The sequence below is a fragment of the Uloborus diversus genome, chromosome 1, assembly GCF_026930045.1.
Source record: "Uloborus diversus isolate 005 chromosome 1, Udiv.v.3.1, whole genome shotgun sequence".
Taxonomy (NCBI): domain Eukaryota; kingdom Metazoa; phylum Arthropoda; class Arachnida; order Araneae; family Uloboridae; genus Uloborus; species Uloborus diversus.
In genome coordinates this window covers 65,409,717-65,539,103 of record NC_072731.1, presented here as the reverse complement: position 1 = coordinate 65,539,103, position 129,387 = coordinate 65,409,717, and the positions used below count along the sequence as shown (strand labels likewise).

Here is a 129,387-nt window from a genome sequence, read left to right as displayed (position 1 = left end):
TGAAGAATAATACCTAATGCAAGCGATAGGGCTTTGAAATATATACACTATATAACAAAAAAGTTGACACACCAATAAGGAGTTGTCCAATTGAGATGAAAATTGGTGGGTAGAAAGACAATGTACAGAATAGTAAATGATTAAAATCTCAGAACAATTGAAAAACTTATGTCAGAGTTACAGTAATAAGTTCATGAAGGTGTTGACCCGCCTCTATCCAGGATACAAGCTGAAGTACGGTGTGGCATAGACCAGTAAAGCTCTCTGATGGTTTCCTGGGGTATTTCCTGCTAAATTTGCTCTGTCAAACGAGATCATCAACATTCCGTACCAGATGCAATCGCTTTCCCATCATATTCCAGACATGCTCGATGTTAGAGAGATCTGGCGATCTGGCAGGCCAAGGAAGTGTTTCACATGCTTGCAGACAGTTCATAGCAACACGTGCCGTATGTGGCCTGGCATTGTCGTGCTGAAAAACCAGCCGAGGCAGGGTGGCGACAGAAACTCTGAAAAAAAGTTCCCTGACTTTTCCCTGATTTCCCTGATTAAGTTCACCAAATTTCCCTGATTTGCGTTACCAATGATAATGGTTTCCTTTCTTTGCTCTACTTAGAATCCATTGTATGTTTGTATAAAATGCAATATATTAAACGTTTTAAGTTGTGTAAAGTTGTTGAACTCAAGATCTATTTTTTTAAAATGCTACTTTTTTAACAAAATGGTAAAAAAAAAACATATTAAGTCAATTTTTTGGGAAAAAAAACAACAAAACAGTATATTAAATGTTTCTACATGGAAAGATTATAGAAAACTAAAAATAAAAAAAATACTTTACTTCCAAAAATCCCTTAGCATAAGAATTTTAAGGAACTATTAAAATCACTCTTAAAAACATATGTGTATTTATGGTAGAACTAAAAAGTAATTGAAATTATTTTGAACTAAATTTTTAAACAGCATAATAATTGTTGCAAGAATAACAAGTAATAGTGAAATAACAGAAGTAATGTAGTTATTCTTATATAACTAATTGACATATTTATGCAAAACAAATGAAATCTTTTGACATCCATTCATAGGGAGCTTTTCTCTAATCAAGAACATAGGTTTTAATGAATGTACACAGCATTTTAACAATAAAAAAATAAAGATATTTACTTAAGTACACAGGTTAACTCTATTTCAAATGATTTCAGTAACGAAAAAAATCTTAGATTGCTTTTGTAACAAACAACTTTGAAATGCAAGAAAAAGAAAAGCAATTAGTTAATTTCAAAATATATAAAAGAAGAATACAACTTGGTTATAAAATAAAAGAATTATTCAAGTCTGAAGAAAAGAAAACCTCTATAATCTGCGGCGACAGCAAATAGTATAACGGCAAAAAACAAAGATTTTATTGAAAGTTCAATTTTAGCAATTAAATTAAAAATGCGAAGAAGTAATAACTTTTAAGCTTTTATCAGTATTAATTCAAAAACCAAAGATTTCTTTTTGAAATCGTGATTACAGTACGCTAATCACTTTAAAACTTTGCCTGTGTGGTTGTTTATTTTACATCGCATTGAAAGCATGAAAGGAAATTTCAAGCTTGGTAAAATAAACAGCCTAACAGACACAGAAGCATACTTAGGAAGTTCATCTCATGGCTAACAAGTAAGATTCAATACCTTGACGTTGATGAAAAAAGATGCAAAAATGTGCGGCAGTGTATAATCGCACCTCATTAATTTTATTTATTTATTTATATTTATTTATTTATTTATTTATTTTTTTTTTGAACAGATAATTGGCGGAAAATGCATAGGGAATTAGGATACTTAATTTTGTAAAGCAAAAAAAATTTTTTTCTTCATAAAATCAATTTTCCCTGATTTTTTTTGTTATTTTTTCGAAATTCCGTGATATTTCCCTGACTTTTCCCAGATTAATAAAGTTCCCTGACTTTTCCCTGATTTCCCTGATCTGTCGCCACCCTGCGAGGGTACTGCAAAAGGATCGGCAGCAAAACAGGTCTTTGGATGTCATCGACTTACTGCCGTGCAGTAAGTGTACCTCTAATTACAACGAAAGGGATCCGGCTATCAAAGGAAATGGCACCCCAGACCATAATGCCTTGTTGAGGGCCTGTGTGGCGTGTAATAGGGAAAGTAGAATCCTCCCTCTGCCCTGGATGTCTCCAAACATGTCTTCAATGATCGTCAGGACAGAGTTGGATGCAGGATTCGTCGCCAAAGACTAGATGTCCCCAGTTTGCATCATTCCAACCGGATCAAGCCATACGCCACTGTAATCTGGCTTGGCAGTGGCATAACGATCAGCAAGAGCATAAATTTTGCTGTCTCCATCGTCTATAAATGGTCATGCTGGACACTGGTATTTAGGTTGAACGTCTGATGGTTGATAGAGACGAAGAAGGCGCGGTGACAGCTGATCGGAGAATCTCTCTGTCCTCACGATCTGTTGCGGCTCTAGGTCGACTGCAACCATCCTGACCCTGAACACTACCATTTTCCACCCATCCTTGCCAGCATCTTCCAAGCGCTGTACCTCTTCGACTCAAATGACGAGCGATTTTCTGATTTTACCAACCGTCCTCTTTCAATCCAATGATACGACCTCTTTTAAACTATGATAGTTGCGAGCACGAAACATGCGGCGAGGCATTTTTAAGTTGTTAAAAGGAAAACCAAAATGACATTACAGAGTTAAAATCAGCTTTTCTAATATTTCCTAGAGGCATAGAACACTGTCCAAAACCAGTTATTAAGTAATGGATATAGCGTATTTTAAAAGAACACCGAGTCCACTTTCACTTAGAGGGATGTGTGGGATCACCATGTGGTTAAAACTCCTGTGAAGTTATGAAAATGGACATTGTGTTGTATCCCTCTGAGGTACTCATATATTCATGATTGTTTGTAATCTAGTCACAAATGCTGTGATATGTGTTTTATGTTCGAATTCTGTATTTATGTTAAACGTTAAATTGAAACTAACAAATCTACACTTTCTATGTGAAGTTCTTATGTGAATTTACTGCTTTGGTTACTAACAACCTAATAACTACAGTTTTGTTATATTCCTTACTTATGGTGAAAGTGCTAATTAATTAATCTGTGTGAAAATTCTGCTTTTATTCAAATACATATACCACTAATTAGTTTTCTAAATATTTACTGTATTTTCAACTCTCAAATTTTTTGCTCTGATAATCCAGTTGAACTTGTTTAGTTTGAGTTTTAAATTCCTCTATAATTGGGCTCATTTGCTGATATCAGCTGTGACTTTGATACAAAGAATAGATTTTGAAACTAGCAAAAATGTTATTGTTTGTTAACTACATAGACGTTTACATGCAACATACTTACAGCCCGGTTATCGCATCCAGAGAATGCAGTTTCATCTTGTTATAGACTCAGCAGGCTGGAATAGCGAATAACTGAGCTGGAAGTAGATGTCCTCAAACTGGTAGATAAAGTACATTTAGTTCACCAGTGATTGTCTACTGACTGATGAGTCCATAACAAGGACGAAACTGCAGTCTCTGGATGTGATAACCGGGCTGTTGGTATATTGCATGTAGTTCTGCCTGAGCCAGGGCATGCAAAGAAATTTTTGGGGCCTGTCGAATTACTTTTTGGGCCCCTTTCATATTGTTTACCCTTATTTCACCCCTAGTTTAAAAAATATCGGGCCCTCTTCAGGCTCAAGCCCGGGCCAACTGGTGTCTCCTCCCCCCCCCCCCCCACACACACATGTGGACATCCCTAGCCTGAGCCTTTGTTTAAAGGAATAACTTACTGACATAGACAGGTATATGATAGCATAACATATTATAACTTGCAGAATTTTAAACTTATAATATTGATGGTATTTTAAAAATTAACATTCTTTGAATAACTTTTTCCATTGTAAATGAAGAATAGAGTTATATTTAGGACAGTAATGTATGTGCATCCTTATAAAATCCCAAAATTTTACCCATATTAGCTAACTTTTTTATTGGGAACTTGTAAGAATGAGAAAATAACGATGCATAGGGATAAAGTAAAATACATTAAGTATGATATATATATATATATATATATTAGAGATGCATATTAGTTGTGAACTCATACTAAGCCAGTTCAGCAGTTATTAATATCAAAGCATCAAATGATATTTCAAGCACTACTTTTTTGGAATGTTCCTGTGAAATGTACCACTAATCAAAAGCATTTTTCTGCTTTTTAACACTGATATATTCAATCATAAATTGCTAGATTTTACCCTCATTACATATTTCTAAATATTTGATGTAATATACATTTACTGTTCAATTTATAAATGTTGTTATGATATCATTATATTCTAACTCTTCTAGAGCATTAATCTAAAACTGTTAAGTCTTGCTGAATGTTATATGTTTCATTTTATGCATTCAAGAAAATTGTACCAATAAAAATTTTTGACTTAAATTGCTATAGAATTTTTCAGTATGAAATTCATGTGTGGATAGTTTGGCTGTGATAAGTTGAGACTTAACCTTGACTATGTTTACATCTGTTTGAAGTAATATGCTATTACTCCAAAATTGGTGCCAGTGGAGTTGGGTTACTTTTGTAGTAGTGTTAGAAAAGTGTTCCAACTAAAATTCATTGAAAATCAAATTACATACGGTTATAGATTTAAAATGCTTTAGCTGTAAAAGTGCCATACTGAGTTTTTTATTTATGTACTTTCTACTCTGCTAATAGTAGATGTAAAAATTAGATATTGATCAGGTAAGATAAAGAATTTCATTGATGTAAAATACATTCAAATAGAAACTAAGTTTATTATATGTAGGGTTGCCAACTTAGGAGAAACTATTTAAAAGGCATCTGTGGTGATTTTGAGGAGCATTTTGAAAGTTTGCAGAGCAGCTCAGTATTTTGTATAAAAATCAATTTTTCTTAAAAATAAAACCTCTTATCTATTTTTTTTTTCTTTTTTTTGAGCATTGATAATCATTTTAAATAGTAGCATAACAATAATTATTTTTAAATTAATAACACTAACCCTGTAACTTCGTCATGCACTTTAAACACTATGTCATGGTTTGAGTATAAGGGTTTAATTTTCATATTTACATGCCTAATAAACTAGCAAAATATAATAAAAATAAATTTAGTTGTATTAAAATCTTTGGTAAGCCTGGTCAGAATAAAGACCAAATGCAAGTGTGGAGCTTTGCAGGGCTGCAGATGCAGAGTTTGCTGTTCTTCAAAGCAACTCTGCAAAATGCAGAGCAGTTGGCAACCTTGTAATGTGCAATAATTTACTACAACGTGACTTATTTAATAAGTATTGTCAGACTAAGATTTACATAGAAAAGTGGCTAGCATATATGTTGCTAACCAAAGTTAGTAATAATATGTTTGACTATTCTATATTTTGAAGCAGTCTTAGAGTTAGTGAAGCTCAAGTTTTGTGCATTTTGATGTATGTTTGCTTTGAATTTAGCACATTGGCATTCCTGCAAAGTCCGCTGAAATAACATGATTCTGTGAGATACTTTGCAGATTCTTGAGAAAGTTAGAAGACTGTTTCTTAGTTAGGGGCAGAAAAAAACCTGAAATTTTTGAAGAAAAAATCTTAAATTTGTCACGAGTGAAAAGTTGTGCCATATTCCTTGAGTAGTGTGTATTTGCAGTTTTTAAGTTTAACATCGTATTTTTTTTTCATTTTTTGGTGCTGGTTTAGTTTTTAATGGTTATAATCCAGTAAAATTAGCCTAAAAAGGGGGTTTCTGAAAAAAAAATTAGAACCCAAGGCTTTTTCTTTACACAAAGCTTTATTATGTCCTCTTGAATGATGCCTCAAAAATGTCCCCAAATTTCTGCTGTAGACTGTACAAGTTTCCTCATAGCTTCCGAAAATTTCAGTCTTCAGAGAATTTTACTCGGGTCCACTTGTACTCCTGGTTTGAGTTTTGAGTTAGCCTCATAGTCACATCATTTTGCTCTTTTTGTGTAAAATTCAGATTTAAAAAAAATTAAAGAAGTCATTTTGTTTGACAGTTTTGAATCCATAGACACACAACCTGATATTGGAATTGAACACTAGATTGCTTCATCATCATAAAATATGTCCTAAAAACCTTTGATCAGAATACATTTATCGTGTTAGATGGTTAAGTTGACGCACATGAAAATGTTAAGTGGTGGAACAACTCGGTGATGCCACAAAGCAGCTTCAACAGACATTCTTCTTGATGAGACCATGACTGAAACTCTGAGTGAAGATAATTTCTTAATAAGGCAAAGAGTAAAACAGGTTACCGTATTTTCGGGAGTAAGCGCCGCATTGAATATTCTCAAGGAAAAATTTTTTTTAATGTATGCGCTTCACCTGGTATACGCGTCACACCTGCCCAGGGGCGTAGCTAAGGGGGGGGGGGTTGGGGACAAACCCCCCCCCCCGAAAAGTTAGTCTCAAAAAAAAAGAGAAAAAGAAGAGAGAAGAGAAAGAAAAAAAAAGAAGAAAAGGGAAAAATTCCAAGCGATTATATATATATATATATATATATATATATATATATAAGAAGTAACCCCCCCCCCTCGAAAATCGGGTCTAGCTACGCCACTGCACCTGCCGCACACAATATTAAACAACTTAAAAGCACCATTAGTTGTCAAAAAAGCTGGAATGAAATGCAAATGAAAGAAATATTTTTAATAAACGAAGCTTTGTATACTTTAGTGTAAATATAACTTTCTTACCTTGGAAGGAGACATTGGTTGGTCATCCAGAAGGAGGGACCCTAACCCTTCTTCTCAATGCCTCGCCAATGTCAAACTCTGTGGTCCTAGTAGCACAAAAATATCAATTAATGTGGAAATGACATAGGTCGACATCTGAGTATCGAACAATAACGGATAAGTTTCTTGAAACATATAGAATCATGTCGAAGTATATTTTTTCAACGACTTAATTTAAAAAATCAATTTTACTGCTTATTTCAACGTTTGAAATCAGTCATTCATATTTGAAGTGTTTATATAGAAATCGGAAGCAAAATAGAGCATTGGAAAAGAAAACATTGAAAAACGTAGTTTTATGTTAGAAAAAATATTGAAACACTGATGTACTTTGACGTGGCTGACGTACTTTTTCCGCCTTAATCGTTATGTTGTGCCACCTTCTGGCAGTAGGAGGATGTGGTGCCATCTATTGGCAGCATTTTCAACTTTTTTAAAAACTTGGATTTTTGTTACTTGAAAAAAAAAGACTATTTGCCGCACGAGCAATTTTTTGCTTTTTTTCTTATATGCACCACGGAGCTTATTCCCAAAAATACGGTAAACTGTTTGCTCACAGAACATTTTAAAACTATTGATATTCTGGTGAAGCAAGCCTAAGTTGATGCAAATGTTCTCACTATCTCAAAAATCAATATAATGCTACACAGTTATTGTGGGTGAGGATATTGGTCCCTTAGTAATCCTAACAGCTTGAACCTCTCCCAACAAGGAGACTTTTCCTCAAGCCAGGGAAAAAAATCAGATAAATGTCAGCATCTTCATACTAAATTAGTTATGAGAGAAAAAGTAGTTAATACTACCCATACTTAAGTTATAACCCAATAACTTTCATTTCGTATTTATTGCCATGTTTAGGCAGGTAAAAGGCAATAACTGCAAATAATTCCCTTTTTTTTTGTCATCTATGATATGTTAGCTTTGCCATACAAGCTTGCTTATTTGATTTCAGATTTTTAAAAAATTGCGCAAAAAAACATCCAATTCCAATGTTTTCCTAGTGTTAAAATTGAATCCAAAACTCTTTTCTGCAAATATCTTGAAAGCTGATTTCTGCAGATACTGCCATTTACTTGGTCACAGCAGTGTAAAAGATAATATGCTAAGTCCAGTTAGAATGAACCAATGTCTTTCTTCAGACTCAATTTTGAAAATTATTTTCTTTATATGCACCAAAGCTTGTGGACGTCGAAAGCAGAGTCTCGTTTTCATGCCGTTCCAATGGAAAGAAGCTCCAAAAAAGATCTTATGAGTGGGACAGAAGCAAAAGAAGAGACAAGTGAACAAGATTAAACATTGTCTCCATGATCAGCAACAAATATGTTAATTACCCTTTTTCATCTTATAATTACAAATTATTACTCTACAAAATTAATATTGAATAATTTGCAGTACAATGCTGTTTTCCTTAGGTATGATGATTCTTTCCTAATCTATTATTTTATTACTATTTCAGATTTTATACATACTTAACCCTTAAAACAAAGCAATTGGTTTCTAATCTATTTCAAAAATTTGTTTTTATGAAAAGCAATTTTGCCCATGTTCTTTTGTTTATTTCAATAACAACAATATTTATTTTTCTTTAATTTAAATTTCATTGTTGCCAATTTTGAACTTTGAATGCCTTGTTTATTTTGCATTTGTATTCTAATTTCGGATACTTTTATTTAAATTTGATTTTTTAAGTTTCATTAATCTCGCAATTCATTTTTGAAAAACATGGCTTTTCATAATTTAGATTAACAAATAAATGAGAATGAGCAATATACACTTATTTACAATTGTTAAATAAAAGCATATATTTTTATTATTATTATTTTATTAATTTATTTGCTGTAGTTATCAAATTGATCAAACAACTACCTTTGACATTTTCCATCAAAAAAAAGAGGGGGGGGGGGGGGTCTTTTTTTTGTAAACAAATAATATTTTAGTATTTTTAAATTTGAAAAAAAAAAATCACAGATAGTAAAAGCTAATATATTTATGACCACGTATTATGACGAAAATATTTTGAGTTTAAAATTCTCATAGAATAATAAATGTTGGATGTTTTGCACACTAAGTATCACAGCACAAAAAAAAAAAAAAAAAAAAATAAGAAAAATAAATTTTAAAAAAAACCTTTTTTATGATATAGCTTTAATGAACATGAAATTCTTTTAAATAGAAAGTTTGAATTATCAAAATATTTATCTAGCTTGGATTATCTTCAATGAAGAAAACAATTCAGAATTAAAATGCTGATGTCTATACCTTAAACATTTCTAGAAATACTAAATTAGCAAAATATACAATTCACATCCACAGTCTATCTACAAAAGTACAAAGTAATAGATAATTTTTGTTGAATGTCAAAATCAAACCTGTACTTAGACATTGTACAGAAGTAATACACATCTCTAACTGGTAACAAACATAAATAAAAAAAATAAGATAAAAATTATAAATAAAATAACTTGAACACATATTTCTATTTTAGAATACAATACATTCATTCTATTTTGATTAGGTAGTCAAAATATAAAATGCTTGAAATAAAATCGTTGGTGAACAATTAAAATCACAGGCTTTTGCTATTTTCTCTTCAGAAAAGGCAACCGATTATGATGCCATCTGAGCATTAACAAAGTTCACCCATACTGTCCTGTAAGCTCGATCAATTTAAGACATTAAAAATGGTGAAAAAATATAACACTGAACACATATCATAAAGTGTGCGTTTCATTTCCTTGGCAAGTCATATTTTAAAATGTAATTACTAAAAAAAATAATAAACATATTACTATAGGAAGTTTTACATTAATTTTCAAACTTGTTGAATGATTAGGAAGCATGTGATTGGCATCATTAAATAAATGGAAAACATCATCTGTAAGACAAGAAAATACATATTAAGCTCTACTTTTCACACTAAAAAATAATTCTTGAAAATGACCGTTACAATATTTATTTTAGCATTTTTAATTTTTTTGGAATTCATTTAATCAATGTAAATTAAAATGATACTAAATGCTTACTTTTGGTCAAAACATGAGAGAGAAATTTAATTGTTCAGTCAATATGGTTATTCCATGCAACAAGTTACTCAACCTTCTTACAACAATCTTAGATTTTCATAAAATTTTCAGAAATCTAGCTTTTAACTTAAACACTTTTTAACTAAAATTTATATATAATTTTTTTAAGTACCATTCATGAGTAATTAATTTTCGAAATTCGTTAAAAAGCACTTTTTTTGTAATGGTGGAAGTGCTTTAAAATGTTATAATTCAAGTGCTAAGGGGTTTAGAGTTGAATAATAGCTCATTATAAAGACAATTGCATGCACTTTAATATGGAATATTACTTTCTTTTAAGAAAAAAATCTTAAAATGAAAAAAAAAATGTATGAATTTTAATGCATTTTAATAAGTACAGTAGATTTTTACTACAATGCAATTCGACTTACGCGAAATGGCTATAACGCGAGTTTTTCAAGAGTAACAAATTTTAGACAACAACAAAATTTTCAGAAGGAAGTATTGGCTTCATTATTGACTGCTAAATGTTTATTTTGTGAATAAACTTACATCCTGCTGACATCGGAAGTTCCCACACCATACTAGTCTACACATTGCTTTGTAAGTATATCAAATAACCACTCAGCATTTCCCATTTATTTCTTTCATTCTAAATATTAGAGTTGATAAAACATGTTAGCATCTTAGCAGGCTGTTTCATCTAAAGTGTGTTAAGATAGAAAAAGAGAGTTTCTGAGAAAGAAAGAAAAGGTTATGATTATCGATATGCTTGAACAATTAAAAAGCGCGTCGACGGTAGCACTAAAATGAGTATGAGTGAATATTCCATACATAAAATTAAAGTCAAGAAAAAGATATTCATAAATGTTGAAAACTTCAGCGCCGTGTCCAAGGGGAGGGTTTTAGGGGTTAAACCCCTCCCTTGGGGAAAAAATAAGCAAAATGAAGAAAATGTATATTTGACTTAAATTTACTTTAATGAGAAAGTTTGCCTTCAGCGTTTTTATTTTATTTTAATTTTCTCTATGAAGTTTTTTGCGATTTACAACTGCTAAAGCCTTACAAACTGATGTAATATTTCGGACGAACCGCTGAATGATCTACCAATGCAAAGAAAGAATATTGCTTATTGTAAGGAGCTTATGGTGAATTTGGCATATGTTACATCTATGAAGATGCATTAGTGATTGTGCTTGGCTATGTAATTTGCATCTGCAAAGAGCTCTTTCTTGTTTAGTTTATTAAGCATTATTTCAGAACATAACAACCTGATATACGTTCTACATTATAAAAGAATTTGTAAAGAGTTTTTAATACTCATTGCAATATACTACATAGTAAACAGATTTAATTAAAAAGAAGCAAGCAAAGTTTGATTAAAGCGAATCCGTGAAACGAAAGAATACTTTGGTAACTTGTACAGGTAGAGGTATCCTTCAAGAATACAGCAGTCCTTACATGTGAATAAACGCCATACTGGGATCGGCAATTTGTGGTAAAACTAAAAGCTGTAAGGGGGTTGAATTCTCCTTCCCCCCCCTACTGGTAAAATTAAAACCCCTCCCTTTATGAAAATCTGGACACGGGCCTGGAAAACGTAGTTTAAATATTGAAGCTTGCAGAGAGAAGTAAGCATTATGAAAATAGGAGCTGTATGTTGTATTTTTGATTAAAGAGATCAGGAAGAGGGGTGTGGCCCCATAAATGAAAAACTTAAAAGGCAAAGCAACTGTATTCCAAAATATATTACATAAGAATAACAATCATGGAGCATAAATTATCTTCGGCTCCACTGTATCTACTGTACAGTACTGTTGTGGTGCAGCATTTTATAATTACTACATACCAAGGGTTACCCATATAGGGGGGCTCAAGCCCCCCCCCCCTTTGAGATGAGAATTTCCTTGCTTTTAGTGGTTTTTTTTTTTTTTTTGCAAAAATGTTTAAAAAAAATTCTTTTCTATCCATCAATGAATAAGTTATTAAAAATGTCAAATTTTAATATCTCTAATCTGTACTGAAATCGGTTTCCATGGGGAAAATGTTGTGCTAAACAATTGGGAAAATTTCTGAGCCCCCCCCCCCCCCTTAGAATTTTGCATATGGGCGCCCATGCTACATACTGTACGTACCATACTGTTTTATTTATATCTCTCCCTCCCATTGATCATTCATTTTGTGCATATTAACAGTATTTCATGTTGAATAACAGCTTTCTTTATTTTTAAATTCAGTAAAAGTGCAGTTCTTTATGTAAGAAACTGTAATGTAGTTGGGGAATGGTTTAAAGCAGTTTGAGGGATGCAGAGTGTTTATAAGCGTATGAAAGAATTTGGTATGCTTCTAAAAAATTCGTACACATACCTTTTTCCACAACACCAAATAACGACTTACGTGTGGGTTCTTGGAACGTATCTTTCGTGTAAGTGGAAACTCAACTGTACATCCAAAAAATTTTAGAATGGGAATATGAAGAAATCGGCAGTTATGGCAAATAATGCAGGACTATTTTTGATAAAACTTGCTTTGTAATTACTATCTCTCAAGTTGTATAGGAGCTATAAATTTAAGCAGGGCTCTCAGAAGACTTTTTCAAAATTTTAGGGGATTTTTAGGAAATCTTTGGCAAAATTTTAAGGGTAATTAAAAATTTTGTTTCATTACAAACAAGTAGCCTGTGTGTGTGGCCATAGTTAATTATATAACTGACTAACCAAACTGAAAATACATTTTATCCCTTATAGTACTTTCACAAAAAAAGAGAGTCGAAATAAAAGAGAAATAATAATTTTTTTTAATTTAAATTAAGTAGCCAGAAAGCACTTGAATTTGTAGTTATCTTTTCAAAATTCGCTCTTTTCACTTTCAAAGATGTACAATTCCAAGTTTTTGCAATTGACCAGCTCCTACAGATATTAAATTCTGTTCATAAGTAATTTCCATAATGTCTTGCCTCAGCAGCTTTCTAGTTTTTTCGTACCCTCTTTTAATTGACAACTTTCATTTTTTTTAAACTCATTAATATTTTCGTTATTTCAACAAATTTGCAAGCCTAGAATTTTTCCCTCTAGTTTATTACTTTTCAAGTTTATTCTTTATTTTTCTTATCTTCCATAGCTTCAAATGTTATTTAGAAAATTAAAAATAAATGAATTATACATATGCTCTGGCCAGTGAGATTCATCTTTATAACAGTAGACCTAAGGTTGAAAGAAACATTTGGGTCTATTAAATTAATGTACTTTTTGTGTGATTTATGATCCTTCACTGCTTTTAGCTATCAACAATACAGTGACAAAGAGATGACACAAATGATTTTCCAATGCCAGTAAACTTGAGACATTCTTAATTGTAAAATGATTTCCATATTTTATTCAGTAATACCACATTTTTATAAATTCTACTATCTGCTCATAATGCACATTTACTTAATTTTTTTAAACTGAAAATTGTTTATTTATATATATATATATATATATATATATATATTTTACTTCCTCAATTCCCAAAAAAGTTTCCTATGAATGAAGTTCTTCAGACTCACTACAATTATCTGATTTGAAACAGATATTTTACTAAAATATCTAATATTTATTATCAAAGCCCACATACCTGCTCTTCAACTCTGCCACCCCACCCCCCAAGAATATTGTGATTTTTTAAGTAGTATAAACATTTTTGAGCATTAAATAAAGAAGACGCTGCAACCTTATACATACCAGTTAAAAAAATCAAGAAATAAGATGTGATAAGTTAATGCATTTCTTAAAGCAGAAAAAGTATGCAAATGGCAATGAAAAAATTGAGCAGAAATTTTTAAGAACTGTTATAACAATTAACATCATAGTTGATATAGCAAACAAAATTTTAAATCGGCAACAAAAATAAAGAAAAAAAAATATCCTTGATTTGTGCTACTCACAACATTTTACAACATTTGCCTAAGTTTCTGCTGAATCCCTTGATTTCTGGATTCTAATGCTATTGCAAATACATCCTAATCACCGTTTTAGATCAATTTAATTTTTCAACATCTTTATAAACCAAAGATACAACCTGATAAAAATTAATGCTAACATTTAAGAATGCTAATGGTTTGAATCAATTCAAGTGCAACAGGACTGACATTTTTGAACTAACTTGAGAAACAGACGAGATTACAAGTCCTCTACAGACCAAACAAAACTAAGCTAAATTCAAATGAGTGAGTTTTACAGAAGAGAATGTTAATGATTTCTGAAATTCGTAAATGATCAGGATAGGCATGTAAGAAAGTTGAAATGCTAAAAATTTCAGGCATTGCATGTTTCATTCAGGTAGAGTTGTAAAACATCTGTTTTAAACATTGAATGGTTTGTTTTTTCAGAGGAAGAATTTTGTGAAATCTTCCTCTTCCGGGTTTTGAAAGGTAAAATATTGTGAAAGATTTTCAACAAAATATTTTGTGAACTGTCTATTCATTACATTAAATATCTATTAAAAGGTTTGTAAAGCTTGTTTTGCAAAAAAAATATTTTGTAAAAGGTCTCCTTCTACTAAAAGACTTAAAATCTCCTAAAGAGACTGTGAAATTTTTTTTAGGAACATCAACAAAATTTTAGGAAATTTAGGAGCTGAAATTTTTTTTAGGAATTTTAGGGAAAATGAGAACTCTGTTGAAGCTCGGTTATTTTTCATTATTGTACGCTACACAAAATATCCCCCACCCCCTTTTTTTTTTATAGACTAATGAAATTATTGTAAAACAATTGAAATAAAAACTCGAGCACTAAAAACTTCACATTTAGTAAGCTTCAAATGTATCTACTTTAATCAATCTAATTTCTACAACAGTATTTTTTTATTTATTTTTATTTTATTTTATTTATTTTTTTTTTAAATTTTTTGTCACACTATTGCAATTACTCAAAATTTTAGCTATGTTTTACTATGTTGAACATTTCAAAATGAGTAGCAAAGCTTTGAAAATTCTGTCAGATCCATGACTATTTTGAACTTTTGAAGGGGTCTGTTTGATGGGGTATTCATTGTAAATAGGACAATGACATCTGACTTATGGAAATCTCTCAAATATTGACTGCATAGTTTGAAACATTAAGAATTTATCTCTTAAAAAAGTAGTCCCAACATCCTCAAATTAATAATATTCATCCACGGGTAGACTTAGTTATTTTTAATAGAGGTACTAAGATAAAGCAGCCGGAGTTAGTAGAAGCACAGAACTAAGAATGTTGATTTTGATGTATAGGTGGTTTCATTGAACCCCCCCCCCCCCCTTCACCCCTTTACGAAAAAAAAATCCTCCCATCAAATACCTTGCAGGCCCAACTATGTAAGCACACATTTAGAATAAATATCAATTGCTAAAGTATGCTTCATTCAGTTGAAAAAAAAAGAACTTACAGCAAATTATTCAAATTTACCTACCTTTAGAATGAATATTTTTATTTTTTGAACTTTTCGCATTAAGCATGCTGTTAGAAAATCCATCAAAATAAAGTTTTGGATTTTGATTTGCAATTGAATGGCGACTTGAAATATCACTAGATCTGTGCATAAAATCTAAATTGAAAATATCTCTCTTTCTTATAAAATCATCTGGATTTTCAGCTGTACCATACAAGATGAGAGTCCAGTTTTTTAAGACAGCTCGGCCTAAAATAAATAAAGTTAACTATAAGGATTGCTTAAAAATTATTAAATCATTTAAAGAAAAGTAGATAAAAAGGTAAAATATTTTTTTAAGGAAATTTTAGAAATAATTTGTCTCTTAACTTTTTAATTTCAATAACAAGCAGCAAAACATATATATATATATATACAGTGAAACCTGTATAAGTTGACCACTTGCGGTGCAGTCCTTTGGTGGTCAACTTAGACAGGTGGTCAACTTATGGAGGGGGTAATGATTTTTTTTTTTTTTTTTTGTCATTTCTTGCACCATGTATTCATTTTTGATTGATTGACACTTACTCTTTCTGTTTAACTCACTTTCATTGTTTAGCATTACTTTGAAACAATATTTTAAAATGTTATTCAAATATTTTTAGAGATTATTTTCCCAGAATGACGTATAATGTGTCATGTAAATTTAAAATTTCAGTACATAGATCAAAAAAAAAAATCTTATTGTTTATGAAAAGTTATTCATTTGATATTAATAGTTCCTAAAAATTCATCGCTTATCAAAAATTGCAAATTTTTCTCATATACATTTATAACTCTATGATGATCTACTTTTCAACAAAATAACTCCTTATTGAATTTGGCGCACTTACTAGACACTAGTTTTAGAAATTCCATATGTGTCAGCTAGTTTTCTCTAGCTTTCTCCCTTTTCAATCAGTTTTAATATTTCATACTTTTTATCAATCTCAAGTTCAACTAACTTTCTTTTTGAAGCCATTTTATGTAAAACTATAACACAAAGAGCAACAAGCTGGACTCTCATAGTTCAAAAAAGCAGTTGAGAATGAAAATGTCGTATCTCTTAATCCCTTGCACCAGAAATACTGCAATGCAAGTAACTTTACTCTTTAGCACAATTCCATTGTTGTCACAAAATTTTACAACTGGAAAAAAATACTTTGTACTTTTCTATTGACACATGTTTTCATAAAGAAAAACAAGTTTGGGGAATAAATGGGTTCTTAGTTTTCCCATGTGGTTAAACTCAAAATGAGGTTTAGTTATGCTACTGTTTCATTTAGTTAGTAAAACGCTGGTCTGGTATCAAAAATGTTCTTGGAAAGCTATAAAAAAAATAATAAAATAAAACAATTTGCATTAACAAAATTTTAAAAAATAAACCAAGTGGTCAACTTACAAAGGGTTTTTTACAATGCTCCAAACCAAATTTGGTGTTCATTAGTGGTCAAGATAGACAGGTGGTCAAGATAGAGAGGTGGTCAAGTTACAGAGGTTTTCCTTCATTATATAACATAGGACTAATTCCGTTCCTGACAAAAGCGGTCAACATAGACAGGTGGTCAACTTACAAAGGTGGTCAACTTTACAGGTTTTACTGTATATATATATATATATATATATATATATATATATATATATATATATATATATATATATATATATATACTAGTGGACCCGACAGACGTCGTTCTGTCCAAACGTTGTAAATTGAAAAGTTAAAAAATTTCAATAAACTGTCAAGTGTTTGAACTGTTCTGTTGAAAAAAATAAGCAAAAAGAAAATGTTTCAAGCTGCTTGGTGTCAGAATGTGGATGTTTATTACAACTTGATTTATCTGATGCCCACTGAGTAGTAGTTTTATTAACTATTTTTTCTCCCGTACTTGATGGTTTGTTCCTTCAGCCCTACTCAAAGGATAAAAAGCGTCCTCAGATATTAAGTGTAAAACTACCCATTTAGAACAAAAGGGAAATTTCGCAGCAACATCCCCTATATGAAGAAGAATAAAACAATCGAAAGGATATCGTTTAAAAAAATGATAAAGGTAAAAAAATTTCTCTGAATAAGCGAAAATCGCTCATCCCCCCCCCCTTCCGATGTAAAATAAACATTCTTCAACTAAACTGACTAAAAAGTTTTTAAAAACAAAAACCAATTCTTTGCAATTTGAAATATTTCGCAAAAAATACAATAAATTACATTAACAGTAACTTGAAAATGTAAACAAATGATCACGCAACTCTATTGTTTATAGACAAAGTCGACAAACAACCACGTTACTGTAATCCGGCCGATCAGTGAGCAAAGCCAACTCTGACCGATTGGCTGTGTGATCTTTTGAGCGAAAACTTTAAAACTTCATATATAGCCTAATTTGTTATTTCCACCAAAGATAAAAATCTTCCACTGCACTGATCTTTTGTGTACAGAACTACCCTGTTGTAATTTATCTGGGCGAAAATAAAATTTGTTTCGTCTTTAAATTCCATCATTTTTTCCTTTAATAACGTGCTGTTTAGTTTGATAATCCTGAACTACGTTTCTTGACATTGTTGCCAAAACTCAGATGGATTTGAAAACAAATTTTGCAAGGTACGGTACTTTCTGATCATTTGGTTAGGAAAACCTAAAGCACCGATCCGGCCACATGATTCAACAACGACGAAGGAAGACACGTTTACCCATAGAGTAAAGGAATTACATAGAGAGGCCCCGCTATACTAAGAAATTGAAGCCGGAAGTTGCACCGCTGTTTTCCAAGATCCTTAGCTTCTGGCTGAATACCTTAAGGTACATTTTTTTGATTCAAAACATTCTATAACTGAATCTCAATTGGTTATCAATTTAAACTTAGATTTATTGAATCACGATTTAAAATTGCATTAAAATATAAATTAAAATGCAAACCAATCCGACAGCTACTTCATTTGGTTCCTTTGCAAGATTGGTGAAAACTTCTCACGAAGCGATCATGTTATCATAACCCCGCTCATCATTGCACCGCTGTATCCCGTAATTCCAGCTTCAATTTCATATCTTTTTTACCATAGACGGGGCCTCTCTATGCATATTTCTTTACTCTATGCGTTTACTTGATTTCTTCCAGTACTTTATTTTAAAATATATCACTGGACCTAAAACTGTTGCTTTCAAGAAATGAAGGCTTACTCTAAGTTTTATCTATTCTCAATTGACATATCACAGTAGGAAATTTCATTACAAAAAGCAGAGCTGGCTTTCTTATTGTCCTTTGGCAACGGGTTAAATATTTATTTCAATTCCCGCTCAACAATAGGTTAAAATAAATATTAATCATTTGGGAGATATAACCATCCAATATTTAAATTAATTAATAAATTAACAAAAACGTTTCCGATTCGATCCATCGCGCTTCGAAACCATGCTTGCCACAACTTAATTACACACAAAAAATTTGATCAAAATCGGTCCAGCCGTTTAAAAGCCTTATGGTGACAAACGTCCGCACAGAAGATTTTTATATATTAAGATATATATTTGTTTTTACCCGACTGCGTGTGCGCGACGCAAAGGAGAGTAATGTGTTTATAAGTCTATGTATGTATGTCTGTTCCTATGTGGTGTTCTAGGGGCTAAATGCCATGACCAATTTTGGTAATTCTTACGTCAATCGATTTGTCTTAACCTTGGGAGTGTCACTAAACACATGACAGTAATCAAAATTCGCCATATCAAAAACCAGTTGCCATATTTTGTCAGTTCGGGATCGGCGCACGTTGGGTGTTGCACACTGTGTTGCACGCTACCTGCGTGTGACAAATGCAGGTAGTTTTCGCTGCCTGAATTTTTTTAAGTTTTATATTTCGAAAGGCATTCAAAGAAATAGTGATTTTATTTTCTTACCGCCATATTTTCCATCATTATAAACTTCTAATTTCCACAGGCCATTTGGGTTTTCTCCCCACATGTGAACAGACATGAAAGGCCATTCTTGAAAACCAGCTCGAGAGTTATCAGGAGGACGTGAAGCTAACAAAGTCGATCTGTAAAGGAAAGTCGCAAACATAGTAAGATAATAATATGAAGCATCTGCACACACAACTCAAAACTATGCATATATGAAAATCAATATACAGCAATTAGCGAAAATAATTAGAAAGATAATGTCATTTGCTTTCTGTTGGCATAAATTAAAGTTAAGTTTAAAATCCAGAAGTTAAGATATTTAAACTAAGCCAACATTAACTGGCCGTGTAATGTCAAGTTGGAGACAAGCAAAAAACATGTTTCAGAAAAATACATTTATTAAATATGACTAGAATAACATCCCCATAAAATACACCCCCAAAATATCATAACAAAAGTGGTTCCAGAATATAAAGAAAAATGTCACCAAGATGTCGATGCAGTCACTTGCCACTCCGAAGGATCAGGTAGAAAACGCACAAAAGGTCCGCCGAATCACACTTCAGGAATGTCCGGACTGAACAGGCAACATTACACAATACGTAGATCGGTAAACATCACAGGTAGACACGTGGAACTCACATCCCCGACATTTTAATTGGCCGGACACAACACAACAGGTTCTTCACCTGGACTCACTAATTCCAGGACTTGGAAGATTAAACATCACATACCACAAAAACCCCCGCTAGCATCGCGGGAAAACCCCCCACACACGTGAGCCGGACTAGGCTTCACGATCAGAACCAACCACTGGGGATCGTTGAAAGAAGAAAAACGAGAGAGAGATCGCTGCCACTCGCCACAATATATATGTTTTATCAACCAATGAGATTCCATGCCTCGATGACGTCACCACACTAACTTCTACTTCGACCATCACTCATTTGCATATTCCACTACCGCGAATATTCGTACTCCTCTCCATAGCACGTGCGGTCAACAAGTGGAATTAATTCAAGTCGATCAGGTGACAACTCAACTTTTCTGAATCGACACATCGAGACATGCAATCTCCGATGGTTTCAGTAAACAGTCGCCATTAATTATGGCGTGGGGGAATCGTCGATTGAAGTGTTAGCACCAACTAGTTGACAGGTTCTACTTTTACCAGATTGGGCTTAAAGTAGGTACACTTAACTTTAAATTATTTTCTTTAAATTATCGGCTGTGGACCGAGAATAAAAACTAAATAAAATAAAATAATATTTTATGCTAACAAATTCCCCCCTTCTCGGTTACACAGCACGATACACTTCAAAACGACATGAAAACTGACATATTTCAAACAACAATTAAAAAAAATTTTTAAACACTTTTGAGAAACATTGAAAAATTTACACATTTGAATATTAAACTTTTACATTTTCATAATTACCAAAAATGAGTTTGCACATTTTTTTCAATGTACCCCGAGTCAGAGGCTTGGTAAACGTATCCGCAGGATTTTCTGCGCTTTTCACATATTTTAATTCAAATGTATTTTCCTCTACTAAGTTTCTCAAAAAATGATATCTGACATCAATATGCTTTGTTCTGGAATTTTCTATAGGGGAATTTGAAAATTCTATTGCAGCTATATTGTCACAATTAATTACAGACCCGTTAAATTTATATCCAGCTATTTCAAAATGTGATGTTTCTTCTAAAATTCTTTTTAACCACACCACCTCTTTTGCTGCTTCTGTCAAAGATATATACTCAGCTTCCATGGTGGACAATGAAACACACTTTTGTTTAAATGTTCGCCAGATAATAGGTACTTTGTCAATGTAAATAATAATTCCCCCCATCGAAATCCTATCGTCCCTATTTGCAGCATAGTCTGAGTCAGAAAAACCATTGATTTTAATTTCATTTATTGCAGATAGACTTAATTTATAATAATTTGTATATTTTAAATAACCTAAAAGTCTTAATAAACACTGCCAATGTCTTTTACCCGGATTTGCTTGAAATTGAGATAATAAATTAACTGTATATGCAATATCCGGTCTAGTTTTCCCTGCTATATAGGACAAACATCCCAATAAATTGCGATAAGGTACTTTCTCCATTTCTTTTATTTCTTGGTCCGTTTTTGGACAATCACCTAAAGACAAAATTGTACCTTTCGCTATTGGGAGGGTCGAGTATGGGTATTGATACTTTTCAAAATTTTCACAAACTGTCTTAATATAAGAATTTTGGTGTATAAAAATTCCCCCATTTATTTCTTCAAATTCTACCCCCAATAATTTTTTAGTTCTCCCTAATTCTTTAATATCGTAATGTTTTGATAAATCCTGAATTGTTTCCTGAATTATGATTTCATTTTTTCCAAAAATTATTATATCATCTACATACATCAATAAAAACACATTTCTGTTTCTTGTATAGACACAGTTACTACATTTAAATTTCAAAAAATTTAGACCTTGGAGAACCCTATCAATTTCCAGGTACCAATTTCTCCCCGATTGATGGAGACCATATAGCGATTTCTTTAGACGGCATACCCAGTCTTCTTTTCCCGGGATTACAAAACCCTGTGGTTGTCGCATATAGATTTCTTCATGCAAATCAGCATAAAGATATGCGTTTTTTACGTCTAATTGAAAATGGCTCCAACCCAGGAATATCACCAGAATTGAGAAAAACATTCTTATCAGGGAGAAATTGATAACTGGGGAGAAAACCTGAGAATACGATTCACCTGCCATCTGCTTGTTTCCCATCGCAACCAATCTGCTTTTAAATCTGGCAATTTCCCCTTTAGCATTCCTCTTCAAGTCATAGACCCACTTATTACCAAGTACTGGTTTACCAACTGGCTGGGGAACTAACTGCCACACCCCCCTTTCTTGAATCACTTTCATTTCTTCTGACATGGCTTCTTGCCAATGTTTTACTTCTGGGGTTTTCAAGCATTGATTATAGTTTTGTGGAATTAGCACTTCTGACAAATTTGCCTCTGGCTCGGGTTCCATTTGTTCCTTAGGAGAATTAAAAATATCAAACAAAGGATTATAAGGTACATTTTTACTTTTGAAATCAAATAGTTCAGGATTGTAAACAATGTTATTCTTCTTACAATATTTTTCTACATCATTGGGTGACCTTAACCTGGTTTTATTTCCCTTTTCATAGTAATAAATATCAGTACGGTCCCCTTTCTTTCTTTTTACTGCATCCCTCACCCATTCAATTTCCTCACAAGGGGTGGGAGCCTTTCTTTCATCTATCTCTTTATCTAAGAGAACTTCACTAATAGGTTTAATAAACGAATAATCATCATCATTGTCTACATTCCCATTCAAGTTTGATTTCCCCCAAATTAAATTTTCCCTGAAGACCACATTAATAGTTTCAAAAATTTTCTTTAGCTCTGGGTCCCAAATTCTGTACCCTTTTGCTTGGGTTGCGTAGCCCACCATTATGCCTTTCTTACTTCTCGAGTCAAATTTCTTTAGGTTTTGTTTTTGCATGCCTCTGTAGGCAATACATCCAAACCTCCGGAAATGCCTTACTGAAGGCCTGTTTCCCCAGAACAGCTCAAATGGGGTTTTCCCCCTTTCTTTTAGGACTGTTCTATTCCTAACATAATTAAAGCATAAGGCGGCTTCCGCCCAAAATTCTTCCCTTAGTCCAGAGTCTTTCAGCATTGCCCTAACCCCATTCATTAATGTCAAATTGTATCTTTCTACTACCCCGTTCTGTTCGGGAGTATAAGGTTTGGTTCTTTCTATGCTGATGCCTTCTTTAATTAAGTGGGTCTCAAAATTAGAATTTGTGAATTCCCTCCCATTATCAGACCTTATGGCTAAAATTTTCTTGTTGAGGGCTCTCTCTACATGCCTCTGGTATCTAAGGAAATATCCAAAAGCTTCATCTTTTGACTTTAGAAAGTAAATAGTGGACTTCCTTGAGAAATCATCAATTATGGAAAAAATATATCTTTTCCCCCCTAGTGACTCCACCGGAAATGGCCCTGCTAGATCCATGAAAAGAAGCTCAAGTTGTCTTTTAGACCTTATCCCTGGAGTGGGCTTAAATGAACACCTTCTTTTCTTTGCAATAATACAAGGCTCACAATCTGGCCGGTTTCTACTTTTTATATTAAGTCCCTTGACACAGTTCTTCTTTTCAGTTTCCAAGATACTGTCATAATTAATATGGCAAAACCGTTCATGCCACAACTCCAGGTCTAATCCTTTGACCTCGGTTACATTTACATTTGCTGGTGAGTCACTACTTTGATTACTTAAAAATGAAGTGGGTTTTACAAAATACAATTTATCAATTAAAAATGCAGAAAAAAGTTTGATACCATCATTATTAAAAATACATATTTTACCAGGATACCACCTTAATGAAAAACCAAGACTGTCTATCCTGGATCCGGAAAGCAAATTTCGTCTAAGTGTTGGAGCATAATAGACCTCATTCAATGTGATGGTTACTAGCTTACCATCTGTTTTAATTTCGAAAACAATTTTCCCTACCCCCTCGACTTGACTATTTACATTGCCCACAGCTACTTCCATTTTTGTATTTTTAACAGGCCTCAATTCACAAAACAAGTCCCTATCTTTACAGAAATGTGCCGTGGCACCTGTATCCAGTAAAAATACTGGTATTTCCTCCTTCAAATTTGTGTTGTTGGCCTGCACTCCTGATATTTTACTGATGGTGCAAAACATTCCAGCCTTAGGGGGATTACTTTGTTTGACAAAATTACGATTACCTTTATTTTGATTAGTTGGTTTTCTGCTCCAACACCGAGCCGAAATATGCCCCTTTTTCCCACATGTGAAGCAAACTCTCGTTTCAAATTTATTTACATTTTCAACTTTCCGCCCAGTCTGGTGTTTATTCTGAACTGAAAAAGCATTAACACTTGAACTACTATTTCCAAAATTTTCATTTCCTAAAAATTTTAATCTCCCCTCTTCTGCTAAAAGTTCATCCAAAACATTTGAAAAGTTAAATTTACTTTCATCCCATCTATAAATATTTTGTACTATTCCCCTAAAATTTTGATCTAAACTACGTATTAGTTGAAATCCCTTTAATTTCTCATCCATTTTATAGCCATTCTCCTCCAATTGTCGGAGCAAACACTTCAATCGAGCCGCGAACATTCCAATAGTTTCTTTTTCATTAATTCTGCTAGAAAAAAACTCCTCCCACAATCCGGCAACACGGGCTAAAGACGGAGGTTCAAAATTCAATTTCAATGACGTCCATACAGCATATGGATCGTCTAAATCATCTATTAGTTGTTTTAACTCATCCTCTATGTTGAGGTAAATAATCGCCACTGCTTGGCCCCTCCGTTTCTTTATTTCTGCCGAAATACCTTCTTCTAATTTTGTTTGGGTTAAATCCCATAAATCTCTTTCTATCAGTACCATTTTCATATTTTTCGACCATGTTGCCCAATTGCAGGAGTTAAGTTTCTTAATGTTTCGATAGTCCCTTTCCATTATTCTGAAAACTTTTGCAAATTTGTCTCCAACCAAAATGACATTCGACCGAGCTCTGCTACCACTTTTGTTGGCATAAATTAAAGTTAAGTTTAAAATCCAGAAGTTAAGATATTTAAACTAAGCCAACATTAACTGGCCGTGTAATGTCAAGTTGGAGACAAGCAAAAAACATGTTTCAGAAAAATACATTTATTAAATATGACTAGAATAACATCCCCATAAAATACACCCCCAAAATATCATAACAAAAGTGGTTCCAGAATATAAAGAAAAATGTCACCAAGATGTCGATGCAGTCACTTGCCACTCCGAAGGATCAGGTAGAAAACGCACAAAAGGTCCGCCGAATCACACTTCAGGAATGTCCGGACTGAACAGGCAACATTACACAATACGTAGATCGGTAAACATCACAGGTAGACACGTGGAACTCACATCCCCGACATTTTAATTGGCCGGACACAACACAACAGGTTCTTCACCTGGACTCACTAATTCCAGGACTTGGAAGATTAAACATCACATACCACAAAAACCCCCGCTAGCATCGCGGGAAAAACCCCCACACACGTGAGCCGGACTAGGCTTCACGATCAGAACCAACCACTGGGGATCGTTGAAAGAAGAAAAACGAGAGAGAGATCGCTGCCACTCGCCACAATATATATGTTTTATCAACCAATGAGATTCCATGCCTCGATGACGTCACCACACTAACTTCTACTTCGACCATCACTCATTTGCATATTCCACTACCGCGAATATTCGTACTCCTCTCCATAGCACGTGCGGTCAACAAGTGGAATTAATTCAAGTCGATCAGGTGACAACTCAACTTTTCTGAATCGACACATCGAGACATGCAATCTCCGATGGTTTCAGTAAACAGTCGCCATTAATTATGGCGTGGGGGAATCGTCGATTGAAGTGTTAGCACCAACTAGTTGACAGGTTCTACTTTTACCAGACTGGGCTTAAAGTAGGTACACTTAACTTTAAATTATTTTCTTTAAATTATCGGCTGTGGACCGAGAATAAAAACTAAATAAAATAAAATAATATTTTATGCTAACACTTTCAATCTTGTATCCATGAAGCAAAAGGGGAACTTTTTTCATTGATTTCTCAACATATTTTGAAGATAATTTATTTACAAAAATCAGGCAATGCACATATCTACAGCAAATATATCTATCTGCACAGAAGCAAATGTATCATTGCATGGCGTGCACATTTGTGTTATCTAGCCAAGGGTACCAATAATTAATTTGTATGGGTTATTTGAAATGTTTTTTTTTTTAAAGGAAACTGTTGTTTAACTAGGACTAACTATTTCAGCGAAAAAAATGTAACCTTTACATTTTGTACTGTAGAAACCGGCGTATCAGCCGCGGCTCATGCGTGAAAAAAGGTTATTTTATCTTTACTGCGGCCCATACAAAGGGGCGGCCCTTACGCTAATTCTTTTTCCTACACTTCCAGACGTAAATATCAAATCCTGAGAATAAATAAAAGGCTGGGAAATAGAGGGTAACTTTAACAAATGCTAAGGTGAAAATAATCTATCTTTTAGGACAAAAATCATCTATGGGGGGTGGGCAAAAGCAGATGCGTTACTTCTAAGTAACAAAAGTAATTTCTTATCTTTGCCAACATCCCTGCCCAGGGACCACCTGTAGCTGTCAGCTATCTGCTGAAACAGTGGAAGAAGGAGGGGAAACACCTGCTCGGACATCTATCTATGGCAAACAAAGGGAGAGTTCCATGAATAAGCCAATACAGCTGAAGGCTACTTCAGCGAAAACTAAATGCTGGGAGAGTGAAGGGGTGGATGGGGAGGGAGAGTTTCTTTCAGGAGTGGTAAAAAGCAATGGAATTCAAAAAAATCAGCTGAATGGATTGACGTTGAGGAAAAGAACGCCTTCGTGCTTTACGGGAGAGAAAAGGGGTCGGGAGGGTGGGGTGTAGAATCAGAAGCTGTGTCTTGTCACTGAGGTTCTGGGAAGGGAAACAAACTTTCAGCTTTGGGGCACGAAGAATTGAAGAGAGAGACGCGCTCGCTCCGTCACTCCCCTCTCCCCCTCCCCGTCAATTTAGCAGCTGACCTGTTCACTTCGCTTTTTCGCAGAGCTAACTTCAACATCGTAGCTAGCGCTCCTGTAATTTTGTTGATCCAAATTCGTCCATTTGAAGTATGGCTCCCATTAAACGACTGAAAAGTTATACAGCTGAATTTAAACTTCGTGCCGTGGAAAAGGCTGAGCAGATCGGGAATAGAGTGGCTGCTCGTGAAATTGACGTAGACAAGAAATGTATACGACGATGAAAAAAGGATAAAGCAACTTTGTCTGTAATGCCGCGTAAGAAACGCGCGAACAGGACTGGAGTTGTCCGTTATCCTAAGTTGGAGGAAAATCTAACTGTTTGGATTGAAGAAAGACGAAACACGTGTGTTTCGTTATCCACTGTAAAAATTAGGCTCCAAGCCAAAAAAATGGCATCGCAAATCAGGGGCAGCATTTCAGCATTTCGTTTGGGGGGTCGAGTTTCTTAAACATGAATTTCCTCAGTAAGGTATAAAATCAGGGTTGGCTTTCTGCTGGCAGAAACTAGTTTTTGCCGTGCCAGTGGCAGAAACTGGTTATAATCAGTTAAAACCGGCAGAAACTGGCAAAAACTTAAAATTGTCGTAAAAAACTAAAGAAATTACTAAATGATATTTGTTTAGGTAAACTAAAAATGAAACTTCATTTCATCATTGTAAAAAAATAAAATGTTACGCTATTGCCCTTGATTTATTTCAGAAAGGGAACTTTTCGATTGCTAACTCTCGTAATATTTGGATTAATCTAACAAAGGACGAAAATCATATGGGTTCTTAGGATGAAGAGTGACATACAGAATTAAACAGGCTGTTCGTAATTTGCTCGCAAATATGCTTCATCTAAATTGCTTGTGTTTGAAATTATCATGTGCTTCAAGAAGAAAGTGTCAAATTTTAGTTGCCAATATTAATCTAGATTTTGTACCTAATATCATAGCTTTGCAAAACAAACTGGCCCAAATTCTTGAAACTCATTTTTTCAATCGAATTTTTACCACTACCCTAGTTACTACATGACAGACCAGTTGAATAAAGTATACAATTTGAAAGTTTCATGAATATTGTTTGTTTCTTGATGCATTGCCTGCTAGCTCTTCTGTTGAAAGAATATTCTAAAGTTTCTCATTCGTGCATAATAAATTGAGAAACAATTTAGATTTCTGCAACCAACTTTTCCAAAAAGCAACTGTAGGGTGAAAAAAAAAAAAAACATTTGATTTTGAACTGGGTTAATATTGTAAATTAAACTGTGCTTTTGTTAGCAATTATTTTTTCCATGCATTTTCTACTGTCTGTCAATGGTTTTTTTTTTTTTTTTTTTTTTTTTTGTCATTTTGAGAGTTTTTGCCAGTTTCTGCCGAAAATGTGGCAGAAAGTGGTTTTTGCCATGCCGGTTTTAACCGGTTTCTACCAGTGGTTTTAACCGCCCCGGCAGAAACTTGCCAACCCTGTATAAAATACATATTGGTTAACAAGAACTGATAATTAAATGGTTTTAATGTTAAGAATAATTAGGTTTGTGAAGAACAATTAAAAATTTTTCGACCGAAGCTTTAAATTTATTTTGTTATAAGTTATCTCACAAAATATCTCGGTACTAGTTTTTATTTTTTAGTAAAGTTTTAATCTGCTATTTTTGGAGTCAGGGAGAACAGAAAATTTTGTAACTATAGTTAATCAATATCCAATGACTTAATTTATTGCCAGTATAGCTAAAGAGGAAGGTCTTGCTTTGCCTCATTGCGCTTCGAAGGCAATTCTCTAACCTCCTGAGACACGAAAGTCAAAATTGGTTGACGTTCAGTTCTCCTACAACTTTCTGGTTGTGTGCGTAGTTTTTTACACCAATGAAGAGGCTCCATTATTGTAGCCTTAAAATAGCTATATGCCTTATTTTCGTGTAAATTTGTGCTTTATTTACGTCGGTTTTTCAATTTAATCACGGAAGTCATCTTTCAAATGACTGACCTGATTGAAAGAGTCAAAAAACAATGGAAGCAAGAAAGTTGTGTCAAAAAACGCACATTTCCTTTAGATTCCTCTCTTTAAAATAACCAAGAAAGCTTTTTAAATAGGCTAGTATTTATTTTGTGTCATTAAAAAGTATAGTCACAATTCACAAAACAATTCCTCTTTCCTCATACTATTACTTATAAGTGTAATATTTTCTTTTTCGCTTTCTATAACCGACCTACATAATATTGAAATTAAGACCAATAATAAATATTTCTCATTAAATCCTGTCTCAATTTTTTGAGAAACTGAATTGATCAGTTTATTCAAAATATTGATTTAATATTTTGACTAAAACTTCATCTGGGTTTTGTCACCTCTTCCACGTTGGCATACATTAAAAACTGTTAAGAAAAGCTCTGTCACAAAGTTCCACCTGGTTCAAGTATGCATTAATGCGAAAATTACTAAGAGTTTCAATTGTCAATCCAAGAATTAAGATTAGCGAATTAAAATTTTTATGATAGAGTGTATAGCATTTACCAAAAAAAAAAAAACGCTCCGCAGTATAAATAAAGTAAACAAAAAATTCAGACAAAGGCATACATATTAAAATGACATCAAATGTTTTATCAATGAAAAGGTCGCTTTCCAGTGGTTCTTCCATGGGGCTTTTATAACTCTTGAAAATCATCTTGTGTCACACAGAGATTGTCAAGTAAAGAGCCTCAAGATACATTTGTTGATGTGAAAGTATTTTTTGATGTGAGATGTTTCTGAAAAATAGCATATCTTCACAAAAAGTTTCCATGAAAGTACATGATACACCGAGTTGCTAAAATGTGTTTCTAGTACATGGCATCAATGAATACTTACTAGCTGAACATCAAGTTATAATATGAGCATAAAAATTTATGTAAAATGACATGGAATTTACGCGTAAAACTTGCACAGTCTCTACACTGTACGGGTATCTCATACAAGATGCACCATCATAACATAGATTACTCAATTTTGAAATATTTAACCCATATGAAGAGATTACTTCTTTAGTTAAGGCAAATACTTATCCTCCATCAGTTTTTTCTGTTCTGAAAATTCAGGCAAATGGTTTTCTGAGTTATCTGAATTGAATTTTACCATTTTATATTATAGTCCAGTTGCATACTTAAGGTAAAAGACACTCCGTGGGAAATTTCGTGAGGAAATTATGAGACCAATTCTAATACATTCCTTATGGCCTATATAGCTATGCCTCACCGGGTGTTTTGTTTGAATTCGTGTCAGACGGCCTGTGTGACGTCATTAATCCAAGATGGCGGCTGCACTAGATATTGATGAAAATTCTCGGTTTTAACACATTTTCGAGGCCTATTATGATTTTTTTTTCAACTTGTATTACATATTTAATATTTTAATACGATTACTTTTCAAATTTTAAAACAAATTGTCCATATAAAATAAGTTTTTTTTTTTTTGTTTGTTATTTGTGATTTTCGATTCAGATTTTATGAATTTTTTTAGTAACCAATAGCAGTTAAAAAATATTTTGGAAAGCTTGTACGATAAATTAAAATATATTATTCCATAAAAACATGTAAAATTATTTGCATCCACGTGTTTTGGGGTTATAAGAATTTATTTATTTGTTTTTTTTAATGTAGAAAAATTTACAACTTCCGTTACTTAATATCGGAAACAATGAAAATTTTATTACTTACATTTTATATACTCTAAACAATGAGTAAATTATTTAAATTCTGATTTTAATTAAAAAATATAGATTTAAAAAGTAAATAACAGTTCTTGCTTAAAGTTCTTCATCTGAAGTGTCATCAATATCGCTTTGTTGGCTGTGATTTTCACATAAGTCCTCATCACCTCCACACACAGAAAGTTCAGTGCATGAAATGTTCTGAGATTTGCATTCACATGAAACAATGCATTTTCCCTTCACACAGCTGCATCGATCTAGCTTCAAGATGGATTCAGATGCATAAGGAAGTATACAGATAACTGGAGCATAGAAATTGTCTTTCATTTCCCATCCGAAGTCTAACGGTGACGGTAAATTCGGGTGCTGCTGGTCAGCAAGACGCCACTCTAATACCTGATAATGGCTCTTAAAATGTATAGGGACAAAGATGCTCTTGTAGGAGGCAAATTTTCGTTTTGAGCCTCCTGCTTGGAAAACATGAACCAACGAAGTTCTCCAATGTCAGAAATCTTGGTTAGAGGCACATACACGGACCAAATAAATCCTTCAATAGCAACTTTATCATTTGCACTAAATTCTTCGGTAGACCCCAGATGACTCAGAGTATCAAGAGTATCTTTATGTCTGCCGTCTTGTAAATTTTCCAAAAAGATGGTTTCCCCTTCCTAGAAAGTGAACCTGTTGTATCACATCCTGATACAGCATAGAGTCCTAATATTTCTTTAGATTTTTCGGGTCCTATTGCAGTCACAATGCTGGTTAGATCGATCATTCTTCAATTATTACTTAAACCAGTCCAAAATGAGCATGGGCAGTGAAATGATTTTAACCAGAACAATGCTAGTAAAAATACATCGGTGTCAAAAGAAATATATATGAATACTGGTTGCCCCTTCTCTAGAAGCATGAAGACATTGCAGTATTATTTGAACATCTGCCTCTTCATGACTGTTTTGCAGTGCAGTCACAAAACCTTTTAATGATGATTTAGCTTCACTTCTCCAGCTAACGATTAGGTCTCTTTCAATGCTATATTAAAGCTTTATCCGCCAGATAAGCTGTCAAATTATCCTTTGTTTTTATATGAGAAAGTAGGGTCTTCATCTGTACATTTTTAATATTAGTAGAATCTGTTATTTTGAACTCAATGGGTGCTAACGTACTCACACTTTTTTTCGCATGGCAGATTTCAGCCGAGTTTTCAATATATGTATCAAACACTAAGTGTGTTTCATCATAATTTAAAAGAATTTCCTTGATCTTATTACTAAATTCTGCAGCTAAATCATTACATGTTTTCACTAGCTTTGATTTCTTCATTGATTGTAGCTCAGCCATTCCATCAATAACAGCAACACTAAGATTTTCTATTCATTTGCTTCGTTATGTTTGAGTATTTCATGGGGTTTGGTAAAGACTCTTTGATGCTACTCTCTACTTTTTCTGAGCCACATTACTCTAAAATCTTCATTAACTTTGATTTGTTTTAGGACAATTTTATAGACCCGTCCAAATTAAACATAGACTGTGGAACAGCCGAAAATTCATATGCACCAAGTACTGCATTTAAATCAATGTCTGCTTGGCTCCTCGATACAACTAGCAAAAGGGTAACTAACGATAGATCAGCTTTTAACTGTAGAACAGTGCCAGCTATATTTGTCGCAACTTTCTTCGTTCTATTTTTACATAGATTTAGTTTTTCTTTTTTCATTCGGGCCCAGAAATTCATATTTTCAGTTTCAATTCTCGCTCGTTTGAAAGTGGCGTACATTTCACGACCTCTGTTTAAAATGCTTAATACATCTGTTTGTGTGGTTTCACTATGTACAGACTTTGTTGTTGTGTTAATAAGTTCACTTCCATCATATGTTATAGGGTTTGTTGATGCTCTGATGGCATTATATATAGATTGCACATCTTCATGTTGTCGCTTTGCTCTTGAACCTGCCAAATGATGATGTGTACTCTTTAACATTTCATTTAATCCAATCATTGCTTTAGTTTTATCAGAAAGCCTTGTCAGCTCTGGAGAAGTCAAAAAAAAAAAAAATCGCACTATTTTTCTTTTTAGTTATATTTACTATTCCACCAATTACTTTCATTCTCCCAATTTCCTGAACTAACAGACCGTATAAAAAGTAGCATAGTATCAACCATATGCATATGTAATAAAGCAAGTTTAAATATTGGTCTTCCACTTGATTCTGTATCCTCAAAATCTTTTATTTTTTCATGTATTTTAAAATCTATTAATATCTGCATTACATTTGAGTGAAGTTCTTTTGCTTCACCATATTTTTTTTCTTGAAAGCAGTTGATTAGTTTTTGCACTTTATAATCGCATTGAAATTTAATTTCTTCATTGTGTGCATAAAAGGCATCGAGATAACATTTGAATAGTGCAACCCTTAACGTAGAATATGCTTCTATATCCCGTCTAACACTTTCCTGCAAGAATTTTTGACACTACAGTTTACAACGATTACGCAGTCGAACCTCGTTAAAACGAACTCAAAGGGACCTTCAAAGTAAATTTGTACCAACAGTAGCTCGTTTTATCTGAAAAACAATAGTATTGAGTGTGTTAAGTGATTTTCAATAGAAGGACTGGGTCCGCAAATGTAGTTCGCTTTAGCAGTAGTTCGTTATAATCGTGTTCGAATTAACGAGGTTTGACTGTACTAATGTTTAGTGATCTTTGCCTGAAAAATAAAAGTATTTTTAACTGCGAAAGCTCACCCGAAATACTTTTAAGTTGCTAATTAGAGTGTGCTAAGGTATAAAAAAAAGGGATTTATCAGAACTTTCTTTAAAAATGAGTAATATACAAATAAATCAAATATTTCGTTTTTAATTTATAATAATAATAATTAATCAAGTAAATTCACCAGAAAATTATCACAAAATACCCAAAAATAAACTCATAATTTCAAAAACTCATCAAAGCCGCCATCTTGGATTGATGACGTCATACAGGCCGTTTGACACGAATTCAAGCAAAACACCCGGTGAGGCATAGTTATATAGACCATAAGGAATATATTGAAATTGGTCTCACAATTTCCTCACGAAATTTCCCACGGAATGTAGTATGCCCCTCTATTATTATTCTTAGTGAAAAATTTGGGGGTGCAACCGCCCCCTCTCGCACCCCCTATTTGCCGCCCCTGTCGCAAATGAATCTTAATGATTTTGCTGGCAGCCAGTCTTGGTGTTGCAGATTTATGCGGCGCATCGGACTTTCTGTCCGGACGAAAACGACAATGGGGCAAGCGTTGCCCTCCGACTGGGAGATAAAGAAGGCGGAGTTTCTTAAATTTGTGAAAAAAAACAATTTCCGAAAAAATTTTTATTTGTCGCAAATCATCAACATGGACGACGTTCCTCTTACTTTTGACTGTCCTCCCAACAAAACAGTTAATGTTACGGGAGAAAAAACTGTAAATATAGTAACAACTGGAAATGAAAAATGTTCATTCCCGTGTGTGTTGTCATGTGCGGCTGATGGCGAAAAATTGAAACTGCTTATCGTTTTTAAGCGGAAAACTTTGCCTAAAGAGGACTTCCCTAAATACGTCGTCATCCGCGCCAATGAAAAAGGCTGGATGTGCCAGGAAATTATGCTGGATTGGTTGTATGAAGTCTGGAGGAAGAGGAAGGGTTCCTTTTTTAAGCCAGACGGACTTCTTGTTCTCGACTCCATGCGCGCACATCTGTTAGATGTAGTCAAGAGTGCCTGTAAAAAAGTGTCTGTAACAATGGCTGTCATTCTAGGTGGACTAACAAAAAAGCTGCAACCCCTGGATTTGACAGTCAATAAATGCTTCAAAAGTGAAGTTTGAAAACGTTGGGAAGAGTGGATGACGGATGGTCTCCATTCCTACACGAAAACTGGAAAAATGAGAAAAGCAAGCTACGCCGAAGTCGCTAAATGGGTCAGCGACTCATGGAAGAGCGTTAAACAAAGCGTTATTGTGAACGCGTTCAAAGCCGCCGAAATCTCGGATAATGGCCGATTCGACGAATCTGCGGACAGTGATTCCGACATTGACGACAACAATGAACATTTAGATGAAACGATTTTAAATTTGTTTCATTCGTCTAGTGATGATTCTGACTTTGAAGGTTTCAATTGAAATTTCAAATGTTACTTTTTGATACTCTTTTTTTAAAATTATTTATTCCTTTTAATGCTTTATTATTATTTTTAAAAGCTTAATTTTGTTGTAATTATGTATTTTTGTTCGTTATTTTCACTGGAATAAATGTAATTTACATTGCAAGTTCCTTTATTGAAGAATCTCGATGCGGCCCATACGCGAGGTGCGGCCCTTCTGCGATATTTTTTTCCAAACGCGAACATTATTTCAGATGCGGCTCTTACGCGGGTACGGCCGATACGCCGGTTTTTACTAAGTTTCTGCTTTAAGTATTGGTATAGTTTGCGTAATGAAAATTATTGATCTCAATTTTTTTAATACAGTTGAACTCTCCATATACGATAATGTTTAATAAAAAATCACGGCTAAAACAAACAATTTGTTCGTTAATTTTGGTTCCAATGAAATTACATTAAAAATTTCACGTATAATACGTACATTAAATTGAAAGTCTTGGCTAAAACGAACAAAAGTTTCTGACCTCTTTGCTTGAAATATTCGTGTGGTTGACTACTGTAATTTTCTTTAATAGAAATTATTCATCATTTTGTTAGATAGTAGTCCCATGCTGTATCAAGAAGAAAACAGTAAATATTTTGCATAGAAAATTAAGACATTTGTTTATCTGTGGACATTTTAATTTACTCGGAGATAAAACTGTTCATCTTTCATTGCGGATAACAACTTATTCCACGATTGTAAATTATCATCTTCCTTTTTCAATATTTTCCAGAAATATTCATTTATAAGAAATATGTGATTTTTTTTTAAATATAGGTCAGCCTTTCTACGTTTTTTTGCAGTATCACTGATTCACGGTTGTTGCGAATAACCAACAAATTCATGGATTTTTGACGTTTCATATTAACTGAGTTCAACTGTATTTTGTCTATTTAGGTATTGCATTAAATTAGCAAAAGACCTCATGAAAAGTAATGAATATAAAGTTATTTTAGAGATGAGGGATTCTCTCATTTCTACGTAAGTACTTTTACTTAAAAATGAAATGTATTCATAATTAAGAACGGTAAAAGTGAGAGAGAAAATACTTGGACTATCTTATGTCAAAAATATGAATCTTACTTGGTTTCCATTGGAGATGTTAAATAAATTTGTAAATCTCCCCTTCTAGCAGCAGAAATTGTAAGTTTAGCTTGAACATGCTCCAAATAACGTAAATTCTTGCAATTCACATCAAGGACAGCTTCAACTTTATTTTTTGCAGCAATGCCACTATTTACAATACAATTAAGAAATTCAATAAATTTTTCACATGTGTTAAGCATTTAAAGATAAATTTAATTTATTCAGAACATGCAATTGAAAAAAAAAAGCAGAATATTAAGGTACAACATAAGACTAATTTCTAAAAAAATGAGTAAGTCGCATTTTACTGTTCATTAAAACAAACTACTCAGTCTACACAGATTCTGCATTAATGAAAATACATTTTTTCTGCCAGGAATATTTATTTTGATAACTAAGTGTTTCGCCATGTGCAAAAATTGAGTACAAAGCACGTAGTTCACAGCCCCATTACAGGGGAAACCTCGAGACAAAAGCAATCGCAAGAATTTTATTTATTTACACTCAAGCAAAAAATGGCAAAAGAAAATACTTGTTTAGCCACATTTTTCTTCACTTTAATCAATCTTGTGCAGACGATCTTTGAAATTTGATTTTCACTTACTTGAAAATGCTCACAACTACTTTCTTGGTTAATTTAGGACCTTTGAGCTCCGGAAAGTAGCGAAAATCTTCTATGGGACATTTTATATGGGTTTTCCAATGGTGCCAAACTCGAAACGACAGTGTTGTACCAGGTAAAATATAACATTTGTTACACATGGAAAAAGAAATTTTATACAATTTCTGGTTCTAAAATTAAATTTTTAATGGTTTGTTACTTTTTTTGGTTTGAAAGCCACAATGGACCCTTCCTGGATGTAAAAGCCTGCTTCTCCCTGTCAAATTTGGGGAAAAATCAACGTAAACTGGCTTTGTATAGCTAGCAAACATACGTACACAAATACATTATCTTAACATTATCTACATTTAAATTATATTTCTCCCAATATTTTTGTCTTTTGTAATTTTTAAACAGAATAATGCAGAAAATAATATTTCATTTTAAAAAGTAACTGACTTAAAGCAAAGAAAATTATAACACTCCCTACAGCAAATACATTTATTAGTTTGATTTCTCAAATTTATGAAATAAAATCCTCAAATATCACAGGGTTGCCACGGAAGTTCAAGAATGACCTTTGACATTCCAGGTGGTTTTGAGAAAAATCCTGGGTTATTGATGTCCATCTTCTTTTTGCAACATTAATATATACATCTCAAATTTTGATAAAACTTGTCTTATTTTCAAACTTTACAAACAACAAAATGGTTACCAAATTTAATTTACTCAAGCTGAATTAATCAAAAATATGTACTAACAAAAGTGAAACAAATCCCTATGATAAAGAATTATGAAATAATGTAAATGTTGCATATCTTCTTTTCAATCGCTAGGAGCCACTGCCTTTCATCAAGTGGGAAGAACAGCCAAATAAGCAATTGTGACATTTGTATCACAAAAAAAAGTTCATTGCTAATAGTCTGAACTAAAAACTTATGAAACTGAAACCTTCTCAATGTTTGCCTTACACCCTTCCACTCCAGTACATTCACTGCACTTTTAGACTGGCCTGTAAAAAAAATCATGCATCTTTTAGATGGACATATTTCCCCTATTTGTTGCTCACAAAAAGCAAGGTTGCCCCCCCCCCCCCCCAATATTTCTGAATGCCTTTGTGCTTTTTTATTTTTAACCCTCTTTTTTTATTTGTTTTTAAATATTTTTTATTTACCTATTTATTTATTTTTAATTATTATTATTTTAAAAGAAAAGTTCCCTGCTATGTCAATGAAATAAACACACAAAATAAATAAATAAAGTAAATAATTTAAATAAAAATAAATCAATAAATGAATTTAAACAAATACAAAATTAAAAATCCCCCCAAAAATTCTCATGGCGCATCTTATGCCAATCCTCCTGTGGGCACCCCTGTCATAAAGTAAAATTATGAGCAAAAATCATAGAACTCTGATGTGCAGAATTTATTTATTTTTTTAATCCGATTATTTTTTTTGAAAGAAAGAAGCGCATTCAAACAGTCATTAAAAATCACTAAAAGATTAGCGATACTCCTGTAAAAAGGAAACCTTCTAAGTTTAAAATTGTCTAATGAGATATATTTTCAGAACAAAACTGTTTAGAAGAAAACGATTTCATTAATTAAATTTAAAGAAATAATATGAAACATGAAAAGATTATTGCAGCTCATTAAGAACTGATGCACTCGCGGACAAAACAATGTGCAGCAAACTCAAAATAGTAATAACAACTTCAGAATTGCTGAAGTAATAAATGAGGGCATAGACAGAGCCTGCTAACTATGAAAACAAAATATACCTTCTGCTGCGCATGTGTACCCTGACTGCTATGACGCCAATGCCAGAGAGTTGATAAGAAGAACTTCAGGGGGAAGGAGAAAGTCTGAAGCACAAAACAACGAATGGCAGCGGGAAAGATGAGGGGAAAAAAATCTTGATATCATATAGCACAGCGCTAAGAACGATCGGAAAATAAAGCAAAATCCAATGACATTTCCAGAAATGTATGTTATTTGTCGTTTTCCCTGACCATTTTCGGCCATATTCATTTTCCCTGACAATTCCAGGTTTTCCCAGTGCGTGGTAACCCTGATATCGTAGCCGATGATCGAGTAGCCCACATGTTTCAACAATGAAACTTGCCCCACGGCATGCTAATTTGATAATATGTTTTGGTAATCTTCAACATGCAGGGAAAGGCTTTATCGTGACAAGGCTGAACTTGATTGGGTAACTTAACTGTTTTAGTGGTAAGAGGTTAAGTTTTACTGGTTAAGTTTTACTGTGCCATTTCAGGGGAATAAAGAAATGAAAAAATGGTTGGCAATAATGAACGCTACCTACTGGAGTTTAGGGTTAATCCACTGGAGTTAGGGTTGCAATTTCAAATATCAAAATATCACAAAACAAGCATTGCTTCATTCAAATGTAGAAGAGTAGAAGCAATTTTCACCCGTCATAACTTTACAGGCTACTTTCTAGTATATTATTAATAGTCAAAATTACAAATGAGAATTGAATAATTACACTTGTCAACAAAAAAGAACTTTTTGTCTGCATCCTGGTTTTAAATAGTTAATTCCTACTAATTTTGGGTCGAGAAAAACGAATATGATAGTGGATTTATTTTATTAGCTCTTGTTTCCAAGGTACATAAATGCCCACTGGAGAAAGATTTGCTGCAACCACACATTGATTTCAAGGCAATGTCAAAAAGGAAAAAAAATCCTGTGCAATAAATGTCATTAAATAGGTCCTGTTTTATTAAACAATGCTTACTTTTTGAAAAGCAGTGGTTGCTTTTGGCTTATTGTTGTAAATGCTTCATTTTCGATTGCTTTTGTACGTCAAAGAAGGACCATCTCTTGTAATAGTTAAGCAGCATTTGGTGAGCATTAACTCACTCCAATGACTGCATTCCATTGTAAAGATATCTTTGTAAAAACCTTTCCTCATGCTCAGTGATCATAGCTTTAGTTTTTAAACAAAATATCCTGGAGTGAACAAAATAGAGTTTCAGAGACACATCATTCAACAATAGTCACAGAACATCTGCAGGCATTGTTTAAGCAACAGTTTTTAGTTCTCTCATTTTCTGCTGCTTGGAAATACTTGTAATACACTCTTAAAGACTTCCTGCATGTTTTTTTCTCCCCTCGCAATTTTTATTTATTTATTTATTTATTTTTTCCCCTCAAAAACAGTGATTTTCATAATTGTGCACACTTGAAGATAAGTTAAAAATTCTCTCCTTAACCTTGGTTTCAATATTTCCTGGAAATTTCCCTCTAAGGTATTGGAAAATTGTCTTTGTTCACAGCATTCATGAAGTTCTTCATTATTCCCATCAGAATGAGCATGGGTGGATCTACTAGAGGGTGATTTAGGGCATTTATTTCTCTTCCCAGAATTTAAATTTCTTGAAGTCCATTTTGGTTTTCATGTAGTGAGATTTTCTATCCCAACCTTTTAGAAGACAGTCAGTCCCATGGGGGTGTTTCTATCTGCCAGGACAAAAGAGCATTAGTGATAATTCACTATCCTAGTTGGCTCTGCATCTTGAAAACTAGTGCTGATCTCAATTTTTTATGGTGATTTTCATGTTTAGGGAGGCAAAATACTACGGAAATAGATATTTTTGAGCCGGATGCATTTTTGGTGTTGAGTAGCATTATTTTTAAAAATTATATTATAGAAAAAATGAATATGATTTACTGATTCATTTGACTGCCTCGAATTTCACATGTCTTCTGCACAGGTACAGTGGACCATAATCTAGCTAACTGAACCATTGATCCAGCATCCATCATTCCATAACCAAAGGCATGGCTTACTGGAAATTAAGCAAGGTTATTCAGAATTAAATTTTATTCAAAAATACATGAACTAACAAAAATAAAACATCAACAAATGATGAACAGTTTTAATAATGATCAACTTAAACTTTAAAAATGCACAAAATACGAAATTTATTTTTTAAAAAAGTGGTTCTCTACCTTTTTCACTTCGCGGCCCCCCTTTTCACCAACTTAAGAGAACTGCGTTATATAAGCAGAGAAAGAAAATTAACAATAAGAATCTACAGTCATATGTGTAACATTCGCGATGGGTCCTTCCTCGGAAAAAAATTGTAGTTAAACGCTCTCTGGTGATATTCGGAGGAGGAGAGGTTCAAGGACTTTTATGAATGGTTCAAGCTAAAAGATGGTCTTTAAAATTTCTTGAAGTTGAAGTCTATAAATGAAGTTTTGGACAATTTTTAACAATGGGCGAGGGGGGAAGATGGATCGGAGATGCTAATTTTTGAAAATTAAAATGATGTGTCTTAAATAAGCTCAGTTGTAAACAATCTTTGTTAAAGTTAAGGGAAGAAAAGGGGTTCAGGCAACCTACCTAGGAAAATTTTTGAATTTGAGATTCTAAAAACGCAATTGTAGGCCATATTTGTAAACATCAGGGAAAAGGTTTGGATTCGGAAGCATCTCTCTCCCGGAATTTTTTTTGATTTGAAGATCCAGAAAGCATAAATTTAGACCAGTTTTAATCATTTGGGAGAAGAGAGGATTTCGGGTATTCTCAAGGAAATGTTTCAAAATTTAAGTTCCAAAAACAGGATAGTAGATTATCATTTATGAGAAGTGGATATGTTCAGGGTCTCTCATCCGGGTTTTTTTTTTTTTTTTTGAAATTTAACCCCTAAAAACGAAATTTTATATAACCTTTAATTATGTGAAGGGGGACAGCAGACACCATATTTGTATTTGTCTTAAAAACCAAACTGTCAAACATCTTTCAAGATAAGGGCTGGGGTTTAGAGAATCTCTCACAGAATTTTTTTGAAATTGAAATTCTAAAAACGAAATTGTAGATGATTTTGGATGATGTTAGAGTTACCAATGTTAATTAGCTTTATCAACAGGTTAACATACCACAACAAGCCATGGCAAGTGGGCCACTGAGACCTTCACATTTTTGGCATGATACTGAGGAGAGTGTCTCTAGTATCCTACACACAAGGTAACAGATAGCGACCAACATTAGGAATTTCAAACCGCCAAACTTAACAAGCATGTACTACACATATACATGGTATTTGTTAGAGTCTGGTTTTAAACTCGGAACCTTACAATTTTGAGCCCAGAGATCCATCAGGTCACTCACGGCCCAAATAAACTATGCACAAATTATTAAAATTTTTAATTAATTCACTTAATAAGTTATTTTTAAATTACTTGCAGTAAAAAATGTACAGTTAAGTAATGAATACGTCAAAATAAATGATTACATTTTAATTCCAACTTCAAACAGCAAGATTATTCAATTGAACCTTCATCCTACGCTTTAACCTTATCTAACTAGTATGTTGTGGCCATCACGAAACTTTCTTCTATATCTTTCTTATAATTCTGATCCCTCCCCATGCTTAACGAGGAAGCAATATTCCCAACGAAAACAAAATTATTTATTGAGATACAGCAGTCACAATTGACGGCAAAAAACGTTCTATAGCTCAACCCCCCGTTTGAGCTATTGACACCAAAATTGAATCAGGATCTGTACCTGTTAGGGACAACATATGGACCAAATTTTGTCTGATTCCGCCAATTACTTCCTGGGGAATAACAGTCACGCAAAAATCAAAAAACGTCCCATTGCTCCACCCCCCTTGGAGGAATTCGCGCCAAAAACCAATGGGCACAAGTTCACATTGGGGCACATATGTGTATCAAATTTTGTTCGATTTCATGCGGTAGTTTTTGCTGTAGAGCGGCCACAAAAAACTGGTTACACACAGACGTGACACACATACACACACCGACAGACAGACATTTTCCAAAAATAGTCGAAATGGACTCAGCACACCTCAAAATGTTCGAATCTGTCAAAATTCGAAATTCGAAAATTTGCACGAATCCAATACTTTCTTCTATATATTAGATATAGAAGAAAGTAAAAGTGCAAGAAGTGATTGGACTTTAATAGTTTTAGATCAGAGGGTGCCACCTTTTTTGCGTCACAGACCATTTCACAATCAATTTTTTCCTGTTTTTTCTAAGAGTCATTCCAAAAAGGGATCAGGTAATACAATACAGTCAAACTTTATATTTCCAGTAAAATAATGAAAACATCTAAAAAAAGTTTATTGTTGGAATTTCTGGCAAGCAATATCGAAACAAGATTTGTTTGTAAGCCCCTCCCTCCACTTCAAAAATGGAGGGACATGTACATAAGTTCTGAAAGCAACAGATTTCAACCTTTGACATGAGAAACAATAAAAAGTAACATAAAGCAGATGGATTTTAAAACTGGATTGGGGAAGTAGCAGGAAAACAGAAAGACCACAGCTGTAGCTGGATATCCAAGCTAAGGAGACAAAATGTTCTATGGGATCACCAGCGTAATAGTGGCAATGACTTGTCACCAGAGCTGGCCAGCATCGCAGTAAATATACTCTCGACTTGCAGCAGTTTGAAACTGTGCATATGGTTTTTTTTTTCGAGTTCGAATGTTGTAAAAATCAACTGTATTGCAGTAAAAAACATCAGCAGTCCCTTGAGATGAAGAATTTTAAGATTGAAATCATCCATTCTTACGAAGAAATCGCAGGGATAACTAATTTTAATTTTCCAAAAACATATTATTCTCTAAGTTTACCACAAACATTTTCCTATAAAATTAAAATCAAGTATTAATTTTTATTTATTTATTTATTTATGTTTTAATGCATTACCGTTTCTTCCAACGCCATTTGTGATCCAATCACGAGCATATAAATTATCTGGTTTTGCTGTTCTCACAACAATATGCTGCATATCTCTCCACGTTAAAGTTGGGCTAAAATTTTAAAATGAGGCTTTATTACTAAAAAGTAAACCATATTGAAACAAGAAAAACAAGTCAATCAGAGCAAGGCTCAGACATAAGTGTCACAGCTACAACAGTTATTCAAACAGCCGACAAAATAAAGGAAATAAATTGAACTTAGTACTTTAAAAAGCTGCATTATTTCTGAAACATACATCATTTGTGATGCATTATTATAGTTATCAAAAAACCATTACTTTTATAACCATTAATAGATAACTGTAAATCGGCAGTCTGAGCAATCTCTGATGCATTTGTTAATAGTATAAAAATCAGATGCAAATATTTTTACTCACTTAGTATGCACTATAGCTAATAATGCATATCTATAGTATGCACTATAGTAAATAGTAGCATAGTATGGGCTATAGCTAATAATGCATAGCTATAGTATGCACTATAGTAAATAGTAGCATAGTATGCACTATAGCTAATAATGCATGTTACCCTACTAACATTAGTAGGGGAACATGGGACAAAGTGAAATAGCAGGGCAAAGTGAAAAGGTGAAATATTTACTCTGCTTTTAGCTGCACCTATCTTGTACTATTTGAACAATGTAGTACCATATGCGCTCTATACCAGTCAGGGAAAAATACCACCAAAGACTAAAGCGTTTGGTAACACAGGTATTTTTTAAAATATGATACTTTTTGTTGTTAACATTTTAAATATTAATTGAGACTTCTTAGTATTCAATGCAGTAAAAATTTAGTCAATATTGAGCGTATTTATATTTTAAATAAATTGTACTATTAGTCAAGTACAGGCTTAGAGTCAATTACATGGGAATGTAATCGATTACGATTATGCTTACAAGCACAAAAAAGGGGGATTACAATTATGATTACGATTATAATCCTCTGGCAAAGCGTAATTACGATTACAGCAATTATCCGATTATGTAGAAAATATAATCAATTATGATTATAATATGCCGATTTTGATTATGATTACAGACTTATATTATAATGTATATGCATCGCTCATTTGCATCAAAACGCGATAGTTAAAAATTATGATTTTTGACTTAATATTAAAGAGATAATTGCAACTACCGTGTAGTATTAACTTAAAGATTATTTATTTTGTATTATTACACTAATGCAGGAAAAGAACAATATATGAAAGATAAAAAAAATCTAGAAAATTCAAATTGCTTACATTAAACAATGCTACAATGACTGTACAGGTATAGGCACACTCTTATTCAAATGTACACACAGTGCATATTGTTTTTGACTCAGCTCAGCTGTTCATTATTATTTTGCCATTGCAGTAGTTCTGTCTTAGCCCTGGTTTAAGGGTGATAACTTACTGCTAAACTGCTCAACATTTTAGAGATTCTAATTTGTGAAAATTGTGCGATATGTTTCGCATTTGTGTGGTATTCTCAATTATTTAGTATATTATCAGTCAATTTAATATGCAGCTATTTAAAAAAAAAGAACCTTGTCTGGTTCTTTATGCAGAAAAACTGCAATGTAATAAAATATGCAGAAAGTGCAAAAAAAAAAAAAAAATATATGGGTCATTCTCACAGAAAAGGTACAAATAGACCAAAAAAAATCTTTTAACAAAACTAAGTAAACAAATAATAAAAATTGCATAAATGTTTTTGTTTGTTTATACATTATGTCCCTACTAGTCGACCCCTGCGGAACTCCGCACCGTGCTTCGAATCGTTTTATAAGGCATTTCGCTCTTTAAAAATTTCAAAGGAAGAACATTATGAAGAAGAACCGAAAGAAGTAAGCGCACAAGAGAAGGCATGTAATTTGAAGACATTAGTAACAAAACCTCGTTAAATACAACGTTGTGATAATTTGATCATCGCTCACCTTTTGGATGTACGTATTTTCAATGCAAACATAAATATCGTTAAAAGTGTGGCTGAGTAGTGACTCGTTAAAAAGTAATAATTGTGCACGTGAAAAAACAGGTTGTGGCAAATACAGTCCTGCCCATGTGAGCATCTGACTGGAAAAAAAGAAACATTAAAGAGATATTTATTGACACGGATTCGAATTGGCACCATTCTGATTAACAGCCCAACAAACCTAGCAATTGCGCCTTCCTTTTCGAAAACTATTCATTGAAGGAATGCGTAGTAAAAAACAGCAAAAAAGCTTTTTGCCGAAAAAAAAATAATAAGATCATGCTTCTATGTTTTGTCATTAACCAGCATGATACCATTTAAAATTATTCGTAAAGCATGGAATTTGATTAAAGAATAACGAAGATTTTACGTAGCGATTGAAACAAATATTCTAGAGAAGTAATAAATTAGATTGAAAATAAGTGTTTTTATCTTTGAATATTGAACTATTTCACATAGAAGGTTGCTTTAGCCGAAAAGGGCTTAAATGTCTGCACATGTTTCTCTTTTAATAGAACACTTAAAATTCAAAACCAAAACCAGTTGAACTGAGTTCGTTTTTAAGTGTAATTTTCCGAACGTAGACAATTTTTTTTTTTTTCAGCAGAAAGCAGAGGAGTAGAAAATGATTTCTTACTAATGAAGTTGATAATAATTTTAATGCTTTATATCGTATCGCGCGAATAAAAAATTAAAGGTTTACTGGGTGAAACTCGTAGTTTTAATTTGGCGTAGTATTTTTTCATTTGCACAAAAGGTCGAACACTGCTATTAGAAACATTTACATTTCAGCATACAATGAAAATGTTTTTCTGCACAAAAAGGATTTCCTTGAGGTAAATCTAATACGTTTTTATGCTTACATTATGCTGAGTGGTCTGGATGTAGTCAAAGCTAAAAAATTAAGGTAGAACACCATTCGATTAACAATCAACTTATCCGAATAATAACTGTAGCCTGCATAAAGGTGTCGAAACACCAAGTAGCATTCCCACTGCATTTATTTTATTACGTGTGCATGATATGAGTACATGTAATGCGTAATACTAATGTAAATTTGATATTGTGTCGGACAGCCCAAGCTTGCCTGAAGTTCAGATAGTTTATAGCTGAACGCTCTACCGAAAAACTTATCAATTTAACCGAACAACTAAGTCCAGTGCTTTTAATCATTAAAATATGAACACACACACACACACACTGGCTGTTTTTTTTTTTTTTTTGCCGAAAGCGACGTAAAAAATTGGAAAACTGTATTAGAATTTTGCTTAAAAAAATGCATAAGAACTACAGGCTGCATCGAGGTTTTGAAACAGCAAGGGGCGTTTCCAAAAACTTGATTTTTCGACCGTAAGTCTATTTTTCGTCATTAGCCAGCCTGATAAGTTTTAAAATGACAGGGAAATAATATATAAAAGATAAGATATTGAAGAGAAATGTTTTTATTTTTGAAAATTTTAACAATTTATTACCGCAGGCTGCTTGAATCGTTATGACTTAGATGGCAGCACGTGTTCATCATTTAACAGCACGGTTAAAATACAAAATAAATTGAACTATGCTCTTTTTTAAGCGTAGCTTTTCGAATGTAGGAAAAATGTGATAAGCTATTTTTTTTCTTGCAAAAGAAAGAAAAAATATATATTTTACCCTTCAAATTGAGTTAGTAATTTTTTTATTTGTACAAAGATTCAAAAACTCATTAGAAGAATACATATTTTAATGTACGATTTTTTTTTTTTTCTCAACAAAAAACAATTCTATTGTAGTCTGAAATCTTAAACCTGTTACTTATATTTTCGATTACATTATGCTTTAATTTTCTTATCAGAGCCAAAGCTTTAAAAAAAAACAAAAAAAAAACCCTTCAAATTCAGAAGTAATTTAGCACAATGTCACATCAAGTTATCGTAACAGCAAGGAATGTTTCCTTCTCATTTATTCTATTCCCTCATTTTTGTTATTCACTGAATTAAGTGTTCATGTAATGCACGATATTTCTCTAATATTTGATACAGATTGTCCAGACCAAATAGCATTCCCACTGCATTTATTTTATTACGTGTGTTATCTGTTGTATGTTATGAGTACATGCAATGCGTAATATTACTGAAAATTTGCTATTATGTCGGACAGTCCGAACTGGTCCGAAGTTCAGACAGTTTATAGCCGAACGCTCTACCGAAAAAATAAAAAACCCACAGGTAATTTTAAATTTTTTTTTCTTGCCGAGAAGTGTTTTTATTTTTTAAAATATTTACAATTTGTTATCGCAGGCTGTTTGAACCGTTATAACTTAGATGGCAGCACGTGTTCATCATTTAACAGTACGATTAAAATACAAAATAATTTGAACTAAGTTCTTTTTTAAGCGTAGCTTTTCAAATGTAGTAAAAATGTGATACGCTATTTGTTTTTTTGCAAAAAGAAGAAAAATATATATATTACCCTTTAAATTGTGGTAGTATTTTTTTTTATTTGTACAAAGAGTCAAAACTTATTAGAAGAATCTATATTTCAACATACGATTTATTATATTTTACTGAACAAAAAACATTCCAATGTAGTCCGAAATCTTAAACCTGATACTTATATTTTCGCTTACATTATGCTTTAATTTTCTTCCCGGAGCCAAAGCTTTAAAAAAAAAAAAAAAAAAAAATCTTTCAATAGAGTATCAATTTAGCTCTGTGTTGCATCAAGTTTTCATAACAGCTAAGAGCGTTTCTACCTCATGTATTCCCTCATATTTGTTATTCATTGTTTATGCAATGCGCGATATTTTCCTAATTTTTTGATGCAGATTGTCCGGACGTGGGCCCCGAACACGCATTCTTCTGGTTACCAGTCGAACGCTCTGCCAATCAAGCTATTCAGCTCTGTTGGTAACAGTGCAAGTTAAAGTTATAAATTTAACAGAAAACCTCATTCTGGTTCTTTAAAACAGGTTTTTTTGCCCGAAAAAACAATTTTTAGACCGTGGGTCTATTTTTCGTCAGTAGCCTGCACGATAAGCTTTAAAATAAGGTGTAAATCAAGGAAATCGATCAAGAATTGAGGAAAATCTCGCGTAGAAACCAAAAACAGGCTACAGAAATAATATATAAGGATAGTAGTGGTTAAGTTTTCTATTTTATTTTTAAAAAGATTTCAAATATTTTAAATCCCATCTCGTCCACGGAGGGGATACAATAGTCAACGGAGGATATTTTTTATGTAAGAAAGTGTCAATAAAGGTTGTTATGAAAGTAAACATGCGTTTTAAAGCTATATGAACTATTATGTGACTCTTACTTAACATTAACAAATTAAAATGTGGAGGCTTTTGAAATAAAGACTCAGGACCTAGCTCTTTATGAATATCCTATTTTATTAGAAAAAAAAAATCAACATTCTAGCATTTGTAACGAAATCAATAAAGTGCAACCTAATTTAGTTGGAAAAGAAAATATCGAAAGTATGTTCTTAGTTTCATTGATGAGTAAAAAAAAAAACCTAATAAATCAAAAGATTTTTTTTTAATTAAAAAAAAATCATTTTCTTTCTTTTTTTTTTTTTGAAGAACTTGCCAAAGGCCGATTTAACAAGCTTCGCGGGCCGCTTCTGGCCCGCAGGTTATAGGTTGTGCATCTCTGCTGTACAACAACACAATCATTGATTTTTGGTTTGCTTCTTATCCTTTCTCGATGAATTAATCCCAAATGGTAATGTTGACATTGATCACCACAACTTAGACAGGTGAGGTATCTTGCTTCCATATTTATTTGGTCTTTTTTAAATACAAGTTCATGAATTTTCATTGTTCCTGGAAACGGTGAAATATGCTTTGGAATTTGTTTATCTACATCACTTATAAAACTTTCTTCAACATTTTTTATTGTTACATTCTTACAGTTTTTTTGAAGTACCGAAACTAAAGTTTCACAGTCTGGGATATCTGTTTTCTGGGCAACTAAATTGTCAGCTGTTCTTTTTATTGCTGCTTCAACTCCATCTGGAGCACCTTTTCCGTGAGAGCTTTCACTATAGTGCCAGTGAATTTCCTCCACAATAAACTGAGAGGATAAATACCCACCTATTAACTGAAACATTGTTTTGTTTTTGTACTGAGCACTGGGACCATCACTGAGAAAATGAATTTTTTTTAAATCAGGTATAAGAGACTTAAAATTATCTTTGAGTGAAAGCAAATGAGCAGTAACAGCTGATGCATCATGCCTATTACATGCACTGATTGTTCCATATGAAATTGGACTTTCTTTAATATCTTTATGACAATACACAACACAAGTATGTATAGTTACCTGTGGCTTTGAACCACCAAAGTGGCTGACTGAATTTCTCTGTGAAACTTACATATGTAATTTTCGGAAAAATCAATATGCATTAGGATTTCATTCCTTTTCCAATTTGTTTTTATATCTGAAATCATTTGATATTGGTGTACTTAGTGGTGTACTGATAGTGGTGGTACATGTTAGATGTATGATTAAAAGATTTGATGATACCAGAAAAAAATAATTTCACTAGTTCTTTTTTTGTACTTTCAATATCCACTTTCATGGTTCTATGACAAATTTTTGTTTCACCTTTAATCTTCATAGTAACTTTTTTGTTAACCCATTTTGGAAGTAGCACAGGTTCATCTTGAAAGTCATTTATTTTAATTTCTTTTAATTTGTAGGCATCACATTTACGATTTAGGCAAAGTTCTCTCAGATGATCACAACATGTTGCTTTAAGAACTTGAGATATATTTTTTTCATTTATAGTAACAAGACTATGTAGTTTTACTATTAAAAGCTTTATGTTTTCGTGAACTTTGCATAAACATGTCTCCCAATCGGAAACTTTCGGAAATAAGATCCAAAAAGTTCGGAGACGACAAAAAGTTTGATAACTAAGAGTTTGATGTTGTGGGCAATCCTTTATAAACATTTTATGCAAATTATACATAGTATCATTTAAATAACGCTTTTGTTTTTTTTTTTCTTTTCTTCTTGTAATTGTTTCTTTTTTCCCTGGGCACAAGCGACTTGCTTTGTCAGATTCTAGAAATTTCTGAACATTTAGCTGTGTTTCTTCTGTGAAATCTCTTTTTGACACAGTTTTGTAAGTTTTATTACCATAATTTCTAAGCATTTTGATTGAGGTTACTTTTTTTACCTTATTGAGTAGTTGATACTTTTTCATAATTTTACCAGAAAAACTTGTAGCATTGTCTTTTTCACTTTGTGAAATTTTTGGCTTTTAAAGTTAGTTTGTATTTGTCTGCCAATAGCTTCAACAAACAATAATTTTCTAAACACATGGGATTTGCTTTTTCTATCTGTACTATTCAATTCTGTTGGAACTTTTTCTCGTGGTGATTCATTTTTCTTTTCTTCACTTTTCTGAGATCTGCTGAATCTTTTTTTATATTTTTCAAGTCTAGTATTTAATTTTTTGTTTTTCTCTTCTAATTCCTCTATCTTCTTCTTTAGTTTATAACGGTTTTTTCTTATTGTTTTTTTTTCCTCTCAAAATTCCAGAATTCTTGTTTTCCTTGGCACTGTTACTATTATCCAATTGAGAAGAGGTGCTTGGAGGTGTATCTATAATTAATTCTTCAGTTCCTTCCAACTTCCTTTGTTAACGATATTTCCTTGCTTTTTCCTTCCAAAGTTTTCTTTTCTTTTTTCACGTTCATTCATTTCTTGAACACATTTAATTTTTCCACTAGCCTTTCTTTGGTAGTAACGTTCTTTCTCTTTTTTCTTACTTTCTTCAAACATAAGAGGATTTTTTTTTTTTTAATTTCTGTCTAGCACGTCTCATGCTAAGTTTCTTTTGTTCCCCCCTCTTTTGGATTTGAACGTCTGACTTTTTACTTTTTGGTTTTAACCATTTTTTTCTACTATTAAAAGAATATATACAGAAAAACTGACAAAATGAACTTCTTTAAGAGTCGAATTTAATTTCTTTTCTATAAAAAATACAAAACAAAATTGTCCTATATTTTGTTTAGCAAACTGAAATTTATTATGATTTTTTCCAAGGCTTTGTCTCTTCCGTGGACCACGTTATCTCCTCCGTGGACATGCCACGTCCACGGAGGGGAAGTCCACGGAGGAGACAAAAGTAAGCTTTAAAATTTTTCAGAGTTTTGATTTTAAAGTTAAAAAAATGGTATGCTTCTTTTTATTAAATATACTAGTTTTGCTATCTAAAAATGATGTTTCAAATACAAAACAGTTTTATTTAACCTTTTGTATGATGACCACGGAGAATACACTAAGAACTTTGCCAAACCAGATTTAGACACAACAATCCAACACGAGCACAAGAGAACTAAAGTTTATCACTAGAAAACAAAATGGCTAAGTATCCTACCATTTACCTTATATGGACTTGACTTTTGCTGCCCTCTATTATGTATTTATTAAGTAATTTTAAGTGTCCACGGAGGGAGACTTCAATCTCAGGGACAAAGTTTATGAGTCATTTTCTTTATAAATACAATTTTTTTTTTAAATTTTATTTCAAAAACATCTTAGAACTCTTAGCTAGTTAATACAATCAAAGATATTTAAAACCAATTTAAACAGTTTGAGACCAATTACAAATTGCTTTGTCTCACAGACTTAGGGACGTCCACGGAGGGGATTTTAAAGCAACATTTATCAAAAAATAAAACTGAAATATTAAATTTATTTAATTGTCATGCATAAAATTAATTAGTTCAAAACTTAACTAAAACACATGAAAAAAATATTAAGGAATATACTGAAGTTTTTATTATTTATTACTAAGGGACTGTAAAAGTCACCTTTTTGTGAGAATGACCCATATATATGGAACTAAACAATTGAAAATTTAAAAAAAAAAAAAGAATTAAATGCATTTAAGTGTAATTAATACTTCAAAGAAGTCTTTTTTTTTTTTCATTCTTTGAGAAGCGAAAAAATGTCCAGCAATGCTAAACAATTGTTGAACTGGAGCAGATGATGCAGAAATTAAAAAAAATACTTGGATAGTATTATTTTTAGCAAAAGGATATATATGAGTGTTAGATCTCAACAACTCTACAGGATTAATTTTATGATCATTTGATAAGCTATTTGTATATGCTTTGATTTCATTCTTGAATCAATCATTTACTAAAGAAATTTCACTTTTACAAGTGCTAAAAGTTTTCAACTTAACACTTATAAAAAAATAAGATTGAGCATAACATGTTTTGCTATAATTTCTACTTTTTAGTCATACAGCTTTTTTTTTTCATAAATGAGTATTTTATAATAATATTTATACATCACAGTTTTAATGCAGCAGTGAAGTGCAATGTTTCTCACTTAGGATAATAAAAGGGGGGAAATATTAGGAAAGGTAATTAAATTTCAAAATTTGTTAATTCCGTGATACAATAAAACAAAAACAAATTTTATAAAATCTATCAATGCAAACTTTTTACTTTCATACATACTCATTAATTAGAGATAATATCAGTTGTAAACATATAAACATACATTTAAGATGAAACTATGCAAGAAATTATTTTGAAAACATAAAAAATCTTATTCACCAGGCAAGAGTGTTTAAAGAATCACTGAAACACAAATATAATGTTCTTTCTTTATGTACTGTAATTTTCAAAACAAATTTTCGATTTGTTCATTTTAAAAACTCAGACATCTTAACCATTTCACTTTGCCCCACATTCCCCTACTTTTCATTTGAATGATGATAAAAATTATGTAACTTCTAATATAAATTAATAATTAAACCAAAACTGGTTTTAGAAATGTTCATATGTAATGAACTCATATCATAAGTGCGTCAAGTTCACGTTACAAAATCTGAAGTTGTATTGAACAAACTCATATAGTAATAGTATAACAAAAATTACACATATTAAAAATTTTTTTTTTAAATTAAGAAAATTCTCTAAAAGCTCTAAAGTTGCTTTAAGAAAAACTTCCTAATAAATTATTTTGCCGAGAAAACAAACTGTTTTAAAAATTACAATATAAATATTTATAAATGTGAGTTTTAGAAAGTAAGAAAAACAACTTGCTTAGCTTCAAGAGTCAAGGCACATATTCCAGCAGCAAGAGGAGCAGATGCAGATGTTCCTGTATGTGATGATGTACAACCATGGTGCAAATCCGTGGTGACCTATAAAAGGTTTGCAGGTTAAAAGTACAGTAAGCTCCCAATTTTTAGGTGCTACGGCAACTGAGGATAAGTGAATTTCACAGGTAATCCATAATAAAAGGAAAAAAACAATTCTGGTATATACAGCTGCTAAAAAAAATCAGTAGTCTCACACGTACATTTATATTATAGCTAAAAATAATAATAGCAAAAAAATTATGTAAAAGCTTAAAAAAATCGGTCATTGCTGCAAATGGAATGCACACATATAGGATAAAATTGCGCTAGCAGTTCAAGTTACACTAAACACATGCGAGGGGGAATTTTTTTCAAACAAAACTGACCTAGTCACTCGTTTACATATACAAGGAGTGTGGATTCAAAATTTGGATTTCAATTGGTTAGGTTTTGGTGACTTTGGAAGGTTTAAGGTCAGTGGAAAGCAGGGGGAAGCAAGAAATAGGAAACTCTTAAAACAGATTTCGTATTTGTTAAGTTAAAATGGGTGCTAAATTCAGGACACCAAGGTTGTAAAAATATAAATAAATAAAACTGCGAAAGACCAAGAGACGGCAAAAAGCCGATAATCCACCACGGATAAGCAAGAGCAGGGCCCCACCGTCACAATGGTGCCAGAGTCAAAAAGGCATCGAGCTCTACCGATCAAAAATGCTCCAAATTAAGGGAAAAAATACTCTAACCAAAAAAGTAATTCATCATTATATCTAACTAGAAAGCCCCCTGTCAAGGTATGACGGGTGAAAATTGCTTCTATTCCTCTACATTTGAACAAAGCAATTGCCTGTTTGGTGATATTTTGATAGTTGAAATTTTAACTCTAGCCCTCTACCCCCAACATTCCCCTGAAATGACAGTCTTATCAGAAAAACTGTCAAGTTGCCAGATCGAGTTCAGCCTTGCCTCAATCAAGTCTTTCCCTGCATGTTAAACATTACTAAAACATATTATCAAATTATCATGCCATGGTGTGAGTTTTGTTGTTGAAGCACGAGGGTTATTCGATTGATCATCAGCTATTATTTACATGAGAACTGGATAATCGCCCATCAAGGTATGACGGGTGAAAATTGCTGAAGGAAGCCATTGCCTGTTTGGTGATTCTTTGATAGTTGAAATTGTAGCCCTAACTCCAGTGGATGAACCCTAAACTCCAGTAGGTAGTGTTCAATGTTGACCATTTTTTCGTTTCTTCATTCCCCTGAAATGACACAATCTTACCAGTAAAACTGTTAAGTTGCCAGATGCAGTTCAGCCTGGTCACAATAAAGCTTTTCCCTGCATGTTAAACATTACTAAAACATATTATCAAATTATCATGCTGTGTCACGAGTTTCATTGTTGAAGCACGCATGTTACTCAATCATCGGCTATTAGTTATATGAGGATGGCAGCAGTGAAATAATACTGCGCATTAAAACAATTTGTCTCGCTGAGAATGTTAAGGATAAAATTATTGACTTGTTGTGTCTAAACATGCTATTCAAAAGCACAATCTTTTACACTGAAAACAAGTGACTTTAACACATACATTAGTATTTTTCTTCTTAATGTGGATCCGTAATTGATTGCTATTTCGGCATGCCTATAGTACACAAGGCTGAGCATACGAGGCAGGCGCAAGAAATTTGCTGTTCCCCATTTTGGTTCTTGCGACAAATATCTTGAATAATAATTTGTGAAATTATACTCTTTTGTGATGGAATTCGTCAAACCGGGCCCAGCTCGAAAAAACCCGCCTGTCTTTTTTTTGTTTTTTTTTCAGGCAGGCATACTTGAAACAACAAACTATTTTGGTAAAGTGGGGTTTTCACAATTTTATACATTTTGAATTTTTCTTTAGAAACAAATTAAATATTGATTAATACGAAGTCCAGAAATAGACATCTTTGCTTTCTAGACAGTATACAAAACATTAGAAATTTAAGATGCATAATAACCTTTTCCCTTTTTTTAAAAGTACTTATTAGACTAAAATAAAAAATAATTATTTCAATCAAATTTCAAGATTTTTTTTTTTTTTTTTTTGATAATTGTAGTGGTAAAATGCTTCGATGAACTCTGAAACTGGCTATCTTTTTTTAAACAGAAGCTCAATACAAGGTTTTTAAGAGAAAAGGTCAGATTTCAAAAGTCAATTGCGATCGCTCCTCCCTTACATCCACCCTTACTTGAAATAACTTCAATATATGAAGTAAAAACGTACACTGTGTTCCACAGCTAAAAATTTACAGATTGTTTTTCTTTTGATAAATTAAATGCCAAATGCACTTTTTTCACTTTACATTTGTCTACTAAACATCACCCCAGGTGTTAACTATATTTTGCTCGAACATTACTGCTCAAAGGCGCTCAAAAGACATTTGCACGACGGCGCCAATCAGGCTTGGAGCAGGCCTGAGCGGGAGTTCACTGTGCAATATATGACTGAATAAAATTGCTAAAAAAGATAAATGATCCACGGAACATAACTTCTATTTCGAACTTGCAGTACCCACAAGACAATGCCTGTGCTAAGAATTTAAAGGAAGTCTCTTGAATAAATGAACCCCCTCCCCCTTCTGATGTAAAATTATCATTTCTTAACTAAAATATGTGCACATCCTTTAAAAAAATTATCCTTTGAAAAAATTTCTTTGCAACTTGAAATAAATCTCCAAATTTATATTGAAAAAACATTAAACTGCACTACCAGTGGCTTTAAAATGTAAAATATCTCAACTCCGTTGTTTATTGCCTAACTCACCAATGGCCATGCCACCGTAACCCAGCTGATAGCGAGAGAACAATAATAAAGGATATGCAACTTACTATTTGTTTTTCTCCAGTTGAACCACTACTGTAAGTTGTAGCCAAAGTAGATGAGCAGGCTTCACTGTACCAAGGCACTAAACCATTCTCTGTCGCACTACTAATGGATAAAGTCCATATAGCATTTGTATAGCCATCACAGTTACAATTGTCATGTTCGCGACCACCATTTCCGGAAGCCCAAACAAAAATAGAGCCATAGCCTCTACGACCCTATATAAATAAAAATTTACATCAGAAAAGTTGTAGGATAATGATTCTCAGACTTGTTTAAAAAAAGTATGGATAGGAAAAATATATATATATATACAGTTGGCTCTCTGTTTAACGACGCTCTATTTAACAACGTTCTCTATTTAACGACGGCTTTTCAGTCTCGGTCCACTGTAGTGTTAAAAGCATTCTATTTAAGAACGTTTTCTACTTAAGGACGATTTTTTGTGGTCCCTTGAAAGTCATTAAACAGAGAGCCAACTGTATATGGTTTGAAGTATTCAAACTGATGATATACAAGGCTCAAATCATTCTAACCTTCAAAAAAACAAACAAGGTAATTTCCTTTCCCTTTCCCTGCCTTCTTCCCATTACATAAATTTTCCAAACTATATTGTTATCAAGATAGCAGCATCAGTAAGTTTCCTATACTTGTCTAAGAAGAAGCACAAACTGATCTAGAGTCAAATCCTTTATAACCCTCTAAGACTTGAAAAACATGCTGCACAAAAATGACATTATTATCTATTATTTTTCAACCAAGGTTGGTGTACTTTAAACCAAATGATTAATCTGCTGACTTCATTTTTAACTATTATCGATTCACAGCGAAAGAATGCTTTCTTTCACTTTTCCCAACAACTAATTAAAAACGTGTCCATATGTGCGTATGCACATGCACATAACTCAAGAACGGTATGTCCTAGAAAGTTGAAACTTGGTATGTAGACTCATAGTCGGGTCTAGTTGTGCATTTCCCCTTTCGGTTGCATTTGGGTGTTTCTAAAGGGGTCTTTAGCCCCCTTGGGGGGGGGAATCCTTCTTAATTTCGATGTAAACTCAAGTGATGTTACAATTTGTCGGACACTTGGCGATATCGCCAGTCTTTTGGTCGCCAAGTTTTGTCACCTAATTGGCAACAAATTTGGCAATTTTTTTTTTAATTTGGTTTCAAATTGGCCATTGTTGGTGATATTTAGAGAGTAAACTATTGAATCACATTAAAATTGCCAATAATGGGGAAATCACACAGAGTAAAAGAGAGTCATGTGATGCACACATCAGCTTGTTTAAGTAAAAAGGAAGTATTGTATTTGCAAAAAAAATGTTCACTCAAAAATCGACCTTAATTTCCATTTTACTTACCCCCAAATCAAAGTTGAGTTTTTTTTCGACTCGATCACACGTGGATAAGTTCCTAAGAACATATAAACATGCAAAATATCCATTTTGACGATTACCGAGTTAATTACAACGAGTTTTCTTGTGATGTCTGTATGTATGTCACATAACAAGAACAGTATGTCCTAGAAAGTCGTAGACTCCTCGTGGGGTCTAGTTGTGCACCTCCCCTTTTGGTTGCATTCGGGTGTTTCTAAAGAAGTCTTTTGCCCCTTTTTGGGGCGAAATCATTGTTAATTTCGATGTAAACTCAAGTGGTGTTATTATTTGGCGGACAATTGGCGATATATCGTCAGTCTTTGGTCACCAAGTTTTGTCACCAACTTAGCGACAAATTTGGCGGTTTTTTTTTTAAATCTGATTTTAATTTGGTCCCTGTCGGTGATATTTAGAGAGTAAACTATTGAATCACATTAAAATTGCCAGTAATGGAGAAATGATATTAAATTGGAGTAATAGGAAGTCATGTGATGCACACATTAGCTCGTTTCTATCTATCTCCAGTTCCGTTTTGTGCCATTCACCTTTTCAGTCCAAGAATGCTGCCTGCGATGGCTTCTATCTACTTATACGATCTATCTCCATTTATTTTAACCTAACTGCCCATTCACTAACAAAAACAAAGGTCACAGGTTAAACAGTAATACTTCATCCAAATACTAAATTTCTGGATCACTGATTCCCATTATTTAAGATAGATAAGAGATAAAAATATATAACGTAAAGTGTAATGGTATATAACGTGAAGTGTATTCCAGAGAAGCCTTGATTCATAATTTTCATTATGATTACAGTAAACTGCCGATTATCCGCGGAATAGGGTGGCACGCTAAGCAACGAATAAGCGAAAACCGTGGATAATCCGAATGATACGTAAAAAATGATACTACTGTAAGGTAGATCGGGGCACGTTTACGCAGTGCCCTTTTCCGAAACGAGTTATAACTGGAGATCTAACAGTCATACCACAAATTGATGCTACTCTCCTGTAAATATTCTTACAAGTTTTTGAGCATCAGTCGAGCTTCTGTTTAGCATGTGTGTAAAAAAAATCTGTTTTCTACCAAGTTGAGTAAATTTTGTGTTGAACGTTTTTTTATTATGAATAAATCATAAACAGTTAAGAACAAATAAATATTTAAAAATTAGCAGAATTTCATCCTTTTTTGAGAACTGTATTTGCGTGGACAAAAAAATTATTAAATTTTGTTGCACGTTAAAAAAAAAACAAACTTGCCTACGGGGGACGTTTACGCATTTTCAGCAGCGCACATTTACGCACATTCTTACTGAATCTTATTACTCTGTCTTACTTCAAAACGGGGCCCGGACGCTTTTTCGCTCTGTACTGTTCTAAACTTTTAATATTTTTATGTTATTTAGTTTTGAAAATCACCATTCATTTCTAGTTAAGTAACAGATTCATATCTTATAGCTTACAATCATATAGCATTGTCTTCATGCCTATTAAATGTTCTTTAATTCATTGTGCGTAATTTTCTTATCATTAATGTGTTTTAAGATAAATAAAACATATAAATTTGGTTAAATATTTCATACACTTAGCCCTTGCTAGGATTTTTACCATGCCCCGTGTTCGGGGCAAGTTTACGCAAACGACTTGGACTCAAAAAAACATTTTTTTACGGTTAAAAACACAAGCTGCGCATCAACTGAATATATGATTTTTGACTTTATTAACTGCTTCATACAACCACAATATTTAAAATTTATTCGATTAAAATAAAAAAAATACAGAATTCATTGAAAAAATCTTCATAAACGTGCCCCAGTCTACCCTATACAATAGCTAAAAAATATGAATAACACTTACACATACATTTAAATTATAGCTAAAAACATTGCTACATTCCCTCTACTAATATTGATTGCTAGAAATACACATAAGTAAAAGCTAAAAACGAACAATAACACAATCATGAATTTAAAAAAACATTTAATGACCGTTAAAAAGAATAGTGAAAAGACCCGCAGATAACCCGAACTGAGGATAAAGGAACCGCCGATAATCAGGAGTTTACTGTACTATTAATATTGCTGTTGTAAGGCAACAAATATTTGTAACAATGGGTTTTATATGTAATCATTTAATGGGTAAATTAGATGAAATTTACTGTTTTCCATCCTAGCGTTTTTAAACTAAGTTTTTTTTAGAAATAAATTATAGCCTATGTTACTTCCTGATAATGTAGCTATCTGTGGTGAAAAAAATGGTTAAAATCGGTCCCGAAGTTTTGAAGCTTATCCTGGAAATACATACAGAAGTAGCCATTTATTTATATATACTTGACTTTGGGTTCTCTTTATTTGAAATCGAACAAATATACAATTGCATACCCATGTATGTGCACAGATAAATACATAGGACAGTCAGAAAGCTAGTTGCACTACTTGTAAGCACTACTGTATTGCAGCACTCTTAAATATGCTCAGTCTAAGACCGTTTTGATAACACTGTGTGGCATCACTTCAGACATGTACCTTTATCATGTGACGTAGCGGCTTCCCCGAAGCAAGTTTAGTTTTTCTGATAACTCTGATAACCAGTCGCAAACATGTATCGACAGTTGCAAGTAGGGCCCAAATTGGAAATGCATATGTGATTTGTTTTTTGTGGGCAAAAAGGTGCAAATAAAATTTATAGGCAGTTGCCTGGTGAAAATACAATGTCACGTCAAGCTATCGCGAAATGGTGCAACATGTTTGAGAATGGATGTACAGATATTGATGTCGCTGAACACAAAGGAAGACCAAGTTTAGGTGGAAAGCATGGGATCACCCTCCTGATAGCCCAGACCTTTCACCTCCTGACTTTCATGTTCTGGTCCCATGAAACAAGAACTTTCAAAGTGATGATACCATTCGGATGGTGAAGTGAAAGCTGCAAGCCAACAATAATAAATAATTGGAGATTGGACAGGCTTTCTTTGCAGTAGGCATCGAGAAACTTGTACCACGCCTTGACAAATGCTTAAATAATAGAGGTGGTTACATTGAAAATGTAGATTGTGAATTGTACTTTAAGATACGAATAAAGTTATTGTAAAATTTCGTTCCTGTTCTGTTTTCTTGAACAGTGTAACTAACTTTTTGACTGATCCTTGTATGTATATATATTAGCTTTATGACTTAACATTTTTTTCATTTTCTGTGGTTGCAAATGATAAAATTTCCCACCCTGTAGTTTGAGCAAAGTAGACTGTTGATTTCTGTTAAGTTCTACATTCAAGTAAATAAAATGTATTCGTTATGTATTTTCCAGAACTAAGTACTATTTCATTTAAGCTATTTAACTATTTTTTACTTAGTTTGTTTGCTACCCAAGACGTAGCATTGTAAATACTAGCATTAAAGGTTTTTTTTATATAAGAATATATTCTTTGTTTTAATTTGAAAAACAACTTAAATGAACATGCCTCAATCAGAGCAAACTTTCTGAAATCATCAGTACTCTGGTTAGGCCTGAAACATATCAGGTGAAACGTTAGGCAGAAACATTGTGGCTAGAAGTTTCCAAAAATAGCTATGTGCTCGACCCAGGGGTGAAAGCCTTAAATGTTTAAATCACTCTCTTTAACTTGAACCATTTATACCTTTTCAATTCCATCTTTAAAGGCTCGGAGCGTAAGATCGCCTGGGCCATCTACCGTTCTACCGTCATCATCTGGACCCCATGAGGCACTGTAAATATCCACATGCTGGAGGTTGTGACTCAGAGAACGAGCTTCTACTGCATCCGTAACATCTCCATCAAGCATGCGGATTCCTAACAAAAATAGGAAATGCATATAAAGCTCAATTAAACAAGAATGTTTTGATCACATTCATTTTAACAAATCCTTGACTTACAGAATTATTATAGTTATTACTTCTAAAACAAAAGTGTAGCATGAACATATTTACAACTGAAAAAAAGATTTTTTATCATTAAATAAAGTTTAAAGAAAGGCAAGGAATAATCAACTGAAAAAAATGTTCAAAAATGTAAGTACTTCAACATTTTTTGGTGTTTAAAATTGCTTGATATCAAAATAATAATTCCTGTTTTCTTGATGCAGTTCGTTACAATTTTTCAAACTAAAAGAAAAAAATGTTAAATAAAAATTGGACTCTAAACAGCTACGTGAGAATGACGCATGGGGGCCTATATGATGGGGCATGTTGCTCCCCCACCCCATCCCCCATATGGTGGGGTACTTTTAGGACTTTTTTCTTTGCAAAAATGTAAAAACATTTCTCCTCTAGCTATTAATGAATAAGTAGTTTAAAATGTCACATTTTAATATCTCTAAACTATACAGAAATCGCTTTATATGCGGAAAATATCCTGCTAAACCATGGGGGAAATATCTAAGCCCCCTTAAAGGTTCGCATATGGACACCCATCGTATGAGGTTTTTAAAAATAAATTTTTTCTTGCATTTTGAAGTAGGAAATGCAAAAACGGCTGCAAGTATCTTCATATATTAATAGGCAAGTCTTTCGGTACCGATTTCTACTCTGTTAGTGAACCGATTTCCTTCATTCTTTTTTTGTTTAGTAGCTATTGCCGAGTTTTAGTGTCATCAACAAAAATTTTTGAAATCAAAGCTTATTAACGGAGATATTAATTAAAAACGCATTTTCAACTTAAAAGGCTCTTTCTATGCGAACGGATGGTCCATTTTTTTCGAATTTGATGTGGTTGGAAAGGTCTTTAAAAAATACTCCTAAGGAAGAAATTGTCAGGGCGCCCACGGTCCAATAACCTAAATCCACTAGAAAAAAAGTTATAAGCGTTTTTTAGTTAGCGAAATTCAAAAATTATAATTTTATCTCTTTTCCATTTTTGAAGTTTATTGTTGGAAGCATAAAACATAAAGTTTTAATTCATTTTTTTAAACCGCTTTTTCTACACGTAAAATGCATTTCAATGCTTTGAGCTTGGTATTGTTGGAAAGCTCGTGAAAAATACTTTGAAACACATTCTACCCTGTTTTACAGTGCGAAAACGCCAACCCGCTACAAGCTCTAGAAAAAGTGCTAGAAGCAATTAAAAGTTGATGACAAGACATTTTATTAGCTTTTTCACGCGACATAGTTAGCGTGAAGAAATTGCTGGATAATATTACGTGTTGCCGGTTCTTGCTTGAGTATTAAGAAATGAAATTCGTTTAAATAAAGGTTTCTGTGGTATCATATCTGCGGAATGTAGGGGGGTTTTCAATCGCCAAAAAAGTACCGTACAGTTTGATTATATTTATTTTAGGACCCGAAAAGGGCATCAAATGGCACTTTCTACCAAAGATAATTATCGGATTTTCTTGATTCAGGTCCTATTTGAAAGCCTGTAAAAAATACCCCTAAAATTGATTTACTTCCTTCAAATTTCAAAAAAAAAAAAAAACAAAAAACAAGGCTGTAAAATCACCTAGAAAAAATTTAAAAGCATTTTTAAGCTTAATGGAACATTTGCACATTAAATCTTAAATTTATTGCTTGTCAACAAGCGGAGTTTAAATTAATGTGAGTAACATCATTTTTGACCTGTTGCAGTTTTTTTTCCGTGACTGTGAACAAATAAAATTCGTTAAAATTTCCCCTTTTAATTATTTTTTGATTATTTTCTTTTTTCTTTTGGTACTGACAGCAGATGATAATAAAGAATTTTAGTTATTATTACAGAGGGTTGCTGACGAGTCACTTGTCGTAACTTTTATTTTCGAGGTAGACCATGCAAAGCTAGCCGAAGTCAATCTAGTTCTTAAAAAATTTAGTTATCTAAAATTTTATTATTAAAATAATTAGACTCATAAAAATATTTACTGTGTTACAAAAGTGCAACATATTGTAGTGGAGATTTAAAATGATTGCTTTTACTTCTAAATGCAGATTTTTTAATTTATTAATTAATATAATTAATAAAAAAATAACTAAAATACTTTTAGTTTTTTTATATTATCCCTACACCTTAATTAACAGAATTTGTATTAAACCTTTCTTTGAAATTCTGCTTTTGCCGTTTTTTTCCATTTTGCCATGGACTTTTCCATTGTCCTGGCAAAAATACCTTTTTTGCCAGGACAATGGAAAAGACCAGCTAAATTATTAGCAAAATTTTCAACCCTGCAGGTAAACCAAATAATTTTCAAAAACATTTGATAACAAGCAGTTTTCTAGAAATAAAACTCACCACCAACATGAGCTCTAAAAGCAATTCCAACTGAGCATAAACTGTTGTTGGCACTTGCTGCTACTTCTCCAGCACACCTAGTCCCATGTCTATGAATATAAAAATTTAATAAATTTCATTTGAAGGCAGTTTTTTTAGTAGAAACTTTACTGGTATTTTTAAAAAAAAGAGAAAGAGATTAAAGAGCAGTTAAAACTACTTTTCAAATGAGTGAATTTCCTATGGAGAAAGATTAAGAGTGTTGAAAATCAAAGAAACAAAGGTTCAGGGTGGCAACAAGAACTGGAAAAAAAAGTTCCCTGACTTTTCCCTGATTAAGTTCACCAAATTTCCCTGATTTACATTAGCAATGATAATGGTTTCCTTTCTTTACCCTACCTGCAAAGCCTTCATATTAAATAAAATGCAATGTTTAAAACTGTTTAAGCTGTTAATTAAAAATATATTTTGAAAAGATGCTCCCCCCCCCCTTTTTTTGGTAAAAAAAGTATATTAAATTATTGACAGAGAAATATTGTAAGAAATCTAAAACAAATACTTCCAGGAACCAGTTAACATAAGAATTCTAAGAAATCATTAAAACCACTCTTAAAGGCATATCTAATCATGATAAAACTAAAAAAATTAAATGGAAATAATCTTGAACTGAATTTTCAAGCAGTATAAGGGTCATTCTCCAGAAAACGGAACTTTTGAACGCAAATATTTTTCAATTTTGATACCTTTTGTTTTCTTTTTTTTTTTTTTTCGTTCTTACATGAAAGTGTTACCTACTAGAAGTAACCATAAACAATGGTCCAGCTAAGTTCCAATTATTTTACTCATAAATTTAAAAAATATATAAATAAATACCTTGTTAAATTTTTAAAAAAAGAAAAAAACTTTTAATATTTAAAAATTGAAGCAAATTTAATATCAAAGTAGTAATTTTATTAAATGTGCAAACAATCAGCTATTTATATTATTAGTGGGAATATAATATTAAGCTCTTTTAATTAATATATGGTTTAATTAGTAGTTCCAAATGTATGTTAAAAAATAGTATTTAGTAAATTTGAGGATATACTGGCAATTTATAATTTTGGTAGAATGCCTATTATTGATGTATTTCTCCTCCTTCATTTATTTTTACCTCAGAAATAATAACATTGAAAGGTCTGTCACGGAGGTGAGGAATATTCAATTATTATAGGCCTAATAGATACATTTTTCAGGGAATTTTTCTTTTCTTCGTTGCTACAATCTGCATATGTTAAGCATATGAAAACATGTTCACTTATTTTTTTTAAATTAATTTACATCCCTGAAATTCAAGTTCACGGAGGTGAGAAGTCAGAATAACTCTATACTAAGTTTTTGAAGCAAAATCTATCTTTTTGTTTTTCGACAAAAATCTCACAACTTCAAGTATGGCTGAAAATAAACAAGGGGGTTCCCTTCTGTCACGGAAAATAAAATTTGATATCATTACTGCCACATGTTAATGAGGAATGGCATTTTGTGTTTAGGTAACGAAGGTGAGAATCAGGGTTGGCAAGTTTCTGCTAAGGCAGTTAAAACCACTGGTAGAAACTGGTTAAAACCGGCATGGCAAAAACCAGTTTCTGCTACATTTGGGGCAAAAACTGGCAAAAACTCACAAGATGACAAAAAATTATTGACACACAATAAAAATACATGGAAAAAAGAATTAATTTGTTAACTAAAGCACAATCAATTGTTACTTTGCAACAAATGTTATATTGTTTGGACCCTGGAGTTGCCTCTTAGAAAAGGTGGTTTCAAAAATCCAAACAGTTTTCTCAATTTAATATGCACAAATAAGGAACTTAGGACTATTCTCACAACAGAAGAGCTAGCAGGCAATGCATCAAAGAACAAGCAATATTCGTGAAACTTTCATCTGTAGTATATCTTTTCAAATTGGTCCACTATCTAGTAATTGGGAAAGTGGTAAAAATTTGACTGGAGAAATAAGTTTCGAGAAATGGGGCCAATTTGTTTTGTAAAACTGTGACATTAAGTACATACAAAATCTAGGTTAATATTGGCAAGTAAAATTCTGACACTTTCTTCTTGAAGCATGTGATAATTTTAATCACAAGCAATTTAGATGAAGCATATAAAGCGAGCAAATTACAATCAGTAATTTCCTGTTTTTAGTTCTGTATGTCATTCCTCTTGCTTAAGAACCCATCTGATTTTTGTCCTTTGTTAGATTAATGCAAATATTACAAGCATCTGCAATTGAAAAGTTCCCTTTTTGAACTAAATCAAGGGCACTAGCATAGTTTTTTTTTTTTTTTTTTTTTACAATGATGAAATGAAGTTTGAAATCTCAGTTTATTTAAACGAATATCATTTAGTAATTACTGTAAAAGTTAAGTAAAAAAGTTATTAAAAACACTTTTAAGTTTTTGCCAGTTTCTGCCGGTTTTTACCGGTTATAACCAGTTTCTGCCACTGGAATGGCAAAAACTAGTTTCTGCCGGCAGAAAACCAACTCTGGTGAGAATTTATTGTGTAACATGACTTCTTGTCCTACTAAAACGAACTAAAACACAAAATTAAATATACTTAAAAAATTAGTATTTGAGACACTTGGGAAAGGAATAATCAATAAATAAGTACATACTTTTAATTATACAAGTTATTAATTAACATAAACACAAGGTGTGCTCCAGCTGAAAAACCTTCAGTTCATCTGTAAGTTCATAAACTCTTTCAAAAGTGTTTGTTTTAGATAGCCAGCGTATTTCGTATGGAAGAGTATGGATTTGTGATGATTACTCCTTCATAAATAGTGTTGTTTGGAGGCAATGAGACTTGAAAAAAACTACTTCTGAAACTTCATCAAGAACTTTCTTTAAATCAAATGAGGCATTTTTCATACTGCCACAACAATGATACAATGACACTTACTACTTCAATTTAGAGCAGCCCTTTTTTATCACAGAAAGTTTCTCTTTTTCTGAAATTACTGTGGAAAATAATAAATTTATGCGACTTGTGGTGAAACCCTTCTCATCCTTCAGCGGAATCCAAGGGTTCCGCGGAACACACTTTGGGAATCGCTGCTATAGATGATCACAAACAATAAGTATTATACAGGGGGGGAAATCTGAAATTATAAAATATACCTGTTTGAATCTAAATGATCATAACGAGGTTGTGGATCATGATCTTTACTGTTGATATCATAGCTGGCTTGAGGATCCTAACAAATTAAAAAAAAAAAAATTATAATCAACGTTTCAATAATAAGAGAACTGATAAATTTCAGAGCATGATAAGTAAATTAGAAAGAGTAGCTCCTAGGAAAGCCAGAAATGCTGATACAAGAGGATTACACTTCAGAAGATTCAGCCAGTTTTAAAAAATCAGTGAATCATTTATCATACCAGACAGCAATGTCTTATAAAAATTTAATCTTTTAAAAAGTACATAATTATCATTTTCAAATATTTAAAATAATCCAACCTATTAAGTTGTTGGCAAAGTCAACTAATACTCACACCTCCAAAGCAAATAGTTTGATTTGAACATAAGAAAATTTCACAAGTGAGAAATGTATTTTATTGCTTTGAATTGTAAGCTTTCTATAATTTGTTAGCAAAAATAACAAGGTGGGGAAAAGAACTTGATTGAAGAAATTGCAAAAATATTTGGTTCAAGAAAAAAGTCAAAGGAAAGAAATTACTACAAATACAAGACAATATCAAAATATTTTCTAGGTCACAAAACTAAGAAAAGGGAATCACTTTCACTAAGAAGGATCACTTTCTAAGAAAAGGAAAATAAACAGAATTTTAGCTTCACACAAAAACATACATTTTAAGAGTGAATGATTTGATGAAAAAGTTGAAGAAAATGCATTTTAATATTATTTTTCAAATGTTTCTATTAAAATTAAATATTTATGTCACTCAGCATTAAAAAGTGTTAATTGATGTATAATTGAAGTGTTTCCATTTTGATACATAATAAGATAACATTATAAAAGGAAAACTCTTACTATACTTATTATCCATAGGAATTCAGAAAACGTTCATTATATTTCTCAAAGGCAAGTGTCTCAAAGGTTTTGCATATGAGACACACCAGATATTTGCAAATATGTAATGCTTATAATTTTTTTTCTCTTTGTCTTTGTGTGTAACAATGTTACATATCATTCTGTGCAAATCCACAGAACTATAGTTCAGTTTGTGAAGTCATGATCTTATGCATGACATTGTACATGATATAGATAGATAGAGTAGCTTCAAAAACTTACATAATTCTCTTTTAAATCTGGGTGGTCTTTTTCTAGGCCATCATCCAGAATAGTAACTACAACTCCTCTCCCAGTAGCACCTAACGCCCAAGCAGTTTCAACATTCATGTCAAAACCTAAGCCTCTGTTCTGAAAGAGTAATGCAAACTTCATCATAAGTTCAAATTTTCTACACAAAAATATAGCAGTGGTATTAAAAGAAAATAAAGAGTGAAAAGGTCGATGCTAAAATAGTATAAAATTTGTATTATTTGAGAAATAATACAATCAATAAATTTTACTTTTGGAAAGTATTGTCTCAACAATATTCTTATAAATACAATATATATACTATTAAGTAATAGTTTTCTATAAAAAAAAAACAGCAAATAAATTTGAATCAAATGTATAAAATCTCATTTTATGTACTGCACTCAAACATATTATTTATGTAGAAATTGCAAAGTTCTAAAATACATAAAACACTTCCCCCATATGAACTATATGCAGAGATTTTGCAACTTACAGCCATACATGTTATAACTTTAAGACTACATTATGGACTAGAGATAGAAATGGTCAGAATTTTTTTTTTTTTTTTTTTTTAAATGTACATTGGAAAAACTTACCAAATACCACATGTCCGGCCATTTGGGATCATTTAAATCCACTTTCTGTTTTTGTAAATCTCTTTTGGTTCTTTTTTTAACAATTTGTTGATTATATTTAATTACCTAGGGTAAAAAAATTTGTATTGTGAATATGTAAAATAAAAAATGATTTGCACAAAAATTAAATTGAAAATACCTGGCATTCATTTTAACAATAATGATAATTATAAAAGCAAAAATTAGAGATAATTTAGACACAATTAGTCACAAATATAAGAAAATAAAAGTATTTAAACCTTTAAATAGTGTGTCAAAAAAAAGGGGGTAAAATAACATTTTTGGCATATTTGACAATACTAAGGCTTTATAACAAAGTCACACCAAGGTTTTCTATTTATAAAGAAACTCATCAAACTTACCCTACTGTCATTTGAAAGAATACCATGATGAAGAGCTGATTTTTGTAATGATCTTTTGAACACGTTTTTATGCTGCAGATGATAGTGATCATCAAATATCTGCAAAATAAGTAAGTAAAACAAATGTAAGCTGTACTTGATACTAGATGCTTTGATACTAGTGATATAATGCTAGAATTTGTGAGTAAAAATACGACAATAAGTATACATGTGCAAATAAAATCACTTAAAAAGAGTTTTAAAAAGTCTTTTGAGTGATTTTATTTGTACATGTGTGCACGGTGTCCTATTTTTACTCATTTCATTGTACAAAGTTTTTGACTGCTTCTTTTATGTACTAGAATTTATGTTCTATGAAAAAAAATGCCATAAAATTTCATTTTTGATACTCGTGAAGCAGAGGTGATTTGGTACCGGAGAGTACCAGAATACCCTTCGGGTACTGCCTTTCTCAAAAAGTAAATTTTCCTTTCACATAAAGTGGGTCACTAATCAGGAATTAACTTCAGCCCTCTTATCATACCTTCGTAGGCAGCTTACTGAGGACGCAGTTCTGCTGGAAAGACGTAGAAACTGGTCATAGAGTTTTCGATTTATTTCCAAGAGCTTGTCTCATATCAAGAAACAAAATTCAATTTGAAACAATTTTTATCCCTGGACATGGTCCCTTTCCTTTATATCTCCATAGATTTTCACTTTCTGACTCCAAAGAATGTTCCCCTGTGGGGATCTAGGCAGCCCAGAGCACTATTTGTACAAATGCCCAATTATATTCAAATTTCACTTAAGAGAAAACTCCTCACAGCAATCAAGCCAAAAACTTCTGGCAGCTCTATCTCACCCACATTCCCGTTCCTTAATGAAGCAACTTTTTATTTTATTATCAAAAGAGGGATATCTATTTCAGGGAATAAAAAAAAGAGGGGGGGGAGAATTATTAATTTTTTTCGTTTTTCTTTAAATTATATTTATCAGCAAAATATTTTACTCCCTTTTAGGGAACTTATGTGTGTCTCAGAAACAAAGAAAAAGCGGGGGGGGGGGGGGGGGCGGAACATAGTTTTATTACATTTAATTTTCATCATACTGCTTTTTAACCCCCGACATACAAAAGAAGGGGGGTTATAAGTTTGACGTGTCTGTGTATCTGTGTTTCTATCTGTGGCACTGTAGCGCCTAAATAGACGGAACGATTTTGGAAGATAAAATTGTTCAAAAGGACAGTTGATCGAGAGTGCTCTTAGCTAGGTTGCACCTTTGGATGAACTAAATTAATGAAGATATTAATTGAAAACCTCTAAAAGGTTTTTCATGATTTTTGCAGTGAAAACATAGTTAAAAATTTTTAAATTTAATACCAAAATAAAGAGATTTTTTTCTGCGTCTGATAGAATGTGTTTAGAACTTCCATGTTTCATAGAATTTGAATTGTAATGTTTGTTTTAAAGCAGATTTTAATAATGGCTAAGCCTTTATTCACGCGATTGAAAACTGAATTCATTGTTGGCCGACAAGGAAATAAAACGAAATGTTTTAAAATTTTTATCTGTTGCCAGTTTCTATTTAATAGCAAATAAAATACTTGACATTGATTTTTAATAATATAAGGCTTTTAAAAGGATTCTCAATTTTCCCTTTTGATTCAACAGTTGCAACTTAGCTGTTCTTTTTTTTTTTTAATTTTTAATTTTATCGTCGCTTGTCAAGTTTCGATCTGTTTCATACAAAATTCACGAAATCACCGATACATGCATTTTCGGGAAAATAAGTGTTTTACAGTACTGGAACAATAATCTCCTTGAAATCTTAAAATGCTCATCCACGGGACATTCTCAGCAGTCAGAAAAAAAAAACAAGAAAGTCACTAAATCGACAGTTATCGCTAATTCATATTTTTCTTTTTAAGTCGAGCTGTGTTCAATACAAATAATTGGTGAAATATGAAAATTATGCTGGCAAACAAACTAAACATCAAACAGATAGATCATATGGCATCAAAATGTTATGCCTTAGGTCAGCTCGTATTTTTATGAGTAGGATGTAGGGGAATGTGGGCAAAGTGGAAAGATAACAGAACTTTTTCAAAATGAACAAATTGGAAATTTGTTTTGCAAATTGCAGTACATAAAAAAGAAAGAACATTGTATTTCATAATAAAACAAAGAACATTGTATTACATAATAAAAACTTGCATTGAAACATTATTAAGATGGTTCATATTTTTCTCATCAAATGTATGTTTTAACAAAGACTTTGTAGTGTTTTCCTATTATAAGCATCCTGCACATGCAAAAAAAAAAAAAAAATCAGGTGCTTATCAGATTGTAAATATATGTATTGTTTCTAAATTCAATAAATGGGTGAGCAGGGGTCTGTCCAGGATTTTTCACAGGGTCTGTTTTTTGTGAAAAATAAAATAATTTTGTGAAAAATAAATTATTTTTGTGAAAAATCAAATAATTAAAAAAAAATTTTTTTTCTTGTAAAAACGAAAGTTTAGACTCTTGAGATGGTGGAAAACTGCATCATTGACACTTAAAGTTGAGTGTTTTCTCTCTTTTCTGTTGAGAATATCATTCTTGAGTGTTTTTTTCTAACACTCAAGAGGAGGGGGGGAGGCATCGCTCCCTGGGAGATGGGCACCCCTCAAGTATCAATATTTATCTACCATTCTACATCATGTTAAATTATACTAGAAATGTTTTTTGCATAGTATTTAAAATAACTGTAAGAAAAAAAAAATAGGCAGGGGTTCAGCATTTAACTTTTTAACCCAAGACACTGTTTAAGAGCACAGTTTCGTTCAAACCTCATAAACTCCGTGATTTTGACAAAAATAAAAAAAATATTTTATTTGTTTACCTCTTAACTAAGCGTACTAAACATCGAAAATTCGAAAAATCAGATTTCCACAGCGGATGCAAAGAGATTGCAATCCTCAAAGTGAATTAATCAAAAGTATAAAAACGGCTTGTAAAATATTTTTGATAAAATTACTTTTGAATTGCAGTTTAGAGTCGTATGATAAACATATCATTAATATCTGGACACAGTTGAAGCAAAAATAAATAAATAAATAAAATAAAAAATAAACCATCGATTCAGCATTTTAATTATTGACTCATAAAGGAAAAAGGAATTCCCCTTTAAAAACTTGAAATAAGCTTTGTTACAAAAATAAAGAGACTTTTCATTTATTTGCATCCTAATAAAGCGAAGTTAACTTGAAAAAAAGAATAAAATATGATTCTCATATCGAATGTAAAAAGATTTCGTTTTTCAAAATGTAGACATCTATAGAAAAAAATAAAGGTAAATAAAAGTTTATTTAAAGTTAATTATCCTTTTTAGTATCGAAAAACCAAGCCCATATAACTTTCTCCCAAAATAACAGTTTAACATCGCACCACCAGACACTAAGTGGCGATAAGTTTAAATTTTGTAACCCTATCTGAAGCGATCACATCCGCCCCACCCATACTATCCTTTGCAGTTCTAAATTCATTTCGCTGTACATTATTGATGATTAAATCATGAGTGGGGAGAAAAGTGCTTACTGCGCCTATTCAGAGAATGTTGACGCTTTTCCAAAGAAGTTTACAACAACACCGCTGCATAAAACAAACAAGCAAAATTATAAACCAAACTGACTTTCAGCTGTTAATTTCTTTCAAAGAAACCAACAACAGGCATTATATTTATTTGGCTGGTAGTAATTATTTATGACTTGCAGGAGCATCACAAGAGTGCCGATTTTTTTTCCTTTTGCAAAATTAGCTGATTTTGTATAAGTTGATTCCTCTAATTTAACTTTAAATATGCTGTATTATTTTAATTTGAGATTTGCTCTTTCAATAAACAATTTGAGAAAGATCCGTTTTTGTTTACCAGAATTTTGTGAAGGGTCCGTTTTGGTTGATCGGATTTTTGTGAAAGGTCCGTTTTGGTTGATCGGATTTTTGTGAAGGGTCCGTTAACGGACCCTGAGATTTCTCATTTTGAGCATGGTGGTTACAGTGCACTGGCAAGGATGCCTAACTAAATGCTTAGCAGGGACCGATTTACACATCTGGGCACCCCAAGGCACTGACAAATATGGTGCCCCCCCCCCCCCACCACCACACACAGAAAAAAAATATGGTAATTTTTGGATATTATTTTGATAGAAAAAAAACTGTAAAATAAATTCCTGATTTTCATGTAAGAAAATTTTTACAGTTGCAGTTGGGGAAACTATGATAGTTAAGGTAAATAATAATGTGCTTTCTGCGTTTCTTTGTTTTCTTGTAGTAAATTCATCTATGATGTGCTTATAACCAAGTTTTGAGGTCAAAATTCCTTCTATTAATAATAGAGCTAATGAAGATAATTTACTGTCAGAAACAAGAGTACGCAAAGGACACTCTTCAATAGCGAAAATGATTGTTCTCCACTACAATTTGAGATTGGCAAAGTCTAAAACAATTTCGGGGGAGTATCTACTTTGGCAAAAGTATCCATTTACCAAGTTTATGGATTTTTAAAAACTTTTCGGTGATTAAACTTTCTTTTCCGATGATTGAACTAATACTAATATGAATTAATTCATCAGGAAAAGATTCCTCCAAATCACAGGAGTAAGATTTTTAAAGATTTTTTGCACTTTCTCGAATATTTTGCTTGTCGCATTCAAACAAGCAAGAAAATTTCTTTAATATGCCATCATAGGCTGACATCCTGAATTTTAGTTTTGTAATCAAATCATCACAGATTACATAAAAACAGAAAACCTTGAAACTTTGCTTAGAATTTAATATGATTTCTTCACATTGTCCATCATAAAACTGTTTTGGAGATTTTTTTCTGTCTTTTTGCACTCTGTCTTTTTGCTCAAAAAAAAAAAAAAAAAAGATGACAGAAATTTGGTGCCCCCTTTATTTTGGTGCCCTGGGCTCCCCTGCCATAAATCAGTCCTTGATGCTTAGGGTTGGTGCTTAACTGTCCCTGACTAATGTACAGCACTTGTTAACATGCTTAGCAGCATGAAAAGCATTACCTTTCTATTTGATTACTTAAAAGCTCTTTTCCTTCAAAAAATAATTTTTTTTCTCTCTCATTTTCAACATGAATACATTAATTGATTAAAATTAACCTCTTTTTCAGGAAAATCTGTTTATTCGAATATGGCCCTGTTCCCAATTGATTAGGAATTGAAGATCTACTGTAGACAAAAATTTATGTTCCCATCCCACTAATAATTCTGAAGACCATGTCTTCTTTCTCCAATAGCATTTGTGATTGAATAACAAAAATTTATACGCTTTGTTTCCAGGCCCATCATTTGAAGGGGAGCTGTCAATCCCCCCCCCCTCCCACACACACATAAAATCTTTTTAAAAATTGTTTTTTTTACTTTTAACTGTGTTTTTATTTGTTTAAATGTTTATACACTCTGTGGGTGTGTATTTCTTGTCATTTTCAGGCAAAATTAGCATAATTGCTCTTGGCGCCCCCGGAAAAATTCAAAATGACGTTCTAGATTGTTGGATAAAAATATGCAAGCTGTTTGGTTCCTTGTAACCTGACATTAAGTTTCAAATTAATTTTTAGAGGCCTTTTGACCACTTTCCTAGTCATGATTCTAACAAAAAAGTTCAAAATTAAATAACATATTTGTCAAAAGTAATGCCACCCCCTCCCCTCCCCCAATACTACTAGACACCTTTAAAGAAAAATAAAATGAGAAGGTAATTCTCAGTTATAGGTGCATTTCTAACATCTGTGACAATTTTTGTTTTATTCAAAGACACCGTGTTGGATAAAAGCTACTATAGTCCAGTATTAATTGATCTCCTACTTTCTGGAAAAAATCTTGATGTTTGGGTGTGATTTTTGAAAATAAACAAAATAAATGAAATGTAACAAATATGCTTCCAATGAAAAATGCTTAATTTTTACTTCAAAAGGCTTCTGCGATCACGATTTTCATATGAGGTTCATTTTCGTGATTACAGTGTTTCTTGACTTATATTTTTAAATGATATCAATAAAACTTTTAATTGTAGCCAAATGAGTCTTTTCTTTTAATGAGCATTTGTCTCCATTAAGCAGTAAGTTACCACTGCATTAATCTCCATGCTACCTTTGGAAAAAATCACGAATATGGCATTTCCCACTTTTTGATTATTTGGTTCAATTATTTAGTCCTTATTTGACACTCAGACCATGAAAAATCATAATGAGATGTGTCATAATTCTTTAGCCAGGTTGTGTCCCCCCCCCAAGAATAAGAGCTCCCCCCCCCCCCCTCAAAAGCGAAAAATACCCCTCAAAACAACCCCCTTCCCCTAAAAATTTCGATGGCGCAGTATGCGCCATGACCGCCCCTAAGGTGGGCACCTATGCTTTAGCATTTGCTTTAAATGGTTGGAATAAAATAATGTTCACCTTTTTGAGTGTTTTTTTACGAGAATTGTCTGGGGATAGTTTTCGGAAAGTCTGCATCTTAGGATGATTCCCTAACTTTTAATATCATTTTTTTGGGGCAACATTCTTGACTTATATGAGTATATGGAGCACATAGAAACTACATGTTTGGTAATACCATGAATTATTTTGCCATTTCAATGGACCTTTTAAACAAAACAGACCATCAAACAAGACTAAAGGCCAAGTTAAAGTAAAAAATAACGCACCAAGCAATTAAATAACATTAAAAAAAACTATTAAAATAGCTCGCCAAACAAATGAAACAATTTTACATGATCCATTAAAATGCAAAATAATCAGCCAAATGTATCGAGTGATTATAAATGTAAAAAATTCCATTAAAATGTATAATTAGAAAACGAGGAGCAAACATAGAGGGGCGTAAGAAGCGCTATTTTTTTTATCTTCACCAAGGTAGAATGTAAACAAGTCGGCAAGCTAAGTGACGTACTTAAACGGAAAAGTACCAAAGAGAAAAATCCCCTCTTTTTTGTGGGCAAGCCAACGTGCAGAGACAAACAAAACAAATCTACAAAAATTATTTACCTTTCCAAGATACTCAAATCCGTGCTCATTGGCGAACGCAGAAACAACTTGTGAACCACCTTTCATTTGAATAACAAATTGATCCGAATAAATTTTAGCGTAACTTTCTTTAGCAATGCAAAGCATTAAAAGGACGCAAAATATTAATGACGTCTCATGGCGATAACTTCTTATTTCCATCATAAAATTACAATTTGAAAACGGCATAATGAGAATGCGAAGTATATCATTAGATTGAGTAGACTTCAAATTGCTGAAGATCAAATTTAAAAGGAAAATTTCATCATCTTGGTAGGATTAATTCAAAGCCCATCATCTCCGTTTCCGATTTACCGCAAAAATTTCTTGGGAAAAAACAATCGCTGATTCATTCATGAACTATAGTAAACGATGTCAATTTCATTTTCATCACCAAGGTAACATGATGAAACTTTGTAGCATTGTTTTTTTACATAAATCATGACGTACAAACAAATTGCTTGAAAAACAAATGATACAGTTTTTTTTTCTTGAAGTCTTTTAGAGTTGAACGTATGCCAATCAAAACTATTTTTTAAAAAATTCAAAGAAATGAACTATTTGCCAATTGACAGACTCGGTTTCCAAACAAAAAAAATTTCTGCTTCTAGTTATTGATGCCAGCACAAGAACAGAAACTCAAAGTATTTCCCCCACCAAAGTTTTTTTTTTTTTTTTTTTTTTTGAGGTCCACTCATCAATCATTACTTGCAGAGTCCCTATTCGTTTTAATATTCTCATTTTCTTAAAACAGATTTTTTTTTCCAGTGTATTTTACTAGACTTTTACGGTAACTGACACCTGACACATTTTTATTTTTACGAGATGGAAACCGAAAAGACGCTTCGCAAAAGTAGCAAAACAACATCAGCCGACGTTTGTACAATATATTTCTGTGATTTAATGCAATACTTTTCCGAAAAATGATTTTTTATCAGGGGCACTTCGAGCTTTAACTTTTTAGAACGAGGGAAATTCTCAATATACTGAATAAAATTGTATTTTATGGAATGGTAAAGCGCCTCAGTTTTAAATGTGGGAAGGACAGCTTAACTGATAAGTTAATCGTCTCCAGTTCTGTTAATAGCAATGCCAGTGGCAGTGATGATCCCTAAAAAGGTGAATCTGCAGTCTCTGGATGCCATAACAACTGCTTGTTTTCTTGTATATTTTAAATATCACTGGACGTCGAACAAAATATTTTTCTTTCTTTTTTTTTGCAATGAATGCATTACCACCAATACTGAAAGAATTGTGGAGAAAATTTACAACTCCAATAAACTATAGGGAAGCTGGAACTACTGTCTAATGGCGAATGAAAAAGGTAAAACAAACATATGCCGTAACTTATAACTTGCTTTGACGCTTGAATGACAGTAATTTTTCATTGTGTTTGTGGGAAGCGTTTTTTTTTTATTCTTCTGAAATTGCATTACACCACAAATGTCTGAAGGCTGTAACTTACCCCAAAGAAAGCACGTGAAATGGAATGATTAAACCCTTTTCGGTAGTAGTGTTAATCACCGCAAGGTTGCCTATTCGAGCTCTGGAGTTGTGAATAGGTTTATTCTCAAAAAATGCCCCCAGTTTTGGAGAGGAAAATCTGGAAATTCCAGAGAGTTTCAAAACAGGTTTTGCTTATATACTTATTTTCTGACATCAACTTAAATTATTTCTCATTCAAAAAAAAAACTACTTCCTAAAACTTCAAGTTTATTCTCCGATGTGTCAGAGTTTATTCCCATTGTGCAAAATTTGAGTTTTTTGAGTGTCTAGGGCCTGCATTTTATCATTTGGGGAAAATTGGAACTTCCTTCGACAAATTGAAAATTTCTCTCTTCCCAAATATCTAAGTCCAGGGCTCCTTTGACCAAGGGCTCTGGGGCTTGACCGCCCTTACTGCGCCACTGTAAACAACTGTAACTTCTGACTGGCGTAACTAATGGGAGTACAACCAACATAAGGCAATTAAAAATCTAAATCATTGAAACATCTAAAATTCAAGCAATCTTTAAATTATATTTCAACACCTTGAAGCATTTCATTTTGTACTTTCAGAAAGATTAACAGTAAAATTTATAAAACATGCATTATACAAATTCAAATCTAATTGAAAAACTAACATTTTCTTTTTCCCTGTCATATTTACATTGTTTATCAAGAAATCTCTGGTAATATTCCTGGTTCACCATTAAACCATAAATTAATAGAGTGGTTTGCTGGCTCAATCAATACAGTTCCTGACTTTTCAGTAACTGTATAAAGTTTATTTTCATACCCACTTTAGCAGCAATAAAGAGAAAGAAAGAAAAAAAAAACAGGCTTATTGATGTTTTAAACTCCAATAAATAACCAGAACAAAATAAATTTAACTTAAGGCAAATATTTTGACAAAAACATTAAATTATCAACGATTGCATTTACAAAACTGCAAAAAATAAAAAAAACTAACAAAACTGAAAAGAGAAGACTAATATAAATTAGATATATTGGAAAGATCTGGAAATGCCTGGAAAAATTATGTTTCATTTGAAAGTAATTTGTTGCAAATTCAATCTATCATTTACATTGTAAATTCATTATTTTTAAAGCTGTTGTCAAGGGTATATCCATAAATTTTTTTAAGGGAGGGGCAAATGAATTTTTTTGCATGCCCTTTAGTACATATCTCTTTAGTATGTATCATAATATTTCAAACTTCAATTCTAAAACATTTCCAAGTGAGATCCCCAAACCTCTCTTCCTTCAACTTTAACATTACCAAAGAGTATCTAAAATTGCGTTTCTTGAACTTCAATTTCGAAAATTTACTAATGGAGAGTGACTCACCTCTCCCTTGTATCTGCCCTTGGCTGTTGTATCTAAATCTACTATCCAAAGAACTTCATGCTTTATCTCCTAGATATTTTACAAGCAGCAGGGTTTCTTTCATTGGTAGAAACCAATCGATAATCTGTTTAGTATTATTAATAAATAAGGTTTTGGTCAAAGTTTGCCCTTTTAAATTTTCAATTACGTATTGAAACTACAAGTTCTGTGACTTACTTTAGAATGGTTGAATATTGTGTGGGTAGTTCTGATGCGTTTTAAGTTTTAAATGAATGCCTATCTACCCCCCCTCCTTTGTAAATGAGAAATCTTTGTTTATGAAAGCTTAATAATGATTTAGCAACTATATCTAGAAAAGCTTTGCTAAATGAAATAAAATTTCATATTAAAAATTGACTTAACAAGACCATAATGAGAAAAACTTTTTTTATTTACAAAAGATAAATGCTTTTTAGAAAACTACATACAATTAAGCACAAAAGTTATATACAACTGCCATCTAGAGACCCGCGCAGTATGCAGCAGACACATCAGAATAAATTGCTCTATTGAGAGGTGATGAATGTTAATACAGAATAAAGAACAATATGATTTATACAGTGGAAGAAGTTCCTCTAAACATAAACTGATTAGTAGCGCATTTTCAGAACAAAGCAGTAAAAATCTTTAGCTGTAGTAACACATCATAAGAGATTTTAAACATAATGCATGAATAAAAGTAGAGACGTACTGAGTAGCACTTTGACCGAGTACCAAGTACTCGGCCTTTTACTATTCGGCTGAGTACCGGGTTACCGAATACCGAGTTCCAATTATGTTTTAAGAAGAACCACCGACACACACGTAACCAACTTTGAACTCGTTGGAATAGTAGTATAGACCTCCATGTTCAAACAATGGTTTTTAAAACAAAATTCCAGCTGAAATTTAATTACGCATTATGTAAAAGATTTTGTTTGTGTCAACAATTTTACAAATAAGTTACTTTTTAAATTAAAAATTAACAAATGAATAAATCTTAGGATTAATAAATTTGGAATTAAAATAAATTATATCAATCTATATACTTCTAGTCCGCTAAATGTAAATGATTTTCAAAAGCAAATGAAACAACATTGAAAGCACAAATGTGCAGGAGCACTGCAGACACGTGTTTCTGCATTACAAGGAACATCTTTTTCAGTGCATAAAATGTGAGCTAATGAATTTAAAAAAAAAAACGACTTTGTCGAATGTCTTTAAATACATCACATTTTGTACATTGAAAAAAGCATTCCTTGTTATACCAAAACACTTGTCTGAAGTGTTCCTGCACATTTGTGCTTTTAATATTTTTTTTTTTTTTTTAAGAAAAGGTATTTTATGCTTCTTATAAATGATTTTGTTTATGGCAAAAATCCATTTAATAATATCAAAGTTTCATATTTTCTGTACTTAGTTCCCCCCCCCCCCGCCATTTTTAATAAATAAATTTCATTAACTTTGGTGCATTGAAATTTAAGATTTACTCCATTGAAGCATATCCAACTTCATTATTCTCAAACTTGAATTTGACTTGTAAATTTGAATTGTAAATGATTACAGTATATTATGTGCTTGCACTTTTTTATAAAATTGTAAAATCTGCTTTGAACAATATTCAATTTTTTACAACTACTCGATATTGACCGAGTAACTGACCATAACTTGGCCGAGTACTGAGTAGTTACCGAGTACTCGGTACGTGTCTAGATAAAAGATATTTTAAGCCTTATTTTGGAAGACACTACAAATCTAATTGATAAGGATACTGTAATAGACTTATGCCAAAAACAAAGAACTAAATATTGGATGTACAATGATCATAAGTAATGTCCATCTGATTTACAACATTATTTAAGATACATTTTTTCTTGATAAAATCTTTTTCATGAAAAATTTCCTTAGAAACGTTTTTTTTTTTTTTTTTTTTTTTTTTTAAACCTTACATAGCAACAACTTAATTTTCTGTAAAAAAATTCCCAAAGGTTTCTTAATTTTGCTATACCATGTAATATACTTCATGGAAAAACACATATACAGGAAAAATATACTATGAATGAATTATATGTGTATTTCAGTAAATGATAAAAAAAAAAATTATGAAATTTACTAGCACTGATATTCACACAAGGTTGTCTTTTTCTTTCACTCGTAAGTAGTTTTTAATATTCAGAGAGCATTTTAAACAAAGAAGCATATTGAATCTAATTATTTCTTTTTTGACAAAATCATGTCCAACATTTGAAGAGCAGTTTCTGGTGCATCAGCAGGAACCTATTGAAAATGTAATGACATTTAGCTTTTAACGTGTCAATTAGCTTAAGGGAAAATTAGTTCATTTTATTCATCAGAAATACTCATTATATATATATATACACACACACACACACGAAACAAATCAATATATACTTATGGAAAACCTAAAATGATTTAGAATACACAGAAAAACTGTTCAAAATGTAAACCAATCACAAACAGAAAGTTATTTATATTTTTTATTCCGTAGTTTCAGAAAAATAAAAAGCTTTCAAAAGAACAGCAGTTTAAACAAAAACAAACTGCCAGAGTATTATTAAACTTCACTACTTTGTAATTTTTGTAATATATTGAGAAAAGAAAACTTAATTTCATAAATTATGCAACATTGTTACATATATTTAATTAATGATGATGAACTTGAAACAAAGAATTAAACACAATTAAGCTACAGTATCTGCTCGCAATTCAACTATGGAAAAATCAGAAAATTATCATAGGGCCCACAATTTGTTTTGGTGAAAAGCAGTCATGAAGATAAGTAGACAATTAAAAACAAATCATGAGAAACATTAATAGTGTGATAGTGTGCAAAGTGATAAAAAGTGAAAAAATATATTTATTTATTATTTATATCAAAGCAAATATATTACTAGTATGCACTTAACGTACCATATGACCTGCTTTCAATATCCAAAAAAGACTAAATTGCTTGAAAGATTTTAGAAAACCACCAGTGCGCCCTCCTGGAAAGTTGATGGATTTCTTGGGACCGTTCATGAAACCTTTCAAACCAGGCCATTTAAGTTTATCAATCCATTGTAAAGTTCCTACAGTATACAGAGAAACCATTTTTAATAAAGATGACAGTGACACGATCAAAGACTAAGACTATAATTAAACTAGTATGTTGTGGCCATCACGAAACTTTCTTCTATATCTTTCTTATAATTCTGATCCTACCCCATGCTTGACGAGGAAGCAATATTCCCAACAAAGCAAAATTACACATGCAAAAACTTGACGACCATCCCAATGTCTCAATTATCGCAAAATGAAAGCAAAGAGCAAAAATTGAAAGTTATTTAAAAAGACTTGCTTGAATTAATTATAAAAATTTTATTTGTTAACAAACATAAGATGGCAACAGTTAAAAATTTTAAATCATTTTGTGATAATATTTCCAATCACTTCCATACAATTAAAATCATGCAGACGACAGTTGATTACGATTTATCTTTCTTATTGTTGCATTAATAAAGCTATTTTTATTCACAAAAAAAAAACAGCACCTCTTGGAGCGATTGGCGCCAAAATTGAAACAACGCCTGCTTACATATGGATTCACATTTATTCCAAATTTCATCTAGAATGTCGCATTACTTCTTGAGATATGGTTCTCACAATGGAAAAAAGAATGTTCGATTGCGCCACCCCCTTTTCAGCAAACATCAGCTCTTATAACCTCTAAGGGCTACTTGTTAAATTTTTGTTTGATTCTGTTCGTTATTTCTTGAGATACAGCAGTCACAATTGACGACAAAAAACATTCTATAACTCAACCCCCGATTCAGCTATTGACACCACAATTGAAACAGCACCTGTTCCTGTTAGGGGCAATTGTATGGACCAGGAATTCGCACCAAAAACCAATGGGCACAAGTTCACATAGGGGCACATATGTGTACCAAATCTCGTTCGATTTCATGCAGTTTTTGTTGTAGAGTGACCACAAAAAACTGGTCATACACATACGTGACACACACACACACACACAGACATTTTCCAAAAATGGTTGAAATAGACTCAGCACCAGGGCCGTCCCTAGGTCAAAAATCTGAGGGGGTGTACGCATTTGGCGGCCCCTTAATTGTTTCAAACGCATGATCCAATATGCAGAGAGAAGATTCCGCTTTTGGTTTAGCAGAGATAGTCATATTAAAGGATAATATTCAATCAAAAATAGTGGGTGTCGGAGGGCTACCTCCTGGAATTTTTTCAAAATTGAAGATATAAAAACGCAGTTTTAGACTGTACTTTTTTAAGTTGGAGAGGAAGGAGAGAGGAGGTCCAGGAAAGCCTCTCCCGATAATTTTTCCAAATTTAAGTTCCCTAAACCGAACTGTACATAATGATTGATTATGTTCAGTAGAGAGAAGGGGTCCGGGGGCTCTCCCCCGAGAATCTTTTAAGATTGTTATTTGAAAAACGTAGTTTTAGGCGATCTATGGTGATGTTAAGGGAGGAAGAGACTCGGGGTTATCCCCCAATACTTTTCCAAAATTTCAAACTCCAAACACGTAATTGGGAATGATTTCTGATTGTGACAGGTAAAGGGGGGTCCAGAGGTTCTCCCTCCGGGAAAAATTTGAAAATTATTGTTCGAAAAATGCAGTTTTAGACTAACTATGGTGATATTAAGAGAAAGAGATGCGGGGGCCATCCCCCCGAAAATTTTTAAAATTAAAGCCATAAAAACGCGGTTGTAGGCTTTTTTTTTTTTTTTTTGTTAAAATGTGCACCGCCAATTTTTTGAAATTAAAGCTCCGAAAACGTAATTTAAGCCAACCTTCATTGAAAGGGGGGGGGAGTTTTGAAGGGCACAGAAATGTTTCGTAATTGAAGCACTAAAAGCGGGACATAAGAGGTTTATCGATGGTGTTGGCTAGAGAGAGAGAGGAGCATTCTCTTGAAAAAATTTCGATCTGTAGAAAACGCAGTTTTAGAAGATTTTCGGTAATGATTCGGAGTCTTCCCCTGGCAAATTTTCAAAATTGAAATTCAGTTAACGCAATCGTGGGCAATTTTCAATACTGTTAGAGGAGTAGGGGGTTTAAGAGATCAACCCCAAAAAATATTCTGAATTAACGCTTTAACAATGAAATTTTTGAGGAACTTTGGTAATATTAGGAGGAGGATACGTTTAGGAGTCCTCAGGAAGTTTTTTTAATTAAAGTCCAAAAGACGAAATTTATTCCATCTTGAATAATGATGAATAAGTAATTGAGAGGGCTTTTATCATGGGTTACGTTGGGAGCACTCTCAAGGTTTTTCGATATTGCAGTCCTAAATACTCATGTGTAGTAGGCCATCTTTAATGATGTTAGGCCGAGGTGGTGTTTGAGAACGCTTTCCCGGAATTTTTTAGAAACCTAAGTTTTAAAAACTCACATCCTTTGGGCGTTGGGGCTTTTTTTGGCTTTCAGGACGTAAAAAGAAGGGTTTGGAGTTCCCCGCTCTTCCCTCAATTTGGCTATATCCCTATCTTCATTTTAAATTTTAATTATTAATAAAAATAGTGTATCAAGACTTTTTTCAATTTTCCTTTGCCGAGAACTATTTTTTGCTTGAATTTTCCATAGTTAAATTTTCAATTTCCAGCCTAATATTTTTGTTTCCTTGAAATACATGAGTCTGCGGCCCCAGAAAAAGAACTTTTAGCATTTTGAAGGGATGTGGTAATTTTCTGCAATACCTTAGGTCTTTATTCCACTTCATTTTATTTTAAATATGCCTCCTGCATCTCTTGATCAAGCTTTGATTTGCTTACGATTTTTACAGTCAAGCAATTAGAGCTTCTAGTGTGAGTATTCATTGCAATACTTTTAATCTCTCTCTGCTTTAACTGTTTTTTTTTTCTATTTGAAATATATTTTGGCGACCCATGCATTTTTCTCCACTTAACAACCATTTGCAGGACATATTTTTCATCAAAAAAATTACATATGGGAATGTTTCGGCGGCCCCAATGAAGCTATCCTATTTATTTATCTTTTCTTCAATAAAAATTGAAAAACCTTGGTTTTGCATAACCAGGGCCGCCGAGAGACAAAGCGTGAACCACGTTAGTTTTGTCGCCGGTCCTCAGACTCATTATGTTATTTTTACTCTATGCACTATACTTTAATTTGAGCCGCTCCCATTGTTTCCAACCAGCCAGACATACCTACTCTGTGGCCGCGACCCGGTGAATAGTGCACTGAATACTTTTTTTTGCGTTAAAAAATGTTCGAAGGTTACATTTCCGCAGCCCTTACTTAGATAATCTTAATAAAAGAGTTTCTAAATTGTATTTTAAGATGACATTTTCTATTCAAATTTTCAGAAAAAATGCTTTTTGTCACTATTATTTTAATTGCTCAGTTATAACTATTATTATATTTTTTAAACAATGAAGAATTTCCCCTTTTCTTTGTTTTTTGCATCACTAAAAGGAAATTGGCGGCCCCACTTCTGAAAAACTGGGAGGGTGTAGCACCCCCCACCCCCCCACCCCTTGGCGTCGGCCTTGCTCAGCACACCTCAAAACGTTTAAATCCATCAAAATTCGAAAATTTGCACGAATCCAATACTTTCTTCTTTTTATTAGATATAGAAGGAAGTAAAAAAGAAAACATGCTTTATTTTCTTTATGAGCTATCGAATTATTATGTTTAATTAGGTATCTGAGTTAAACCAGAAATTTGTTCATAACTTTATCTATGATTCCATTTCAATTGCTTAATTTGTACTCAATCTTCAAAAAATCAATTTCAGTTGAAAGTTAAACCTTTCTGGTTTACATATCAAAATGCTATGACGTTTTTGAATTGATTCAAAGAGCATTATAAAATACACAATTGTTGATGAATTATGTTAGTGACCACATCAAAAGCACACATTAATTACTAACCTAGAGTATCCACAATGAGATCCAATTGTCCAGTGTACACATTTACATCAATGTAAGTTTCATTAATAAGAAGAGTATTCACTGCAAAGAAAAATGTAAACATGTAACTTTTAAAAGACAATGAACACTTTGGCTTTTGTAATCAGAATGTGGTGGGGGTTTTGTCCCATTAGGTGGAGTGAAAAAGGTGCAGAGCGTTAAAAAACATAAATTTCAAAAAAGTTCTCTGTAAGACAACATGTCAAGTTCCATTTTAGGCTGTTCGTTGTGTTTCCGTCAAACTGCAGGAGGTCTCCATGTTTGATACCCATATGGACAGTAAAATCAATTCACTTAGCCCAAGGCAAAATTAACAAAAAAAAAGAGCCTGACAAACATTTTGGCAGCAACGTCTGACTGACCAAGGCAGCACATGCTTGGTCAGTCAAGGCTGTAATGAATGCCAGATGGGACAGGTATCCCACACATGGAACTGATTTGGTCAGGCCGAAAATGCCGTGGAACTGGCTATCCGTGGGAAAATGGAAAAGACATTCATTTCTGGAAGTCGAGAGAGACCGGTGATCTGAGCCGGGGCTTTGAGCTTGATTATGATTTGTAATTCCAAAGAGCTGTACATTTTGTAGTATGAATCCCATGAATAATCCAGGTATTGATAAATAAAAGTTTTAAAGAAAAAGATGAACTCTGGAGTGTAATAATTATACAAGAACTGCACAAAAATGCGCTTCAGCATGAGGAAAAATGACCAGGAGTTCATAATGTCATCTTTTATTTTCAACCATTTTTATTTTTAACTTTTTATTTTTTTTTTATTTTTATGGTGAAGGGAGATCTGCACCCAAAATCTGGGCACACCATCAGCAAAAGAAAAATCACTCAAGCACTTGTTTGATAAAAAAAACACTCACATTCAAAGAGAAAAAAGCTCCACCAGAACTTGTATGATGAGAAAAACACTCACACTTTGACTACTCCACCTAGACCCCCCCCCTTCCCCCTCCCCGCTATAATTAGACACTCACAATGTGAAGTACCTTGGGCAGCAACGAGCAGCAGAGAGAGCAGCACTTTCCCCAATGGCGTAGAACAGCGTTTCTTAAATTGTGTTCCACAGAACCCTAGAGTTCAATGGAGATCAGTCAAGGGTTCCACGAAACTTGCATTCCTTTATTTAATGGAAATTTGTCATTTTAAAAATTCTTAGGTTCAAGTGATGCTTTTGATCAGTAATTTTCAAATGAGTAGAGAAAATATTGAAATTAATTGTGGATTAAAAATGCATTAACTTCATGTACAACTTTCGACTGTGTAACTACCAAGGCCAGCCAGATTTCTGAAATGTTCAATTGGGACGCCATCTCCCCCCTCCCTCATGGGTATTCAAAAAGGTCATGCATTCATTGGCTGGTTTTTAGAGTAGTTTAGAGGTTAGTTCACTCTTAATGTTATTAATAAATGGTTACTAATTATGTATCTAAACCAGGGGTAATAACAGATGACACAAACAGATAAATTTAAATATTTAATTTTGTACAAGTAAAAATTTATAAATTACTTAAGTAAGAAGAAATACTTTGAATGTTGAATGATGAATGAAAATTTGAAGAATATTTACATGCACTTTTTACTGGCTAGGACATTTTTAGAAAGTATTTTTTGGCTTTAATCTTGTGGTAAAGATCTTCACCAGCTAATACGATCTTAATTTTACATGTCGATGTTTAAAAAGACAAAGTAATTATCGTAAATAATCCATCACAGTTATTTATTTTAAAACCTTTTGATCATCAAAAATCAGATCTATCTTTTACTGGGAAGAGAAGTAAATCGACCAGGACACTAGGATCATGTCTGAAAACCAAGATGTCTGGCAAGCACATTACTACATCTCATCCAAGTAACAAAAATTTAAATAAATGCCATTATTGGCATTCTGGTAAAGTTTAATAGATGAATCTCCTTGAGCCTCTTGAATGGCAGTGCTGGCACTTTTGCTGCTATTTATATATGTAAAACGGAACTTTCAACTTTTGTGTCAACTACAAATAAATTCTGCAATTATATTGCTAAATCTGATGCAAGAATTAATTTTTTATTCATAAGTCGTAAAATAAATACCTCTTATCTCGTTAAAGTTTAAATTTCAAAACTTGGTTGGAGACAAATTGTTCAAAGATATTTTTTAAAGCATAGTGCTAATCTTTGAAGTTAATTTTGGAACACAATACCGCCAGCTCAGTCAATTCCAGCCAAGGACTGCAGTAACTTTCTGAACAATAAATAGCCTTCGAAATAATATTCATTTTCATTGCAAATAAACCATTTTCAGAATAGTTCATTCAAAATATACCATAGTGAAATCACGTTACAATGAGCTTCAAGAGACCTCAGATTTTGTTTGTTGTAAAAAAATTTCATAGTAATGGAATTCAACCAACGTAAGGGGCCTTCCATTAATCACATGAGGCTCCAAAGAGGGGGGAGGGGTCCAGAAAAAATCACGAAACATCACATGGGGGAGGAAGAGTTGTAGCAATATAACATGTGTATTTATTTTTTCGACAAACGCGCAACACTCAACCGAAAGGCGGCTTGTAGTGTGCGATTTTAATTCGCCATGATTCTGTGCATGGTGCGCAAAATTGGTGCTGCCGAGTGGTTCGATGAAACCGGTTGGAGACAAATTGTTCAAAGATATTTTTTAAAGCATAGTGCTAATCTTTGAAGTTAATAGTTGAAGTTGGTTCGAGAGTTTCATCGAACCACTCGGCAGCACCAAGGATCTCGAAGAATTAAGTACTGTGCCTACAACTACAACTGAATATGCTTATCCAGTTGTTGGTATGGAAGAAAGTCTTGGTAATCTGTGGTCTGAGGATACTCTACTTTAATATTTTTTTGCATACCTTTCATTAGTATACTCTTTGCTGTTATTATTGTAGTTTTCCATCATTAGATGATACTTATACGTGTATTTTATAAATATTTAAAAAGAATAATAAGATTTTTCGTGGGTACTAAAAATACACGTGCAAAAATGGGGCGGGGTGTCTTCACCCTCACCATGTATTACCAATGGGGAAGGGGGTTAAAAAATGCCAAAAAAAAACATCACATGATTAATGGACGGACCCTTAATGGTATCTAAATCAAGACTGAGACTGGATTTCGTTGAAACGGTATTCTGTTGTTTAGGTATTCCTTTCAATGGCATTTCCCTGTATTGAAAAAAAAACCTGGGGGTTCCTTGAAAAAGGTGAAGATTAAAAAGGGTTCCACTCAGGGCCAGATTTGGAAGTGTGGAGGCCCCGGGGCAACGAAGGAGCGGAGGCCCCCTAATCAGGGTTCGAAAAGATCATCATATTCTCGAAAATATCTGATACTTTGATGTATATGTATATATCCGATCGACACAAGAAAGTTAGGATATTTTGTAAAAAATTTATTTGGGGGGGAGGGGGGGGGCCTTTGTTACGGAGTCTCCGGGGCGGTAGCCCCGCCTGCCCTCCCCTAAATCCGGCCCTGATTCCACTTCTCAGAAAAATTAACGCTAGGGTAGAATACCATACATAGCTTTTTACTTCTTGGTGTGAGTATTTTGCTTATAGAAAACATTCCGGCAGGTTAAAGTTGATTTTTGAGACCTTGCACAGCCGAAACTTCATTCTTTTACACTTGATGTTTTTATTTTACAAATATTATGAAATTTTTTATTTCAATACAAAGAAAAAGGATTGAGAAACACGGGAGCAGTATATTTAATTTTAATTAATACAGAATGCACAATATGACAGTTAAATAAAGTGTGATCAGATAATTTAAAATTATAACTCATGATATTTTGTAAAAAGGAAATGATTGAAGCACATTACATGCTAGCGAGGAAAATACACACAAGGCTATATAAGTGCATACGTTTGTGTATGCATGTAAAAATTATAAATAAAATTAATGAATCAATTTTTAAATTTGCTTATTATTAATAATAAAGTAACATTGTTATTAAAAGGGTGCATTTAAGCATGGTCAATATTTTTAGGAGGTAACCACAAAACCTCTCTTTTGTTTTCCCCTAAACCAAATTAATGCATGTATCAGGCATGCAGGGAAGGTTACATTTAGCATTCAACAACAAACATTAGAAATTTACCTGATTCGACCACTGGCTTCATAAAATCTTCTGCTAAAGCTGCAAAAACATCTGAAGACTGTTCTATTGAAGAAAAATATACATACATCACTTTTGTTTCCATTTTATTCTATCCATAGCTACTAAGATATGAAACTTATTAGCAGCAATACATAAATTAGTACTACAAAAAATTTTAAACACAAAAACACATTAGAAATCCATATTAGCAACACATTAAGAAATCAAGTAATGACTGAAACTGGGGTCGAAAATATGCAGCGTTATAAAATACTATACTAAAATACCACCAAGTTTAGAGTTTTTAAAAGCAAATGCTGCATTTAATTTAATTCATTTATTAATGAATTCCATTCTTCGTTCATAAGCAGCAAAATATTCCGTTACAAAATCGAAAAACGCGTTGGGTCAGTTGTTTTAGGATATATTTTTCACAGTAATAGTTAAAAGATGAGTGAACAGCGGAAGGGGGTGGGGATGAGGTTTTATATGGCACTGACTCTGACATTGAAATTTTTAGAGGCGCCGGTGTAGTGCTTTAAAAGCCTTTATTCTCATTCAGATAGTGGGCCTGTGCCAATGCTTATGGGGTGGGAAACCCTTCTAAAGTATTTGCATATTACGATCAAAGATAAGCATTCTGCGATAGAAAACAGTCATCAACCATCTTGGAATGATATATGCTCCATCGGCCAAAAACCATCGCCTATTACCATCATGAAGACAAAAACATTAGTCATCAAAATGACAACAGCAAGCTGAAGCACAGTTAAAAAAGACCAAATAATTTGTTTAAAAAGTTATTAAGAATTTTAAAAAAAATCTCAGTCCAAAAACTTCATATTTTGTCCAAAAGATTATTAAAAATTATTCGAAATCTAAAAAAAGCTAAGAAGGCAAACAAGTTTTTTTCAAACCAGCTAAAGATTTCAAAAAAGACCAAATTTCTCGAATTTGGCTTTAAAAAAAAGCCAATCTGGCAACCCTGCATTCCCCATGCGGGGAACAGCTTGCTTGGTTTTGAATCGGAAGAAGCGCCATAAGTGGTCTCTTATCATTGGATAGGAGGTATAGTGTCAGAGTTGTCATGGCAACACCTATTCATTTCTTGCCATGCATGGGATGCAGTGTGGATTTCACTTTCCTTGCCTGGGGATACAGTTTCACAGAAAATGGCCATTTGACCCACTAATAAATGGTTTTTTAACTTATTTTCAGTGAAAGTCAAGATAAGAAAAAAGTTATAATTCATACTTCCTGTCAATTATGAGTATACAAATGAGGAATAAAAATATATTTCGGACCGCATGTCACTGATGTTTTACAATGCTCTTGTGCTTGCTACTTATTTGATTTTCATCTTGCTACGTATTTGCATTATTAAACTATCGAATGCTTTCCTGGAAAGGGCAATAATTAACTGTGTAAAAGAAATATATTAACTAGATTGATTACCTCCCCAAGTAACGTTCGGTGGTATGTCATGCAGTTTCTGGCGAATTTTTCCATTCATTAAGTCAGTTAAAGCATCGCCATGAAATGGTTCTACTTGCCTTGAAAACAATTTATCTGCAAAATAAATGAGTGAGCATGAAAAAAAAAACTTATTTTTAAAACACAGAAGGAATATTTCACAGAATGAAATTTTACAGCATTTAAAATTAAAAGAAAAACATATCACAAAAAAAAAATTCTCCATCTCTTTCTTGCTATCATTATTTTGTTCTCTTCTAAATTACTCCCTAACAGACTATGAAGATTTAGTTAATTTTATAATGAAAAAATTTTTTCAAAAGCAGTAACTATGCTTTGAATACATATATTTGTCAATCCATCAGCAGAATTCTTTTCAGCAGTCTGCGACCCAGATTAGAAACGAAAAAAAAAAAGAGCCAGCAATTCACAAATTGATCTTTTTACTGCTTTGCATAGTAAGACAAAAATATACATTATCTGGGCACTCAACTCAAAGCTATCTGAAGGTATGAAAAGCAATATACATTAGGTAGATACAATTTTTAGTAAGACAATGCCTTAATGCCTTTTGCTTTCAATTATGTATTCATGAATGCAAGAAATGAACTTTTTTCATTAATTTATCTACATATTTTGATGATAACCAATATTTAATATTAATATAAATTTAAGATTTTTTGGCAGTGCACATATCTACAGCATATGTATCTGCACAGAAACAAATGTATCCATGCATGGCATACGGGTGTGCGTTGTGCACCTACATTATATAGCTATGCCGCTCTGTTTGACTTCATGTTAGTCTTTCTTCCATTTGGTTCTTCGAACTCCCAAACTTTAAGTTTATTTACATTCTGAAGATATGAATTGATGATTCTCCTAAAAACATAATCCAATTAAGAAAATATCCATCACAATGAAGTAACCATTCAGTAAATTATTTTTACAGCTTTTACTATTTCAAGAATGAAAAAAAAAAAAAAATTACAACAGATCTAAAAATTTAATACTTTTAAACTTTAGAATCAAATTTTTTGAAGGTTTAAAGCACCAGAAGAAAAGTTAAAAAGTACCAAAATAATAAAAATAACTTACATAATCTATGATTCCTTGACAATTTATTCACAGACTTTTTCGGCTCAGGGCCTTCAGTTTTTAAAATATTGTACCAATCAACAGAATTAGTGCACTAAATAAAGAGACAACTGGTAAGTACTCTAGAAGAATAAATGTATCATGTTGCTTTTTAAACAAGGGAAGAAAATTATTTTCTGTTTTAAAAATTTTGCAAGATTTCTACTGGTTTCTCTAAGCACCAAAATTTTGTTTTTTTTTCCTTCTGTCTTACTTTTATACTTTTAATGAAGTTTAATTGAATTACACACAAAACTAAAAATTCTTTAATCCTGTGGCATTAGTTTATTACTACTGATTCTATTTAATAATGAAAAATATTTCTTTTCAAATAATAAAATCATTTTTGATTTAAGTTCATTTCAGGAAAAAATGTTTACTTTGTCTTTCAATTAGAATTTATTCAGTTTATAGTTGACTGTTTTATTTATTGATTGAATGTATTAATATCAAATACATAATTTTTGCATAACTGAACAGTTCTAACGCATTTCAATTCAATAAACAAAATAAACGTTTTTGACAATCACAAATCTTAAAGTTGTATTACTTTTGGCCCAATGAAAGTAAAATTTCAATTTACATTGGTAGTAAAATCACAGAAGTCATGAGATGGAAGTGCCATCATAAAGGGATGAGCATTTGACAACAACTTAGAGATGGTGAAAAAAATGTGAAGCCAAAAAAATGATGGGCCAAATTCAATGACAAGAGTAAATGAGTACAGGCAACTACGTTTCTCCTTTCTTCTGCATTTTTCTCGCAAAAATACAGTTCTCGATGTATTAGAGGACTCTAATAGTAGTCGTAAAAGGAAAATTTTTAAATCTGCCAAAAATATGTAGAGATCAGGAAAAACAATATTGCTGGACAGATAGTAGAAATTACAGCCAACTCGCGATAACTCGAAGTCCGAAAACTCAAATATTACTATAACTCTAAGTTTTTATCAGGTTTCGATCGCTTTGCCTTTAATTCCATGCTAATTTTTCTCAATATCTCGAAGTTAACTTCCTTTAACGTGAAGTTTTTTCAAAGATGACTCCAAATTTATTTCGAAAAAACGGAAAAAAGAAGTAAACAAGTGACTATGAGAGAAAAATAAATTCCCTTTCACTCGAAATTCCTGCACAATAGACCTCTAAAGAAAGATGAGCACCTGTTGAGCCAATGTGCGATAAAGGAGTTATATGCATGGAAATGAGTTGACTTGTTTTTCTTTGTTGTACTCTACTGTTTACACTTTGACATGTTGCTGGACTACAAATTTGCTTTTAAGCTGTCAAGTTGTACCCTTATTCAAAGCATAGGCGGATTTACAGGAGTGTCAGAGGATGCGCCGCACCCAACATTTTTGGTTGGGTTTTGAAAAAAATAAAATTTAGTATATTTCACCCAGAATTGCAGTTGGGGATTTTTTTTTTTTCCATTGCTGCAATGCTAGTAAATTTACTTGAAACAATACCAGTGTATGACCAAACGTCGTCAGTGCGAGAAATATATGATTGTACTCTCATATTCAGAGTTCAAGTAATTTTATCCATTTGAAAAAAAAAACATAATAAATAATTTCATGCAAATAAAGAAATTTCTCAAACTATTTATGTTCAGTATTGTGTTATAGAATAATTGTATGCTCTGTTATTGGGTATTTATTGGTATATCAATACAAATTCTTCTGTTTTGAAACAACCATGGCCAATAAAGTCAAAAAAAAAAAAACATGACTATTGTTAACTTTATCAATAAAATCTACTCCGAAATTAACTGAAAACTATTTTTAAGGTACATTTTTGGACGACTCCTCCCGGACTTCTTGTTGCAGTGGTCCATTCAGGGGTGTGCACAATACCAGTGCCCTCCTCCCCACACAGTGTTCCGTTGATGTTTTTTAGAAAATTTCTTTGTCATTGAAGAGAAGAAGTGAACGTATTTTGGGAAAACGCAGTTATTTTAAGAAGAAAAAAAAATACATAATGTTGGGGAAAAATTTGAATTTTTTTCAAAAAGAAATTTTGACATTGAAATTTTTCTACAGCTTCAGATTATTGGCGGCGAATTGTGTGTCTCCTCGCACAATCCTCTTATTTTTTTCATATCCTCCCCCCTTTTTTTTAATTTTTTCTATTTCATCTAAAAATGAGCAAGACTTCAAAAGTTTTCTTCTCAGAAGCCCTCTTCCCAGCCAAAGTTATTATGGAGATTCTCAAATTTTGTTTTCGGAGCTTCAATTTCACAAAATTTCCAACAAAGATCCTCCAATCACCTAAAAATATCGAAATTTGTTTAAAACTGCATTTTTGGAGCTTCAGTTTTGAAAAACTGCAGTGTCCCTGATGCTACCAAATATGGTCTTACACTCACTCATCTGTTTAAAATTTTAATTTTGGAAAATATTCGGAACAAGGACCTCCGACCCCCTTTCTCTAAATATCAACAAAAATTATTGGCATTATTTTGGTTTTCAAAACTACAATTTCGTAATATTTAAGGGGAAGATTTTTTTGGGGAGAGTAACACCTTTGAAATCCTCTTCCTTTCCTTCCTCTCCATGGGGTATTGCATAAAAACTTCATTTTTAGGACCTCAATTTCGAAAATTTTCCAGGGGAGAGCGGAGAGCTCCAGAACCCCCTTCAGGTAACAGCATCAAAAATTGTCCACCATCGCATTTTTGGAACTTCAATTATGAAAAATTAAAGATGTGGTGTGTGGGGGGGGGGGGTTACATACAGGGCCGATCCTAGGGTGTCGGCCGCCCGTGTGCAAAGACCTTATGTGCCGCCCCTCAAGTGTAATTTGCATATTTTGACTAATCTTTAACGTCTATATAAATCTTTCTTTAAATTTCTATGTCAAGTTCGAATTTAAAAAGGGGAGGGGGGGAACAGAAGAATGATCTTAAAAGAAGAAATTTTTTATAATGAAAAACTTCTTAGATACAATTTATATCTTTGAAAAAAGTAATAGATACCAAAATTTATTAGTCGTAAAAACGCATTTTATAGTCTTTCTTCGATGACATCAGAGAAGGGACGGAGGAAGGGAAAGTGTGGGGGGAGGTGTCAAGGGTTCAGGGGAGGAGGATTGCTCCAAGAAAATTGTCGAAATTGGTGTATGAAAAATATTTTTAGTTAATCTTTAGTTGTGTTTGGTTGCAATTACAAAAGAGTCAAGTGTATTCAAGGTGCATGGAGAAATTTTCGAAATTGACGTCAAATATCGCAATTTTATGAACTTTCTTGAGACTTTAGGTGAAAGTAATGTTGCAGTTCTTTCCTAAAATTCTTTCGAAATTGAAATCAATTTGAAGCTGTTTTTTAAGACCATAGCTTAGGAAGGATCGGCGTTCTTCCCAAAAAATCTCCGAAACTGAAATTTTAAACCCGCAATTTTGGGTTATTTTTGTTGACGTTGCAAGAGGGAGGGAGATTCAATCGTCCTCCCATCGAAAGATTTTGAAATATAAGTTTAAAACGCAAATTTAGGCCGTCTTTGGTGACGGTAGGGGATCTGGTGGCTATCCTCCGGTAATTTCTCAGCACTCTTTTTTCAAAAACCTGTTTTTGGCTAGATTTGAAAACAATAGGGGAAATGTGAAAATATTCCGAACCAAAATATTTTTCGGAACTGAAATCCATTATAGGCTATTTTTGGGAAGGAAGGGTTTTGGAGTTCTTAAGCGGATATTTCTAAAATCGCAATTTTATATTATCTTTGGTGACGTTAACAAAACTGGGAAGCTTCTACGGTTCGGATATTTTTCAACATTAATATCTGAAAAATATAACTATAGACTTTTGTCCACCTCACCTCGACAATTGATGGATATGCCCTAGCACCGTAAAAAGTTACTTAAGCCTGGCAGTTCTCTTTCTGAATTCTTAAAAAAAATAAGTCCCAAAATCGGATTTTTAGCATTGTTTGATAACCATTGCTACGAAGAGCGGGCAGGGGTTCAGTGTGCCCTCACGAACTGTGTTTTTGAAACTGAAGTCAATTTCAGGCTAGTTTAGGCAGGAAGCTGTAGCTCCACAGAACCCTCTAAAAACGAAATTTTCAGGTATAGTGATTGCATTGGAGAAAAGGAGGATCCGGGGCCTTTCCCCAAAAGTTCTTGAAACTGATGTTTGAAAAACGCAATTTTAGTTTGTTTTTCAATACCTTAAGTGAGAGGGGATGGAATTAGGGGCTTCTCTAAAGATGTTAATTGAGACTGTCTTTGGTAGTAATGTTTGCGAATGGATTTTGGAGTCCTCCACCGCAAAAATTTCGAAAAATGCCAAAGCAATTTTATATAAAGTCCTAGAAACACAATTTTAAGCCTTCTTTAGTTTTTTCAACGAGGTCATGGCATCCTTTTGGATCTTCGTTTTGGAGCTACATTTGAATTTGCTTCCCGGGGCAAAGGCCCTGTCCTCCTACCTGATCTGAAACCGAGCAGTTCATTCAAGATTTTAATCAGAAAAATTGTCATAAAGGGGGAAAAGTACAACATTTTTGTTCGTCATTCATATATATTACTCTCATGGGAATCGCAATTTTCCATTTTCTCTAAACGCACCTCGATTGTTAAACACAGAGTTTGTTACATTCAAATGCTTGCGAGAGTATCTAATCAGTATAGCTTTTTTTTTAAAAATAATTTAAATAAAATATGTCTTCATTGTTTAGGCCTATAAAAGCTTGGGGGGGAAACATTAGTGGTCGCCCTCGGTGCTCCTTTTAGACGGCACCATTTCATGCTTCAGAAGGGGGCCTTTCCCCTCCCCTGTATCCATGCCTGATTACCGGTTCTGTCACAAAATTTGCAACCAAATGAAGCATGTTGTTAAGAGTAGACATTAATGGACAATAAATCAACACAATCTTCCCTAACACTTTATTTTTCTTAAACTATGCTATGCTGTCGGGAAATCGACACATACTTTGACAATTGAACATTTAAAAATCAGCATATTTATTCTACTTATTATAAATTATCTTGTGAGAAATTCTTGAGGAATTTTGCTTGATTATAAGAACTATATGATGCGGCCGCCCCTTGTTTTGGCCACGCTTGTGCGGCGCACACCTGTAAGGATCGGCCCTGTGTTAAAGAATCAGACTTTAACATTTTTATTTTTGGAATTTTACAATATTGTTATCTTGTACAGAGGGCAGCACCAACACGAGCCAAAATTGCTCACCTAAATTTGAAAAAATAAAGGTGGAGTCATATGCTGTCACTTTTGAAATGCAGCAATGTGATTGGATATTGAGACTGTAGCGTCGGTGTGCCATTTCGTTTTTGTGATTTTGATTTATCTAAAAAAAAGTTCAGTGCAGTACTCATGTAGAATCAGCATGGCGCGGGTGCGTGTACGTATTGTGCTGTTCCAGCCTCGTGGAAAAAAACGATATAAGTTTCTTCTAAATCCATAATCATCCTGAGTATGATATGAACTATCTCTTTTTTTAAATGGAAAATTAATTATATTAATCAAGAGCATTTTTATCAAGATTGAATTTCTTCTTATCATCGAAAATCCATCAAGTTTTAATACCCCTTTGGAAGTGCATCTATAAGCCATGGAGTTGCAAAATGCATCAGTTTTTTATCATCAACATTTGAAAATCCATCAAGTTTTAATACTCCTTTGAAAGTGCATCCATAAGCCCATGAGCAGCAAAGTCATCAGTATTTGCAAAGGATTACAGAATAATTACAAAAAACTTATTCATCAAAATTTAACGGATTCCAGAATAACCGCAACTTGAAAATCCATCAACATTCCAAGGATTGTATTGACCACTAAATCTCCATAGGCAGTGAACTGTATATTTTTAATCCTGTCGTGAACACCGAAGGACTAATAAACGTTTTGTCAAGCCAGTGATTTTTCAAAGATACCTCTATAGTATAAAGGCAGTTCATCACCGTTTCCTTCAAAAAACAAAAGAAATAGCCGTTACCAATTTATCATAGAGCAGAGGAATCGTCGCATTCCGTTGCTATTCAACATATTCATTAATTACATAATGAAATATCCAAATTCACATCTCATCTATGCATAAATCAATTTACAAATATATATATATATATATATATCTAATATTGGTTCTTATGTTTTTTTGTTATTGATGATTTAGTTTAGTATTTTATAACAATATGATATCAAAGTAAAATAAAAAAAAGGATGGTAAGTTTTCACAAAATTGAATTGTTTTTTTTTATGAATTTATTGTTAATTGAGTTTTTATTTGGGAATAAGAATCCCAACTATTTGAAGTACACTTTTGATTGATAATTTTCCACTATACGTTAATATGGGTTTATTGCATTTTTCCTTACACAACGCTTTAAGATATTTAATTCATCATTAATATCAAAAAATGATCTTTTATATCCAATCTACCATTTAGTAAATATGATCATTTTTATAACCAATTTATCACCCTGGTTACATATTTCTATCTGTTTTTCAAAAAAACGATTGAGGACAGATCCAGATTCTCATTTCCCCAACCTATAAATATTGACTATAATCACATTTACAGGACTTCAATTTTCTAAAAATGGCCTTTAAGCCGCTCGTACCTTTCTTCACCATAACAACATAAAGAACTCTAAAACTGCGTTTTCAAAACTACTATTGCAATTTTTTTTTTTTGGGGGGGGGACCCTTCCAAACCAGAAGCTGGATCCTCCTTGTTTCCAACAATACCGACTTAAATCTTTTCCAGACTTTTTCTACAGTTTCAAATGTTAAGAATTGCCGAGTCTCAAATAAAATGGTTTACATCGCGTTTTCAAGAGTTAAAAGTGCGCCCCACCCTAAAATTATTTTCTGGTTTCACCACCGACCTGTTGTCCTAAAAATTCCCCCTCCCAGATCCCTGTTAGTACTGTTGCACCCCCAAAATTTTTGGCCTAAATCCGCCTATGATTCAAAGGCTGACCTAAGTCTCCCTTCATTCTTTAGTTTGATCATTTGCTGATAAGTTCCTGAGAGACAGAGTGAGTTTTCTTTACTATTAAAGATGTCTAAGCCAATACTCTGTCAATGATGTTAAAAAAAAATAGAAACTTCTAAAGCGGTAGAATCCATGAATATGAATTTGAAATGAATGACAATATGCACCTTTCCTGAAGTAGAATCAGATCTATTCAAGTGGTTCCAGCAATATCGAAATTAAAATGATGCTTTTGAGTTTTTCTCTCAGTATTTTTGATTAAACTGTGCATATTAGGCTTGAAAACTTTTAATTTCTGTAATTATATCTGTTATATGTTCATATAAATTAAAATATTCGATGATTTTTAATACTAAAATGTCAAAAATCGAAACTAGGGGTTAGTCGAACTTCCGATAAGTCAAAGTTTTTCGTCGGTCCTTTTACATTCGAGTTATTGCGAATTGACTGTATTTGTAAATATACATGGGAACCAAATGACCTTTTTTACTGCAAGGTTTCTAATATGGGCAAGGTCGTACATGTACCACTAGTTCCCTTTAAAATGCATAAATATATCCTTCGCCCCTCTCCCTGAAAGATTCTCAAATAGCAGGTCTGGGGAAGGCAGTTTTCTAAATTCAAACTCTTTTACAGTGTATGGAGAGTATGTCATTAAGGTAAAAAAAAAAAAAAAAAAAAAAAAAAAACTTTTGATTGCAAAAGAAAGAACACATTTTAGGGAAAGAAGAGTGTTTTGTGCTGTATTACCTTGAAATGCCTTCATAGCGGGATAGTGACAGTAGTTCAACTAATCACCAATAACTTTTTCTTTTCAATAAGTACTCAAAGAAGAGATTTGCATTTTCAAAAGCAAGCACACAATTTTACTAGAGTCAAGCTCATCAATAGGTTGAGAAATTGAAGCAACAATCATTGAATAAATTTTATATATATATATATATATATTTTTTTTTTTTAAACTTTAAGTGAAATAAATAGGAAGAAGAGCACCAGCAATGCCTTGACCCTCTCTGGATGCCCATGTATTCTAATGAGGATTATTTTCCTCACTTTAAAAACTACAATCTTTATTTTGATGGGGATTTTAGAGGGACAGTTCATATTATTTAGTGCCTGTTATCAAGGATTTAAATTGCTAGTTGTCCCTATAATGATGAAGTTTTTTACAGAGACTGTTGATTGAGGTCCCTAAGAATCTAGAATGATGACTCTAGCATTCTCGAAAATTAAACACAGTGGACACAATCATTTCACACATAATAAAGATAGATAGATAAGATCTTATTTAAAATCTCTCATAAAGATAATTCAGTTTTTAAAATAAACCATTGAACTATGACAAGAAATAGTAACTTTTAACAGCATTCGAAAGCAAATATTATTTTTTAAATGTCATGTAGATTTTACTGAAGCATTGACTTTGGAAATGAAGATGAAAAAGGGGACTAACAGTTTAAGTAATGAGTTGGTGAAATCCTGATATTTTCCTTTAAGGCCAGTTTCAAGCAGGTTATCATTTAAAACTTAATAGAATTCAATAGTTATAAAAAGATTTAAACCCAACTTTTAGAACAATTAAAATTTTATTATAAATTTTTTTATTTACTTATTTACTAGCAACTTTGACCAGCTTTGCACGGTCTACCTCGAAAAAAAAGTTATGTCAAATGAAGCATGATCAGCAATTTCACTTTAATAATAGGAAATAAAATACTGTAAAATTTCCTGTCAAAATGATGATTCTTAAAGAAAGAAAACGGTAAATCAAAAATTCCCAAAGAAATTAACCGCAACCCTAAATAAATTACAACTAAAATTCTTGATTATCTTCTGCTGGCAGTACAAAAAAAAGAAAAAAGATAAATTGCCAAATAATAATATAAAGGAAAAATTTTTACCTCAAAACAAAAACAATGTTTCATTTAGTCACAGTAGAGAAAAAAAAAGTGACAACCTTCTGAGTGGTCTTACTCACGCTAATATAGAATGAGATCACGCAAACGATAATTTTCTGATATGAAAATGCTGTTCCATGAGGATTAAAAATGCTTTATAACTGTTCTTCTGGTGATTTTACAGCCTTGTTTTTTTTTTGTTTTTTTTTTGAAATTTGAATGAAGTAAATGTACTCCGGTGGTATTTTTCGCAAATTTTTGAATGGTGCTAAAATCAAACTGATTGGACAATTATTTTGGGTGGAAAGAGCCATTTATTGCCATTTTCGGGCCCCAAATTTAAAATTCAAACAACTTGGTACTTTTTTGGAAGGAACATATGGACAAAAACCCTTCCTTCTTGGGTGCCCAAGTATTTCCCTGCCAAATTTGGTGGAGATTCGACGAAAATTGGATTTGTATAAGGAACATACATACACACCACATATACACACAAATACAGTCGAACCTCCATATATCGAACTTCCACAAATCAAACTTAGAAATCATTCAAGTTAAGTAGATTGATTTTTTACTTTTATCTTGTTTACCTTGGAAAAAATTCCGCAAGCAGAGTGTCTGCTATTATGAGAAATTGGAAAACCGCAATAAAAGAGCTGAAACTTACAGAAAACTTTCATTCAAAAACATGAAACAGCATTACAGTTGGTTTTTTATAAACTATGCAGTGCTCAGTAAATGTTTCACATTTAATTTTTCAATTATTAGCTTTCATTTAATCTGATGCTCGTATAAATTAAAAATTTGGTTTCACACAAAATTAGCTTTAATTTTAATGTTTTAGGAGATTTTTATGATAAACTAAGATCGTTTCAATATCACGAAATTTCTATGTATCAACTTTTTTTTTCTGGCAATTTGATACTTCAATATATGGAGGTCCAACTGTACATTTTCTGTTTTTTTTTTTTTTTATTAGATGAAAAGTATTGCACACTACACAGAAAATCCAATTACAGTGGTAAATAACATTAAAATAGCAATTAAAATAAATTATACACGGAAAATACTAAAACATCTGGACTTAAAATTGTAAATTGACATGTTGAAAATATCTAAATCGTGACAATAAATGTTAAAAAGTTTGTAAAATTTAAAAAGACAAAAATAATCAACATAGTTAAATCTGGTAAAAATATTTTTAAAACATGAATGCCTCCTTAGAGTCATATTTTGGACAGCAAGTTGAATCGAATTAACAATATCAGAGCAGTCAATTAAATTATTTAGTACCTTAGAGAAAAAAAGATGACACAAAAGTTCACAGTGTGATTTAAGACTGGGAACTAAATTGAGTGGCTTTATTTTCTCAATGTATAAAACTATGATAATCATTTTTTATTCTGAAAAAAGAAACATATTTGTATCTCAAACTGCAAAAAGTGAATCAGGCATGGGAGATTTCAATGAAAAATAGCTTTAAAAAATCAGGAAAATTTCTTCTCCAGGGAAGTACCTTGCTATTCCAGTAACTCATTTTTGTATTAGCATATGGAGTTGTAAAATAAGTACCTTACTCGGTTTGGCGACTTTTTTACTTTTTGCTTGACAACAATAGAAAAATTGCTTAAAGTGATTAGCGATACCTACAAGTATATAGCAATCCTGGAAATCAGATATTAGTTGTTGAATGTCATCAACTACAAAATTTTTAGTTTACAATAGCGATAGATAAATTGAAATCGCCAAAAATATACAAAATCCTTGAGTGATGTACGGACCTTTAACGGAAAAGTACCACAAAAATTGTGAGAAATTAATAGCAAGAACATCAGCAAATTACACTAGATTTTTAAAATGCAACTTATATTTATATACATTGATTATATTTGAATACTTACATTCTTTATAAGATCTTGTAATTTTGAAAACTGATCAGTGGCCTGTTTGAAATTTCCAGAGCTCAATGACTTTTTAATTTCATACGCTCCAGCTTTAACACTTCTTAAATCAGTAAGATCCAGTAAGGACTGAAATTCAAGAAAGAATTACACATTGTCATTTATACATTTCGTACAATAATATTTCATGTTTTAAAAAGTAATACCATTGTGTACAAATATGGACCCCAAGTTGATACAGAGTCCAGAGGTGAGATCCATGAATCCCCTAAAGCCACACCTTTTAAATTGCAAGTAATATTCTTGGACTTGACAGCCTGTAAAGCAAGCATAAACATATAATCTAACTCTTGCTACAAAATTAATTAAGTAATTAATACAAGTACAGATTTTAGATGAAGCATTCATTTCCAATAACAAACATGTTTGTATTATTCATACTCAGGAAACCAAAAATTGTTCTCAAAAACTTTTTTTTTAATGCTTAACTAATATAATTTCATAAGATTATATGAACCGTTTTGAATTCAAAATACATATAATAACATTAAGCTAACAATTCAAAGTACTGTTTCACCCATTAAAACTTCTAAAATGAACAAAACTTCAAGTTGTTACAAAGCTATTAGAGCCGAACTTGATAAGATTGAGATAGCCTTGATAGAGCCTTGATAAATTTAGAAATTGAAGCATCTGTCAGTTAATTAATTTTTGAAAGTGTGTTTTTTTTTTCTGGTTTTATCTCAAGTAATTTTTATTTTAGAAGTTGAGGCAGCTGCTGCCCCTTGTCCCCCTCTGTATAAGCCCATGTGCCATTTGTATACAAGTACAATTTTTGTTACAAGTATACACTCTGCACACAGGGTGTTCTGTTTTAACCTGCAAAAACCTCTATTTTCACAACCGTTAGTCTTAGATGCATACTTCCAGTTGAAAAAATGTTCAAAATCAGATGCGGAGTTAAGATATTGAAAGTTTGAAGTAAAAATAAAAATAAGATAAAAAATACTAAATTTAACTTTTTATACAGGCACCAGGTCCCCTAACTTATATTTTGGGAAATAATCTTCACTGAAAAATAATTCCAACACAAAATGTTTGACATTAGTACCACACTTCTTCACCAAGATATGAAATATAGCACTTTGGGACTTACACCACTTGACACTCGCCATCAATAATACCTTTTGGGGGGAAATATAGTGGTTAATAGGTGTTTAAAATTATGTGTGCATAGAGTGTGGTTTTTCAAATAGCTAGAGGTTTCGCAGTGTGTTTTTGCGTATTGTGGCATAACAGTTGCATTTATTTTTGAATAGCAATGAAAAAAATACCTTAATTTTTTTTCAAACTTTGACAAGCTATTATTTTTCTGAAAGGTCGATAAGATCCAATCTCATCCTCTGTATGGTCCCTTAAAACTTTGAACTGGAATAACTCCTTGAGTTTTGGTCTAACAAATGTCAAGTTTTTTGTGTCAGTAATAGTTTTCAATGGAGACATATTCTCTAAATATAATTTAGGGGACCTAATGCCCGTGTAAAAAGTTTAATTTTGTATTTTTCGACTCATTTTGATTTTTGTTTCAAATTTTCAGTACCGTAACTCCGCATCTGCTTTTGAACATTTTTGCAATTGAAAGTATGCATTTAGGACTAACGGTTGCAAAAATAGAGATCTTGCAAGTTAAAATAGAACACCCTGTATGTACTGTATGCATATGGGCATTAGGGAGGTTCAAAAGAAATTTTTTTTAGCTAGAATCCAGGACACCTTTTTTTTTGTTTAGAATTACTAATAGTATTATGCTGTAAAAGTTTTAGCTTCTTATTCAAATTTTAAGAGGGTGCTCAAGACCCCTTAATTAAACATTAGCCATAGCATAAAAAATGCCACAAATTTAGAAACATTTAATTTCCCTAGCTATTTTTTTTTTTTTTTTTTTTTTGTAAATAATCATTTTATTACAATGTATATGCATATTACTAGTGTATATTATAATATGTAACATCGTTTTTTCAGTTCAATGTATTTTTTCAACCGCCCTCCCCATACTTATGAAGTTTGGTGGAGAGGGTTGAGCACCGTCTTTCAGTTGAAATAGAAAGCTAAAATTCTTCCAGTACATTGCTATCCACAAGTCTAAAAATATTGAGTGGTTTCCTGTTATCTAGGAGAAACTTTTTTTTTTACATGTATTTTTGAACCACCCAGATGGGCATACTTCTTTTTACACTTAATCATTTAAATATAAATAAAGCAATTGTACCTTTGACAGAGCTAAAGCGAAATCCACAGCCATTTTTCCACCATATGATTCACTGAAGATATAAAGAGGAGATTTCTGAAAGGAAAAAAAAATAGTATGTTGAGGCCATCACAAAACTTTCTTCTATATCTGCATTATGAATTATTGGATCTGACATATAACTGCTCGTGTAATCGCTAGTATAAAATTCTGCTATTCACAGAAGCGGGAAGATTTTGATATTCGAGAAATTGGTGATCTTAATTCACTGCCGTTAAATTTTTGGCACCAGTACTTGTGAGAGGATTGTTTTCCCTTTGCATACATTAAAAAAGAATAGGGAAATATCTATTTGCATATGGATACCATCAGAGCTAGAAAAATTTTACATGCCCTGCAGATATGTTTGTCTAAAAAATACATGCCCGAATAAAATTTTACATGCCCAATTTTTTTAATTGTATAATAATAAAAATATTTGAATTTGCCATATAGCATTAATCAGACAAAACATTTATTTAACAGCTTTATATCTAAATCAAGAATGATTTCAATGAAAAACATTTTTAAAAAGTGTAAATAAAAAATACATACTCTATATACTCACATATAAGTCAAGAAATTTAGTACAAAAAATGTGATTAAAAGTTAGGGGGTTGACAGGGTTAGGAGGTTGGGCGAGGCTTAACTTCAGAAAATTTTCCCAAACAATTCTTAGAAAAAAACCACTAGAAAACGTGAACATTTTCCCAATTTTCTATAAACTATAGAAGTAAATACTTACACATTCTGCTATAATATTACATGGTCTGACAGGGAAATAAAGAATAAATAATTGCAGTAAAAGGCCGACTAAATGAAAAGTGCAGGAATTGCCGTATTTGTGAATTTTTCCCAATGGTTACAAACTTATGCTCATCTTTTTAAAAACAATATAATATGGCTACAGCATAGAATTTAATAGATATTTATTCAAATTAAAATCAAAAAGTAACAAAAATCGTAACAGCGAAATCGAACCCTTTACAAAAATTTCCATCGCATAAGTGAACACTTTTTGTGCAAATGAAAAATAATCGGAAGTTTCTTAACACAAAAATGTTTATTACATTTCCTTTTCTTCTTTTCTATAACTTTTACATTCAAAATTAGCGGCAAAACGTACCCGATTTTTTCAGAAAGTAAGAGCTTGATTCAAATGTGGATTTCCGATTTTTTCCCGATTTTCCTCCTAAAAGTATGGGGTTCGACTTATACGCGAGTATATATGGTAATAAATTGTCATTAAAATCATCTATACTTAATTAAAAATTGTAATAACTACATGCCCAGCCAGCTGGGCACGTAAGAGTAATAGACTCATGCCAAATGAAAATTTTTACATGCCCTGGGTATGTCGGGCAATATAATTTTCGAGGCCTGATACCATAAAAAACAGGGTTAGCAAAAAAATATTGGGTTAAAACATTTATTAAATTTAAAAGTAATTCTGCACAGCACAGCCAATATATTTCTAAAAATAGAAAAAATGAGAAAGTAACTACTATCATTTCTCCAAGTGTTTTCCTAGTTTCAGTGCTAAGTGGCGGATTTCGAACTTTCCTTGCATGAAAAGTTGATTAGTCTCTGGGAAGAAAAGCCTCCCTTTAATGTCTTGGGGTGTCAAGTTGGTCATGGAGAAACATATGAAACATCATCTACCATCAAGGCACAAGTTGTAGAAGCTCTCTGTGATTTCATAGCGTCAGAGGATTGGTCGCACACAAAACCAATGAGAGGTGTGACATCAATCTCTCTCTCTCTCACTTGATCTGACTAGCGGTCTGGTGTGTTGCTGTAGGCACCATGAGGTGCAAGCAGGCCTGGTTCTCGGCAAATTTTGAAATTGAAAACTGTTTAATTTTTTTTTAAGTTTTAATATCTGTTTCAGTGCCATAAGATACACAGCTTTAATGATAAAAAAATAATAATTTAGAGTTTGTACCAATGCTTGAATATGCAAAACATAGTTTGGAATTCAACTAGAAATTTAGTTTAATTTGAGGGGCAGCAAATTACGTGATTTAAAAGTCTTCTGAAAATATTAATACATGTTTTAGTGCAGCAAGATGCGCTACTTTAATGTTAAGAAAGATAGTTTTTAGTGTGTACCATTATTTGGATATGCAAAACAGGGGCGCCGACTTGGAAAAATTATTGGGAGGGCCGGATGTCACTGGGGTTTAGGGAGTATGTTAAAGCACGGAGCCCCCCCCCCCCCCCCCCCCCGAAAAAATTCAGATTTTTGTGCCTTGAAAATGCCAACTTACATATTTTCTGGTGTGTATAATTTATACAAACAAACATATGTGACAGGGCGTTTTCAAAGTAAAACAATCTAAAAATTGGTACACAAATTTTCTGCTTCAATTAGATCATGTCACTTGCCTTAAGTGAGGGATAATTTTACAGTTCCATTTTGTGGGGAGACGTGCAGTACCATAGCTAGGCTACGGCACTATACAAGGTAGTGCACTTGAGTTGCATGGAAAGGCACTCCCAGTGGCACCGATTCAAAACAACTATTGGGGAGAGGGTACCATAACGGGGGCCTTGCCAGTTGACATTTTCTAAATTTGAGATAAAAAATAGTGAGTTTTAAAGTTTTTTAAGCATTTTAGAGTCACATGATCAACATTAGAACCCCAAAAACTCGACTCTCGGTAAATCGACACTCTGAGAAAATCGACAAGACGACACATTTTTTGGCTTTGAAAAAAAAAAGAAAAAATGGTATTTTTGTGAAAAGCTAATTTAATTTACAGTAATAATTATACTTTTAGTCTATTAGCAGTGAATATATAGCTCTGAAAAGATTGAAATGATATTTAAATAAATCTAAACTATCATTAAAAGAATAAAGCATAAAAGATTGATGTCGCACTTTGATTACTAAAAGTGAAATAACTAATTTAAGCTTGCTTTGAATAAGGCTCAGAGTTCATTAAATAAAAATAATGTCTCAAAATTAATGCTTTAATAGAGTTAAAAAAGTTGATAAACAGATAACTTCATTAACTCTAATAATTGAAGAAAACTATCACGCCTTCCATTAAATGTACAAATCAAACCCTGATATATTTTTTCCAGATCAGCAACACTTATTTAGATGAGATAGCCGCCGACGACAGACTTCATCCGAAGGTTTGCGCACTGGGACAAATTCTATGAGTGCTCTCAGCACCGTAACACTATCCTTATTCACACCACTCGTTTTCAATTAACCTGCTTACTACAGCAATAGTTATTTGTTTTAATTCATTACTGAATGTATTTTACAATGTAACTATCTTCAAACAAGAAAAGTAAAAAATACCAACATAATTTTGTGATTTTAGAAACCACAATATGACAAATAATGTTCTTAAATTATTGAGGGGGCTCTGCCCCCCAAAACAAACTATTGAGGGGGCCCGGGCCCCCTCAAGCCCCATGGAGTCGGCGCCACTGATGCAAAACCCAGTTTGGAATTTAACTAGAAACTAACTTTAATTTTAAGGGCAGTAAATTACTTGATTCATTTATCTACTAGCTGCGTTTCTCGGCTTTGCATGGTCTACCTCAAAAATAAAAGTTATGTCAAGTGACGCGTGTTCAACAATTTGGCTTAATTAATAGAAAAAAATAAAATAAAATTTCCCATCGAAATAATGTTTCCTAAATTTTGTTAACGGTAAAGCTTTAAATCCTAAATAAATTAAACGCAACCCTCTATAAATGCAACTAAGATCCTTGATTATCTTCTGCTGGCAATACAAAGGAAAAAAGGGGGGGAGTGCAGCAAAAAATATGTACAAGGGGAAATTTTTACCTCAAGAATTTTATTTTTTCAGAGTCGTGAAAAAAAATGGCGCAGATCAAAAATGATTTCAATCACATTAATTTTAACTGATCTCATTAGCAAGCAATAAATTCCAATTTGATACGGATGTTTCCATCGGTCTTAAAAATGTTTATAACTCATTTTCCAGTGTTTTCACAGCATTCTTTTTTTATAATTCGAAGGAAGTAAATAAACTTGAGGGGTATTTTTCGTGGGCTTTTGAATGAGGTCAAAGTCAAGAGAATCAGATAATTATTTCGAGTAGGAAAAGCTGGGCCCTAAAATTGAAATTTGAACAGTTCATTTTTTTTTTTTTTTTTTTTTTTTTTTTTTTTTTTTTTTTTTTTTTTTTTTTTTTTTTTGGCGTATGAAATCCCCTCCCCACCCCTAAGTTCCTTTTCCAGTGCCCAAGTTCCTCTCTGGTATTTTTTTTTTTTTTTTTTGGCGTATGAAATCTCTTTCCCACCCCTAAGTTCCTTTTCGAGTGCCCAAGTTCCTCTCTGATAAATTTGGTCGAGATCCGACGTAAACTGTGGAGGGAACATATAAAACATATAAACACACATACACATCTAGGGGAAAAGGGGGCACATGTGAACATGGTGTGTTTTACAAGTCCTACTTCTTGGCCAAATGTTTGGAGCAATGAGCCAGTTTATGCTTCTGTGGTGACAACTTTTTGTTTCAGCAGGTGTTGTATGTAATTTTATTGCTGTCTTCTTCAAGTGAAAACCTTTTTTAACAAACTAATGACCTAAACGTGATTATTGCAAACCATTATATGAACATTCAAGTAAATTTATGATAATGTTTAAATTTTAAAATTAAATTAAGAATCCTTTATTTTAAAACATTAGTTCTTAGGGAGGTTGCGGGGCACTTGTGAGCACAAGTAGGGGCACATGTGAACACTTTCCATATCCTCTCCGTAATATAAATATTAGTATAAGGTCATTATAAGTGTTAAAAATGATGAAAAGGTTTATTATTTATATTTTGCTACAATCAGTTTATACTGTAACGGATTCGGTGCGACTTCCACTTTCTTGAAATGAAGACACAGTTCTTGATAAAAACACAGGAAATTTATTTACACTATGTACAGGAAAGATCTTCAACAACTGCTAAATTATTCATCAGCAATTAAGCAATTATCACACAACACCGTAAACTCAACGTTTACACACGTATTTACTTTCAAATACGAAAACAACACAGCGAAATGCCTCGCTATAAACAGAGCAAAAAGCTCTCCGTTCGAAATCTGAATCGAAACTCAACTGTTTATCCATCGCTAACGGCTTAAATACACCGAAAAGAATTTTCTCAAATATTCCACACGCTTCTCGAAATGCGTTGACCGTTATCAATGAAAAGAAAGAGAATAGGGGTCGTATACTTTAGCCGAATGAAAAGGGGTTGTATATTCATTACGGGAAACTATTTACAGGTTACGTTACTACAATAAATACTATTTACAGAATTTGTAACATTGCCCCCTTCCTAAGGACTGCACGTCCCGGGCAGTACAATCCCCAGAAAGGGTGCCAAACTTCTATCACAAGTTTACAAATATACACATTAATTAATAACTAACAGATACAGAAAACACAATAATAACAAGAAATATTACTAAACATTAAAAGCAAAAATTATCTACAACTTTTATGTTATCAACCATGGTTGCTTACGTAATACTCATGAACTATGGCCATAGTATGGGGCTAACCGATCATAATGTACAACCCTAGGTTTTGCATTAGGTGATTTTTGGATCCTCACTACGACGTCATTTAGTCGGTTAACGACTTTGTAGGGTCCATCCCAATGCGACTGCAATTTGGGTGACAGACCTTTCCGTCGGATGGGATTCCATAACCAAACCTTGTCGCCTTCGTTGAATTCATGTCCAGTAGACCTTGTGTCGTATCTGGTCTTCATCTTCTCCGCCGCGATGTTGATTCGCTCTCGTGCGAAGTTATGAACGTCTTCCAACCGGGCCTGGAGATCCTGGATGTACTCCTCAGGCGATGAAGGCGCATCCGGGGGACGGCCGAAGACGAGATCACAAGGTAGCCGAAGCTCTCGTCCGAAGAGCATCTGAGATGGGGCAAATCCGGTAGTCTCGTGGACAGCACTGCGGTAGGCCAGCAGGAACAAAGGAAGCTTCTTGTCCCAATCCTGTTGATTTCTGGAGACCATAAGTGAGAGATTATTCAGGATTGTGCGGTTAAATCTCTCCACCATGCCGTCCGATTGTGGGTGTAGTGGTGTTGTCCTAGTTTTCTCAATTCCGAGAATTTGACATAGGCCCTTAAACACAGCAGAGATGAAATTCCTCCCTTGATCGGAATGAATCTGCAAAGGTGTTCCATATCTCGAGATCCAGTGTTGGACTAGAGTCTCTGCTACGGTGGTAGCCTCTTGATCTGGAATGGGATATGCTTCCGGCCATTTGGTGAAGTAGTCGATGGAAACAAGAATGTATTTGTTCCCATCAGCAGTTCTTGGTAGAGGACCCAGGATGTCGATCCCAATTCGTTCGAAAGGAGCTCCAACGTTGTACAGATGTAGCTTCCCTCTGCTTCTCTTCTTCGGTCCTTTACGAGCAGCACAGGCGTCACAAGAATGGCACCACTTCTCCACGTCATCCTTCGCCTTGCTCCAGAAGAAGCGCTCCCGAACTTTATTGAGAGTTTTCAAGACACCAAAATGTCCTCCAGTCGCACTACTATGTATTTCTTTCAGAACATCTGAAATCCTGGATCGAGGAAGTAGTAACTGCCACCTAGATGTCTTGCCGTCGTCAGATTCCCATTTCCGGTGTAGCACGCCGTTCCGTAAATGGAGTGAGTTCCATAAAGCCCAGTATCTTTTTGTTGCAGGACTGAAGATGGAAACGTCCTGCCAGCTAGGGCGTCGACTGTCACTTTCCATGAACTCTAAAATTGGTTTTATGTCGGGGTCTTCAAGTTGATCTTTTCGAACTTGGTCATCACTCCATGGATCAGGTTCTGATGATGTTGGAGTCACTGTCACCTGATAGGCGGTAGGGCTAGTCGTTCCATACTGTTTCTCGATTCGGGAACAATAGTGGCAGTTCTCAGGACAGGGTCTCCTTGATAAAGCGTCAGCATTACCGTGAGATAACCCTTTTCGATGCTTGATCTCCATGTCATATTCCTGGAGCCGCTGTATCCATCTGGCTATCTGGCCTTCTGGATTCTTGAAGTTCAAAAGCCAAGTTAACGAGGCATGATCTGTCCGAAGCAGAAATTTTCGGCCGTAGAGGTAATGATGGAAGTGTTCTACAGCTTTCACTATGGCCAGTAACTCCTTTCTGGTGACGCAGTAATTTCGCTCCGACTTTGATAAGCATTTGCTCCAGTAAGCGATGACATGTTCATTTCCGTCAATTTCTTGGGATAAAACAGCTCCAATTCCCTCGTTGCTCGCATCAGTGTCCAGGATGAAGGATTTTTCAGGCTGAGGATAGGCGAGGATAGGCGTTGATGTTAAAGCCTCCTTCAGTCGTAGAAATGCATCTTCGCATTCTTTGGACCATTCAAACTTTTGCTTGCTCTCCGTCAGCTTATGCAAAGGTCGTGCAATGTTGGAAAAACCCTTCACAAACTTCCTGTAGTACGTGCAGAGTCCCAGGAAACTTCGCAACTGATGGATGTTTTCGGGACGACTCCAACTCCTGACCGCAGATACCTTCTCTGGATCGGTTTGCACACCTTCAGAAGAGATGATGTGACCAAGGTAGTTCACTTCCCGGCGGAACAAATTACATTTGGACGGGCTTAACTTCAGATTGGCTTCCTTAAGCTTTTGCAGCACCTTCCTAAGATTTGCCAGATGTTCTTCGAAGCTGCGTCCCACGATGATGATATCGTCTAAGTAGACCAGACAGGATTCGTAGGAAAGTCCTCTTAACACTGTCTCCATAAGACGCTCGAACGTAGCTGGTGCATTGCAGAGGCCGAAGGGCATCACTTTAAACTGCCATAAGCCTTGTCCAGTTGTAAACGCTGTCTTCTCTCGGTCATCAGGGTGTATCTCAACCTGCCAGTAGCCGCTCTTCAAGTCCAGAGTAGAAAACCACTTGTGTCCAGAAAGAGTGTCCAAGGTGTCGTCTATCCGTGGAAGAGGGTAACTGTCTTTCTTGGTGATTTCATTTAGCCGCCGGTAATCGACACAAAATCTAGTGGAGCCATCTTTCTTTCGGACCAAGACGATGGGAGAGGCCCAAGGACTGGACGAAGGTTCGATGACATCATTCTCCTGCATCTCTTTCAGGAGGGTCTCAACCTCTTCCTTCTTGGCGAACGGTAGTCGTCTTGGATGCTGTTTAATAGGGGGGTGTTCCCCAGTGTAGATCCTATGCTGCGTTAAATTCGTACGGCCAACATCCTCCGATGTAGATGAAAACAGATGCTTGAAATCGTCCACCAATTGTTCCGCAGCAGCTCTTTGATCTTTCGACAATGGCGCACTCCCAATTAACTTCGATGTCAAGGACTCAGAAGACACAGTCTCAGGGGAATTGATTCTTCTAATGATGCAGTTTACTGGAGTACAAGTTGCTAACACTTCACCTTTCCGGATATTCCTTGGCCTTTCACTCACGTTGGCGACTCTCACAGGAATTACATCCTTAGAAAGGTCCACAAGCGTAGATGCTACCAGCACTCCTTTTAGGTTATTGCTTAGGTTAGGGTATTCAATGAGTCCAAATCGAAAACTATTGCTTTCTTCAAGGGAGCCAGGTATTAATGATTCTGACCTTGAGGGAATCGATAAATCGGTTTGGGCTATTATTTGATGAGCGGATTTTACATCACTTTCTGCAGGGAAAACGGCTATGTCTTCTCTCATCGAGTGCAGCTCATTAGTCTTGAAGTCGAGAGTGAAGTCATATTTCTTCAAAAAGTCCAATCCGAGAATGAAGGGGTCCGTGATATTAGCGACGAATGCCGTATGATGGTAGGTGGCATTCCCAAACACTATTTCCAAGTCCACTTTACCGTCAATCTCGATCTTGTCACCTGTCACAGTCTGGAGACTTACGCGTGGCGATGTCCACAGCAGTTTCAATCCAAATTCACGAGCCACATCTGTCCTAATGATTGTCACATTGGCTCCAGTGTCGACAATCAGTCTGCAGGGGTTCCCATTTACATGTGCGTAAATGAAAAGTCCATCACTGCCACTACTAGAAGAGGAAATCTGCAGAGCTCTAGTGGTGGTGATTTCCTTCCCTCGCGTAGCTTGGCGAGCCGGACAACTCCTTCGCAGGTGTCCTTCACTACCGCATTTCCAGCACTTCTGCTCTTGTTTCTTTTGGGCTGTTATGCTGCTCAGATGTCTTGTCAAGTCACCGAGTTGTCTCTCAAGTTCAGCGAGGTGGGACGACCTGGAATCAGACTCATCAGCTTCCTGAGTCCGGATTAGATGGCGATCCACACGGGTTGCTTCTTGGGCGGCCTCGTATCTCATCGCATACACAATGGCAGAATTCAGGTCTTTGACATTCGCCATCCGTAGAGCTTTCTGGATTTCCGGATCTCGAACCCCGTCGATGTAGTAGTTGAGTGCCAGGTTGTCTCGAACATCCGCAGGGCAGTCGTAAAAAGCAAGATGAGACAGTCTCTCAATGTCCGCCGCAAACTCTTGCAGGGTTTCCCCAGTTTTCTGGAAACGGGACTTCAACTGGAGTCGGCTGAAATCTTTCCGGCACTTCTCACCGAAGCGAAGCTCCAACGCAGCCGTGAGGGCAGCGAAATCCAGTCGCTGGCTGTCCGGAAGGGTCTGAAGAATGTCCGCTGCGTCACCTCTCAGGGATGCTGCAAGATGGCAGGCCTTGGTAGCAGAGTCCCATCCGTTCGCTTCCGCCACTATCATGAATTGAGTTTTGTAAACCTGCCACGAAGTTTTCCCATCAAATGTGGCAAGTTTAATGGACGGTCGAGCAACCGATGTGGGAGCGCCAAACTGTACAGAACTGCTTTCCGCGGTCGCCAATCTCCTTTCCACGTCCTTAATTATTTCTTCCTTAAATGAAGTCAATTTCTTGTCTTCTTCTTCCAGTTTATTTTCTACAGCATTGCATCGGCCTTCAACGGAACTTAATTTTTCTTCAAATTTCTCTTCGATTTTATTTTCCACTGCGATGAATCGGCTTTCAACTGCCTCAAACTTTCCTTCAATAGCATCAACTCGATGCTCTATCTCATTAAATTTATTTTCCATCACAGTCTTTACCGAAGTAAGATCGTTTTTAATTTCCTCTTGGTTAGAAACTAGGTCATTTTTCAGCACCGTTAAATCACTTTTCAATTGGTTTTGATTAGCCGCCATATCATTTTTTAATTGTTCTTGATTAGCTGCCATATCTTTTTTTAATTGTTCTTGATTAGCCGCCATATCATTTTTTAATTGTTCTTGATTAGTCGCCATATCATTTTTTAGTTGTTCTTGATTTGCAGTAAAACTTGCAGTCAAATCACTTTTTAATTGGTCTTGATTAGCCGCTAATTCATTTTTAACAGAGTTGATTGCATCAAGAAGTTGTTTTAATTGTTCATCCATTGCGCGAGTAATCACCATAAAATTAAAGTCCAAATTCAAAAAGTTTTTATGAAAAAAAATGTCCAAAGTCACACTTACTCCAAGAAAGTCCAGAAGAAGCCCCACGTTGGGCGCCAAATTGTAACGGATTCGGTGCGACTTCCACTTTCTTGAAATGAAGACACAGTTCTTGATAAAAACACAGGAAATTTATTTACACTATGTACAGGAAAGATCTTCAACAACTGCTAAATTATTCATCAGCAATTAAGCAATTATCACACAACACCGTAAACTCAACGTTTACACACGTATTTACTTTCAAATACGAAAACAACACAGCGAAATGCCTCGCTATAAACAGAGCAAAAAGCTCTCCGTTCGAAATCTGAATCGAAACTCAACTGTTTATCCATCGCTAACGGCTTAAATACACCGAAAAGAATTTTCTCAAATATTCCACACGCTTCTCGAAATGCGTTGACCGTTATCAATGAAAAGAAAGAGAATAGGGGTCGTATACTTTAGCCGAATGAAAAGGGGTTGTATATTCATTACGGGAAACTATTTACAGGTTACGTTACTACAATAATTACTATTTACAGAATTTGTAACATTACGTTTCTTGTTAATTATTTTTGCATTATTGAAAACTGATTATTAGTTATTTTGTTATTATGTTTATGTTTTCAATTCTTTTGTTCCAAAATAGTTGGCCAACAATTTAGTGTTATGTAATATTTACAAGAAAAAAAGAAAGCATATTTTCCTTTAACTAAAAACCGAATTGTAACATAATTTTAAATCTCATCATCATATTCTGTATGAAGCTTAAACTCACTATACAACAAGAATGAACTTCACATAATATTCTTTGCATTAATTTGTCTTATAAGTTTTTCCTGTCAATCCTGCGATTACAACATGCAACAAAACTTTAAAATTTGATAGTAAGCAGAGTTACATAATTTGGAAAAAATGTTTTTTTTTTTTTTTTTTTTTTAATTGTCAGTTGCTGTATGATTTAAAGTGACACAAACAACTGATACTTGGTTACAAACCGTTCAGTGTATTTGATATATACCTATACGTTTCATATTAGTTTTTCGTTGAAATATGATGCCTGTTCTGTATTTTTCAATCGTGTTCATATGTACCCTCCTATAAGGGCATACGTGAACAATTGAATGTACAGTTTATTCCGGTTAATAGGCCCACATTGGGACAGGATCATTTTGGTCCTAATAACCGACTGGTCAGATTAAGCGAACAGGACCTGTGTAGCTTGACTGAACATGTTAGACACAAAACATATAAATGCACTTAAGATTATTGTGAGACACCATATATATGGTAAGCATACAAAGAAGAAGAATTGCTGTTTACGAAATTTTTCAATTAAAAATTAAATTAAAATAAAGCGAATAAACTTTTTACACTTGTCCCAGACCGATATGGTTTTAGTCATTCCTTCCTGTTGTCAGTATCGGTTCAATTCAACAACCAAAAGTAATTAAAAATGTGAGAGTGAAAACACAACTGCTAAAAAATACTAATTGGTCATTGAAAATTTTCAATGAAATGTAAATTGCGTATTTTACAACTAAATTGAAGAAATTTGAAATTTCAATGAAATTTTGTTTTTTGCTGGAAGCGTCTTGCTATGAAACTGTTGATTCGTTAAACATTTTTTTCCTGTAAATATTGCTGTGTTTAATTGAAAGTTACAAGGAACCATTTTTAATTTTTATTGCACTAACTATTGGGTTCATTGACTCACTTGAAATTCGCTTCAAGTGGGCAATTTTTTAATTTTTTTCCAATTTGTTCTCATATTCCTTGGTCCTATTTAGCAGATTTTTGTTCCCAATAAGCGACTTGTGTTATGGAAATTGTTTTGGTTCTTTAAGATTTGGTCCAAATAAGCGGCTGGTCCGATTAACTGGTGGTCCAATTAAGCGGAATCCACTGTATTTTTTTAAATTCCATAAAGTAACAAAATATATTTATTTTTCAAATCTGACAAAAAAAAACAGTGCACTAAGAAAAGACTACTTAATAATGGAGATAGTTTTGCTGCGAAAAATAGATAATATTTTTTGAGACATTAAGAAATAAAAAATGTGTTCACATGTGTCCCCTTTTTCCCTATTCTTTGTTTTATTTATATAGATTTTATTTATTTATTTTTTTGTTGAGAACATCAATTTATGTTTCAGTGCCATAAGACTAGCTGTTGTAATGTTTAAAAAGATCATTTAAATTGTGTTCTTGTTTTTTGATATGCAGAAAATAATTCGGAATTCAACTTGAAACTCAAGTTAAAACTTGTCCACTGTTAATAGGGAATGATAAATGCACATCTTTTTTAAAATGCTATATTGATTTGACATTTTCATCCCAAAAACTCAACTACAAAACACAGCCCTTATTTCTGAAAGTTTAGATTGTGTTTTGTGATCTCAACCTCAAATTTTAGATGATGACCCAGCTAAAATGTTTGTAACAATTGCTACTTGTTTAGAGATTCCAAACCCATCCTGCCATTGTTTTGAAAAATTGTGGGTTATTTATTTACTTTTAAATTACAAATGAATGAAAAGGATTACTTTTAATGTAACAGTCTATCTGGAGTTTTCGATCCCGGAAAACAATGTTAAGGCTGGGATAAAACTCAGGATTTCATTTCTTTGTTCATTACCGATTTGTATTTGAATAGCTTACATTTGAAAGAGCAATGAAGGGGGGGTAGCATTTGTCAACCTCGCCTATGGCGGCAAAACTGCTAGAGTTGGCCCTGGATACAAGTTATCTTTTCCGTGGATGTGCATGTGCCGGCATGCACAGCTTGAAGCATAATACTTCTTGAGATATAGCACTTGCAATGAAAAAGAAAGATTGTTCGATTGCATCACTCCCTTTTGAGCTATTGGCGCCAAAATCAAATAAGCTCTTGTACTCTTTCAGGTCCACCAGTGGATTAATTTTTGTTTGATTACGTTCATTACTCCTCAAGATATAGCTGTCATAAGTAACAAGAAAAAGTACTCAATTACTCAATCCCCTCTTGAGCTATTGGCACCAAAATTGAATCAGCACCTGTACTCATTAGGGTTGACATGTGAACTTAATTTTGTTTGATTACACCCATTACTTCCTAAGATATGGCAGGCAGGCATAATGGAGAAAAGATTTGCTGGCTCCCCCACCCCCACCTCCTTTAAGAGGAATGGTACCAAAAACTAATGGTCACCAATTCACATGGGGTCAGATATGTGTATCGAATTTTGCTTGATTTCATGCAATAGTTTTTTGCTCTAGAGCGGCCACAAAAAACCGGTTACACATGCCAGACATTTTCCAAAAATGGCCAAAATGAATTCAGCACACCTCAAAATGTGCATTTCTGTCAAATTTCAAAATTTGAAAATTTTTACGAATCCAATATTTTTTTCTACATACAGGTACAGAAGAAAGTAAAAAAGCTTAAATGAATATACAGCAAACTGTAAAAATGACAAAATCATCAAAAAAAAAAAAAAAATGTATGTGTTAAAATATAAACTGACAAAATGCATAGGGCTTGCTGCCTTAGACCACGGACTTTTTAACTCACTGTAGTAAGGTAGGTTTATGGGTATCCCCAAGGAAGCTAACTTATATCATGAATTTTAAAAATCTTATCTTGGTATGCAGCTACTCATATACAATCAAATTTCATTTCAATTCATGGGAAATTGCAAAAATTTTTAATTTTCCCCGAGTGAAAATAAACCCCTCTGGAAGAAAAACTGGTTTTTACCGAAAATTTCCACTTTTTTTCTAGCCGTTTTCATATCTTGCAGAAGCAAAACAAAAAAAAAAATACAAACTCTGCCTCAAATTTGAAATTGACATTACAAATGAGGCAGTGAGAAGCAAAGGAATGTAAGTGGTAAAATTAAAAATTTGGATAGAATCAGTACCAGGGCCGTATACAGGGGGGTTTGTAAGGTTCCTCCCCCCCCCCCCGAAAAGTTAAGTTTGACATTTAAATGTTCGTATATATTTAAAAATTTCCAAAAAATATTGTTCCAACACTCAAATGTCTTTCAAATGTATATTAATTGCATAAAACACTTTCATAATGGATAACCTGATGACTTGAACATCAGTACAAATAGCTCAAAGCTCCGCATGAAAGTTTTTAAATCCTCCCCGAAATTATTTTCTGGTTCCCCTATCCCTGATCAGTAAAAATGGTAGTTGAACCTCTCCGCTGTTTTTACAGCAAGAGATGGTACTAGTAGCCCTGAAAATGCTGCTATACAGCATGATTTGGAAAAAAATTTCAATGAAATCCTATCAAAAGTCAGAACTTTAAATGTGTTTTACTCGAAACTTTATAAAACACATTTACACCCCTTTGCTTCTCACTGCCTCAAATAATCTATCTCACCTGAAATTCAGGAACAGTATCTAATATTGAACTCAAAGTTGAAACTAGATCATCAGCAATCTGTTTATTATTTGTAGCCAGCGCAGATTTATTGGTCACATAACTAAATCCAGTTCCCACAGGATTATCAATGAAGAGTAAATTTGCCTTCTTCAACTAAAATTAAAATAACAAAAATAAAAAAAAAATAGTTTAAAAGAAAAGTTACAAATGTTAATATAAAAGTCAACAACAAAATAACATATGCTATAGTTCAATACAGTAGAAAACCATTATAATGCACACCTTGGGACCAGAGATTTTGCGTTATGCAGGTTTTGACATTAAATAGATCATTGCACAAATTTTGAAACTTATGTTCAGAATATATCTGTACATTGGCACTTCAGAATAAGTTTTGACTGCAAAGAGTATCAAAGCAATAATTATATAATAGATATATATAGTTATTTACAAATAAATATGTATCACATTGGAAAGAAAGTGAATTATCCTGCACTTCTGCTAATTTCATGGTTTGCATAACAGCTGCATTTTCAAGAAGCTCAAGGGAATCCCAATCACTAAAGTTATTTAACAAATTTTATTGAATTCATGAATACTACGAGAGATAATCAATAAAAACTCCCTAAGATGAATGAATAAAAATTACTTCAGTAGTGAAATCAATCTATTCAGAAATCTCCTGGAGGGGGGCTCTGCTCATGCTCACGAGGGAGGAATCATGGCACAGTGTTGGCATAGAAATTTTTAAAGGGGAGGGGAGACATTTCAGAGGGTTTTTGCTCCCATTTTCAGAGTGCTGATTCTGGGGTGTTATCTGTAGAACTTGAGGGATGTGTATTGCCCTTGAAGAGGGGATGGACACCCCCGTTTTTTGTATAAGCTTTCTTGTTGAAATACCTTTTTTTCCCTAGAAAAGATTAGGATTTGTAGGACTTTTTTCCTACCTTTTCATGGGCCTTGGGAGGATTACTTTCCACACGAGAAATCAACAGCCCATGAAACGTTTAAAACCAAACCTTAAGAACAAGTTACTTGATAAGTCTGAAGATTCTAGGATTTTCCCCCCAATTTTTGTTACAGGTTTTACACAAAAAAGAAAGGAATAAGCACCAGAAAAGAAGTTTTATTTAAAAAAAACTTAATGCAAAGATCTGAAAAATAACTATTAATAGTTTATTATACCATTTAACCATTTAATAGTAACATGAAATACACTGCCAGCTCAGTCAGTTCCAGCCGAGGACTGCAGTTCATGCTTATTAGCACTCATCAGCCAGGCATAGAAGTGACTGAGCTAGAGGTGGAAAACCTCTTAAGGAAGCAAAGAGTGCCAAATAAACTGGTAGCTAATAAAGAATAAGCGCTGACCAGATGAGTGACCGAAGCAATGGTAGGTCACAACTCGAATATTGATACCGAACTTGCTGTAACTTACTGAACATTTAAAAATAGTTGATTTGCTCATGGGTTTTGAGTTAGAACTCAAAACCGATGGGCAATTCTTAGTTTCTACCATTTTTGAGCATTTTTTGCTGAAAATCATGACTTTCCATGACAAATTTCAATCATGGTCAAAATTCATTAGTTTTCATGATTTTTCACATTATGATTGATTGCATCACTTATATAATTTGTGACAGTGAACATGGAAACTCTAATAAATTACTTATAGAGTGACGCAACATGAGCAACCATGGGAGGGGGCAAGTGGGGGCTGAACTCCCCCCCCCCCTTAGAAAATAGAACTTCTTTGTTTTTAGTACTTTTTTCTTTGCAAAAATGTAAAAACATTTCTTTTTGAGCCATTAATGAATAAATTATTAAAAATGTCAAATTTTAATAACTCCAATCTGTACTGAAATCGGATTCAATAGGGAAAATATCCTGCTAAACCATGGGATTATAGACACTAACTCGACAGATTTTAAAAATTTATTACTGATCTTATGTTTTAAATCCATGATTCAAACACAGTATTTACTTACCCAAGTAGAATTTCTTGGATTGAGGTGCACATCTAATGGTCCTATTTCCATAAAATTACCATAACCAGTAGAAGATGCACCAGGACCACCCTAAATTACCAAAAAATAAATGAATAAAATAAATAAATGAGTAGCATTCCAGGACAAAAAAATACTTTCTGAACAAAAAATCCCTTTCACTGTTATAATAAAAATACAGTTTATAAACATTTAAATATTTACTACCGATCATAAAAAGAAAATTCTATATAAGTATTTCTGTACCTCAAACCAAGATCGCCGTAAGTCCAAAAATTGCGATTTTCAGTTTATTAGTGCATTGTATGCAGAATCCTATTCCGCATCAAACAATGAACGTAATTTTAAAAAAAAATCCTTTCTAATTATTTTACCAGTGTTAAAAGAACAAGCATCCCATCTTTTGCACGGGCCAGACAACCATTTTTCCTCTCTCCTGTAAAATCGCGATTATGTGACTCACATTGTTCTAGCTCTGAGATACAGATTTCATTCCTCCCAAATGAAAATAGAATTAACAATTTTATTTGAAAAAGTTACTTTTCTTTCTAAATTCTGAACTTTTAAAACAAAAACTCAAAGAAAGAAAAGGAAATTTCTGTTCAATGTAATCTTATGTACGTTTGTTTTGTACATGAAAAGCACTAAGAAAGCGATTTTCTCATCATTGGCAATTTTTATTCCTTAACTATTTTTTATACTAAATTAAAGTTTATCTCAGAATAAAAGGAATCACAAGAATATTGTAAAAACTTCTGCATTTTCGTCGGGGCGTAGATAAGGGGGGGGGGTTGGGGGACAACCCCCCCCCCCAAACGTTAGTCTCAAAAAAAAGAGAAAAAGAAGAGGGAAGAGAAAGGAAGAAAAAGAAAAAAAAATCAAAACGACTTTTTTCTGAGTAACAAAGGTCAAAAATTCATTTCGCTCCCCCCCCCCCCCCAATGCCATTGAAAATCTGTTCCATGTGTGACCCTCAAGCATAAACACGTCTCCCTCTGCTGCGAATTTTTTGATAATTGAGTGAAATTTGACACTTCGCTTTAGAAATGAGATTGATTTGTTAAATCCACGTATATGCAGCCTTTCTTTGTCATAGATTCCGCAAATTGTTAAATATATTTAATTGAATGAGCCGCGCAGTGGGAATATTGCATACAGTCGAATCTGTATATTTCGAATTTCACATTTAGGAAAAAAATCGAGATAAAGAGTTTTGAAATGCGGGGGCTTAAGAAACTTTTTATAGAAATTTGAAATATGAAAAATAATGGTGAAAATTTGAAATCGATACTAAAGACAATATGGGCTCTTGATTAAAATTCCTCTTTATTAGTTTTGTTCGGTATTCATTCTATTATTACATTATTGAGTGCTTTATTGCGAGTTTAAGGAATCATTTTGACAGTAAAAGAAACTTTAAGCATATCTTTTTCAAGAAAAAGTCTTTTATTGCTTTTTGGTCCCTGATTTTTTTTTTTTTTTTTTTGGATTCATTATTTATCCTCTTGAGGTTAGCAATTGCAGCAAATCTAACTTGGCCAGTATTCTACGATTTTCCTTTTTTCATCACTTGAAAAAACCTTATACTTTCTTTTCACTCCTCCTATCATTTCGGTTTTCTAAGGAATCGCAATTTTAAGAAAGAGAGCAACCAAAGAACACTACTAATCCAGATAACAGCGAAATGGCTTTTAACTTGAAGAACCTTTAACCATGAACTTGAAATGTTCATCTTACATATGTCAAACCTGTGAATTTCACCCCTTTACTCTTCTTCCAAGAAAGTGCGCGAAACGACTGTCCTTTGGTTAATCTTCCTGGAAAGCCTATTCGTGGAACGCATTTCTAACTTTTTTCCACTTCCTCCTCAGCTCTTGAAGACAATTCCTCTGTTTCTGAGTTGAAGAAAATGTTTTTGTTCGCTGCTTTAAAGATCATTGGGCTTCGAATCCAAAAATGATAGCATAACCGGAATTCGAGACAATAGAGGTTTTTGTTGGTCTGGTCTCGTGTGTGTCATAGGTCATAGTCAAAACGACCTTTGCTAACTAGAGTATACATTGCAATCACATTGATTTTTCAGCCAGTATTTACTGCGTTTTCTTTTGGAAACGTACAGTCTGTTTAAAATAGTACATTCTAAGTGAAAGTTGTTGCATAATGAAGCGAGAAAAACCGATAACAAGCTTTTTTCAATCCAAAGAAAAAAATTAAAATGACGAAAAGGATTGCTCTAAAAAGAGAAAGTTAACATCGTGTGAAGAAAACGAAGTACAGTCTGCAAAGCAGCATTAGTCCCATCGGACCCTTCTGAAGGTAATTTTATTTTAATTCAAAAGAAAAACTGCATAACATTACATGAATAAAATGTTTAAAAACGAAAGGAATCTAGATTATTTCTATTAGCTTGGTTCGGATTAAAAAGTAGAAAATAAAAAAGACTTAACTATTTATAATACCCGAAATTGCTGTTGCTCTCTCAAAAGATATTTATGTAAATTCTAAAGCAGCTAATAAAATTAAAAATAAAGACTTGAAAGGAGAACTGATGGTATGATGTTGAGCGAATAACTTTCTACCACCAGTATTTCTTCCCCAACTTTTTTTATTCAAATTTTATTAACTGCTTTAGAATTAGCATAAATGTAAATACAGAAAAAGCAACATATAAATATAACGATATGAAAAGCAATTTCATTTTTTGCGGGTTATAATTCAAGAAGTCTTTTTTTATTTTGTTTCATACTTTTAGTGCAAACCAAGTTAGTAAAAATAGTCTTTATAGCCTGACCATCGATGAGATTGAAAGACAAACATCCAGTTTACAGGCGGAAATGGAAGTATTTATAAGCTTTCAGGGATGCCAGCTTTTGTAGATGTGTGTTAGCCTCTAAATTAAGCAGTCACACTGAAATGAACGGAACACGCTCATCAGATATTTGATTTCCCCCTGATTTGGATAGACTGGTTTTGACAAGACATTGCTAGAAAATTTCACTTTAAATGAAAGAGAAGGAAAAGAAAAAAAATGTTGAATTTTCCGCAACATTAAAAAAATAAAAAATTCTTTGCTTTTGTTTTGTTTGACACAAGTATCGGAATTGGGGCACCACATTCCAAAGTATGTAAGATTCATCTCCCTCTTATTTTTTTTAATACTAAAAAAATTTACATATATATATATATATATATATATATATATATATATATATATATATATATATATATATATATATATATATAGAAATGAAGACCCCCCCCCCCCCCCCCCCCCCCCCCCCCCCCGAAAGTCGAGTCTAGCTACGCCTCTGATTTTCGTAATGTTTTGATCTTCTTTTCCAGGGTTATAAAATATCAGTAATTACAGGATATGTGCTACATTTGGAGTCTTTAAATCAATGACTTCCAATGACTTCTGCTAGTAATTTTCCATGACTCACGGGATGCAGTCATTACAGAAAAAAAACATACCATTTTAACAAGAATTATCTAGATTAGTGCTTTGCAATCATCTGAGCTATGCTTTGCACATATTTCTGGAAATTCAAATTACAGGAAATGAAAGAGCTTAGCTACTAATATAACTAAAAAACAATATATGCAACATGAGATGATATTCCATCACCTTTCTAAACATCCTTAACTAACTTTTTAGACCAATTTTACCATAGACTAATAATAAGAATAGACCGAGCTATGGCAACCCTTTTGCTGCTCATAAACGAAACCATGTGACTGGTGGATATCCTAGCAACAGCGGGCGTTGATCGTAGCAGACGATCAACGCCAGCGAGAAATAAAATAATTATAATTGATGGAACATGGAAGAATGGATCTTTTTTGGAGTCCGATTTGTAAATTTGTTATTCTAAGTAGTAAATGTTTTGTTAATATAGTGAGTTTTTCGTTTAGATAGTATTGTGCATTTTCTTTATTCAATTTCAATAAATCTCTAAGCAATTAAAGATGCAAGCGCCCAAAAAGAATCGGCAAACGGTAAGATTTTTACCTACAATTTCAATAACGGTAAGATTTTTACCTACAATTTCAATTTAAGATACCGATTAGTACATTTTTGCATTAACGCAAAACGTTTACGCCATTACGGTTACGCCAGTGCTGACGTAGCAGTTCCGAAAGAAATAAAAGTTACTGAAAACTGTGATCAAAAACTAATTACTAATGTCAAATAATGCATAAATAAAAGAAAAACAGTTCAATCCCTGCACCTGGAAAAAAAATTATAATGAAAACACATTACGTCTTAAAATGCATTTCGAGTGCCAAACTATAGATAATGTTGCCATCTAGCAACCAAGCTGCCAAAGTTTTTGCCAAGCCTTCCACCAGTCACATGATGTATCCATGAACCAATTTTTTCATCAACAAATCTGGGAAAGCTCGGTCTACTCTTATTATTAGTCTATGAATTTTACTTTCTCAACTGCTCGTAAATTTACTATAAAAACTGGTGAAAATTAACTATAATTTTTACAAGTGGTATAAGCTTGAATCAAAGGATGCATTTGCATATGGACTAAAACTTTCCAAGTGGGAGTGGCAAAATGAAAAGTGTGTAAATCTTCAATTAAAAGGCTTATAGTACAAGAAGTGTATAAAATAATAGTAAATACTAAAATATTAATTTCCACTCTGCAGAATAATATAGTAAACAAAAGCGACCAATAAAGTAAGACAAAACAACGTTAGAAGAAGCAAATTTGCAAATTACAGCAGACACGTGTTTTGGCGTTACAGGGAACACCGAATGCAAAAAATAATGAAAAGTAGATGCAATCAGATTTTGAATTAAGTTAAAAAATCATTAATTTATGTGCAAACTTTTGAGCAAATGCTTAAAAACCAGCTAAAATGCTCAAACATCATTAAATCAAAAGGTTTGTAAATTCTGAAAACTTTCCGGGAAAAGACCACAAAACCTCCTCTTACCCCTTCCTCCAAACACATCACAAAAACTCGCCTACAACTGCATTTTTACGACTAGAATTCCAAAAACTTTCCAGGGAAGAGTCTCTAAACCCCCTCTTTCCCATGTCATCGAAGATCATCAAAACTTTTGAATTTTTTGAGCTTCAATTTTGAAAAAATTGCCGGGGAAGATTCCTTTAATTCCATTTCTAATGTTACCAAAGTTTTCCTACAATTTCGTTTTTAAGACTTTAGTTTCAAAAACCTTAAGCAGGAAGACTAAAACCTCACAAAAAAATCTTAAACTATGTTTTTAGAACTTTAATATCAGCATATTTCCGGGGGAAAGTTTTTAATTTCATGCCTTTACCTAACAATGTCTTTAAAGAAGACCTTTAATTGCATTTTTAGGACTTAAACTTCGAAAAAATTCCGGGAAAGAGCCCCAGAAATTTCCACCTAACATCAATGAAGATCCTCTAACGTAGGGAAGTTTTGAAGTTTCAGTATCGAAAAGTTGAGGGACAGCTCTTGACCCCATTTCTTCCCTCAATCCTACCAAAGATGGCCAATAATAGCATTTTCAAAATTCCAATTTCGAACAATTTCGGGTGGAAAGTTCCGAACCCCATTCCTTCTCCCAACGCCATAAATGACGGCCTGCAACTGCATTTTTAGTGCTTCACCTTTGAAAAATTACTGAAGAGAAGTCCCCAAGTCCTTCTGTCCTCATCTTTCAACATCATTTAAAGATGGACTAAAACTACATTGTTCGAACTTCTACATCAAAACATTCCGAAGGAAAAAGTTCTGAACTCCATATCTTCTGCTAGGTCATCAAAGGTGACCAACAATTGTATTTTTAGGACTTAAATTCCAAAAATTTTCCCGGAGTTAGGCCCCCAAACTTCTCTGTTCTTAGCATCATTCTAGATCACTAAAATTGCGTTAACTAGAAAGAATTCTTGAATTGGAAAATATATCTTTATATTTCAAAAAAACTCTGGAGAGGATCCTTCAAACCTCCCTTCTTCCTATTAACCACCATAAGGAGTCTAAAAATGTGTTACTAACAAAAATTTTTGGGGCAAGCCAGGGCCGGATTAGCCATAGAGCAGAAGAAGCAAATACTACGGACCCCGCGCCTCTGGGGGCCCCGCGCCATGAGAAAAAAATTCCAGAAAAAAAAACTACTTTCCGTACTTTAACCCATTTAAATTTCTCTCTATCTTTCGCTTTTTATTTAGATTTAGCTTTTCTAAATGCTCAGGTAAATTTAAAATCTTATTTTTTGATAGATTGCTTTCCAGAAATTTCTCCCAATTGAAGTCTTAAAAACACAATTTTATTTGATCTTTCTTAGTGGAAGGAGAAAAGGCTCTGTTGGGTCAGAAAAGTTTCAAAACTGACCTAAAAATTACAATTTTAGGCAAAGTTTGAAAAACAGAGAATTGGGTTTTTTCTGGACTTTTTTTTTTCTTTTTTCAAAATGAATCAATTTTAAGGTATCTTAGGAAATTTAATGGAGTTAGGGTCCTAAAACTTTCAGCTATTCAAGCCTAAAAAAAAGAAAGTTTTGGTTGTTTCATAACAACAGAGGAAAGGGGAAGGGGTTCTTTCCTGAAATTGTGGTCAAAACTGAAGTCAATTTGGCTATCTTTGGGAGGAAAGGGTTTGAGAGATCGACTCATGGTATAGCTGAAAACAAAATTTCAAGTTATATGAGGAGATTATAGAAAGGGATGAGAGTCTGAACTCCCCCAGAAACAATTCTGACTTCAAGTGTCAAACCGTGGTTTTAGATTATCACTGGAGACATTATCGGGGGGGGGGGGATACGGGTTTGCTTCACAAAATGTTAGAAACTGAAATCTTCAAGACGTAGGCTATCTTTAATTCTAACTTTAGGTAAAGAGTGATGCTTTGTAGTTTTTTCCCCCAGATGTTGAGAAGCTAGAGAAGTAGGTGGGTATCCTCTTTTGAAATTTTTTTGAAATATTGAAATCGAGATGGTTTAAGGGCTTTTTCCAGAATTTTTCGGAATTTAGGCTCTAAAAACTCAAATTTAAGCAATTTTTGTTGATAGCAGGAGAAGGAGGATGTTGAAATTCTTAAAGCATAAATCCTAAAACCACATTTTAAGGCTCTCT

The 129,387-nt window shown here is 33.3% G+C and overlaps 2 protein-coding genes across 2 annotated transcripts in view; both read right to left on the bottom strand.

Moving 5' to 3' along the window:
- Positions 1-8,897: 8,897 nt before the first annotated feature.
- LOC129230130 (furin-like protease 1, isoforms 1/1-X/2) lies at positions 8,898-76,455 on the bottom strand. The gene is made up of 15 exons (XM_054864537.1): positions 75,865-76,455; positions 68,851-68,949; positions 68,450-68,554; positions 67,842-67,970; positions 66,706-66,782; positions 63,566-63,654; positions 60,987-61,159; positions 55,978-56,190; positions 53,069-53,169; positions 43,000-43,103; positions 39,984-40,101; positions 35,682-35,831; positions 19,128-19,267; positions 15,242-15,469; positions 8,898-9,663 (listed from the first exon to the last, which is right to left on the bottom strand). The coding sequence occupies exons 1-15, from the start codon at positions 76,069-76,071 to the stop codon at positions 9,539-9,541; spliced, it is 2,058 nt and encodes a 685-aa protein (XP_054720512.1). The 5' UTR covers positions 76,072-76,455; the 3' UTR covers positions 8,898-9,538.
- Positions 76,456-79,126: 2,671 nt separating this feature from the next.
- Positions 79,127-129,387, bottom strand: part of LOC129234625 (retinoid-inducible serine carboxypeptidase-like) — a 59,772-nt gene continuing 9,511 nt past the window's right edge. The window contains exons 3-13 of the mRNA XM_054868658.1: positions 122,291-122,380; positions 120,300-120,455; positions 105,448-105,522; positions 103,385-103,495; positions 103,179-103,307; positions 92,385-92,478; positions 91,269-91,382; positions 89,814-89,876; positions 85,661-85,741; positions 81,661-81,818; positions 79,127-81,006 (exon numbers count right to left, since the gene is read on the bottom strand). Coding sequence (XP_054724633.1) covers positions 80,941-81,006; positions 81,661-81,818; positions 85,661-85,741; positions 89,814-89,876; positions 91,269-91,382; positions 92,385-92,478; positions 103,179-103,307; positions 103,385-103,495; positions 105,448-105,522; positions 120,300-120,455; positions 122,291-122,380 — 1,137 coding nt within the window. The 3' untranslated portion in view covers positions 79,127-80,940. The remainder of the gene's footprint in view (positions 81,007-81,660; positions 81,819-85,660; positions 85,742-89,813; positions 89,877-91,268; positions 91,383-92,384; positions 92,479-103,178; positions 103,308-103,384; positions 103,496-105,447; positions 105,523-120,299; positions 120,456-122,290; positions 122,381-129,387) is intronic.

What these genes read in the sequence shown, in the direction of transcription:
- LOC129230130 (XM_054864537.1), bottom strand. Translation starts at nt 76,071, where the DNA reads ATGCCGTTTTCAAATTGTAATTTTATGATGGAAATAAGAAGTTATCGC. An exon ending in CAGATTTAAAAGAGAATTAT is followed by an intron (nt 66,783 to 67,841) that starts GTAAGTTTTTGA and finishes TTAATTTGTTAG; the next exon opens with GATCCTCAAGCCAGCTATGA. An exon ending in TTTTAGAGCTCATGTTGGTG is followed by an intron (nt 61,160 to 63,565) that starts GTGAGTTTTATT and finishes TATTTTTGTTAG; the next exon opens with GAATCCGCATGCTTGATGGA.